Source organism: Grampus griseus (assembly GCF_964374135.1).
Source record: "Grampus griseus genome assembly, chromosome: X".
NCBI classification, from domain to species: Eukaryota; Metazoa; Chordata; class Mammalia; order Artiodactyla; family Delphinidae; genus Grampus; species Grampus griseus.
In genome coordinates this window covers 94394305-94538483 of record NC_138999.1, presented here as the reverse complement: position 1 = coordinate 94538483, position 144179 = coordinate 94394305, and the positions used below count along the sequence as shown (strand labels likewise).

Here is a 144179-nt window from a genome sequence, read left to right as displayed (position 1 = left end):
CTTTTGAACCGTTCATCCAGTGAAAGAAGCTCTGAATCACCTGTGCGTTTTACAATCCCAGAGGAACGTGAGCAAATCCCTAGAGCCAGGAAAAGGCTTTAAGGTGAGAAATGGTCCAAAGATCTTATTTCCTCATACTTGCCCTGTGATAGTCTGAAAAAAAGGCCTTTTTCAGATATGTTAGTTTTGTTTTGTACCATTTAAAATTATATGGGTACATCTTGCCTACCATTCCAAAAGGACTTTCAGTAGTAAATTCTCCCATGTATGAGTACTCTCTATATTAATTTCCTCCTGGCCCACACGTTCTCCAGGAAGCTCATTTTGACTCAATTTTCCGAAACAAAGTCACAAATGCTCTCCAATGCCTATTGTCTCTTCACCCTGGAGTATTCAGAAACTTGGGGACTGCCTCCCACGACCTACACTTTGGGACATGGATGACATCAGGGCAAGGGTCATTCAACAGAATGTGACTCTGGAAGGTGAAGAATCAGATATTCAAAGTCAACACAGAGAATAAGTCCGAGGAGTCCTAAAGAACCTTACAATCTACCCAACCAGTGAAATTGACACACATGAGATCATTAGAGGGGAATAAATAATGATTGGTATGATATTGCTCATATAAACTCATGTAAATAAAATACGAATTGAGAGAAGGGTGACAACAGGGTGGCCAAAGCAGGCGAGAATCATGCTGAGTCAAAGCGTGGGTAACATTTACTCTGGCACACGGGGAAAGGATGAAGACTCTACATTTAACACTTCCTAGTTTTACAATTCTTTCCTGTATATAGACTCATTCTATCTTTGTGGCAAGCCCTTCAGGTAGACAGAGAAGGCATTCTTATTCTAGCCCATAGATGGGTCCTGATGCACAGTGGTAAGTAATTTGCCCTGGGTCTGGAGTCAGTGAGTGGAAGCATGTACCACTCCAGGTCCAGGAGAGCCTCTGCCTACAAGGAGCTTACACCTGTTCATCATGACTCTCCTACAGGTATAAAATGAATGTGTTAAAGATTTTATTTATCTTGTTATTAATGAAAGAAGTGGTAAGATGCTACAACCAGTTCAAAGGAGTAGTTGAAGATGCACACCTTTATATGGAGTAAAGAAATGTTGAAATGAATTTAAAAACAGATGGGACACTGGCTTTTTCCATGGGGGGCAGGGAGGAGGAGGAAACTCAATTGAACCTCCACCAGACAGAACTTATTTGTATGTCTGTGGACAAGAATTATTTTTCATTGCTACCAGTTATCTCCAACTTCCAGAGTTTTAAAATAGCTCAGAGAAAATCAAAGCCTGGAATCAGATAGCCCAGAAGAATCTGCTCTAAAGAGTGCATAGTTTCCAATGGAGACAGCCAGTAATCTTTTTTCCTTATTATACATTTCCCTATTCATCTGACTTATAGACACAAACAGAATACAAATGAAGTAGTAGTAAATGGTACCAGGCCACAGGGCTGGAAATGGGGGTTATGGATACCTGCCACCATACCTTGGGCTCCCAAGCTGGTCTGGAGCTTCTTAGGACCAGGAACCTAATCCAGGGTGAGGGAAGTTGTTTTGTATTAAGAAGAGTCATTCAGAGGGATCTGCCCTAAGCCAGGCCAGTTTTGAGTTCAAGGCAGGCTTGAAGATGAGGTTTCCAAGTTGCTAAGTGGTAGATGGTGGTGGATGCATTCCAGGCTGGCCAATTTTATAGTACCCAGGTTCAGAGATTCAGATCACTATTTAACTAAGTTTATATCTAGCACAGCTTTTTTTTTTTTTAAAGAAATTAGTAATTAATTTTATGATCTCAACATGGATGCACTCTCCTTACTGCCAGAAACTAGGGGTTCCAGATGAGCAAGGAAGAGGTTTTTATTGATGTCCTAATGAGGGGGTTGCACAGACATGCACTTACGAAAGTTACATTCACATCCATATATGTGAATATATAGCTCATCCATTAAAATGTAATTATGTACTTATGCAAGGTGACACAAATACTAATACATAGACTTGGCCTTCCATGTATGCATCCACCTACATGGTGTGATCTGAAGGGTGATTACAAGCCTCCCCGATCCCTGATGTCCCCCTAGCGATGTTAATTTATGACATTCCCACTATTAATGTTACTTCTTTGGAGAAAGAGTTAGTTCCAGAAGGCCCGTGTTAAAATGCAGCAGGATCTTTTAAAGAGGAGTAAGAAAAGAGTGGGATGAAAAGGTCTAGAATGCAGGCAGAGAGGGCAGGCCTGAGAAGGAAGCCACGGGGGCGGCTCTGGAAAGTGTCACGAGAGGTGCCCTGAGAGCTCTAGATACCAAGAAGGAGGATCAGTGACAAGGAGGGCAGGACAAGAAGAGTGGAAGCATTAGAAAATAAAATTGACCATATCACAGAGTTGTGATGGCTCTGTAACAGTATCCAACAATACAAATACTGTACATTAAGAATTACTCTGTAGGAGAATTTAATTTCCAAAAGTCAAGTCACATATTTTATGAGAGGCATCTAATTTTCCTAATGTTAGTATGTTGTTGAAAAGTACTTGGCTGAGAACTGATACTCTGGGACAAAAGTTGCAAATCAGGTATTACCAGAAAACAAGAGTAGAAGTGGGAAAACTGGTTTACCAGCCAAGGTTAAGGACTTAAATGCAAATAGCCAAGAGAGACATCTTTACCTCCATCTGCATCCTCGTCATCCTTGGGATCAAAGCAGGCATTAAATACCTATTGGTACACGGAGCTGTAGCAAATAAGTAAGCATACACGTGGTCCCCTGCCCTCATGGGATTTCTAATGCGGCAGACAATTCCATGGCAGAAGTACAGTAAATAAATTCAGAACTTGAAAATTTAATACCTGACATTAATGTAATAAATTACATATTTTCACTGAGTGCACATAAGAGGGTAAGTGCATTTACCAGAGCACTGAGCAAAGGAGCTTGAATAAGGAATTACTGCCACTTTCTCAAGACTTGTCTGGTGGAGATAGACTTTTAAGAGCTGTTTAAATGATGGGGAAAATGAAGCTCATAGAATGAGATTGGGTATATTTTAGTAGACTATTCAGAGACGGGCATCAAATGAATGGGTAAATGGCATCTGTTAGGGAACTCTGTTCCTTTACCCTCACATTTTCTTGAGGGAACATAGATTAGAGGGACCCCCATGGTCTCTATCCTTGACCCTCCTTTATGCTTCACCCTACCAAGTGAAGAAAGACTTACCTGGGTAATGAGTTTCTGAGAAGAGATTGAGAATGCTCTGCTCTGCCATTTCCAGGTCTTCTGTGTAAGGGTTTTATTGTGGTTTTCTCTTAGCTTATGGGAGAAAGCCTGAGCTTGTCTCCCTGAATCAGTGACTAAGTGGACGAGGATTCCTAATTCAGGGGTGGAGGGAGGTGTTAGAAAAACAGCTGAGGTCTCACATCTCAGCTGTGTCTTCCAGCCCAGTTTTCTAACTGATATTTTCAGCTCCTATCTGACTCTGGTGGTTGTCTCAGTTGCTTTCAAATTAGGAAGAGGAAAAGGGGTGTTCTCTATTGTTCTCCTAAAACCCAACAGAACAATGGGTAAATTTATCAGGAAGAAGTAGAGAGGGATGATAAAAACAGAAAGAAAACTCTCACAAACCTCATGAAGAAGCTCAAACTTCACCACCTTCCATTTTCCTTACTATAATAGTCTTCACGAAGATATGCCATTTAGTTCAGTGCTTCTCAAACTATAGTGAAAGGCCAGTGTTTCTTTCTTCCTTTTTTAAAAATTCCAATCCATCATGGAATGATGCTTTTAATTTTTTTCACATTTTTATTGGAGTATAATTGCTGAATGATGCATTTAAAAAATAAAATGAGTCCATCAACAAACAGATGAATGGATAAAGAAGAAGTGATATATATACACAATGGAATACTACTCAGCCATAAAAAGAATGAAAGTTTGGCATTTGCAACAACATGGATGGACTTGGAGGGCATTATGCCAAGTGAAATACATCAGACAGAGAAAGACAAATACTGTATGATATTGCTTCTATGTGGAACCTATAAAATACAACAAACTAGTGAACATAACAAAACAGAAGCAGACTCACAGACATAGAGAATATAGTGGTTACCAATGGGGAAGAGGGAAGGGGAAGTATAGGGGTAGGGAATTAAGAGGTACAAATACTATGTATAAAATAAATAAGCTACAAGGATATATTGTTCAGCATAGGAAATATAGCCAATATTGTATAATAACTATAAATGAAGTATAACCTTTAAAAATTGTGAATCAGTACATTGTACACATGAAACATATAATATTGTACATCAACTATATCTCTATAAAAATACAATAAGAATGAATTACTATAAAATGATAGTAAATAAAAACCAAAGACACACAAAATGCAAGCCCCCAATTTTTATTATTGGATTGGCCAAAAAGTTCGTTCAGGAAAAACGAAAAAACCCAATAATTAGGTCCAACAGATATAATAAATACTGCTGCTTTGCTATAAATGTTTATAAAAGCTAACTCTTAATATCTGACTTATCTCATCACAGACCAGTAACAAGCAGTCCATGAACCACCACTGGTCTGCAGCCCACACTTTTTAGTAGTATTGATCTGGTCCACTCGGTTCACAGAACCCTCATCATCCTCCTATAATGATGCAGAGTGGCATAGTGGTTAAGAGCACAGCATCTGGCAACAGACTTCCAATTCCCAATGAATGAGTGGTGGAGTTAATACCTCCCTTAAAGGGTAGGTATGAGGAGTAAACGGGAATTTGCATAAAGCATTTGACTGTGTCAAGCCTCTTGTAAGTGTTCAATAAATGTTATTTGTATTCTGGGTGGTAGGTTTCTGCTTAATGTTTTGGAAGAGGCCTAAATGGGTGTAAATAAATATCTCCACAATTTGTTCTTTGAATGAGTCAGATTGCATTATCAATTATTATCTTCTAATAATTGGGGTAATTGGGTCTTTGTGTTGTTTTGGTTTTTTTTTTTTGCCCAGAGGATGACAGAATCTGTGCATGTGAATCAAGGGACTTGAAGACTAGGTCTCAAATCTGCATTGGTTCATCCTCGAGATGCAAACGTGACTCTCTTGGGTAAGCTCTAGAGAAGTAGTCTAGTCAAAATCATAGTCATCAATAGCTGTAAACAGTCATAGTCAGAGGTCTACCCTGGCCTCAGAAGATCACTGTGTCTGTTTCTAGCAATATTTGCAATGTTTGTTAGTGCTGCCTAATATTTTCTCCTAAAATATTGGTTCTACTTCCCGTGAGACAAGCAGACCTGGAAGGCATGCATGGAACTAGAACAACTCGGGAGTCGGGGAGGGGTGCATTGAGGGTGCCCTGGAGCTTATAATGTACCTGACTGACTTGGGTCAGGAAGCAAAGTGTGCCAAATGGCCTTGTAACAGTGTCACACAGAGATTTCTACTTGTCAGAGAAGCGGCTAACTCTTCCAAGCCCCGCCCCTTCCTTGGAACTTCCTATTCTGCAATTTTCCGGTGCCAGCTAAATCTACCTCATTATAAAAAAATAATAAAGTATAAAAAAAGTAATAAAGCTACACCTGAGTGGCATAGAACATTAACTGGTTGTTTCCCCATATCAAACAAACATGCTTTTCAGAAAGGCAGAGCTAATGAAAGTCTGATTTGCTTTCACTGTTCCGGTCTGTTCAGTCTGTAGGGCCAAAGCTGAGGTGATCTGGGTCATGGGGACTCACCCGGCCGCCGAGGATCCTGCTCTGTGGAGAACCGAACCGATTTTTTTTTTCCAGTTTGGTCTGGTAAAGTTACAAGTTTCATGTTCCAAATTTACTTCAAGGCACTGCAGAGTTGAGTCCTGTGTGGTTATAAAGGGAATACTACCTACTGAGACAGGTGAACCAAAATTCTCAGAGATTAAATTTGCTTTTTAACAGAGGGAATAAGCTCAATGATATTTGAGGGCCGGTGTGCGTGTGGTGTGCTGATATTGTAAAGTCAGGCCTTCAACAGGCATGTTATGTTCACCTCTGAATTTAACGCTTCTGAAACCCCATGCACTCTCACCAATGGCAGGAAAGAGGGCCTAAGGACTACCAGAAGAGAAGGAGATTTATTACCTTGTTATATTATTGATAAAAAGAAAGCTGAGTGATGAGTAAGACATTTCCCCCTAGAAACAAGGCCATCTGGCAGGACCTTGGCAGAATCGAAAACAATACAAAGAATATTAATGCTGAAATCCTCCTTCAAAATTAAAAGCCATTCTTGTTTCTCAGCTAATGAGTAAAAATGCTACATATTTACCTGGAATATAAACTGCAAATGCCTGTCTCACTGTCCTTGAATTTTTCGAGAGATGAGTGGGGAGGATTGCTATTTTAACAATTGAAATAAAATTACTCTCCCATTGAAATGATCCACTTCCTGGTGGGAAGCCTCACCTGGGGAATCGAGCTCTCTGTAGCCACATACTCAAATTCAGTTAAGGAGACAATGAGAAATAATAGAAGAGTCATTTAAGAGGAAGTCAATCTTTTGACGAAACAGAACAAAAGACTGACCCCCAGGAGGCTTCATGTTTCCTTCTGCCATTTTCTGAAAAGGCATAGTATAAAGTAGTCCCTAGTGAATGAGAACACCTTGGTTCTGATCCAATGGAGTCCTTGGATAGCCCAGGCCACAGTGAGAAAACACTGGGCTAAAATATCCTGGTAACCTAGAGCTAATAAGCACACTGTAGAAGCCACTAATGTTCCCATGGCAGTAGCCCCCACCCACACCCCAAATTCCATCTGCCATAGATGATTCACCTGACTGTGTTCCTCCCACCATTTGAGCTTTTTTTTTTTTTTTGGTTCATTCATTTATGCTTCAGATTAAGTGGCATTTAGTTGTGTGGGAGTCCTCTTTGGTTAATATGTGGCAATCTTCTGAAGACTTTCTAGCCTGTCTTCACTCAGGGCTGACTGAACCTTCTCAGGAAGGAAGACTCAATGGTTTTTTGTTCTGGACTTACTGAAGTCCCCTGAGATCCAATCCAGACCTCCAATCAGATTCTTGAATAGTCACTGCTCTCCTGGTGTCCTCATAATTCTTGAGCTGCCCTAAGTGCAGGATGAACCTTCTAGATACAATAACTGTCTTATAAAGGGTTTTTAAACCTTACTTGACTTCCAGAAGAAATTTAAGGACCTCTTAAGCCATTCTTGGACCCAAAGATTTGGGATGAGTATACTTAGTGGTCTAAATATAGTTTTGGGGCAGGAAGGCTAGCCACCTTGCTTCTGGGGTAGAGAGAGAGAGAATACTTGTTACACTTAACACTTGATTAATGCTTTACCATTTTCAATGTGTTTAATATTGTCTTATTAAATCCTCCCAAGCTGTGAGGTGAGAGTGTGGGTATTTCCATAAAGAAACTCAAGTCAGAAGGTTAAGTAACTTCCTCAAATGTACTATTCCAAACTCTTTCAACTGGAAAGGTAACTTGAGCACAGAAGTGGATTTATTTGTTCTCATAACTCTGTGATACCTGGCAGAATTGAAGGGAGAAAATGTTGCCAGGAACCAGGGCCTCAGAGATTGAAATAAAGAATCAAAATTACCAGAAATGTCTCTCTAATCATCTTTATTTCTTCTTGTCTCTGCTTGGATTCCTTCTATATGCAGGTTCTCTTTATATGGTGGGAAAGATTGTGGGTAGTAGCCCCAATCATATGCCCTTAAAAAGTCATGATCAAAGTGAGGACTACCTTTACTTCAGACAATTTTGGGTAAGGATTCCAATTTGCTTAGCCTAGGTCACGTGCCCTATCCCTTCGGCCAATCACCGTTTCCCAGGAGATGCTGTGCTATGGTTGGTCCAGACCTGGACCATGTGCCCATTCTTGTAGTGCAGAGTTGAGGGTGAAGGGGGAGCACTTGCTTGACAGCTTCACCAGGAAGACAAGGAATGGGGAGAGGGTTCACTAAAGGGAAGATAATGTTACTAGGCAAAGAACAATGGGCAAGTGTGTGGGGTAGACAAGTACCACAACTACCACTGCCCACTACACCAATATTCTGGAAAATGCAGGTCACTCTTTCCAAATCACCATGCTAGGAGAGAGTGAAGAAAAACAAATTGGGTGAACACACAGGAGAATGTTTAAGGAATTTTAGAAGGCTAATTTAGAGCCCTTAGTCATTATTTTTGAGAAGTCATGAAGAAGAGGTAGACCTGGAGATATGAAAAGTCTGCGTACAACCCATAATTGAATATTTGTCTAGTTAAGCGTCATGCTTGGTAAGTTAAGAGAGCAGCAGTTTTCAAATATTTTGTTTTGAAGAACCTCTTACACTCTTAGAAATTATTGAGGACCCTAAAGTTCTTTTGTTTATGTGAGCTATAGCTATCCATGTTGATCAAATTAGAAATTAAAACTAAGACAATTAAAAATATTTATTAGCTTAAAAATAAAAATGAATCACATGTTAACAAAAATAACATTTTAATGAAAAATAATTTTAATTTCTACTGCTTCGTCAAGGATATTCCTAAGCAAACTGGCATTTCTTTTTCAGTAAGTGGATGGTGGTAAAGAATACAACGACTAGTAGTATAGTTTCATGCCTCTGTCTTGATTCACACTAAGGCACAAGCAGTTTTACCCACCACTGCTTTTTCACCATCAGCACAAATGCCAACACTCCAGAAAAAAGGAAATCCTATTTTGACCTCTCCAGTGCCCCCAAAGGGCCATGGGAACCCCCAAGCATCTGTGAACGATACTTTGAGAATCACAACTGTTCCAGGGTCAAGTACTAAATAGCAATCAGCCCAGCTTTATATAAAGGGAGTCATTCCATGACATTTTAATTTCTTTCTTTGATAGAAAAATAGGCCAAGGAGTTGAGTGAAACAGTATCATTGTAATGAAGTCACTTTGAAACTGTTTAAAAGTCTTGTTAGGTTTTCACGGTCATCAACAACAGAAAGCATTTGTTAAGCTTGCAGTTCCCAAGGATAGATCCCTGTTTCTTCTAAGGATTTAAAAGTGTAAGCTAGAATATACTGACAGAGTTTGCCACAGGAGTAAATATGTAAGAGAGGCAGGTGGCAAATTTAAAAAAAAAAGAGCTCAGATTTAAACAATTGAATTTATACGTCAAATACTCAGATTAATTGATTGTCAGTCTTGCCCATGATAGCATCGTCAATGGCAAGTTGCGTAGACTTGTCAATATGAACAGCACAAGGGAGCCACATCTGTCTGGAAGCTCACACCCAGAAAAGAGGTACACGATGTTTCACAGGCTGAGCCCTGGGGATGATATATCAAATCCATTCATGATTCCAAAAAGAAATGGATAGAGTGAGTAATATATCAATGTATAGCTCTAACCAGGGCACTTGGTTAAATTGGGACTGCATCTTGGGAACAGGCCAGGTAATTAAAAAACAAATATATCAGGCCACTGGACAGAGTTTTGGGGCATTGAAGTTCTAGAGGTGGAACTTTGTTATTATAGATTATTTGTGTGCTTGTTTAATTGTCTGCCTTTTTTCACCACAGTATCCAGAGCCTAACATATTGTTCAGTAAATATTTACTGAATAAATAAATAAATGATTGCTTCTAGGTGTTCCTGCGTGGTCTGACCTCTACCTCCCTTCCCAACCCCTTCTCCCACCACGTTCCACCTGGCTTTCTGGACTCAAGTCACAGTGACCTTATTTTCATCCCTTGACCACACCATACTGTCTACCATCAAAGAGCCCATGCTGTTCCCTTTGCTTGGAATGATCTTCCACTCTATTCCCTAATTACTACTCATTTGTCAGGTACCAGCTCCAGTTTTAGATTTATGTTCCTCAGGAAAGCCCACCTTGAGCTCCATGACTACAGCAAACCTCCTCTTATAAGCTTGGGCAGGACCCAGCACAGTTGTGGGGTTCCATTTATTTGTGTGGTTATTTGACTGATGTTGGTCCCTATTCCTACCTGATGAGATTGTAAGTCACGTGAAGGCTGGGACTTGGTCTGTTTTCACTCAGCATTAGAGGTCACAGCACAGTGCCTGGGGCCTGGTGAGTGTTTCACCATTACTTGTGAAATGAAGGAGAGAATGAATGGAATATGCTGTTCCCTTGTCATGGAAGACATCTAATACCATTTAGGATGGGGGAGGCACATTGGAGGAGCCACTGCTTATCCTCTGGTTTCTTCAATTCTTTTCACTCTCTTTATTCCCCTCTGCAATTTATTTGCTTTCTGTGGTTACTCAGCTGAAATGACCATTAGAATCCTGATAGGCTAGGATAATTATTTAGAGCAGGAGTGGGCCAACTATGACCCATGGGCCAAATCTGGCCCATGGCCTGTTTTTGTAAATAAAGTTTTATTGGAACACAGCTATGCTCATTCATTTACATATTGCCTATGACTGTTTCTGCCCCACAGCAGCAGAGTCAAGTATTTGCAATAGAAACTGTCTTGTGAAGCCTAAAATAACTCCCATCTGGCCCTTTACAGAGAAAGTTTGCTAACTCCTTTTTACAGAAATGTACGGGCTTTTTGAAAACCCAGTATCTGCGTTTAACTTCCCATGTGTTGCTGGACTTCCTAGTTACACACTTACAATGATCACTGTGTGTGAGGGCTTAACACAAAAGGATATTAGGCAACTAGTAGTCTTTCCACACAATCTTCACAAAAGAAGGTGTTCTTTGATTTGTAGCCAAAGTCGGCCCTACTGAGCCCGCAAATTTTGAGTACCTTGCATGATGATAGCTAATATTTATTGAGCACTTTCAGTGAACCAGGCTCTTAACACCTTACATGGAATTTTCTCATATATTCCTCACAACAACTCTTTGGTGCATAGATTATTATTATTATTCCTGCTTTATAGATGAGGCAAGTAAGGCCCAGAGAGGTTACACTGCATGTCAATATCACACAGCTTGTGGAAGTACCTGAGCAAGAATTTGATTTGGAAGATTCTGACTCCACACAGGATCTGTGCTTTTAACCACTCTACCATCCTTCCCATTTGATTCCTTCACTCCAAAAAAGCCACCCCGTTTTTGATTTCTAAATATGAAGACAGTTCATGTGCTGTTGTTTCCAAGTGGGACCACTCAGAGTTTTGAGGTTTGAAGGTAAGATGTGGAAAGGTTTTTAAAAAAAAAAAAAAAAAAAAAAAAAAAAAAAAAATCCCAGTACTTGGCAGACTGCCAGACACATTAAAGTCAATCAATAAATGTCTTTATTTAGTTGGAAGTGAGATGGCATTGAAGAGGAAGAGGATGAAAACAAAGAATTCTCCACTAGGAGATTCACCTCATCCTAGGTCATTGCCAGTGGATGAGGATATAGTTCCAAGTATTGGATTCACTGCTTAGAGATCTGGCTACCTCTGAGCATGTGAGTGGAAGTAGAAATATCTCAATACTTTGATTAGTTCTTCCTTGTAAACAAAATGGAAGATGGAAGCAAACTGTAATTAATTAACTATAGTACAGAATCAATAAGCCATACTCTATAAATATTAAAAATAATGAGAACACATTTCACTAAATGAATTATGAGTACAAAATCTAACTCGTTCAAATTTTCTGATATGATTAAATGGACTTCATCAAAACAGTTTTGTCTCCACAGTCAATGCTTAGCTCTTTTTTTTCTTTCTTTTTTTCCTTTTCTTTCTTTTCTTGTTCATTGTTCTTATGCGCTCTGGTTAGTTCAGTGATGTACTCTGACTATCCCCTCCTCTCATAAAATGGTCATAAGATCTCAGACACAAGATCATTTAAAGAGCAGATGCCCAAATTGCAACAAAATTAAGATTCCCACCCCACCCCGCAACAGATAGGACATATTGTGCCTCAGTTTGTGCACAAAGTTTTGCCTTGACCTTCTGTGTTGATAACTGCACCATTTGGAGTCAGCATTGGCAGCAGTAAGTTTCGGTCCTCTATTCTCTGGTTTGTGTTGCAATGAATTCAAATTGTTTCAATACCATCAGCCTAGTTGTATTCCAGGACTTGGTTATTGGTGAATCTATCCTGACAATTAATGCTAAGTATAGCTTGTAGCTGACCCCAACACACTTAATTTGCTAAGATAACAAGCTTAAAGGACACCTAGATGAAATGTCCAATTCCCACTAACAGGCCCATATTGTTTTAGTGAGAGGGAACTTGTGAACCTGCTAGACTTCTCGAGGCAGCCAGATTTATTCAAAAGTTGCCAAAGCCCAGTTCTGTCGATGGCATTAAGGGCTTCGGTTAGGTCAAAATACCATGTGTAATCTTGACGCTCCTCCCCGCATTTTTGCAAAACCAACCACATGATCGTGCCCAGCAGAAGCATCCTGCTACTTTGCATCCCATTCTGATTTCTTAAGTTCATGGTTTTGAGGTGCTGTGTTAGGAAGGACTTTGCCAGCCAGAGGAGTGGTAGGAATATGTTCTTTCATTCTTCCATTCAACAGCTATTTATTGTGTACCCATATGCTCTAAGTACTAAGGATACAACCGTGGAACAAACCAGACAAGAATCCCTTGCTCTCATGGAACTTACATATTTGTTGGGAGGAAAACAGAAGAACAAATACAAGATGTCAGGTGGTTATAAGTCCTACGAAGAATAATAAAGCAAGTTAAGAGGAGGGAGTGAGAGAGAGAGACACGGATGATCAGTGTTAGGGATATGTACTACTTTAGGGAGGGCAGTTAGGGTAGTTAGGGATCCACTGAGACCTGAATGAAATGAGGGATGTCAGAGGGAATTGCATGACTAGCAGCAAAGCAAAGTCCGTGGGGAAAGACAGTGCTTGGGTTGTTCAAGGAAAAGCAAGGAGGCCTTTGCTAAAGAGCAAAAGCAGAGTGAGGGAAGAGGGGGGTAGTACATGGGGAGGTCAAGGAGATAGTTGGGAACTAGATAGTGTAAGGTCTAGTGGGCTCAGATCATGTTATGATAAAAACTAATCTTGGTTTTACATTTTTTCTTTTAGAGTTTCCATTTGTAAACTGGACCATTGATTAATATAATAATGTTTCATTTAGATATTTTTATATTTAGTTGCAGAGGTAAAAGCAGCCAGCTTATATCTCAATAGCTCAGAAAACTTTAGTTTCAAAGGAAACATGGTTTGGAAATAAAACATTTAGAACAGGAATTGATACTTGTATGGTGTAACAAATTTGTGTCTTATTCAAAACAGACTAGTTCCCAGTGGATGGCTTAATTTTTGGCATGATAATGCCTGACATTTTCAAAATGCTTTCAAATCTGTGATCTCATCAGACTCTCATAACAACTCCAAGAGATGGGGGGACAGGTGGTATTGCTGATATGGAAACGGAGGGAGTTGATATGGTTTACCCCAAGATAACCCAGTGTATGAGTCAGTATTAGAGCAAGAGACTCCTGACTCGGAATACTGCTCCCCCCAGTAATCCTTTTAGCATCGCCTGCTAAAAGGATTATTGAGTAACTTTTTGACTCAGAGGTCAGCATGTTGAATCAACCAAATTATTAGTTTGTTCCTCCCTTCTACCTCCCAAGGGCATAAAAAAATGCACTATAGACTTGAGTAAGAAGGCAAGGGATTTCTCTCTGCCTCTCTGTCTCTCTGTCTCTGTCTCTGTCTCTCTTTCTCCCAGAGCAATCTTTGACCAGAAGCCTATAGACTTTGAAAGCATAGCTCTACACTCAGAGAAAGGTTGGGTACATAGGACCCAACCATATTGAAGATCACAATAGTACAGGGGCTACCCTTTTCCCACTCTTCCAGAAACCACTCTGGAAGAGTACAGCAGCTCTCTCTGAGTCCCACGCATCTATGAATAAGGCTCATTACTTTAACAAGTTAAACTTCTGCCATCATATTCTCAACTTAACAGTATTTACAGTATATATATATATTTTTTTCTAGTTTTACTGAGAAGTATTAACAGTATATCTACTAACATCTTCCTAATGGTATATGGTAAAAAGTAAAAGTACCCCCTCATAAAAACAGCACAATCCCCTTCAAGAAATGGAATGTTGATTTAAAGAGGGGAGAGTTATTTTTTGGACGTTGTCAAGTGATTGAGTGACAAAGCGAAAGAAAGAATTCAGGATTTTTGAATTCCGGAAGTGGAGAGAGAATCCACATATTGTCACAGCTACTTTTTCATTACAGGTGTTGACTTTTCCTGAGGCCCAGTCCTCAGTCGTCTCCCATCTCTACGCTCTCACCCTGGGCAAACTCACCCACATCCACAGCTTAATTGCTACATGCACACCCATGAGTTGCCCAGTTTATATTTCCAGCTCAGACCTCTCATCTGACCTCAGACTGGTATATCCAAATGCCTAACTGGACCGGTCCTCTAGGATGTCCCAACGCCCCCTCAAACTCAACTTGCTCCCCAACCTGGTCCTCTTGTAGCCTTCCCTCTCTCAGTGGGTTGCCCTATCATTCTATCCAGTGGTACTTGGGGATACTTTGATACCTCTTTGTTCCTCCCCCACTTTGAAACCTGCTTTTCTGGCGTCAAATTTTGCTTATTTTACTTCCTAAAATCTCCAGAATCCATCCACTTCTTTAGATCTCCATTACCACCATCTTACCACCTCTTTCCTAGACTACTGCAATAGCTCTTCATCTACCCACATTCACTCTGGCTCCCTCTAATCTGTTCTCCTGCTTGCAGCCAGAATGGTCTTAGCATAAGGGATGCCATATTGTCTTCATGCTTAAAAGCTTTATGGCTTCCCATCACTCTTAAAATAAACACAAAGAAAACCCCTTAATGTAGCCTACAAGGCCCTGCGTGACCTGGCACGTACTTATTTCTCCAGCCTTATCACAGACCCCTACACTTTCCTCACCTACTGCCACATTTGTCTTTAAGTTCTTCATGCCACCATGCTCCCTCCTGCTATGTGGCCTTTGCATATCCGGATTTCTTTGTTTGATTTCTCTGTTGTTCCTTCCTTTCTCACCTCTTATTCATCCTTTAGATCTCATTTTGAGTCCCCAAGCAGGTCAACTCCAGCTGTTATCAAGTGTCTGGGCACTGTGTACTAGCCTTTGTAGCACTTATTATAGTTCCCTTTTGACATCTGTTAGTGTGATTATTGTCTGTCTCCCCACTAGAGTGTTAGCTCTTTGAGAGCAAGAACTTAGCACAGTATTCCTAGCGCCTAGCACACACTATACGCCTGGCGCATGGTAGGCACTTAATAATTATTTGTTGAATGAATGACTAAGTATGTTTAAGTACATTGGGTCAGTACTTTTTCCCCTGGAGAACAAACACTGGGCCTTTTCAGTTTTTTACATTCCTTAAAGCTACTGACTGGATTCCATGGCCATGCCCAAGTTTAAATAGTTACCCATGTTTTGTAACAGTAGATTCAAGGATGGCAAAAAATAGGCCTAGTTAGGGCTCCCATAAATTTAAATACCAGTGAAATAAAAGGCATAGAGTTTTGCAACTGGAATTTCTGATGTAAACCATTGAAAAGAATGCCACCTTATTAGTGCCATTAGAATAATTTAATTTTTAACATTTTGTCCATTGTGTTTTTTCCCCTTTTAAATAGACTTTATTTTTTAGAGCAATTTTAGGTTCATAGCAACAGTGAGCTGAAAGTACAGAGAGTTCCTTTATTTTTTAGAGCAACTTGAGGTTCATAGCAACAGTGAGCTGAAAGTACAGAGAGTTCCTATATACTCTCTGTGCCCAGGCACGCACGGCCTCCCCCGAACCGGAGTGGTACATTTGTTACAATCGATGAACCTACACGGACACGTTATAATCACCCAAAGTCCAGAGATTACCTTAGGGTTCACTCTTGGTGTTGTATGTTCCATGGGTTTTGACAAACATATAATGACATGTATCCACCATTACAGTATCACACAGAATATTTTCACTGCCCTAAAATTCCTGTGTTCTGCCTATTCATCCCTCTCTCCCCCCTTATTCCCACATTCACTCTGGCTCCCCTCTTTTTCTAGTGACCTTTTTATGGCAACCATAGTTTCACCTTTTCCAGAGTGTCATATAGTTAGAATAACAGAGGATGTAGCATTTTCAGATTAGCTTCTTTCACTTAGTAATATGCATTTAAAGTTCTTCCATATCTTTTCATGCCTGGATTGCTTTCTAGCGCTGAGTAATATTCGATTGTCTGGATGTACCACGGTTTATGCATCCATTCACCTACTGAAGGACATCTTGGTTGCTTCCAGGTTTGGGGAATTATGAATAAAGCTGCTATAAACATTCATGTTTAATTTTGTAAGAACCTGCCGAACTAGCTTCCAAAATGGCTGTATCATTTTGCATTCCCATCAGAATCTACATCCTCACCAGCATTTGTTGTCGTCAGTGTTCTGAATTTCGGCTATTCTAATAGGTGTGTGGTGGTATCTTATTGTCGTTTAATTTGCATTTCCTTAATGATATATGATGTGGAGAATCTTTTCTTATGCTTATTTGCCATCTGTATATCTTCTTTAGTGAGGTATCTGTTCAGGTCTTTTGTCCATTTTTAAAATTGAGTTGTTCATTTTCATATTGTTGAATTGTAGGACTTCTTTGTATATTTTGAGCAACAGTTCTTTATCAGATATGTTTCTTGCAAATAGTTTTTTCCCAATCTGTGGTTTGTCTTCACATTCTCTTGGTGTTGTGTTTCACAGAACTGAAGCTTTTAATTTTAATGGAGTCTAGCTTATTAATTATTTCTTTCCTGATTCTGGCTTTGGTGTTGTACCTAAGAAAATCCTTGCCATACCCAAGGTCATCTAGGTGTTTTCTCCTACGTTATCTTCTAGGAGTTTTATAGTTTTGCATTTTACATTTAGGTCTATGATCATTTTCAGTTAATTTTCGTGGAAAGTGTAACTAGATTTTTTATTTTGCATATGGATGTCCAATTGTTCAAGCACCCGTTGTTGACAGGATTATCTTTGCTCCATTGTATTGCCTTTGCTCCTTTGTCAAAGATCAGTCGACTATATGTATTTTTGTGGGTCTATTTCCAGGCTCTCTACTCTGTTCCTTTGATTTATTTGTCTGTTCTTTCACCAATCCCACTTGGTCATGGTATAGAATTCCTTTTATACATTGTTGGATTTGATTTGCTAATATTTTGTGGATGATTTTTGCTTATATATTCCTGAGAGATATTGATCTGTAGTTTCCTTTTCTTGTCATGTCTTTGTCTGGTTTTGGTATTAGGGTAATGCTGGCTTCATAGAATGTGTTAGGAAATATTCCCTCTCTTTCTATCTTCTGAAAGAGATTGCAGAGAATTGGCATAATTTCTTCCTTAAATGTTAGATATAACCCACCAGTGAACCTATCTGGCCTTAGTGCTTTCTGTTTTAGAAGGTTATTAATTATTGGTTCAATTTCTTTAATAGATATGGGCCTATTCAGATTGTCTATTTCTTTTTGTGTGAGTTTTGGCAGATTGTGTCTTTTGAGGAATTGGTCCATTTCATCCAGGTTAAGAAATATGTGGGCATGGCATTGTTCATAGTATTCCTTTATTATCCTTTTAATGTCTATAGGATCTTTAATGATGTTACCTATTTCATTTCTAATATTAGCAATTTGTGTCATCTCTCTTTTTTCTTAATTAGCCTAGCAAGAGGCTTATTGATTTTATTGATCTTTTCAAAGAACCAAATTTTGGTTTTGTTGATTTTCTCCATTGATTTCCTGTTTTCAATTTCATTGATTTCCTCTCCAATTTTTATTGTTTTCTTCCCTGTGCTTGCTTTGGGTTTATTTTGCTTTTTAGCTTTGGAGGTTTCTACTGATATATCCTCAAGCTCAGAGATTCTTTCCTCACCTGTGTCCAGTCTACTAATGAGACCATCAAAGGCATTCTTCATTTCTTTAACAGTATGTTTGATGTCTAGTGTTTCTTTTGTATTCTTTTTTTTAGAATTTCCGTCTCTCTGCTTATATTGCATATTTTTACTTTTTCTTTAGAGCCCTTAGCATATTAATCATAGTTGTTTTAAATTCATGGTCATAATTCCAATATTCCTGCCGTACTGAGTCTGGTTCTGATGCTTGCTTTGTCTCTTCAAGCTGTATTTTTTTTTTTGTCATTTAGTATACCTTATAATTTTTGGTTGAAAGCAAGACATGTTGTACTGAAAGTAAAGATCTTCCATATACAGGCCTTTAGTGATACGCTGGTAATGTGTAGCGGGGAGAGAAAGTTTTCTATAGTCCTATGATTAGGTCTCAGTCTTTTAATGAGCCTGTACCCCTGGGCTATAAAAGTCATCAGTGTTTCTCAGTCCTCCCTTCTCACCTTAGGTAGGACAGGATGGCTGGAGGGAATTGGAGTGGGTATTTTTCTTTCCTCATGTGGAAGGCTAGAGTAAGCTAAAATTGAATATTTCATTCCCTCCAAGTAAGTCAGGCTCCACTACAACCCTAATAGGTTAGGCTCTGGTAAGATAGATTCTCTTGAGGGTTAAGTCTTGTCGAGAAAAACAGAATGCTCCGGCCTATTTGAAAATGGATACTTTTCCCTTCCTCCTGCCAGAAGCCTGAGGGAATTTCCCTTTTTTCCTCACTATAAGAACCTGGTAGACAAATGTAAAATAGATAGCTAGTGGGAAGCAGCGGCATAGCACAGGGAGATCAGCTCCGTGCTTTGTGACCACCTAGAGGGGTGGGTTAGCGAGGGTGGGAGGGAGATGCAAGACGGAGGATATATGGGGATATATGTATACATACAGCTGATTCACTTTGTTATACAGCAGAAACTAACACAACATTGTAAAGCAATTATACTCTAATAAAAACGTTAAAAAATAATTTAAAAATAGTAAAAAAAAAAAAAAAAAAAGAACCTGGTAGAGCTCCAGGAGATAAAACTCACACAAGTGTGGGTTCTCCCCTTGAGTTTTTAACTCATAGACTTGTCCACACTAAGCCTCCAGTAATTCATCCATTGCAATTCAGGTTTTCCTACCCCAGACTGGTTCCTCTGGAGGTTTCTGCTTAGATAAGCTGTGATTCTCTGTCTCTGCCTGTCTGTCTCTCCAATTTTAAGGGACCATTTTACCCTGTGACCTCACTTCTTCTGTGGATCTAAGAAGAGCTGTTGATTTTTCAGTTTGTTCAGCTTTTTACTTTTTGTCAGGATGGAGTGCCGACTTCCAAGCTCATTACATGCTGGACAGGAAACCGGAAGTTCCTGTTATGTTTTTAATGCCACCTTTCAATGTAGATGTTATCTCTGCAACGCTTAGATACAAACGTTAGAAACAACAAGGTAATCTGATCTGTGTTAAAGAGTGAATTGCTTACTGAAATATTGGCAGCCTAGAATGACAGGCACTTCATTGTATATTAACTGTACAACTGATCAAATAGCTATTATTCTCCCCAGGCGAGGGTTAAGTTTTTTTTTGTAAGAAAAGGACTTCAACCTCAAAGGGTGGAGCAATAATGGTTAACTCTCAGAAGACAGGGACTACACCCTAAGCCATTCTTATTTACGATAACTTGCCTCCATCTCTGCATCATCGTCACCACCTCTTGTACTATTAAAAGATGTCACTGTTGGTGGAGTCTTCCATGTGTGGAAGAGTGATTGAAGAGTCTCAAAAGTGAGGCAGTTTTCTCTACACTCATGTGTGTAAGGAGATCTAGGTGCCGTTTCTGTGGCCTTTCACAGTTCACAGCTCTAAAAGTCTATTCCCATTTGCAGTCTGTCTCTCCCAAACTTCTTTTCAGCTCTTCCCCAACATGAATCTTCTGCTCCAATCAGGCCAGTCTTCAGACTCTCCTCGACATGCCATGTTCATTCCCAGCTTCCGCCATCACTCATATTGTTTCTTCTTCTCTGTTATCCTCTCTTGCCCTCCTTCAGGATCCGTCTGGCTCAAGTCCAGACTTCTCGGTAAAACTTTCCACTGCCTTGGCCTTTTTGCACTTGTTCTGACACTTCTAGTCAGTACCAGGGCATTTAGCCCATTTGTTTTGTTTTATAGCTTCCTCTGGTTTATGTATTCAAGTCTTGTCTCCACAATAAGAGATTATATCTTATGTCTCTTTCATATCTCCCATGGCACCTAGTACAGTGGAAGGCACGTTATCATAGTTTCTGCTTGTTGATGACTTGCTTGATTATTATCTGCTGAGGATGTCTGAAATTCTACAGTAATGGGAAAATCCTCAGAGTTCTGCTTTACTTCGACTTTATGGCATTTTCCTGGGGAGAGGGACTACCTGTCTATAGTTACCCAACTTGTACCTGCTATGTGGAAACTGTTAGAATGTGCAACAGACCTGGTATAATTCCACTTACCTTCATTCTAAGACCTCTTTTTGGGTGATCCTCGTTTTTCATTTGATTTTAAAGACAATGATGATATAGTTATTAAAGAAACCCTAGACTGAACTCTGAAGATCTTTGGACTGATCTAAAGATTGATATTGTTTTAACACTGTTCTTGCTTCCCTAATCACCTGAGACATCGATTTTATAATTTTGATTTTCTGCTTTGTCCAGATAGCAAGATTTGTCACTAATTTTTAGTTGTCTATCTCCATGATTATCTTAGGATGTTATGTAATGTTTCCATTGATATAGCCAGTAAATGACCTCAGTAGTATTTGCATTTATTTCCTTGATTATTTGCACGTCATCTTGTGAATATTTTCCACGGCACACACTCAGACTACAGGAGCACTTGGATCTTGTATGAATTACATGCTTATTGAGAAGATTGGAAGCTTACCCCAAAGACGAGTTTCTAAATTCCTTGCTGGGTAATTAGTCTTGGCTACCAAAGATAAAAATGGACCTACTACACAATCTTTTTTTACATCCTTAGTGACTGAGGGGAATGGTCAGGATACCAATACCTACAATATAACTGACCATATTATTATGGGATCTTATGGACATTATCTCATTCTTAGCAATAAGACAAGTGACTAGGGTTCAAGAAATCTGTGCTAAATCTTTTGTCAGTTGATAATATGTTCTAGAATTCTTAGTGTTGATTGAATTTTTTTTTTGTATCTGTCACAATGCAAAGAGCATGAATGCCTGTTATTCCACATGAAGTAAACTGTTCAAAGAAAATGAGACAAGGAACAAAATAGTGTTATATTTATCCAAGAGTTGTAAAAGTCTGGATTTTCAGCCATGTAATGGTTTGAAGCTATCTACTTTCATAAAAAGAAACATTGGTCACTGAAAGAAGCAAGTGGATCCCTGTGTGAAGTGTTTATAAAAGGATATTTACAGCTTACCACGGGGGCTAAAGCTAGATGATTCCTCTGAAGGAGAAGAAGGATCCTTGTTGACTTAAGAGACTATCTGAGGAAGACTAACTCTTGGGAATTTACAGAGGATGAGAACTGTAGCCAGTTAATGACATTAGATAAGATGGCTTGAAGGACTCTCAGTGGAAACTGCAGTAGAATTCCTTTAGCTCTGGGAGGGGAGTGATGGCTTAGGCCTGGAGGAGTAGCAGTCTTCTATGGTGGAGGTAGGCTTAATAAGCCCCAGTTTTTATTAGAGGTGTGGCCTTGAAGACAAGAATTATTTAACACAAATATGTCAGACTTTTCCAGAGGGTGAAATGAGATCACATGAACACTACTATCCAAATGTCATCAGCTGCAGGTAGAGTGTTGGTGCTCTTTCTTCTTTTGTGTGTCCCAGCAAAAAAAACCAAAAAAAAAAAAAAACCCCAACAAACAAAAACCCAACTTATCACTCCTTCTTCAGGCCAAACCACAAAGTCTCCATGTATGCAGAATTAGGCTAATAGGTGAAGGAAGGAATAGGGGAAAGTGTCAGCTGATTTTTTTCAGACAAAGTTCTAGCACTAGCTTCAGCCTAGTCAAGATAGTCTCTTACACATATATTAAGAACATAGGCTATGTTTCTATTAGGGCCTGGGTGGAAATAGGAAGAGCATATCAGAGGAAGGAAACAGTGGTATAAAAGGAACCACCACTTCAGAAAGAGAATTCAATCTTGAAAGAGGTTTTGACTGTCTTTGTCATTCTTTCTTACTGCTCTCTTTCATTTTTTCAGGTTTAGTTTCAATATTGAGTCAAACTCTTTTGTTCATTCCTCTTTAGATCCAGAAGAGTACAGAGATTAAGTAGTATTCGTGGCTGAACAACCATGAGTTAAGATGGGTTTTCATCATGAAACGCTATGGAAAGTGATGGGTGATGTTGAGTTTGGTAGACCTCTTTGCCTTGAATTAATTCTACTTTATATCTAAAGCAGAAGGCTTCTGTCCCATAATTCAGTGGGATATCTTTTCAGGAAAACCAGCCTTATTATGAAGATAATATCACTCTCAAACTACAGTTACTGCAACAGTGAAAACATGCAAGTACTCCCGTCATCCTTTTTCTTGAGCAGAGAAAGGTTTATTGCAGGGCCAAGCAGGGAGAACCGGTGGCTCATGTTCAAAAGACCCAAACTCCACAAGTAGCCCTTTTAAATTAGTTATCTCACTATGAAGATTTTCAAACCATAAAAAAGAAATAGTTGAACAATTACCTCATGTCTTGAAATGGAAGAGTTTACAGACTTGATTTGTTAGATATTGTTACCCATGAGGGAAATGACAGTAAACCCCACTTCAACAGGTATGTTGTGAATTTCCAGACAAAAGTGGAGAAGAGGAAAGTTCTGGAAGCTATGGGTGATGACTCAGGAGATTTTAAAGTTATAAGAAAAATTCTTGAACATCAAGAGTTGTTGACAACATAGAGAAGAATCTCGACTTGGTAAAGTATTACAAGGGATGGGAAGTGCTATAACGAAAAAGCAAATGGTTAGATTGACCTAGAGCTCTGTTTCTCAATCAGGGGACGTTTTGCCCCCTAGGTGATGTTTGGCAATGTCTGTAGACATTTAAAAAGAAACCTTTTAAACTTTAGTATAGCTTTAGCGTTACAAAAGAGTTGCTAACACAGTACAGAGACTTTCTGAATGCCTCTAGGTAGTTTCTCCTGTTGTTAACATCTCACACTAGTAGGATATATTGTTATGACCAAAGAAACAATATGGGCAACATTATTATTAACTAAATTTCATGACTTATTCAGATTTCCTTAGGTGTTACCTAGTATATTTTTTCTGTTTCAGGATCCTATCCAGAAAACTACATTGTATTAATTGTCATATCTCCTTAGCTTTCTCTAAGTGACAGTTTCTCAGATTTTCTTCGCTTTTGATGATCTTGACAGTTTTGAGGAGTACAGGTCAGGTATTTTGTAGAGTGTTCCTCAATTGCTATTTGTCTGATGTTATTCTCATGATTAGATTGGGGTTGTGGGCTTTTAAGGGGAAGGACAATAGAGGTGAAGTACCATTCTCATCACGTCATATGCAAGGCTATCAACATGACATCACTAATGGTGTTAATCTTGACCACCTGTTGAAGATAGTATTTGTGAGGTTTCTCCACTGTTAAGTTATTCCCATCCACTTCCCGCCCTGCCCATCCCATACTCTATTCTTTGGATGCAAGTCACATGCTTGTGTAGCCCTCCCTTGCAGGGTAAGGTATGCTCCATCTTGTCAAAGGGGGAGTATCTACGTAAATTATTTGGAATTCTGTACAGGAGATTTGTCTCTTCTCCCATATTTATTTATTCATTGTTCACTTACATTTGTATGGAATCCTGAATATTTATTACAGACATTTAGATTTTTATAACAGTCTGGGTAAGGTGCTTATGGCATCTAGTGGGCAGAGACAGTAGTTGCTGGTCCTATAATGCACAGGACAGATCTCCACAACAAAGAGTTGTTTCACCCCAAATGTCAATAACACCAAGGTTGAGAAACCCTGCTTTAGAGTCTTGGATGTTCTACTATGTTAGATATTGCATATGGAAATACAGGTCTAATTTCATAATTGAAGTCAGTGAATAAAAGTTGTGTTTTCAGAGAACTTTGCTGGAATACATAAAATGAATAATTCTTTTGGTGTTATATAGACATAAAGTAGGAGATTTAGTCTCTCTAAGACTATGTACAAAATGAGCTGGAAAGTTGAGGCAGCTACCCAGACTCTTCAAATCCAGTGGTATCCTCCACCTATCACCCTGCTATTGAAAAATTTTGAATAGTACAGAGCGGTAGTGTGCACTGAGTGAATTTACTGAATATTTACTTAGCACCAGTGTATGAGTTCTGGGAATCAAGAGAGGCTTTGGAATGACCCTTGAGGTGGGAAGGTGAAATGAAAAAGAAAATGCCATTTCCTTCAAAGTCTACCTCTGTACAGGCTCCTTTCCACTTCCTTGCCTTGTACTAGAATGGTGGTACTCAACCAAGGTCAATTCTGCATCCCCCAAAACATTTGGAAACATCTGCAGATGTTTTGGGGGAAGTCACAACCTCAGAGGAGGGGTGGTGCTGGCATCTAGTGAGACCAGGGATGCTGTTAAACATGGTATAATGCACAGGACAGCTCCCCAGATAAAGAATTATCCAGCCCCAAATGCCAATAGTGCCAAGGTTGAGAAACCCTGGACTAGAGGGGAAGAAAACAATCGTTCAACTTGATCAAATTAATTTCTCACAACCAGAGAAAGGTGTAGTCATCTTGGTAGAGCCCTTTTAAAATTGTGTGTGTGTGTGTGTGTGTGTGAGCGTATGTGTGTGTTTCACCAAGTTCTTTTCACTACTTCTTTGTCCAGATGATTTCTGGTGCTGAAAGACATTTTCAGAGCATAGGTGCATCTGAGTAAAATCAAACTTCTTACGCTAGCCTATAAAACTCTGAAAAACCAGCCCCTCCCCACCTTTCTGTCTTCTTTCCATGCTCTTCTGCCCTTGGTTCTCTTGATCCAGCCAACTGTGAAAGGTGCAAGCCCAGACTGGCATTACGACCTTTGCATTTGATGATCCTTCTGCCTGGACCACTCTTCCCCAAGATTTAAGCATGGCTGGCTTCCTTTCATCATCCCCATCTCAACTTAGACATCACCTTCTCAGTAAAGCTTTCCCTAATCACCCTATCTAAAGTATACCGCCACACAAAACTCTTGATCCCATAGTTTTATATTGTCCATAGCACTTACCACTTTCTGAAGTTATCTTATTCTTTTGTCTTCTACATTAACATACAAGCTCTCTAGGAGCAAGAACCATGTCTCTTTAGTTTAGCTCGTATCTGTGTGCCCCACACCCAGTCTGGCACAGAGTCAGAGTTAAATGAATATTTATTTAATGACAAAATGGATGGATAAATGAGTTTGGAGTAAAGATTTTAAATTTCTGGAAATTCGAATTTCTAAGAAATTTTTTTTTTTTTTTTTTTTTTTTGCTTCAGTAGGCTCTTAAGAAAAAAAATGAAAACTGGGGAGTAAAATTTCAAGTTGAGAATATTTAAAAAGAACTAGTTGTAGTTTGAAGTCTTCATCATTTAGGAGCACACTACATGGTATATAAATTTCATTAGATCATAAAATAGTTATGCTTGTTGTATTGCATATAAGTGAAGAATTTATTCAAATAATTACAAATTCAGAATTAAATTAAAAATAATTAAACTTTCATTCCTAGATTTTTTTCCCACTTAAGAGAAGTGGAAAAATCCTTGAGGACAGGTGAAAACATCAATGCTGAAGCTGTTCGGTTTTAGGACTTAGGATCCCAGGCAGAGATTGAAAACATTCACTCTTAGAAAACAAGCCAAGAGAAGTGAGCAAGAAAAATACCTCACAACTCGCTGAACATAGATTTTACCCCCAGGGAACGTTGTCTACTCAGTTTTATTTTCTGAAGTATTACTATCAGCATTGAGGTATTACTGAGATATTACTGTCTTCTTTCATGCTTCAGTTCATGACCTTTTGAAAATAGAAAGTTTATCATCTATTGCTTTGTTCTTTCAATGCAGAGTTTTAATAAATAACTTATTGAGGTGAAATTCACACAGCATAAAATTAGCTATTTTAAACTATACAATTCAGTGACATTTAGCCCATTCACAATGTTGTACAACCGCCACCTCTACCTAGTTCCAAAACAGTTCCAGAACTTCAAAGTAAAACCCTGCCCCCATTAAGCAGTGTCTCCTCTACCCTCAGCCTCTGACATTCACTTTTCCGCGTTCTGTCTCTATGGGTTTATCTATTCTGGATATTTCATATAAATGGAATTATAGGGACTTCCCTGGCGGTGCAGTGATTAGGACTCAGCCAGGGGCCAGTGGGCCAGGGTTTGATCCCTGGTCGGGGAACTAAGGTCCCGCAAGCCACATGGCGCGGCCAAAAAAAAAAAAAAAAAAGAGGAATTATACATTATGTGACCTTTTGTGCCAGGCCTTTTTCACTTGGCATGCTGTTTTTAAGGTTCATCCATGTACTAACACATATCAGTATTTCATTCGTTCTTATGGCCAAATATTATTTGATTCTATGGTTATACCACATTTTGTTTATCCATTCATAAAATGACGGATCTTTGGGGTGTTTCCATTTTTTTTGGCTATCATGAAGAAAGTTACTAGGAAATTGGGTTGTACATGTATTTGTTTGATTACCTGTTTACAGTTATTTGGGGTATATGCCAGGGGTGGAATTGCTGGATTATACGGTGATCCTGTGTTTACATTTTTGAGGAACTGCTGAACTGTTTTCTGCAGCTGTACCATTTTGCATTCCCACTAACAATGTGGGAGGGCTCCAATGTCTCCACATTCTTGTCAATACTTGTTATTTTCCTTTTTCTTTTTTTATAGCCTTCGCAGTGAATGTGAAGTGGTGTCTCACTGTGGTTTCAATTTACATTTCCCTGACGACTAATGAGGCTGAGCATCTTGTCCTGTGTTTATTGTACATTTTGAGTGTAGATTATTTCTTTTTTAAAAAATTTAATTTTATTTATTTAGTTTTTTTATACAGCAGGTTCTTGTTAGTTATCTATTTTATACATATTAGTGTATATATGTCAATCCCAAACTCCCAATTCATCCCACCACCACCACTCCCACCTCCCTCTTTCCCCGCTTGGTGTCCGTACTTTTGTTCTCTACATCTGTGTCTCTATTTCTGCCTTGCAAACCGGTTCATCTGTACCACTTTTCTAGATTCCACATATATGAGTTAATATACGATATTTGTTTTTCTCTTTCTGACTTACTTCATGCTGTATGACAGTCTCCAGGTGCATCCACGTCCCTACAAATGACCCAATTTCGTTCCTTTTTATGGTTGAGTAATTTTCCATTGTATATATGTACCACATCTTCGTTATCCATTCGTCTGTCGATGGGCATTTAGGTTGCTTCCATGACCTGGCTATTGTAAATAGTGCTGCAATGAACATTAGGGTGCATGTGTCTTTTTGAATTATGGTTTTCTCTGGGTATTTGCCCAGTAGTGGGATTGCTGGGTCATATGGTAATTCTCTTTTTAGTTTTTTAAGGAAACTCCATAATGTTCTCCAGAGTGGCTTTATCAATTTACTTTCCCATCAACAGTGCAAGAGGGTTCCCTTTTCTCCACACCCTCTCCAGCATTTGTTGTTTGTAGATTTTCTGATGATGCACATTCTAACTGGTGTGAGGGGATACCTCATGGTAGTTTTGATTTGCATTTCTCTAATGATTAGTGATGTTGAGCAGCTTTTCATGCGCCTCTTGGCCATCTGTATGTCTTCTTTGGAGAAACGTCTGTTTAGGCTTGTTTGTTTTTTAAATATTGAACTGCATGAGCTGTTTATATATTTTGGAGATTAATCCTTTTTTGATTTGTTTGCAAATATTTTCTCCCATTCTGAGGGTTGTCTTTTTTTTTTTTTTGCAGCCATTTATTTTACTTAGATCTGTCCCCATGCTGGTACATATAGATCAATTTCATTCACATAAATATATTGAATAAATATACCATATTTTATTCGTGCACTGATGAAAAAAAATCTTCTTCATTAAATAAGTCTTACCCATTAACAGAATGATAAGTACTTGTGTTTTATTGGAAAGACACTCTCATCCCCTTTCAAACATGTATTACAAGCATATCTTTTTAATAACCTTTTGAAGACTGCTGACATGTGATAATGAGGTCTGCTCTCCCCTCCCTGCTGAGTGTCATGAGATCTACCTGTATGTCAGAAGGCTTCTGAAAACCCAGAAAAATTCTTGAAGGGCTTTTTTAGGAAGTGCCACATACTAAAGAAAGTTTGCGATTTTTGACGTGTTAAGGAACTGAGGTATGGTGTTTGCCTAGCCTCTGGATATTAAGCATTTCCCTCCTTCCTTCCTGCAATGCCATTCTTAGTAAATAACCAAGTTTTGTTTAAAATTCTACATCTATGGCTCTTTTTTCATAGCACCATTCTTTTTGTTTGTTTGTTTTTGTGGTACGCGGGCCTCTCACTGTCGTGGCCTCTCCCGTTGCGGAGCACAGGCTCCGGACGCGCAGGCTTAGCGGCCATGGCTCACGGGCCCAGCCGCTCCGCGGCATGTGGGATCTTCCCGGACTGGGGCACGAACCCGCGCCCCCTGCACCGGCAGGCAGACTCTCAACCACTGCGCCACCAGGGAAGCCCTCGTAGCACCATTCTTTGATTAATTGACACTACATTTTCCCCAGTGATGCATTGTGCATATTTTTATGTGTCTCTTTGGGCGGAGTTTCTGTGTAAGAAACTGTGTGAAAGTTGCTGTAGAAAAATTACTTAGAAGTTGAACTGTTGGTTTAGAGGGTTTGAGTATTTTGGGGTTTATCTAAATATTGCCAAATTGCTTTGCTAGAGTAGCTATTCTAATTTGTCCTACTTTCTATGTAAGATTTCCCTTTTCCCACCACTCTTACCAGCAGGTGGTGCTGTGAAACATTTAATCTGGTGGCTGAACGTGGTATCTTTTTGTTGTTTTCATCTACATTTACATGGTTATTTATGGTACTGTTCTCTGTTCTATACCGTTGATCTGTCTAGTCTTACATGAATAACGCACTATTTTAATTCCTATAACTTTAAATAATAAAGAAATAACTTTAAACAATACATTTTGATATTCGTAGAAACCTATGTTCTTTCTATCGTGCAACACTGCCTTGATATCCTACTTTTTACATGTACTTAGCTCTTTCCAGTATCTTATCTCTGTAAAATCTTTTAAGCTTCTGGAAGTGAAAGAATGTTTATTAGGCACCATCTGTATACTGAATATGGGTTAATTTCTGTTGCTTCTTTCTTAGCACTTATTAGGGTGTGATACATATAGCAGGTAAATGAATGAATGAATAAACTAGCAGATCTCTGCCTCAATCGGTCAATGGGTGTGTGAAAGAAGATCTAATTAGGCTGTGGCCTTGCCTGATGCCTTAACTCATACCATTATTGTACCAGCACCTGGCACCTACAGTAATGGGTCCTCTCAGCTTTATCAGAGTTCCTGGAAGGAGTGCTATAAAAGCCGCTTCCTGAGTTCCTGCTTTAGTTTCTAAAACATTATTCCACTGGGTCTTCCTGCCCCAGACTCAAGAGAGTATCATTGATGAGCTGGGACAGTAAGGGACCATCTCTGAGTGATACCTAGCACTGAGGGTTGTCTTTTTGTCTTATTTATAGTGTCCTTCGCTGTACAAAAGCTTTTAAGTTTCATTAGGTCCCATTTGTTTATGTTTGTTTTTATTTCCATTACTCTAGGAGGTGGGTCAAAAAAGATCTTGCTGTGACTTATGTCAAAGAGTGTTCTTCCTATGTTTTCCTCTAAGAGTTTTAGAGTGTCCAGTCTTACATTTAGGTCATTAATCCATTTTGAGTTTATTTTTGTGTATGGTGTTAGGGAGTGTTCTAATTTCATTCTTTTACATGTAGCTGTCCAGTTTTCCCAGCACCACTTATTGAAGAGACTGTCTTTTCTCCATTGTATATCCTTGCCTCCTTTATCAAAAATAAGGTGACCATATGTGCATGGGTTTATCTCTGGGCTTTCTATCCTGTTCCATTGATCTATATTTCTGTTTCTGTGCAAGTACCATATAGTCTTGATTACTGTAGCTTTTTTTTTTTTTACATCTTTATTGGAGTATAATTGCTTTACAATGGTGTGTTAGTTTCTGCTTTATAACAAAGTGAATCAGTTATACATATACATATGTTCCCATATCTCTTCCCTCTTGTGTCTCCATCCCTCCCACCCTCCCTATCCCACCCCTCCAGGCGGTCACAAAGCACCGAGCTGATCTCCCTGTGCTATGTGGCTGCTTCCAACTAGCTATCTACCTTACATTTGGTAGTGTATATATGTCCATGCCTCTCTCTCACCCTGTCACAGCTTACCCTTCCCCTCCCCATATCCTCAAGTCCATTCTCTAGTAGGTCTGTGTCTTTATTCCTGTCTTACCCCTAGGTTCTTCATGACATTTTTTTCCTTAAATTCCATATATATGTGTTAGCATATGGTATTTGTCTTTCTCTTTCTGACTTACTTCACTCTGTATGACAGACTCTAGGTCTATCCACCTCATTACATATAGCTCAATTTCATTTCTTTTTATCACTGAGTAATAGTCCATTGTATATATGTGCCACATCTTCTTTATCCATTCATCCGATGATGGACACTTAGGTTGTTTCCATCTCCGGACTATTGTAAATAGAGCTGCAATGAACATTTTGGTACATGACTCTTTTTGAATTATGGTTTTCTCAGGGTATATGCCCAGTAGTGGGATTGCTGGGTCATATGGTAGTTCTATTTGTAGTTTTTTAAGGAACCTCCATACTGTTCTCCATAGTGGCTGTACCAGTTCACATTCCCACCAGCAGTGCAAGAGTGTTCCCTTTTCTCCACACCCTCTCCAGCATTTGTTGTTTCTAGATTTTTTGATGGTGGCCATTCTGACTGGTGTGAGATGATATCTCATTGTAGTTTTGATTTGCATTTCTCTAATGATTAGTGATGTTGAGCATTCTTTCATGTGTTTGTTGGCAGTCTGTATATCTTCTTTGGAGAAATGTCTATTTAGTTCTTCTGCCCATTTTTGGATTGGGTTGTTTGTTTTTTTGTTATTGAGCTGCATGAGCTGCTTATAAATTTTGGAGATTAATCCTTTGTCAGTTGCTTCATTTGCAAATATTTTCTCCCATTCTGAGGGTTGTCTTTTGGTCTTGTTTATGGTTTCCTTTGCTGTGCAAAAGCTTTGAAGTTTCATTAGGTCCCATTTGTTTATTTTTGTTTTTATTTCCATTTGTCTAGGAGGTGGGTCAAAAAGGATCTTGCTGTGATTTATGTCATAGAGTGTTCTGCCTATGTTTTCCTCTAAGAGTTTGATAGTTTCTGGCCTTACATTTAGGTCTTTAATCCATTTTGAGCTTATTTTTGTGATGGAGGATTACTGTAGCTTTGTAGTATAGTCTGAAGTCAGGGAGTTATTCCTCCAGCTCTGTTTTCTTTTTTTCCTCAGGTTGCTTTGGCTACTCAGGGTCTTTTGTGTCTCCATACAAATTTTAAGATTTTTTGTCCTAGTTCTGTAAAAAATGCCATTGGTAATTTAATAGGGATTGCATTGAATCTGTAGATTGCTTTGGGTAGAATAGTCGTTTTCACAATATTGATTCTTCCAATCCAAAAACATGGTATATATCTCCATCTGTTTGTGTCATCTTTGATCTCTTTCATCAGTGTCTTATAGATTACTGAGTAGAGGTCTTTTACCCACTTAGGTAGGCTATTCCTAGGTATTTTATTCTTTTGTTGCAATGGTGAATGGGATTGTCTCCTTAATCTCTCTTTCTGATCTTTCATCGTTAGTGTATAGGAATACAAGAGATTTCTGTACATTAATTTTGTATCCTGCTACTTTACCAAATTCATCGATTAACTCTAGTTGTTTTCTGGTGGCATCTTTAGGGTTATCTATGCATAATATCATATCCTCTGCAAACAGTGACAGTTTTTTTTTGTTTTGTTTTGCAGTACACAGGCCTCTCACTGCCGTGGCCTCTGCTGTTGCGGAGCACAGGCTCCGGACGCGCAGGCCCAGTGGCCATGGCTCACGGGCCCAGCTGCTTCGCGGCACGTGGGATCCTCCCGGACCAGGGCATGAACCCACGTCCCCTGAATTGGCAGACGGACTCCCAACCACTGAGCCACCAGGGAAGCCCAACAGTGACAGTTTTACTTCTTCTTTTCCAATTTCGATTCCTTTTGTTTCTTTTTCTTCCCTGATTGCTGTGGCTAGGACTTCCAAAACTATGTTGAATAATAGTGGTGAGAATGGACATCCTTGTCTTGTTCCTGATCTTAGAGAAATGCTTTCAGTTTTTCACCATTGAGAATGATATTGGCTGTGAGTTTGTCGTATGTGGCCTTTATTATTTTGAGGTAGGTTCCCTCTATGCCCACTTTCTGGAGAGTTTTTATCATAAATGGGTGTTCAATTTTGTCGAAAGCTTTTTCTACATCTATTGAGATGATCATTTGGGTTTTTTTCTTCAGTTTGTTGATATGGTGTATCACATTGATTGATTTGCATATGTTGAAGAATCCTTGCATCACTGGGTTAAATCCCACTTGATTATGGTGTATGATCCTTTTAATGTGCTGTTGGATTCTGTTTGCTAGTATTTTGTTGAGGATTTTTGCATCTATATTCATCAGTGATATTGGTCTGTAATTTTCTTTTTTTGTAGTATCTTTGGTTTTGTTATCAGGGTGATGGTGGCCTCATAGAATGAGTTTGGCAGTGTTTCTCCCTCTGCAGTTTTTCGGAAGAGTTTGAGAAGGATGGGTGTTAGCTCTTCTCTAAATGTTTGATGTAGTTCACCTGTGAAGCCATCTGGTCCTGGACTTTTGTTTGTTGGAAGATTTTTAAACACAGTTTCAATCTCATTACTTGTGATTGTTCTGTTCATATTTTCTATTTCTTCCTGGTTCAGTCTTGGAAGGTTATACCTTTCTAAGATTTTGTCCATTTCTTCCAGGTTGTCCACTTTTTTGGCATAGAGCTGCTTGTAGTCGTCTCTTATGATGCTTTGTATTTCTGTGGTGTCCATTGTGACTTCTCCTTTTTCATTTCTAATTTTATGGATTTGAATTCTCTCCCTCTTTTTCCTGATGCATCTGGCTAAAGGTTTATCAGTTTTGTTTATCTTCTCAAAGAAGCAGCTTTTAGTTTTATTGCTCTTTGCTATTGTTTTCTTTGTTTCTATTTCATTTATTTCTGCTCTGATCTTTATGATTTCTTTCCTTCTGCTAACTTTGGGTTTTGTTTGTTCTTCTTTCTCTAGTTCCTTTAGGTGTAACATTAGATTGTTTATTTGAGATTTTTCATGTTTCTTGAGGTAGGATTGATTGCTATAAACTTCCCTCTTTAAACTGCTTTTGCAGACTTCCCTGGTGGTGCAGTGGTTAAGAATCCACCTGCCAATGCAGGGGACACGGGTTCAAGCCCTGGTCTGGGAAGATCCCACATGCCGTGGAGCTACTGAGCCTGCGTGCCACAACTACTGAGCCCATGTTCCGCAACAAGAGAAGCCACCGCAATGAGAAGCCCGCACACCGCAATGTAGAGCATCCCCCGTTCCCCACAACTAGAGAAAGCCCGCGTGCAGCAACGAAGACCTAACACAGCCCCAAATAAATAAATAAATAAATTTATTTTTTTTAAAAAAACTGCTTTTGCTGCATCCCATAGGTTTTGGATCATTGTGTTTTTGTTGTCATTTGTCTCTTGGTATTTTTTGGTTTCCTCTTTGATTTCTTCAGTGATCTCTTGGTTATTTAGTAGCGTATTGTTTAGCCTCCATGTGTTTGTGTTTTTTATATTTTTTCTCTGTAATTTATTTCAAATCTCATAGCGTTGTGGTCAGAAAAGTTGCTTGATATCATTTCAACTTTCTTAAATTTACCGAGGCTTGATTTGTGACCCAAGATGTGATCTATCCTGGAGGATGTTCCATGCGCACTTGTGAAGAAAGTGTAATCTTCTGTTTTCAGATGGAATGTCCTATAAATATCAATTAAATCTATCTGGTCTATTGTGTCATTTAAAGCTTGTGTTTCCTTATTAATTTTCTGTCTGGATGATCTGTCCATTGGTGTAAATGAGGTGTTAAAGTTCTCCACTATTATTGTGTTACTGTCAATTTCCTCTTTTATAGCTGTTGGCGTTTGACTTATGTATTGAGGTGCTCCTATGTTGGGTGCATATATATTTATAATTGTTATATCTTCTTGGATTGAATCCTTGATCATTATGTAGTGTCCTTCCTTGTCTCTTGTAACATTCTTTATTTTAAAGTCTATTTTATCTGAAATGAGTATTACGACTCCAGCTTTCTTTTGATTTCCATTTGCATGGAATCTTTTTCCATCCTTCACTTTCAGTCTGTATGTGTCCCAAGGTCTGAAGTGGGTCTCTTGTAGGCAGCATATATATGGGTCTTATTTTTGTAGCCATTCAGCAAGCCTATGTCTTTTTTTTTTTTTTTTTTTTTTTTTTTTTTTTGCGTTACGCAGGACTCTCACTGTTGTGGCCTCTCCCGTTGAGGAGCACAGGCTCTGGACGCGCACGCTCAGCGGCCATGGCTCACGGGCCCAGCCGCTCGGCGGCATGTGGGATCTTCCCGGACCGGGGCATGAACCCATGTCCCCTGCATCTGCAGGCGGACTCTCAACCACTGTGCCACCAGGGAAACCCAAGCCTATGTCTTTTGGTTGGAACATTTAATCCATTCACATTTAAGGTATTTATCGATATGTATGTTCCTATTACTATTTTCTTAATTGTTTGGGGTTTGTTTTTGTAGGTCCTCTTCTTCTCTTATGTTTACCACTTAGAGAAGTTCCTTTAACATTTGTTGTAGAGCTGGTTTGGTGGTGCTGAATTCTCTTAGCTTTTGCCTGTCTGTAAAGCTTTTGATTTCTCTGTCGAATCTAAATGAGATCCTTGCTGGGTAGAGTAATCTTGGTTGTAGGTTCTTCCCTTTCATCACTTTAAGTATATCATGACACTCCCTTCTGACTTGTAGAGTTTCTGCTGAGAAATCAGCTATTGACCTTATGGGAGTTCCATTGTATGTTATTTGTCATTTTTCCCTTGTTGATTTTAATAATTTTTCTTTGTCTTTAACTTTTGTCAATTTGATTACTATATGTCTCGGTGTGTTTCTCCTTGGGTTTATCCTGCCTGGGACTCCCTGTGCTTCCTGGACTTGGGTGACTATTTCCTTTCCCATGTTAGTGAAATTTTCGACTATAATCTCTTCAAATATTTTCTCTGGTCCTTTCTCTGTCTCTTCTCCTTCTGGGACCTCTATAACGTGAATGTTGTTGTGTTTAATGTTGTCGTAAACGTCCCTTAGGCTGTCTTCATTTTTTTCATTCTTTCTTCTTTATTCTGTTCCACAGCAGTGAATTCCACTGTTCTCTCTTCCAGGTCACTTGTCTGTTCTTCTGCCTCAGTTATTCTGCTATTGATTCCTTCTAGTGTATTTTTTCATTTCAGTTATTGTATTGTTCATCTGTGTTTGTTCTTTAATTCTGCTAGGTCTTTGTTAAATATTTCTTGCATCTTCTCAATCTTCGCCTCCATTCTTTTTCCGAGGTCCTGGATCATCTTCACTATCATTATTCCGAATTCTTTTTCTGGAAGCTTGCCTATCTCCACTTCACTTAGCTGTTTTCCTGGGGTTTTATCTTGTTCTTTCATCTGGTACATAGTCCTCTGCCTTTTCATTTTGTCTATCTTTCTGTGAATGTGGTTTTTGTTCCTCAGGCTGCAGGACTGTAGTTCTTCTTGCTTCTGCTGTTAGCCCTCTTGTGGATGAGGCTATCTGAGAGGCTTGTGCAAGCTTCCTGATGGGAGGGATCGGTGGTGGGTAGAGCTGGGTGTTGCTCTGGTGGGCAGAGCTCAGTAAAACTTTGACCCACTTGTCTGCTGATGGCTGGGGCAGAGTTCCCTCCCTCTTGCTTGTTTGGCCTGAGGCGACCCAGCACTGGAGCTTACAGGCTCTTTGGTAGGGCTAATGGTGGACTCCGGGAGGGCTAACACCAAGGAGTACTTCCCAGAACTTCTGCTGCCAATGTCCTTGTCCCCGTGGTGGGCCACAGCCATCCCCTGCCTCTGCAGGAGACCCTTCAACACTAGCAGGTAGGTCTGGTTCAGTCTCCTATGGGGTCACTGCTCCTTCCCCTTGCGTCCTAATGCACACATTACTTTGTGTGGGCCTTCCAAGAGTGGAGTCTCTGTTTCCCCCAGACCTATTGAAGTCTTGCAATCAAATCCCACTGGCCTTCTAAGTCCGATTCTTTGGGAATTCCTCCTCCAATTGCTGGATCCCCAGGGGGGAAGCCTGATGTGGGACTCAGAACCTTCACTCCAGTAGGTGGACTTCTGTGGTATAATTGTTCTCCAGTTCATGAGTCACCCACCCAGGGGTTATGGGACTTGATTTTATTGTGATTGCACCCCTCCTACCATCTCATTGTGGCTTCTCCTTTGTCTCTGGATGTGGGGTATCTTTTTTGGTGGGTTCCAGTGTCTTTCTGTCGATGATTGTTCAGCGGTTATTTGTGATTCTGGTGCTCTCACAAGAGGGAGTGGGTGCATGTCTTACTCCACCATCTTCAGATTATTTCTGACTTTAGAATATTTCTGAACTTTTACAGTTTCTTTTATACTGTGCAGAAGATAGAAAGATCAGAAGCAAACAGGAATGAAAGAGCTAGTGTTATAAAATTATATTTGGCAGATACCCCAAATGTCTTCCTGGCCTCAACTCCTGAGAATATCACATTTTCCATAACACTGCAAAGTTCCTTTCTGATATCAGGTCTTACTGGCCTTGAATATTTGCTGATACAGTTATATTTAACTGTATCATAGCAGGAATGTCATAAAAGTGGCAGACAGGAAATATGGAAGGCATATAGATGGGGCAAGTTGACCACCAACTCCATGTATCCATTGGGTAAAGAGGAGGTTGCAACCTCCTCTACAAAGGAGTGGACCTTTGTAGAGTAGATTGACCACATGCAGATAATTGACAAATGCATTGGAAGAGTTTACTTTTTTTCTTTAACAAATTAGGTAATGGAGAAGAAATCATCTTTCCCCTCAAAATTTCCACTTGCTTTCTCAGACACATTCCACATAAATAGAACAAACCATATTTTCCTGTTTTTTTTAAATGATATTCCTGATTGTTCTTTTAATCTGAGCAATACAGGGCACTTTAATAAATGTGGTTATGGTAATTTTGCTTATGATTAGATTATCAAACGTCTGGCAAATTGACATGAGGTCGGCAATGTAGCAAAATAGGTTGAGCTTTGAGCCCAGTCAGGAGATCTGTGTTCCGGTCCCCAGTTCTGAAATAACTAGTTCTGTAAACTTGGATAAATTACTTAACCTCTTGAAGCCCCAGTTTCCTCATTTGTAAATAAATGAATGATTGGACTCTAGATTATCCTTAAAGTCCATTACAGCTCTAAAATTCTATTTGAGAAGTTCATGTGTTATGTTAAATTTCAGAGGCAATGCATACTATTTCTATGTTTGCATATATAAAAATTAAAACTGTTGCCTCAGTTCAAACATGTATCAACAGAATAAGTTAAAAAGGAGAAAAAAATAAGGCCTAGGGACACAGGCTTTCAAGTTCTGAAGCCACGCTCCTCTTTGTGTACTGGCTAAGTGCCTCGGTATTTTCTACATGTGATGATCTGTCCTCTGCCCTGAGGTTTCTTAATCTAAGTTTTGCAATGTGTGTCGTAGATATTTGTTTATCAAACATAATGCAACTGGCTCAGACAGGACATAACACTACTTCCTAGTCGGTGGCTAAAACATTTCTCACCTCCTGAACTTTACCAGTCTTAAATTCCATAACTTCTGTGACCTCAAATGAAGATACCTTGACTTTCACTTAATCTGATGATGGATTTTATTTTTTGCAGGAAGATACTGGGTTTTGAAACGATCCCCTCCCTTCACTTGTGGAAAACGTTATACTAAATGATAAGGTGATTCTGCCCTGCCACCCATACAGCTTCCTTCCAGGCCTTGTGGCACAAGACCTGGGGAGCGCTGGGTCATTTCATTGCCATTGCCAGGGGAGTAAAACTGACAACTCTAGTCCCTGATGAAGAGTCAAGAGCTTACGATCTATCTGGGAAGGGTTATGTTACATGTAGGTAAAGCATGTTCATAATCTTGGGATTAATATACAAAGCCAATGGAAAAGGTGAAGCTGGTCATCTCAGATGAGAGTAGCTGACGTGGTCTTTGCATTAGTATTTATTTCCAATTTTAGAGGTTTCCTCATATTAGGATGCTACCAGAAAACTACTAGAGCTAATCAATGAATTTGGTAAAGTAGCAGGATTCAAAATTAATGCACAGAAATCTCTTGCATTCCTATACACTAACAATGAAAAATCTTAAAGAGAAATTAAGGAAACTATCCTATTTACCATTGCAACAAAAAGAATAAAACACCTAGGAATAAATCTCCCTAAGGAGACAAAAGACCTGTATGCAGAAAACTATAAGACACTGATGAAAGAAATCAAAGATGACACAAACAGATGGAGATATATACCATGTTCTTGGATTGGAAGAATAAACATTGTGAAAATGACTGTACTACCCAAAGCAATCTACAGATTCAATGCAATTCCTACCAAGCTGCCAAGGGCATTTTTCACAGAAGTAGAACAAACCATTTTAAAATTTGTATGGAAACACAAAAGACCCCGAATAGCCAAAGCAATCTTGAGAAAGAAAAACGGAGCTGGAGGAATCAGGCTTCCTGACTTCAGACTATACTACAAAGCTACAGTAATCAAGACAGTATGGTACCAGCACAAAAACAGAAATATAGTTCAATGGAACAGGATAGAATGCCCAGAGATAAACCCATGCACATATGGTCACCTTATCTTTGATAAAGGAGGGAAGGATATACAATGGAGAAAAGACCGCCTCTTCAATAAGTGGTGCTGGTAAAACTGGAGAACTACATGTAAAAGAATGAAATTAGAACACTTCCTAACACCATACACAAAAACAAACTCAAAACGGATTAAAGACTTAAATGTAAGGCCAGACACTATAAAACTCTTAGAGGAAAATATAGCCAGAATCCTCTATGGCATAAATCACAGCAAGATCCTTTTTGACCCACCTCCTCAAGAAATGGAAATGAAAACAAAAATAAACAAATGAGATCTAATGAAACTTAAATCTTTTGCATAGCAAAGGAAACCATAAACAAGACAAAAAGACAACCCTCAGAATGGGAGAAAATATTTGCAAATGAAACAACTGACAAAGGATTAATCTCCAAAATATACAAGCAGCTAACGCAGCTCAATAACAAAAAAACAAACAACCCAATCCAAAAATGGGCAGAAGACCTAAACAGACATTTCTCCAAAGAAGATATACAGATTGCCAACAAACACATGAAAAGATGCTCAACATCACTAATCATTAGAGAAACGCAAATCAAAACTACAATGAGATATCATCTCACACCAGTCAGAATGGCCACCATCAAAAAATCTACAAACAATAAATGCTGGAGAGGGTGTGGAGAAAAGGGAACCCTCTTGCGCTGTTGGTCGGAATGTAAATTGATACAGCAACTATGGAGAACAGTATGGAATTTCCTTAAAAAACTACAAATAGAACTACTATATGACCCAGCAATCCCACTACTGGGCATATACCCTTAGAAATCCATAATCCAAAAGGAGACATGTACTACAGTGTTCATTGCAGCACTATTTACAATAGCCAGGACATGGAAGCAACCTAAGTGTCCATCAACAGATGACTGGATAAAGAAGATGTGGCACATATATACAATGGACTATTACTCAGCCATAAAAGGGAAAGAAATTGAGTTATTTGTAGTGAGGTGGTTGGACCTAGAATCTGTCATACAGAGTGAAGTAAGTCAGAAAGAGAAAAATACCATATGCTAACACATATATATATGGAATCTAAAAAAAAAAAAAAAGGTTCTGATGAACCTAGGGGTAGGACAGGAATAAAGATGCAGATGTAGGGAATGGACTTGAGGACACGGGGAGGGGGAAGGGTAAGCTGGGACAAAGTGAAAGAATAGCATTGACATATATACACTACCAAATGTAAAATAGATAGCTAGTAGGAAGCAGCTGCATAGCACAGGGAGATCAGCTCAGTGCTTTGTGGCTACCTAGAGGGGTGGGATAGGGAGGGTGGGAGGGAGATGCAAGAGGGAGTGGATATCGAGATATATGTATACATATAGCTGATTCACTTTGTTATACAGCAGAAACTAATACAACATTGTAAAGCAATTACACTCCAATAAAGATGTCAAAAATAAAAACTGTACTAGATAAGATAAAGGCTCTATCAAACTTTATGATCACAGAATTTTATCAGAAAAGTGGTCTGTTCTGCACTAACTTAAGACCTGTTTTTCATATATTTATTACTTCTTGGCTATTTTTTGTTAATTTACAGGTGTACTTTGCATCAGTGCTTTCCTTGTGTTTCTGTATTTAGTCTTTCTCTTAGCCCTAGGTCAGCTTGTTTATTTCCCAAAAAGAAGCAGCTTCTGCAAAATGCTGGGAAAAATCCTGAATGTACACGAATAGGGATATGACTAATACATTATGGTATACCCGTACTATGGAATACTGTGTAACAGTGAAAAAAGGATGAGGTAAAATTCTTTAGATGCCTATCTACATACAAACATAATGACATGGAATAATGTTTGTGATATATTATTAAGTGCATAAGAGCAATTTGTAGAGCAATATGCGTAATCTCATTTTGAAAAAATAAGTATATGTGACTGTATATATGCACAGCGAACATTTAGAATGATATATACCAGATTGTTTACAGTTATGTCTGTGGAGAGGTATAGAGATTCTTTTAGTTCATATACTTCTATTTGAACAAAAGAAGTAAACACGCACTTCATTTGTAATAATATATATATATATATATATATATATATATATATATAAAATAAAGAGACAATCAGGGCTTCCCTGGTGGCGCAGTGGTTGAGAGTCCGCCTGCCGATGCAGGGGACACGGGTTCGTGCCCTGGTCCAGGAAGATTCCACATGCTGCGGAGCAGCTGGGCCCGTGAGCCATGGCTGCTGAGCCTGCGGGTCCGGAGCCTGTGCTCTGCGACGGGAGAGGCCTCAACAGTGAGAGACCATCAGTGGAAAGTGGGGCTTGCTGTGTGAAAATTTGCTTTGTAAATAGCCTTTCAGAAATGTATTATTCCATGTACAGTGGTGTACAGCTACTAAGAGTTTGTCCACCTTCATATAGGACCTAATCTGCACCATGGCTCAATAAAGAGCGAGCATAGTCTCAGGCAGGAGCTGATTCATAAACTGATCTAGACTGCCATACTTAAATTTTGCCCAGGGGCAATAAAATCAGATTTGTTGAACTCTTTCATAAATACCATTGAAATGAGCTTGCAGAAAGTTGAGGTTAGCCACCGATTCTGAAAGTTGCCAGTGTGGATGGATTAGATACATATCATAGCCAAAAGTGACCCTCAAAATCTATGAATTCGCCTTCAAGGTATTTGCTTTAAATGTCTTTTTATAGGAAGGGTTTTCCCTGGGTCTAATATAGAAGTAGGATGTTCCAAAATGAGACTTTGCTTCTCTCTTAGATGGGTTTATGTGATAATGAGATGGACATGTGAAACATTACTTATTCAGTCATATGTACATTTCCTTTGGAATAATAATAGTATCCACCTCATAGACTCATTGCGAGGGTAAAATGAAATAATACATGTAATGTGTTTGGGGCAGTGCCCGGCACATACTAAGTATTCAATAACTGGTGGCCATCATTATCCAATCACTTGCTAAAGATTTTCCATTTGAATAACAATAACTTGGCCTGTACCAGTTGCCATATATGGTCCAAGTGAAGGAGACATATTTCTTACAGTATTTTAGTTTGAAAAAGGATTGCTTTGAATGAATGTTTGAAGGTTTAAGCAGAGTGAATACCTAGGTGTAATGATGGGGCTTGTGGATTTCATAGAAGGCATTAGAAAGGGTACATTTAGAGGATTGAAAAGAATGGGGGTTGGCTTGGAGGTCAGAGAGTGATTTAGTGAATGAAAGTGAAGGTGGTGGTTGTGGACCACTTCGAAAGGGATTTAGCCCTTGGCTTTAAAGAAGTCACTAAATAAATAGGAGAATCTGGAGAAAGATAGGTGTGGTGTAATGGAAGGATACGAGTTTTGGTTCTAGTTTCCTTTTTTCTCATCTGTAAAATGAGGAGGTCAAAGTTAGTAATTAATAGCCACCATTTTCTACATGCTTGCCATAAGCCAGGCATCTTAAGAGCATGATTTCATTGAACCCTCCCTCAGAAAAGCCTTATGAATGAGGTACCATTATTATCCTCAACTCGCATATGAGGAGGCTGAGGCTCAGAAGAGGTTATATAACTTGGTCTAGGGTGGTCCAAGTCCAAAGCCCAAATAGTTTTCCTCCTGCTACTCTGACTCTCTGTGGCCTCCTGACTCTAGTAGCCAATGATTCTGAATAAGGGACATTTACAAATTTTAAAATTTTAAAATTTGGCTTGTCTTTTAAGAATGGGTGATGAAATCAAATCTTCTTGTATGTGAAAAGGAAAGGAAAATTGAGATTTAAGGTGAGTTATGATATCGATGACCTTTTCCCCTAACATTACTGGGCTAGAATCACTACAGAAAATGGGCAAAATATAAAAAAAGGTAACTTTTTGCAGATTTGATGACTACCACCGCCCAGTAATTTGCCTCTGGCCTTATGGATAATATGAATATTTATTTTTGGGAAGGTTGCTAAAGCAGTTTGCAAGGATATTGTGGAGGATTTTATTTAGAGGGGATAGGAATTCGTTTTTCAAAAGAGAAAGAACGAGTTAATGAGAGACAGTCAATTCAAGTTTCATTAAAACCCTGCTGGGATTTTGATTTGGACTTTACAGATGAATTTGGGAAGAACCGAGTTTTTACTATACTGTGTTTTCCCATCCAGATGCGTTCAGTGTCTTTCTATTTGTTTTGGCTTTTCAGTTAATTTAAAAGCCAGTGAAATGTACTGGAATGACAAGAAATCGTTGTTTGAACAGATAAAAAAGTCATTTCTCAAAAAATAACATTAAATCTAGCTGCAGTGTCTTTGGCCATTTTTTGAAAGGAGTAGCCTAGGTTATTATTTATGTTCACAGTGAGAGCATCTTCTGCCTAGGTTTCTGATTTCACCAGTTGTTTCAGACATGCCATTGAAGACAATATTTGGCTTGGTTATTGGGTCTGAGAAAAAAAAAGGTCTCATGAATGACAAAGCATAACATCATTTGTCTATGCAAATATTATTATAAAGTCCTGCTGCTTGTAGTGGGACCAAAAAGGAAATTATTATTTTACAAACATGTGAAGTATGTTTAACATGCAAAGGCTTGTTACACAGTCAATGAAGAACAGTTGTTTTCTGCCCTTCCATAAATAACTAATGCCAAGAGCAGCCTGGCTATCTGTTTCAGCTTCTTGTTACAGGAGAATAAAATGGGCAAGGCCTATATATCAGTACCCGCTAACAGAGCTGTCTTGGTAAATTCTGTTTGCCTTCAGTTTAATTTCCATGCTTTCGGTGGCTTTTATGTTGTATTTTGAATCTGTCAATTGCACTGTACGTTTTCCTAACTCTTCTCCATTTTCACATGTTTATCTCTTCTGTTTCTAATTGGACTAATAGTTCTGGGAAAAACTTATTACCCAGGAAGCCTGATGTAGTGGTAGGCACCCCGGTCTAGGAGTCTTGGGAACTGTGGTAGGAAATCCGGGCTCTGCTACTAGTTAGTTGTATGACTAGGCAAGTCATTTAACCTGCATCTGTTTCTCTATTTGTAAATGGGATAATAATCCCCTGTCTTCCAAACTAGTAAACAATGGTGCAAATGTTCTCTCTAAAATGTCAGACAGTTGGCTGGGGGAATGTTTTGTTCCTGGGTAGTTGTTCTGGAGGGTTTCTGAGGACAAGAAATTAAGCAAGGCTTATTTTGACCCTGAAAAAGTGAAAAAAGAGCAGCTAGAAATAGTGTGGATACACTTGGTTTCCTTTTTGTAGATGTAGCTCTTTTATCCTCTTCACCCGGGGTGTGGTTAAGTGGAGAGGAAAAGGTGGGGTACAGTAGGTGATAAAGGTAGCCAGAACTGTCAGCATTAATGAATAGTGTAAGTGATAACGATCTTGAAAATTCAACTAGTTTCTTGTCTGATAAGTACCTCTATATCTATATTTGCAGACATCCTTATACATAGGTATAGATGTAGACATATGCATACATACAAACAAAAACTGATAGCTTCAGGCTCTTCCCTTTATACCTTGTAAAGCTGGAAGAACTTCAGTAACCTAGGACTGACTCAGTGTTCATAGGAAGTTACCTAATTGAAAAGGTCTGAGCTCAGTGACTGCTAGTAAAGGAAATTGACAAGAGTACTCTTTCATTATGTGTTCTTTTTCATTTTGGTCTGATTTACGTGCTACACTGGGTCTGTTCTGTGTCTGTGTTTTTTTTTTTTTTTTTTGCGGTACGCGGGCCTCTCACTGTCGTGGCCTCTCCCGTTGCGGAGCACAAGCTCCGGACGCGCAGGCTCAGCGGCCGTGGCTCACGGGCCCAGCCGCTCCACGGCATGTGGGATCTTCCCGGACAGGGGCACGAACCCGCGTCCCCTGCATCGGCAGGCGGACTGTCAACCACTGCGCCACCAGGGAAGCCCTGTGTCTGTGTTTTAATTCCACCACTAGACACTAAGTTTATTGAGGGCAGGGATGATCATTTCTTTGATTTCGTTTGTGTTAACCCTATTGTACATGACAGTGCTCTGTCACTGTAGGTACCCAGTGAATTATATAGCTGAGAAATGATTAGTTATTTCTGGTATTACAACAAGATCTTGTAAATAAACATGACAAACTTGTTGGTTGAAGTCCTGAACTTTCTAGGTCAATCTCGAAAAAGGAAGTTATATGACTGCCATAGCAAAATTCATAGGCATATTATATATAAGTGGGTGGGCCTGTTGGAAATTGGATGAGTAATTCCACTTCAAAGAAGTAACATACAAAGGCTGTAGCTCTATGCTCTCCAACTGTGGGCCTCCAACCACGTACAGTGTCACCTGAGATGCTTATTAAAGATTCATATTTCTCAGCCCTGCTCAGATCCAGGTATCCATATTTTAACAATCACCCCAGATGATTCAGATGCATACTAAAGTCTAAGAACAACTCTAGCCTGTAACCTGAGGTGGTCACACACACACACAAACACACACGTTGTTACCTCCAGTAATTCTATGGAAGATACAAAACAGCGAGTGAAATGACATGTCTGTTCCTAGCAAGAAGAGGAAGGTAGTCCTCCATTATGCATCAGACAACTGGAAGCATACTGGCATTTTCTTTCTTTTGGTGATATATTCTTGGCAGTTTGTCGTGGCTCATTTGCAATTATGGTCTGTCTCTTTTGAAACCCCGAGACAGTTCGCCAGCATTTTATTTTTACCAACAATTTCTTGACTCTCTTAGGAACAGTATTTGTAGGACTGGCTCAGAAACAACAATCGGGGCCAGTAAGATGTCATAGTGCTGCGGTGACGTTTCCTTATCAGTTATGAGCTTTTTTGCCATTACACCATCGTGGAAATGCAAGGCATTAAGTGAAAACCCTGCATTCCTGTAATATTTCATAAGTGGGGATGGCTGGATGGGGTCTTAACGTAGTGAGAGGCGAGATAAAGGGAAGAGAGGCGTTAGCTGGGGCTGGGAGAAGCAGGATGTCTTAGGCAAAGAACGTTAAGATCTCTCTCTATAGGAAGAGCAGTGAAGTCCGAAGATGAATATCTTGAAAGGGCAGCTGGAGGACGACCCGAGGGGAACTTTCATTCTGGGGTGGAGTTCTGGGAAGCGAGCGCAGGTGCGGGAGTGGGTCCGTTCTGCACCTCGCTGAAATCAGGCGCCCGGACCTCCCGAAAACACGCTCAATCACTCGGCCCCGGGGACTGGAGCTGGACCCTGCGGTGAGCCCGCGGGGCGCCGTTAGCCGGCTCAGCTCCCCCGGAGCACACCGAACACCCCCCCCCACCCCGCCGCTAGCAGCCCGCTCGGGCCCTCCTTTTCGGCTGACGTCGGGGTGAGCGGAGGCGGGAGCGTGGGTGGGCCGAGCGCGCCTTCGCCGGCGATTCGGCCGGCTGTGCCACACCACCGCGCGCCCCCGCTCCGCCCGCCCCTCCGGGCGCGTCTTTTCCGGGCCCGCGCCACGCTGCGCCTCGCCCCGCCTCCTCCTCCGCCGGCCCTCCGTGTGTGCGCGCGCCGCTGCGGCTTTTTCTCCGGCCTCCGTGGCGCGCCCCTCCTTGCCCCAGCGCTAGCGGGCACGCGGCTCCTTTCCACCAGCCTCTCGAGTGTCGACCGGCTGCGGAGACGCCGCAGGCAGCGCCTCCGGTGAGTAACCCCAGCCGGCGAGGCTCCTGCCCCGGCAACCCGTGCCCTGTCGCTGTGCCGGGGCCCCCGCTCCGGCCAAGCTATCGTCCCGCACCTGAGCCCGGAGGAGGTTGAGGGGACGTTTCCATTACCGGAATCCGCTCGCTTTCTTCTGGAGCTCGGGCGTTCTACCCTCCCGCCTCCTCCGGGGCCGGGAAGATTCCCGAGGTCCCGGTATCATCTCCTTTGCTGAGGTCTGGGGTCCTCGAGACCCTGGCCTGCCTCTTCTTGCCGCTCACCGCCCTCCGAGAGCCAAAAGCATCTTCCCGATCGGGGTACTAGGCTTTGCCATGACCCTTTCTTTCCAAATGAGCACATCAAGGGCTCGCCAGACCTCCAAACGACCTTTAGGGCGCTCCTGGACCTCAACTCCATTTTGTCCCCTTCGAGTCTCTCTATATCTGAGAGCTAGGGGATCTCTCTGGCCCTAGAAGCATCCGCCCTTCGAATTTGAGGGATGCCCTAGCTTCCGATATACTCTTAGCTTCCGTATCTTTAGGTAGGTTAGAAAAACGGCTGGTTTCTAGCAGAAACATGCTCTTATTTTTTCCTGTTCTACCTATCTACATCCTTGTCCTCCATGGGTGCTGTATATTTAGCATCAGCTTTATTCACTTCCTCTTCCTCTCATTCGATTGCCCTACAGAAAGAACTGTGGTCGATGTCAATAGCACAGAGAAGAATCGAGGAGAATATGATTCACTGCCTAGCCCCCATTAAGGGGTTACATATTTTAAATAAGACGTCATTTCTTCTCTTCACTCCAGCCATCTCCTCCTTCAAAGGCATTTTTTTTCACCCTCTTGAAATGACTTTGCTCTCATCGTTTTCACCTTAAAAAAAAAAATCATCCCTCTAAGAAACGGCGAGATGGAGAATAAGGGCTAAATGGCATTTAAATGAACCCCTTTGAAAAAGTAAGCAGTCTGCTTTATTGGTTAATGGTTTGATCAACGCCTCAGTTTCCTCATTTACAAAAATGAGGATGTTGAACGAAGGTTCCTTCTAGTGTTTTGATTCCAGGACCTCTAAACTCATGCTTAGTAACATGTTGCAGCATAACGGAGATTTAACCTGATGAAATCCTCATTTCCCGGTAGTTGCTTGTTGCTACGTTACTTTTTCTTTTATATTGCCTGTAACAGATAGTTTTACCTGCTCTTGGTACATAAGGCTGTAAGCAGAGATCCAATGACTGTACTGTCAATGAGCATATCAATCAAGATTTTAATAGTGTGAGACCTCTTCCTCGGATTGTAATAGAGCTCATCTTTACGATTGAAAAGAAGTGTGAGACTTGTAAGAATAATTAACACCCTCTCTGCCATTTAGGTGGAGGATGAAACATTAAACTGTTAGTCTGCTCGCACCACAGAATAAAGTACTTTATTGTTCTGATAGGAGAAGTAATTTGACACCTAAAAATCCACAGAAGGTGTAATGCAACAATTAACATCTTGAATAAATTCAATTTTCCCCCTAAAACCCCTATTTTAAAAATAAGAGATTCAGATTAAGATTTTTTGTTTGAGTGTTTTGGGTAGGGGTGGGATGGGTGGAGAAAGGACAGGCTTGCCCAGTTCAGTGAGAAGAGAAATGAATTGGGACTCTGGAGAGGCTCAGGCGCCAGTTCCAGTGCTAGCTGATTGTATAACCTTGAATAAGTCACTTTACCTCTCTTCATTTTTGCATCTGTCAAAGGGTCTTGATGTTGGCAGAATAATCCGTATAAGTCCCCCAATTTGAAAAATACATATATATATATATATCTCACAATTTGCATTAAGGCTGTGCCGTAAATCCTTAGTTAAACTAAGCTAAGGTAAATCCTTAGTTATTTAGAACGTTTTTCTGAAAGATCTGCTTACACTGGTTCCAATCTATATATGCATAATTCTTAATTCATCCTTATCAAATGAATTACTATATGTGGAAGTCTATAAATTGGGAAGCATTTTACAAAAGTCAGGATTGCTAACTTAAGCTTGCAAGTGAAGGGTGTGTATACCACACTTTATTATTATTTTTAAACATTCAGGGCTTTTAAGAAATTTGTACGGGAATGTATACATACTGCCTTGTAACTGTAATTGGCTAGGCGCTTGAAAAGAATATGCAGGCATCTCAGTCATTCATTCATTTGTTCGTTCATTCAACTTATCTTGTTCCTCCATCTGTCACGTATTTTGTGCCAGGCCACTAGGATATGATGGTTAAGAAGACAATCCTTACCCTGCAAGGTTTAGTTTTATAGTTCAGGATGGAGGTGATGATGGTGGAAGTTTTGGAGAGACAGTTTGTATGTCAGTTTATTTTTATTAACAACAGTCAAATCAGGGACAGAAGCAAAATCCTGGGGAAGTTAAGACTCCCCAGGGGAGGAGGAGATGATTGTAGCCTGTAGGCTCTCTTCTTGGCATTTCTTTTTTTTTTTCTTTCCTTGACTTTCAGTTTTTGAGACTTTAGCAAAAATGAAAGCTTTATTTTTTCCACTCCTGCTATTGGTTGGTCTTATATATTCTTTATCTTCCTTTCTCTTTTAACTGTTTATTTTAAGATAGTTGTAGTTTCTCATACAATCATAAAAATAATCCCCTTTAATTTTCCCCAGTGGTAACATCTGGCATAACTGTAGCATAATGTCACAAGGAAATTGAGACAGATACAGTCCATCCACCTGATTCAGAGATCTCCAGTTTTACATCCACTCACTTGCGTGTGTGTATTTAGTTCTATGCAGTGTTACCATATGTGTAAATTCGTGTGACTACCACCACAGTCAAGATACAGGACAATTCCATCACCCCAAAGGTCTCTAATGTTGCCCTTTTATAGCCACAGCCATCTCCCTCGCTCCCTGATCCCTGGCAACGACTGATCTGTTTTCCTTGCCTATAATTTTGTCATTTCAAGAATGGTATACAAATGAAATCATGCGATGTGTAATCTTTTGAGATCGACTTTTTTTCACTCAGTGTAATTCCCTGGAGATTCATGCAGGGAATGTGTCTTGTATCAATAGTTCTTTTTCATTCCTGAGTTGTATTCCATGCTGTGGATGTATACAGTTTAATCGTTCACCCATCGAAGGACATCTATTTCCCGTATTTTGTAACCTATTATGAATAAAGCTCCTATGAAAAATTGTGCACTGGTTTTTGTATGAACATAAATTTCCATTTCTCTGGGATAGTTGCCCAAGAGTGCAATCGCTGTTCGTATGGTAGTTGCATGTTTAGTTTTATAAGGAACTGCCGAACTGCTTTCCAGAGTGACTGTGCCATTTTACATCCCCCCGCCCGTGCCCCAGCAATGCATGAATTGTGCTCATCCTTGCTGACACTTGGTGTTGTCACTATTTTTTATTTTAGCCATTCTGATAGATATGTATATAGTGATATCTTGTCATAGTTTTAATTTGCATTCCCCTGGTGGCTAATGATGTTGAACATCTTTTCATGCGCTTATCTGCCATCTCTGTATTTTCATCAGTGAAATGTGTGGTCGTGTCTTTTGTCCATTTTCTAGTTGGATTTTTTTTTTTACTGTTGAGTTCTGAGAGTTCTTTATATGTTCTTAATACTAGTGCTTTGTTGGCTACATGGTTTGCAAATATCTTCTCCCATCCTGCAGCTTGCCTTTTCGTCGTCTTCACAGGGAAGTTTCGCAGAACAAAAATCTTTAATTTGGATGAGGTCCAGTTTATCAGTTTTTCCTTTTATGGATCATGCCTTTTGTGTTAAGGGGTCTTATGTACCTTTGTTATTTAATTTTATTCCTTGCTGTTCTGTATAACATCCAGTACTTCTGTAAGCATTGTGAATATTGTTTTCTTTGAGCAATCCTGGAGCTCAGATGTATTCTTTGAACTAGTGGTCTTGATGGCTTTCAGTGTGTGTACATACTCATACATGGTCTCACTATATTAAAATGGCTGCCATCCTTTTGTGCCTTAAAATATAATTTCTGCCTTACCGGGCAGTCAAATGAAACATAAAAATTAATATTTTAAAATTAAGTAGACACGTCATATGCCAAGGAGATTTTTGGTTTCACTTTCTAATTTTAAAATATTTTGGCAAAACTGTATAGTTTCTAATCAACATTTGTGGTAAGTAGTCCAAAGAAAAACAATCGTGTTCTCATTTAAATGTACTTTGAAAGTCTGCTTCTGCGTTTTAAGTAGTGAAGTTGCGAATATGATGATAGATTTAGTAGGCTTTTGCTACTCAGAATAGTGAATAGAAGACTGTTGAATTTGTCTGTCTAGACTGCATGTTTTTCTTTTATAGTAGCTACTTAATGTTCATTTTAATTATCTTTTGGAATAAGCATTAGTTTTAAGGTGACTTACAGTGTTATATTTTGAAAAATAGATGTGCTCATATTATGAGAACTTACAGGAAGAGCTTAGTGATCGATTTTTAGAGTATTCATTTCTGTAAGGTGGTACTGAAATTATTACTTGTCCCTTCAGTGTCACCATATTTGCTCAAATAAGTGTATAGCCAGGGTAGTGGATTTGAAAAAGATCAATCGTTGGTATAAGACAAGGGCTGGTAAAATACTGCCAGTGGCCAAATCCTGCCCACCACCTGTTTTTATGAATAAATTTCTGTTGGAACACGGGCACATCCATTCATTTATGTATTGTCTGGCTGCATTCAAAATACAGTGTCAGAGTTGAAACAGAGAACTTATGACCCTAAAAGCCAATTTACTCTCTGGTAAATTTTACACAAAAAGTTTGCCCAGAGATAACGCAACCTTAAAAATTATTGAGTCTCTATGTTATAAAGGAAATTTGACAAACTTTACCTTGACTTTTAGTATCTTTTAGGTATATTTCCATGGGAAATTGTGGTTCAGAACAGTGTATTCATTTTCTTTAACTAAGTCTGAAGGCACTGTGGTCTAGGAGCAGCATTAAGGAATGGATAGAGAGTTGGGAAGGTTGATGTTGTTGTCCTCAAGTGTGGGGTATTTCAGTGTGAATGTCAATCTACAAGTATGGCAAATAGTGAGATTCAGAAGCAGGCCTGTCCAGTTGCGATGTCCTTTGGAGATCCTGCTGTAAGCCAGAGCGGTAACGACAGAGCCAGGTATATGGCAGCACTGTTGCTCCTGCTCCCCAAACTTCTGTGATCTTTTTTTTTTTTTTTTTTTTTTCCCGGTACGCGGGCCTCTCACTGTTGTGGCCTCTCCCGTTGTGGAGCACAGGCTCCGGACCCGCAGGCTCAGCGGCCGTGGCTCACGGGCCCAGCCGCTCCACGGCATGTGGGATCTTCCCGGACCAGGGCACGAACCCGTGTCCCCTGCATCGGCAGGCGGACTCTCAACCACTGCGCCACCAGGGAAGCCCTGTAATCTTTAAATACATAGTAGTTTGAGCCTATCAAGCTGACCTTAAGACTGGCTGGTTTATTATTTTGTTTGCACAGCTTCCTTTCGTACATTAGAAGTTCACACTTTAGTTCTTTTAAACGTCCTACCTACAAGTAATGTTGAAAATGGAAATTGAGTTAGCACTGTGGGCTGTATATTTGGAAAGAAATGGATCTCAGCCTCACATCATACACAAAAATACATTAAGGATGTATTTTAAAAATTTCTGGAAAGCACAAGACACCATAACAAAGTTAAAAAGGCATATGACAGACTGGGGGGAAATAACTTCTACATATGCAGTGGAAGCTTTTATTGACTTTTACTTAACTGACTCACCATATTAAATGATACTCATTTCTTTCGTAAAATACACTGTGCCCTGAACACTTGATATTAGTAGGTTGGTCTCAGGTAAGCCAGGCTTGTGGACCCACCAGTACAACAGATGCTTTTATTACTGAACCTATATATGCTCGTTGTTCTTGCTTTTGTAAATACGTAATTTATTTTCATATTTTATAATGTGATACAGTCTGAGTAGTGGGGAATTGAAGTTCTTACTGAAAATTTACATATGAAATGATATGTATCTGGTATTTGCTTCAGATTATATGGGAGTTGAGGTACGGAGTGCATAGAGATGTGAAAGAAATAAAATTCAGCACGTATAGATAATTGTTGAAGCTGGGGGATAGGTTTATTATAACAAAACAAATGGTATGCTTTGGAAAGAGTTGATGAAAGCAAGTTATTACTGTATAATTAGGTGTGGGTAAGACAACGATAGAAGATTTGTATAAAATAAATATAAAAATCTGAGGGGTTCTCTACTCATAGTTCCTTGCAAGTGTCTTTTAAGTTCTTTGACATTCTACATTATCTAAGAATTCAAATTAACTTTCTTTACAATCCAGGGACCTGGAGTTAAAGAAAGGTCTTGGCTTCTTGGCCCTTTATCAAAAGTTTGACGAATGAGTGTACATTTACCACTGATAAAATGAAGATAAAATGAAATGTTTGTCATGTGCATATTTTCTTATGACTGTTCACCTTAGTTGACCTTTTCAATTAGCTAATCAAGTGTTCCAAATAACATTAGATAAAAAGGTTTCTACTGTGTAATATCTATGATATGTAAAGAGCTCCTACAGATCAATAAGAAAAAGGCACCTGTTAGAAAAAGTGGCACAGGGTTATGAATTGGCCTTTCACATAAGAAGAGATTGAAATGATGATTAAAAAAGAAAAGATGCTCAAATTCATTCTAGTAATTAGGGAAATGAAAACCTTTTTTTTTTTTTTTTTTTTACCAAATACATTGGCAAAAACTATAATATCCACTTTTTGAAAGAAATGGGCACTCTCATACACTGTTAATGAGAGTGCAAATTGTGTAGCTTTTTGATAGAGGGTACCAAAATCCTCTCATTTTTTAAATATGCATGTATTTTGGCCCAGCAATTCTGTAGGAAGCTATTCTAAGGAAATATCTGCACATTTGTATAAAGATGCATACAAGATTTCAATGCAGTGAAACTGGTCATAACAGTGAAAACTTGGCAGCACCCTAAATGTCCATCAGAAGGGGAATGATTTAAATAATGGCATGCTGTTCTGTGGAATAACATGGGGCTATTAAAGGAAAGAAACCCTTCAGACCTATATAAACTGACACAAGAGTTCCAAAATATGTTGTTAAAGGTGCGGGGGGGCAGAGGAGGGAGTTATAGAACAGTCCGTATACCATGATTCCACTTATCTAAAAGAACAAAACCTTACCATGCGTATGGATAATACAAAAAAGTGTGATTGATACGCACCACAAATGGTTATCTCTGGGGCAAAAGGGAGTGGTATTAGAGGAAGGCAGTATAGAGATACTTATACATTTTACCCTATACAATTCTACAGTGCATTTTAATTTATGATTACTGTTTTGATACTAATTATACAGATTCATCATACGCAACATTACACACTGGAGGATAATTACAACGCGATTCTGAAATGGAGTGAATGCCTTGTATTTAGACAGCACTCGGGTAGTTTTTAAAAATAATTTTCTCCCTTTGTTAAAGTAGTATTTGTATTGTCTAAATTTTCTGCACTGAAAATATGAGTATAAAGAAGAATAAGAGCACCATAATCCCATACCCAGGGAGCTCTATTGTCAACTTCTGGGTACACGTTTGTGTACACACATGTTTGGATGCTTGCATGCACACGTGTGCACACATACATGCACGTGTGCAAACATACGTATCTTCTTTCTACAAAAATGGGTTCTTACTGTGCATACCTATTTGTAATTTGCTTCCTTTAACTTGACTCTATACTGTGAGCATCTTTCACGTTTGGTAACTCTGAATAAGTGAAAAAGGCATTTTAGTGGGAAGAAGAACAACACTGTGCCATGTAAGTATAGTGTTCCACTTAAAATAACTGGTTTCTAGGACAAACTATAATCTTAAAGTCATGGCCACCAAAAGTAAATAACCAAGGAATTAAAAAATCCTCAATGTTAAACCAGTTCAGTTCTGTTTGGAATTTATGCACATGTTGTTTAAATTGTAGTTACTAGTAATGATGTATAAGTGCAATGTATTAACATGTCATTAGGAATCTTTTGGGTGGGGTTTGGTTTTAATGAAGATTTTAAAACTGAACTTGAACAGTTACTTTGGTTCAAAGAAAAACCAACCGGTCTAATTTTTGGTAAATGTGTGGGCTTAGTTGTGTTCTTTCACAGCTTACAAAAGTAAAGAAAATCTAGGTCTCTGTGGCAACGTGAATCTTTGTGTATGGTAACTCAGTCTGTAGTATATAAAATTGTACATTAGGAGAACTGTGTTGGATTTGGGCAAGTATGTACGTATTCTGCTCGCATGTCCTCTAGAAGCATTTATTAAGCACATCCGCCCTAGGCTCATTATAACCTTTTCTGGGTTTATGCTGTGGGACTTAGAGGTGAAAAGACCTTAGTTTATGATGAATTCAATAGAGTATTTAACAAAAGAAGATTCTACCTTGTAGACGATGGTGTTAATGTGATGGCTTAGCGTAGCTGCTCATATTTTTGTTATGGCGATTGAAATAGCATCGCTGCTCTCCAAGGCTGTGTATCTTGTGCATTTTGGCCTTTCTGGAATTGATTTCACAGCAAGAGGATTTTTCTTTCATAGGCGCTGTGAAGTTAGCAGATTTTATGTGGGAGTCAGAATAGAGGTTTCCCATTTCTCAGTTGATTGATGACAGAGACATGTGAGATGAGGCTAGTAACAGAGGTATTGAAAATATTTATGGTGGCTTCTAGTGGTTGTTAAGAAGTTAAGGCAGTGGAAGGCATGGTGAAATACCTGTTTTCTCTTAGGTATCCTGTTTATTACCTTCAACATGTGCCTAAAGCATTTTAATACTACAAAAAAAGTAATGATAGGGTTTTGAAGGACCACTCCCCTGGGGGTACCCGAGTGGTGAGTCATCAGAGAAAGCCTGCAGAAATGGGCAGAGCTGCTCCTGCTGAAATGGTGATCATTCGTGATTCTCAGAATATGTTAGTCATTTCTGCTTCTCAAATGAACTGAAAGCTGAACGTTTCCCGCAGACAGGAAACAGGAACTTGGTTGAATGAGCTTAAAGTTCAGTTATGGCTTTGGAAACAGAAGAGAAGACAGAACTAGCACTAGTATCTCATGGGACGCATCCAAGTAAAAGATGCTGTGTTCCCCATGACCACTGAAGATACTAAGTTGAGACATAGCTTAAAAGAGTAATTGAAAAATCATCACTTGACTGGGGGGTAGAACTGGGCAGAACTAGCCATAAACAACTGTCAGATGAATGTGTTTCAAATAGAGCAGAAAAGAGAAAAGCAGGCTAGGATAATGGTATTCTTGTACTTGGAACCGCAGAGACCTTCAAGATTTGCTGCAAGGTTAGTTTAGTATGCTTTAAAGCCTTTGGTGAAATATTTGGGATTCCGTTTGTGCCCAGGCACTTCCTTACAGGAGTAGGTTGGAATTTCTGTGAAGCAGGTGGTTTCCATACTCTGGAAACTAGAAAAGTCATGGTTCAGGCTCACTGTTTGGTGAATTATAGCAACCTGCAGATGGGAAGCTGTGTAGTGTTTATTTCCCCCAATAGAAAGAAATGTCAGTATTAGCATATTCATTCAAATATAGTTACACATTTTACATTTTCAAGCAGAATGACTGAACTCGTAAGGACATTATATAACACAGCTTTTCCACCAGCAAATTTTGGATTCCTCTGCTTAGATTTTGTTTTTAGTGTCAAGTATAAAGGCCAGGGTTTTTATGTGGAAGCAGGTTTTTAATTTATGCACATATTTACATTAATTTGAATATTCTCTTGATCACCAAGAGATTGTTGAATATTAAACTGTTAGTAAGGGAGTAGCTTTCTTTAGGAAGTATCCTCCAAAGAATTTACTTCTTTACAAGTAATTTTAGAAAAGACAACTGCAAAATGGAAACTTCCCTGGTGAATCTCCCACCTTTTTTTTTTTTTTTTTTTTTTTTGCGGTACACGGGCCTCTCACTGTTGTGGCCTCTCCCGTTGCAGAGCACAGGCTCCGGACGCGCAGGCTCAGTGGCCATGGCTCACGGGCCCAGCCGCTCCGCGGCATGTGGGATCTTCCCGGACCGGGGCACGAACCCGTGTCCCCTGCATCGGCAGGTGGACTCTCAACCACTGCGCCACCAGGGAAGCCCCCACCTCCTTTTTTAATCCATGTTTTGAAATGGAGTTCCCCACCCTCACTTTTAAGCCTTTCTTTTATGGCCTGAGTAGAATTGAATGAGGGGTGATCCTCAACCCCAGAAGTACAAAGTGTTCATTGGGGTTAAAAAGACACTTGTACTTGCCCTGCCGGCTGACTTGAATCCTAGCTCAGTAGGGTCATTCTGGAGTCACTGTAAGCCTAAGGGCTCTGCAAAGGTAGGAGAATATTCTACCTGGCTCTTGGAGGAAGAATATTCCAGTGCTCAGATAGCTTCCCAATCTCTATCTTGTCTCAGTGGTACCCTGCATTTGAGCCGTTGTTACTTGGTTATATGAAATGTTTGTGTGGAGTGATTGGCCTATGATTGCAGTGATATAGTACATGTGGTGCAATGGGAGAGTCATTCCTAACTTAACTTTCAGACAGCTGATCTTTTTCTCAAAAAGCCCCTAACCCTAAAGATTGTAGGGTTTTTTTTTCACCTCTTAGGGAGAAAGTGCTTCCTTACAATCTAGCTTCTAATTGTCCTCAACTGAGGAAGACTATTGACCACCTCCCTCCCTGCCTTTGACTGAAGGGTCGTGTTGCTTAGGGCACTGCCCACAGGAAAGAGGAGGTCAGTGCTGTACTAGGGCATGACCAAAGGAGTGAGAGTTGGCCATGAACATATGGTCTCTAGCCAGAGCGTACCTTGAGTTTTGAAAACTAGGAATCTCAACTCCAGTTTGTTCTTTAGAGACGTATTTTAAAAACAAGCTGTAGCCTATTGGGTCCCTAAGCTAAGAGTGTGTTGAGAAGCCTTGCAGTGTTGAATCTGATATCACAGTCTCTGGTGGAAATCTGCAAAAGTGAGTCAAAACTGTGTGTTTTTCCAAAGACAGAATTGTTGTTATGAAACACATATATGTTACTTTAATGACTTTGATGAGATGGAAGCAACTCATTTTGAAGCAGCTAATTCTGGCTGAAAGAATTGCTTTTCAACCTAGAGTTGATTTCTTTAATTTTGCATCATTCCTAGCTAATGTGACACTAAGGTCATTTTATTTGTCTGGTCTCTTCTAGAAGTCATAACATTTTGTCATGAGATCATGAGAAAATGTTTCTTCTGCTTTGAGAGGAGTGAGTAGGAGTCTGCTTAGGATGGAAAATCAATTCTTAGGTTTGTTGCCTCTGCTGCTGACCTCTGCCTCCTGTGTGAAAGAAAATCAATGATGTTTCAAAGTCATACAGTTACATATTTGGGTTGCATAAAATTGTTCTGTGGAATGAGCTAAACTTTTAGAATTTGAGTTTGGTACTTGGCCAGATCTGGGGACATGTCCTGCAATTGCTAGCCCTTTTTATTTTATTTTATTTTTATTTTTTTAAAAATATTTTTATTTATGTATTTATTTGGCTGCGCCGGGTCTTAGCTGTGGCATGCGAACTCTTAGTTGCAGCATGTGGGATCTAGTTCCCTGACCAGGGATCGAACCCAGAGCCCCCTGCATTGGGAGCGTGGAGTCTTAGCCACTGGACCACCAGGGAAGTACTTTGCTAGACCTTTTAAAAAAAAAAATTTTTTTTTTCTTGCTTTTACCGGCAGTAGCCCATTGCTGATGAAAGATCAGGATGTTGCCTGGACTTGGCACCAGGCACCGAACCTCAATGCCTTTCTCTTCTACTTTCAGACATAGCAGCCCTGGAAACCATAAGATCGAGGTGCTGGAAGCATTCTGATAATCCCTTTTCTTATTCTTTAAAAATCTGGCCTGTTGCTGTCACACAACCATCAGGCCTCAAACAGAGAACGTTTGTTTTCAGAACCTCCTCTGTGTTGACCTTAGTTTTGCTTTTGAAGAAGAGTAAGCAGCAGGTTGCCCCGTATAGTACATGAGAAAGAGAACCGCCTTTACCTTTTACTGCTGCTCACATTGTTTGCAGATGCTTCCAGGAGGATTGAATTATAACCTAATTTAAAGAGGATGTATTTTCGCTTAACTATACACAGAAATAACTGCAAAGGGATGTCTTAAAAGCAAATTACACATTGTAGGTACAGCAGAAGTTAAATGCTTTAGGGATAAATGGGTGATATCTGCTGGTCGGAAATATCAACACTGTTGAAGTTATAGCAAGTTTCTTGGCTGACGTTTTTATGGGGACACATAACTCCCCTTCCTTAAACAGTGTTTCATTGAGATGGGAAAAAGACTTCTGCTCTGCTTGGGAGTTTTTAGTACACTGGTGCTTCTCTTTAAATCTGTTTTTGAAATTCTTGTTTTGGATCTCATCTTCTGCAAAAGTGCCTTATATTGACACATTGTCAATACTCAAGTAAGGAAACCTACAAGTAAGGAAACCTACAAGTAAGGAAACCTACAAGTAAGGAAACCCCCCATTGTGTGTGTTCTGCAGTGGAACTAACCTATTCCAAATTTTACACTTGCTGGAGGAGTATTATAACCAGAAGGTTATAACCTGTTTGTAACAGAGGGATAGTAGTCTGCAGATGAAATTGATCCAGACCTTTTAGTTTTCTGTTTGTGTTTTTAGCTCTGCATTGTCCTTTCCTTTATTCCTTTTCAGAACCTCACTTTCAGGCTTTGCATAATTTTCCTTGCCCTAATATTTAAAGGAAATTGTAAAAAAATCCATTTTGAGCAAGCCAGCTGGTACCTACGCATTAACAGGTATAACTGGATAATCCCAGAGGGTAGCCATTATTATTAACTTTTTAAAAAAGTCTGTTTGGGCTATTATTATAGGGTTGAGGGTTGGCTCATGGGTATCCCTCTTTTCCTATTATACCTATATGTCTGCTCTCTATGTTAGTCTCATGTCCTCTTAAAATATTGTCTATTGAACAGTAAGCTCCAGAAGGAGTGGGCTTGGTAAACGCTCATTGAATTTTTCTTGAACGAATGCATGTGCATGTACCTGTAGCTGCCCAGGATTTGGGAAACTAAATTTTTTAAAATTTTACAGATGAAAAGGGTGGTTACTGGCTATACTTATTTTTAATTTTTTTTCCCTCAAATGCCCTTATGGTGGTTAATCTTCAGCAGTGATGATTACAAAACCAAAGAAAATAGAGACTCAACCGTTTGTTCCCTGCTTCAGTGAGCCTATGCCCAATAGGATAACATCACTTTCATATTATGAAAGTCACTGCATATGTCATTAAGTCTTTACAACTTTTGGTTGTCATGCTAGAAGGCATAGCTTCTTCCAAGACTTCTTTCTACCAAAGAAGTTTTATTCCACCATATTCTTGTTTAAATGTAGGAATCTCTTAACCAAATGGATTTTTTCTTCTGGATTTAAAAAATGTGATCTTAATACATGGCTTATTTTTTTAAATAAATGTTTCATTTTGGAATAATTTTAGATTTACAATGAATTTGTAAAGATAGTTCAGAGGTCCTGGATATTTTTCCCCAGCTCCCCCTAATGTTAACATTTTACATAACAGACACTGGTGCAGTACTCTAGAATTTATTTGGATTTCCCTAGTTTTACTACCAAAGTCTTTAATTTTTTTCCTGTTCCAGGATCCAAAATTGTTATACATGTTTATTTTAGAAAACATGTATGGATAAAAAAACAAAACAAAGTACGGGTAGTGCCCGTACGCAGAGACAACTATTGAGATTTTTTTAGTATATATCCTTCCGTATCCCCCAAACGTTTTTGGATTCCCCTAAAAAACAAAATGTGTTTTATATACTGTTTTGTAATTTGCTTTTTTACACTTAATATAGCATTTAAATTTTTTGTGAACATCTTCCCATGTCTTCTATTTTTAATGTAGTTTAATCTATTCCCTATCCTTATTTATTTGTTTATTTATTTGGCCATGCCAGTGGCTTGAGGGATCTTAGTTCCCTGACCAGGGATTGAACCCAGGTCCCCGGCAGTGAAAGCGCCAAGTCCTACCCACTGGACTGCAGGGAATTCCCTGTCCTTAGTTATTTTGTTTCCATTTCTTTGTTCAGTTAATTCTTCATGATTTAAGGCCAAACTGTGCGGGTGTTCTCAACGTTTCCCCCCCAACAAACCTGAGAAATAGGACACTCCTATCAGTAACAATGGCTCATTAACCCAGTGATTCTAAATATGTGTGTATTAGGTTGAACCATTTGAAATTGCTATATTTGTGGATGTAACAGCTTTTCGACTATTGGCAATTTTATATGGTTCAACCTAATAGTTTAGAAAAGCTTTCTAGGTCATTCTGATCCCTTTCCTCCATTCTCACTCCACTGAGAACCCCTGGCCTCTCACTCTACTGAGAATCTCTGCATTTAGAATGGTGAGCTCTGAAACATTTCACCAGGCAAAACTGTTGACAAATCACCTTCCAGGTGTCTCTGATAAACACAACATCCTTAAGACTTATGCCTATGTTGATGACATATGCAGAGAACTTGAACTCCGGTGAATTGCATCTGTCCATCAGCATGTTGAAAATAGACTTCTGAGCATCTAGCCTAAGCTCTGGAAAATACAGGCAGACTGATGGCTCCGAGTCCTGGTTCTGTATCTGTATTGGATAGCCAGGGGCACTGGCGCCACCCAGTGGTACCTTGTAGACGAGCAGCTGATGTTGCTCTTACCTCTACTTTCACTTTTTTCTTTCTTTCCTCTTCTCCCATGTTTATGGTCTCACCTTCCTTTTCTTTTCTCCATCTGTGCCAATTGCAGTAAGGGGTTTCCTTTAGCCCAGCTGATGAGAATCAGAGCGCTACACTAGCCATACAATTTTGCTGTGATATCCTCATTTAAGTAAAGGCTTTGGAATATGAGACATGAAATCATACGTGTAAACATACTGAGCAGACTGTTATTCGCTCTGCTTATGAAGTCATGATTCCTACCCAGAATGGGAGTAAAATTTGTACTCTGCCAGAATGTGGTCCATCTTGTGTTTAATTTCAAGCTTGTCAGTGTATGAGAGGAAGCACGCCTATGTATCTCAGATGTGAGGAGGCATACATACATAGAGTGAAAGATTTAACTGGGAAATCATTCTTTGGTTTCCTTCGTCTTTAGTATGACTTGTTATTTCAGTCAAGAACTATTTAGTAAGCACCTACTGTGTACCTGTACGGTGCTAGGTTCTGGGGATTATAGCAGCGATGGGGACAGAGATGACTTCTTTCTTTAAAGAGCTTACAGCCCAGCCGGGGAACAGAAACTTGAACGCGTTTAGGTGCTGTGCTGGGAGAGGAAACAGCAGAGGCACCTGACGTAAAGCGGGGAGGTCAAGGAAGGCTTTTTAGAAGCGTCATTCAAACTGAGACCTAAAGGAAGCCAGGAAAAGGGAGAAGAGAATGTTCTTGGCAGAGAGAAAAGGATGTGCTAGACGCAGAGGTGAGAGATTAAGCTACGTGCTTTTGAGAAGCTAAAAGAAGTTTGTAATGGCTCGGGCTGTGAGATCAACTCATTTATAAGTTTCACACCAGTGCCGGGAGGTAGGAGTAGTATTCCCTCCATGTTAGAGTTGTAGCAGATGAGGCACAGAGGGCACAGAACTTGCCCGAGGTCACCCCACTCTAGTAAGTTGTAGCGCCAAGAACTGGACCCAGGCCGTCTGGCCCCAGCACGTTGGCTCACAACTACCTCAGCAGGACGCTGCATTATAGATACTGGAGCTTCACTGTCCTCCCCCCCTCCCCGGCTCCCCCCCCCCTTTACCCTTTGATGAAGCATAGCGCCTTATCCTGTTCATCTGTGGTCTTCTTAAGGGCCAAGTTAAATCTTTCTTAGTAAACTGAACGTTAGGCTGTACTGGGTACAGCCTCTTCCAAGAACTGGAGCTTACAAATAATGTGAAGAAGTCCTTAAGCTTACAGCATCTGGGTTAGCCCGGAAAGTCTCGGGTTTGCTTTAGTCTTTTATCATTGATTGGGAATCAAATACCTCATTTGATGTGCAACTCTATGGTTGCTAACCCATATTTTCCAGAAAATCATAGATGGGAAGTTGTAATTGGTCATATTTTAAAAAAATGAGTGTAAGGTATGTATTCCCCACACGGCTAGAATTTTTGTTTGCTTGCTAAAGTTGATTTGGCAATATCCTTTTCTCTGACTTAGGTTAAGTTAGTGAGAGGGTAAACACAACTTCTTAAATAGGACTATAGTCTTTAAAAGTCATATGAATTAAAAACCTATTCATGGAGATATTTTCTTACAACAGATCTGATTTGTCCTTTATGTACTTAATATACAAGTGTGCGCTTTGTAAGATGAGGAATTGACTTCAGTTTGAAATTATTAATTAAAGTTTAATTCTAGATTTTAGAAGTTGGGTTATAAATACTCAGTTGTATATAAACTATTTAAGATTGTTGTAATTTGATATCGTTGAAACGATTGTTGTAATTTGATATCGTTGGAATGAAAAGGGGTGTGTGTGTGTGTGTGTGTGTGTGTGTGTGTGTGTGTGTGTTAGATGGCACAAAGCTGGTTGTTTCATTTATTTTCCCATTTGTATATGACTGTGGATTCAGTCAGGACTTAGTACTTGGAAGTGTCTTTCCAGTAGTGAAGGTAAGGCTTTTGCTGATGTAGGCATACATTCTTGCTTTGTTCTCCGTGCGACCAGAGTTAGGGTTATTACTGGGGTCATCATTACGGATGTTTTTGCAAAAAGGCGGGGGGACACTGATAAGAATTACTCTGGGACAACATGTGTAAACCAGGGGACAGACCTAGGCAAGCTGGGAAATTTCCAAGTACTAAGTCAGTCGGGTTGAGCCAGTGCTTCTGAAGCTAAGCTCACAAATTGAGGTAACCAGCAGCCACAGGTAGCTTTCCCTTTACTTTGGAGTAAAACCATTAATTTTCCAGTAAATGTGTTATCGTATATTGCAGTGGAATTGTATGTGTAGCAGCTGTGTTCCTGTTAGAAGTTTGAGCATGGTGAACTCAGTGCTGCTAGGCCCTGTCGAGGTTATTGCAGGACACAGAGCTGTGTGGGCCTTACAGGAAGTGAGATTACTTAATGATACTTTACTGTTGCCTGAAACATTTTGAAATGAAAACTTTGAGGGAAAGAAATGATTCAGCCTTTTCTGCCTCCTACTGCTTTTTGAAGTCAGCTAGTACACATTAGTAAGCTGATACCACAGTTGATTGGAACGTCTGAAGCAAGACATTCTTAGGTAAAATGATATCCTCTAAAGTTCTGAGTAGTTGGTCCCAGAGTTCAGGTTGTAAACAAGTGGGTACTGATGGAGAGCTGACTTCTGAAATCCCCTCCCTTCACCGTCCCTCTCATCCCCCGTGTGGCAAGCAAAGAAGGGATACCCAGTTGGTACCTTTTGCCCATGACACCTTCATCTGGGAGGCCTCAATTCCCATTAGGGGGCTGGGTCTGGTTAGCTGAAAAATGGTTTCCTTGTGGGGCAGAGGAGTGCCAGTATGACTCTTCTCATACCTATTAAATCTTAGGCTGGTATCATCTGGCATTTGAGTTCCTGTTTGTTTTAATACGATAAGTGAGTGGAACTCTGGGCTTTAAGGAAATTATTGACACAGTATTTCCATCTGTATGGAACCCCTCATGATTATCTGGCTTTTTGATATTGTCTATTCACTTGCCAGTAGTAGTCAATTTTTGTTAGTCGCATTTTGACAGAGGGTACCACGGGGATGCTTAACTTTAGGAAGCATTTAACATTGTAGTTACAGCAAGAAAAAAACCCACTCATTTTATCTCGCTTCGTAGATCATATTACATGAGCGAAAGAAGTTTATTTTACTTTGAGTCTAGTTTAAAAACATAAGTGTCAAATCTTCTTTCCGTAGTGAGGTTGAAGTCAACTTTTGGCTCCTTTTGTAGCATCTCTTCACCACGTGAATAGGGCCAAATGCCTTAAGGGCCATACTCATTGTCACTTATCAACACACGCATATATACACAGATACACGCTAGAATTCGTTGAGACTGGTGCTATATTTTCTACTTATGTATTGAATGATAAAAGTAATATGTTCACTGTAGAAGTTTTAGAAAATGTAGGGGAAAATAGAAGGACAAAACTAAAAATCACCTATAATTCTACAACCCAGAGATTAACATTTCAGCTTGTAGCCTGCATATATTTGGTTAAGTTGCATCTTAAACCAATTTCACTTCATATATCTTGACCGTTTTCTCATATCCTTAAATATCTTTTTTTTTTTTTGCAGTACACGGGCCTCTCACTATTGTGGCCTCTTCTGTTGCGGAGCACAGGCTCCGCGGCCATGGCTCACAGGCCCAGCCGCTCGGCGGCATGTGGGATCCTCCCGGACCGGGGCACGAACCCGCGTCCCCTGCATCGGCAGGTGGATTCCCAACCACTGCGCCACCAGGGAAGCCCTCCTTAAATATCTTTGACAACACTGCACTTGATGACTGTGTAGTATTCAGTCATAAGGATACATCATTATTTTACCAATCTCCTCTTGGGCATTTGATGTTGTTTCTAGTTTTTCTGTTATTTATATCACAATGGTGACTATTGTCTACATTTTTTGTGTGTGTGCATCTCGGACTATTTCCTTAGGCTATTCGTAGAAGTAGAGAGTGAAATTATTCGGTCATGAGTTATGTAAGACTTCAAGTGTCCGGATGCCTATTGCCAAATTGCTTTCTATAAAGCTTGTACCAATTTACACTTCTGTCAACAGGATAAAAAGTGCCTTTCTGTATACATTTGGCAACAATGAGTAATTTATTCTTAATTGGCACTACTTTTGATGGCTCCCCAGTGCATTGCTGTCTGTTTCAGCAAATAAAAATTATTCCTGGCAGAAATGAAAGTGGGGGATGTAATATCATAAACAGTAGTACTACAACGAACTGGCGGCCCCAGATACTTTGAGAATTGTTGAAGCAGGCCATATTTTAGCTCTAAGAGTCTGTGTTTCTAAAAATATATTTTTCTTTTTCAAGTAGTTTATCAATCTCATCTTTAATGTAGAGAAAAATGCTAATACTTTTCTTCTAAAATTATTGCTTCATGAACTGTACTTTGCTGTACAGCAGAAACTAACACAACACTGTAAAGCAACTATACTCCAATAAAAATTAATAAAACATTATTGCTTCATGAGTGCTTACTGTTCATTACGTTAGTGCTTTCTGTATGTATATTTATTGAGTCATGCCTTTGAAAAGAAAATGTAACTTCTGGCAAAAATAGTCCAAGTTTTTGGAACATTTGGTTTGTTACACAGCAGTAATTTCTGGTCAAGGTCTCTTAAATTAACAAATACTTCTTTCAACTATTATTCAGTTCTTTAGTATTTTAGTAAAGGCCTTGTGAATTCGGAATCACCCATGTATCACCATACTGCTTGAGTAAACTTGGAAGGAAGAAATTTGGTAAGTCCAATGTTTGATATTATGCAATCGATTTGTCCAACACATTTTCTAAAATCAGTATCATAAGATTGCTGGTCCTAGAGGGCAGACAGCAGAAGCAAGAGGAACTACAATCCTGCAGCCTTTGGAACAAAAACCACATTCACACAAAGATAGACAAGATGAAAAGGCAGAGGGCTATGTACTAGTTGAAGGAACAAGATAAAACCCCAGAAAAACATCTAAATTAAGTGGAGATAGGCAAGCTTCCAGAAAAAGAATTCAGAATAATGATGATTCAGGACCTCGGATAAAGAACGAAGGCAAAGATCGAGAAGATGCAAGAAATGTTTAACAAAGACCTAGAAGAATTAAAGACCAAACAAACAGAGATGAACAATACAATAACTGAAATGAAAACTACACTAGAAGGAATCAATAGCAGAATAACTGAGGCAGAAGAACAGATAAGTAACCTGGAAGACAGAATGGTGGAATTCACAGCTGCAGAACAGAATAAAGAAAAAAGAATGAAAAGAAATGAAGACAGCCTAAGAGACCTCTGGGACAACATTAAACGCAACAGCATTCACATTATAGGGGTCCCGAAGGAGAAGAGAGAGAGAAAGGGCCAGAGAAAATATTTGAAGGGATTATAATTGAAAACTTCCCTAACATGGGAAAGGAAATAGAGCCACCCAAGTCCAGGAAGCGCAGAGAGTCCCATACAGGATAAACCCAAGGAGAAACATGCCAAGACACATAGTAATCAAATTGGCAAAATTTAAAGACAAAGAAAAATTATTGAAAGCAGCAAGGGAAAAATGACAAATAACATACATGAGAACTCCCGGAAGGTTAACAGCTGATTTCTCAGCAGAAACTCTACAAGCCAGAAGGGAGTGGCATGATATACTTAAAGTGATGAAAGGGAAGAACCTACAACCAAGATTACTCTACCTGACAAGGATCTCATTCATATTCGATGGAGAAATCAAAGCTTTACAGACAAGCAAAAACTAAGAGAATTCAGCACCACCAAACCAGCTCTACAACAAAGGCTAAAGGAACTTCTCTAAGTGGGAAACACAAGAGAAGAAAAGGACCTACAAACACAAACCCAAAACAATTAAGAAAATGGTCATAGGAACATATATATTGATAATTACCTTAAACGTGAGTGGATTAAATGCTCCAAACAAAAGACACAGGCTAGCTGCATGGATACAGAAACAAGACCCATCTATATGCTGTCTACAAGAGACCCACTTCAGACCTAGGGACACATACAGACTGAAAGTGGGGGATGGAAAAAGATATTCCATGCAAATGGAAATCAAAAGAAAGCTGGAGTAGCAATACTCATATCAGATAAAATAGACTTTAAAATGAAGAATGTTACAAGAGACAAGGAAGGATACTACATAATGATCAAGGGATCAATCCAAGAAGAAGATATAACAATTATAAATATATATGCACCGAACATAGGAGCACCTCGATACATAAGGCAACTGCTAACAGCTATAAAAGAGGAAATCGACAGTAACCCAATAATAGTGGGGGACTTTAACACCTCACTTACACCAATGGACAGATCATCCAAAATGAAAATAAATAAGGAAACAGAAGCTTTAAATGGCACAATAGACCAGATAGATTGAATTGATATTTATAGGACATTCCATCCAAAAACAGCAGATTACACTTTCTTCTCAAGTGCACACGGAACATTCTCCAGGATAGATCACATCTTGGGTCACAAATCAAGCCTCAGTAAATTTAAGAAAATTGAAATCGTATCAAGCATCTTTTCTGACCACAACATTGTGAGATTAGAAATGAATTACAGGGGAAAAAAATGTAAAAAACACAAACACATGGAGGCTAAACAATACATTATTAAATAACCAAGAGATCACTGAAGAAATCAAAGAGGAAATCAAAAAATACCTAGAAACAAATGACAATGCAAACACGATGATCCAGAAACCTATGGGATGTAGCAGAAGCAGTTCTAAGAGGGAAGTTTATAGCTATACAAGCCTACCTCAAGAAACAAGAAAAATCTCAAATAAACAATCTAACCTTACACCTAAAGGAAGTAGAGAAAGAAGAACAAACAAAACCCAAAGTTAGCAGAAGGAAAGAAATCATAAAGGTCAGAGCAGAAATAAATAGAAACAAAGAAAACAATAGCAAAGATCAATAAATCTAAAAGCTGGTTCTTGAGAAGATAAACAAAATTGATAAACCATTAGCCAGACTCATCAAGAGACAGAGGGAGAGGACTCAAAGCAATAAAATTAGAAATGAAAAAGGAGAAGTTACAAAAGACACCACAGAAATACAAAGCATCCTAAGAGAATACTACAAGCAACTCTATGCCAATAAAATTGACAACATGGAAGAAATGGACACATTTTTAGAAAGGTATAACCTTCCAAGAGTGAACCAGGAAGAAATAGAAAATATGAGCAGACCAATCACAAGTAATGAAATTGAAACTATGATTAAAAATCTTCCAACAAACAAAAGTCAGGGACCAGATGGCTTCACAGGTGAATTCTTTCAAACATTTAGAGAAGAGCTAACACCCATCCTTCTCAAACTCTTCCAAAAACTTGTGGAGGAAGGAACACTCCCAAACTCATTCTATGAGGCCACCATTACCCTGATAGCAAAAGCAGACAAAGATACTACGAAAAAGAAAATTACAGACCAATATCATGATGAATATAGGTGCAAAAATCCTCAACAAACTACTATCAAACAGAATGCAACAACACATTAAAAGGATCATTACACCATGATCAAGTGGGATTTATCTGAGGGATGCAAGGATTCTTCAATATATGCAAATCAATCAATGTGATACACCATATTAACAAATGGAAGAATAAAAACCATATGATCGGGCTTCCCTGGTGGCACAGTGGTTGAGAGTCCACCTGCCGATGCAGGGGACGCAGGTTCGTGCCCCGGTCTGGGAAGATCCCACATACCGTGGAGCAGCTGGGCCCGTGAACCATGGCCGCTGAGCCTGCGCCTCCGGAGCCTGTGCTCCGCAAAGGGAGAGGCCACAACAGTGAGAGGCCCGCGTACCGCAAAAATAAAATAAAATAAAAAATAAAAACCATATGATCGTCTCAATAGATGCAGAGAAAAGCTTTTGACAAAATTCAACACCCACTTATGATAAAAACTCTCCAGAAAGTGGGCATAGAGGGAACCTACCTCAGCATAATAAAGGCCATATATGACAAAGCCACAGCAAACATCATTCTCAATGGTGAACAACTGAAAGCATTTGCTCTAAGATCAGGAACAAGACAAGGATATCCACTCTCACCACTATTATTCAACATAGTTTTGGAAGTCCTAGCCACGGCAATCAGAGAAGAAAAAGAAATAAAAGGATTCCAAATTGGAAAAGAAGAAGTAAAGCTGTCACTGTCTGCAGATGACATGATACTATACATAGAGAATCCTAAAGATGCCACCAGAAAACTGCTAGAGCTAATCAATGAACTTGGTAAAGTAGCAAGATGCAAAATTAATGCACAGAAATCTCTTGCATTCCTTTACACTAATGATGAAAAATCTGAAAGAGAAATTAAGGAAACACTCCCATTTACCATTGCAACAAAAAGAATAAAATACCTTGGAATAAATCTACCCAGGGAGACAAAAGACCTGTATGCAGAAAACTATAAGACACTGATGAAAGAAATTAAAGATGATACCAACAGATGGAGAGATATACCATGTTCTTGGATTGGAAGAATCAAGATTGTGAAAATGACTATACTACCCAAAGCAATCTACAGATTGAATGCAATCCCTATCAAATTACCAATGGCATTTTTTACAGAACTAGAACAAAAAATCTTAAAATTTGTATGGAGATACAAAGACCCCGAATAGCCAAAGCAGTCTTGAGGGGAAAAAACCTAGCTGGCGGAATCAGACTCCTTGACTTCAGACTATACTACAAAGCTACAGTAATCAAGACAATATGGTACTGGCACAAAAACAGAAACATAGATCAATGGAACAAGATAGAAAGCCCAGAGATGATAAACCCACGCACCTATGGTCAACTCATCTGTGATAAAGGAGGCAAGGATATACAATGGAGAAAAGACAGTCTCTTCAATCAATGGTGCTGGGAAAACTGGACAGCTACATGTAAAGAATGAAATTAGATCACTCCCTAACACCATACACAAAAATAAACTCAAAATGGATTCAAGACCTAAATGTAAGACCGGATACTATAAAACTCTTAGAGGAAAACATAGGAAGAACACTCTTTGACATAAATCACAGCAAGATCTTTTTTGATCCACCTCCTAGAGTAATGGTAATAAAAACAAAAATAAACAAATGGGACCTAATCAAACTTAAAAGCTTTTGCACAGCAAAGGAAACCATAGACAAGATGAAAAGACAACCCTCAGAATGAGAGAGAATATTTGCAAATGAATCAACCGACAAAGGATTAATCTCCAAAGTATATAAAGAGCTCATGCATCTCAATATTAAAGAAACAAACAACCCAATCCAAAAATGGGCAGAAGACCTAAATAGACATTTCTCCAAAGAAGTCATAAAAATGGCCAAGAAGCACATGAAAAGCTGCTCAACATCACTAATTATTAGAGAAATGCAAATGAAAACTACAGTGAGGTATCACCTCACACCAGTTAGAATGGGCATCATCAGAAAATCTACAAACAGCAAATGCTGGAGAGGGTGTGGAGAAAAGGGAACCCTCTTGCACTGTTGGTGGGAATGTAAATTGATACAGCCACTGTGGAGAGCAGTATGGAGTTTGCTTCAAAAACTAAAAATAGAATTGCCATATGATCCAGTAATTACACTTCTGGGCATATACCCAGAGAAAACCATAATTCAAAAAGACACATGCACGCCAACGTTCACTGCAGTACTATTTACAATAGCCAGGTCATGGAAGCAACCTAAATGCCCATCGACAGATGAATGGATAAAGAAGATGTCATACATACATACAATGGAATATTACTCAGCCATAAAAAGGAATGAAACTGAGTCATTTGTTGAGACGTGGATGGATCTAAAGACTGTCATACAGAGTGAAGTAAGTCAGAAAGAGAAAAACAAATATTGTATATTAGCGCATGTATGTGGAACCTAGAAAAATGGTTTGCAGGGCAGAAATTGAGACACAGATGTAGAGAACAAACGTATGGACACCAAGGGGGGAAAGCCGCGGGGGGGTGTGGATGGTGGTGTGCTGAATTGGACGATTGGGATTGACATGCATACACTGATGTGTATAAAATTGATGACTAATAAGTACCTGCTGTATAAATAAATAAATAAAATAAAATTTAAAAATTACAAAAAAAAAAAGATTGCTGGTCCTGAGTCAAGAATTATCAATGTGACAGCAATTTTCATCTATTAAAAGTTTTCTTTCCCAGTGGTTGTTTCCTAATAGTCAAGCTGTATCTTAGGTGGGTCTTACAAGTAGATTTTTGATATTTGTTGCTTTAAAAAATTCTTATTTAAATGCAGTTGTTCTATTGAGAGCTTTTAAAAGAATGTGCCTTTCCCTCTTGATACTGTTGGTAGTTTCATCCAAGGTAATCAAAAGGATAGGGATAGTGCACCTTTTTTTGTTTTCTAATAGTCTCACATTCATCTTTTTTTTTTTTTCAGTATGCGGGCCTCTCACTGTTTTGGCCTCTCCCGTTGCGGAGCACAGGCTCCAGACGCGCAGGCTCAGCGGCCATGGCTCACAGGCCCAGCCGCTCCGCGGCATGTGGGATCTTCCCGGACCGGGGCACGAACCCGTGTCCCCTGCATTGGCAGGTGGACTCTCAACCACTGCGCCACCAGGGAAGCCCCACATTCACCTTAAGAGTAAAACTAATCAATACTGATTAGAAAGAAATTCTTAATTTTGCTGTGTAGGGAAGCATATAAGATGCTTTCCTAATGTTCTAGAAAGTAGACCCTATTTTAGTCCATTTGGAGGGGAGAGGGAGGAGAGTTTGTTTTTAGAGACTAGTTCATTACTCTCATTTTAAAGCCTATTTCCGTTCTGAAAGTGTGCAACTTTTGAAGTAAGGAATGGAATTTCTATGCATGTGGTTTATCTTCCCATCCCAGGTGAAGTCTGGTACTTATATTGTAGGTTAGGTACTTGTCATTTTTATACCACACAATTTACATATGTGTGCTATGCAAATTGTGTGTATGTGTGATATATATAAAACCATACTAATGATAAAACTATATGTGTGTATGTGTATATATATAATTTATATACATAATTTATCATACTAATTATAAGGGGAGAAGTTAAGTAACAGAAAGAGTGATAATAGAATTCTTAGCTAGAGTTGAAGTATTTCTCTTCACATTCAAACTAGACTCTGTCTTTGAGCTAGGGTAAAGACAGTGGGTATAGTATAAATAAACATTGCTTCAAAACTTAGAAAGTGAAACAAAGAACTTACCCCTGAATACTGCAGATTTAACTACATAAAGAAATATTCATTGTTGTCATGGATATACAATTTATATGTTCTTCTAGCATTGAAAAGAATAATTTTTGACTTAGGAGTAAAATGAAAGATTTTCTGTTTGGCTAAAATTGATTATCATCATTCTAAAATATAATGGTACTTGTAGCTGTCCAGTTTTCCCAGTACCACTTATTGAAGAGGCTGTCTTTTCTCCATTGTATATTCTTGCTTCCTTTATCAAAAATAAGGTGAGCACACATGCATGGGTTTATCTCTGGGCTTACTATCTGTTCCATTGATCTATATTTCTGTTTTTGTGCCAGTACCATACTGTCTTGATTACTGTAGGTTTGTAGTATAGTCTGAAATCTGGGAGCCTGATTCCTCCAGCTCCGTTCTGTGTTCTCAAGATTGCTTTGGCTATTTGGGGTCTTTTGTTTTTCTATATAAATCGTGAAATTTTTTGTTCTACTTCTGTGAAAAATGCCATTGGTAGTTTGGTAGGGATTGCACTGAAAAGTAGATTGCTTTGGGTAATGTAGTCATTTTCACAATGTTGATTCTTCTAATCCAAGAACATGGTATATATCTCCATCTGTTTGTATCATCTTTAATTTCTTTCATCAGTGTCTTATAGTTTTCCACATACAGGTCTTTTGTCTCCTTAGGTAGGTTTATTCCTAGGTGTTTTTTTTTTAAACATCTTTATTGGAGTATAATTGCTTTACAATGGTGTGTTAGTTTCTGCTTTATAACATAGTGAATCAGTTATTCATATGCATATGTTCCCATATCTCTTCCCTCTTGCGTCTCCCTCCCTCCCACCCTCCCTATCCCACCCCTCTAGGTGGTCACAAACCACCTAGATGATCTCCCTGTGCTATGCGGCTGCTTCCCACTAGCTATCTATTTTACGTTTGGTAGTGTATATATGTCCATGCCACTGTCTCACTTTGGTATTTTATTCTTTTTGTTGCAGTGATAAATGGGAATGTTTCCTTAATTTTTCTTTCAGATTTTTCATCCTTCGTATATAGGAATGCAAGAGATTTCTGTGCATTAATTTTGTATCTTGCTACTTTACCAAGTTCATTGATTAGCTCTAGCAGTTTTCTGGTAGCATGTTTAGGATTCTCTATGTATAGTATCATGTCATCTGCAAACAGTGACAGCTTTACTTCTTCTTTTCCAATCTGGATTCCTTTTATTTCTTTTTCTTCTCTGATTGCTGTGGCTAAAACTTCCAGAACTATGTTGAATAACAGTGATGAGAGTGGACAACCTTGTCTTGTTCCTGATCTTAGAGGCCATGGTTTCAGTTTTTCACCATTGAGAACAATTTGGCTATGGGTTTGTGATATATGGCCTTTATTATGTTGAGATAGGTTCCCTCTATGCCCACTTTCTGGAGGTTTTTATCATAAATCGGTGTGGAATTTTGTCAGAAGCTTTTTCTGCATCTATTGAGGTGATCATATGGTTTTTCTCCTTCAGTTTGTTAATATGGTGTATCACACTGATTGATTTGCATATATTGAAGAATCTTTGCATTCCTGGGGTAAACCCCACTTGTAGAGTTTTGAATATTGTTTCTTTGAGCCAGGCTCAGTTACTTTTGTGAGATCCCAATAGCACGGCTTTTAGTCATTTCTTGTTTTTCCTTCGGTACCTGGCTTATGAACTACCTGGCTTGTCATGCACAGGTAATGTGAAACAGCATGTGAGGTTTCTTTTTATTTAGTTATTTATTTTTTAAAATTTATTTATTTTTATTTTTGGGTGCATTCGGTCTTCGTTGCTGTGTGCAGGCTTTGTCTAGTTGTGGCGAGCGGGGGCTACTCTTTGTTGCGGTGCGTAGGCTTCTCACTGCGGTGGCTTTTCTTGCTGCGGAACACGGGCTCTGTGTGCGTGGGCTACAGTAGTTGTGGCACGCGGGCTCAGTACTTGTGGTTTGCGGGCTCTAGAGCGCAGGCTGAGTAGTTGTGGTGCACGGGCTTAGTTGCTCTGCAGCATGTGGGATCTTCCCGGACCAGGGCTTGAACCAGTGTCCCCTGCGCTGGCAGGAAGATTCTTAACCACTGCGCCACCAGGGAAGTCCGAGGTTTCTTTTTAAAGGGGATCTTTTCTCATGTCACTATACATAAATGTTGTCTCTTATTGCAGATTGGAGTCACGAAAGATACACGGGTTCTTCTTAAGAGAAAAAGAGGAAATCTGTAAGTATTTGTCCTTTAAAAATTCTAAATTTGCCATCTTGTCAGCTTTTGGAGAAAACTAAGTGACCAAACTAACAGGCATTTTTCCTCTCTTTATATTAGAAAAGCCCTGCCAGTATTTATGTTTGTGTTAAAAAGGCAATATTTGGGAAAGTAAAATAGGAAAGCTTTTTACTCTGGGCAACTTCTAAAATTTAAACTGTCACTCACTTATGAAAGGGGAAGTGACGCTTAAAATCTAAATACAATCTTTTGAGTATTACCAAAAAATGGAGTCACAGATTGGAGTTCCAATTCTGGCTACTGAGGCGGTGTGTCTTTGACAAGCTGTTTAGCTTCCCTTTGCCTCAATTTCCTCATCTGTAAAATGAGCTTAATAAGTGTAAGTGTCCAGTGACTGGTTCATTAATATTGATGAAGTTGAATCTGTAGTAGTGTATATTTTCTCCAGTAAATTGAAGCTTATTCTAGTTACTGTTTCTCAAATTGTTTTACATATATTTCTGATCTTCAAAAATCTAAGCATCTCTACTGTCCTTTACTGAGGCATCTACTCTAGACTATAATATAGAATGAAAGAAATACAACAGAGCACCTAAAGTTAGAATTTTAGTGTTTGAGCCTTGGACCTTGAAAATTACCTAGTCCAGGGGTTCCCAGACATTGACCTATAGACCGTGCCCTCACCAGTGAAGCGTTTTTACTGGTCCATGGTGAAGTGAGGAAAATAAAGACAACAGGCCATGAGATTTTTAAAGCTAAACTTTTTCCATTTAAATGATTGCTTCTTATTATAAGATACATCCTCCTAATTTTGAGGAGTTAGACCCATTCTGTATTTTATGAAATGATAGTGACAGTAAATGATAGGTTTATGGTTTTTGTTTTTATGTCCATACCTGGCCAAAAAAAAATTGGCAGCTGTGTCATTGCTGCCTTCTTTGTTTTTAAAACTTTTATTGGTCCATGATATCTTAAAATCTGAATCCAACTTTCTCATTGTACAGATGAGGAAACAGACAGGAGCTTATTTAATTTGTTCCAGGTAGTGCAGCTCAGCAAGCTGCTGAGCTAGGACCGAAAGCCCTGTATACAATGCTGCCTCTCTTGTATTTCTGCTCTTCTGAGAATTGCTTTCATTATAATAGATTATGAAATTGAAACAGAAGATCTAGTAGTTCTTATGTGCTAGTTCAGAACACTCAGTGTTCTTGTAAAGGTAAGGCTTAAAGTCTACTGATCAGCCTGCATTAGAAAAATCTGGAACATGACCAAAGATTTTCATCAACAGGCCAGAATTAGTTGTCCCTGAATTCAGCTACATAGGCAGCATGCTATTTCCATGATTGACAAAGAAGATACCAATAAGTTTAGTGTTTCCTTTGGGAAATAGACCATAGTGCAATTGTGAGGGCTGTAGTATTCAGGCTTCTATAGTTATTTATCCAGAGAGTCTGTTCTCTCTCTCTCTCTCTCTCTCTCCCTCTCTCTCTCTCTCTCTCTCTCTCTCTCTCTCTCTCTCTCTCCCTCCCTCTCCCTCTCCCTCTCCACACACACACACACACACACACACACACACACACACACACACATCTACACACATAGATAAATACTAACAGTAGTTGGCCTGCAGCCCATCTAGATGTGTAACAGAAAAAACTACCAAGGTGAAGAGCTGGAGTTGCCAGGAGCCTTAGCAAGAGGCCAGTTGTGGCCAGTTGTGTTCAGGTGTCAACAGACACCTTGGAGACTCCTCTTCAGTTGGCATAGCTCTGCCTTGGCTATCCCCAAACACACTTCAAAACAGAAATACCTAATTCCCTCATCTCCCTTGCCTCACTCACGTTTGTGAAGCTCGCATGGGCCAGGTAAACAAATGAACGTGAAGGGAGAACAGAATGGAAAGTATTACCCATCCCTAACGTGGAGACATTATCTCTAGGAGTACTTTTCCATGGCTTCTTGTATTTGACTTCATGTGGCTTCCTTCTTTAGTTGAGAATTCTTTAATTTCTCAAATGTCAGGCACACACTAATGCAATGTCAATAATTTAAATACATATTGAATTAATAATAATGTCAACAATTTAAATACATATTGAATTAATAATAATGTTAATAAAAATACGTATTGAATTTTTCGTTGTCTGGAATACCTGTGCCCTTTTCTTACCAACACTAATATTTAAGAGTTGACTGAATGGCTGTAAGATTTCAGTCTTCAACAGAGTTATCACTCTTTGAGTTCTTTTATTAACCTCATTTATAATGAATATTTACTACTGAAGAGCAGAGTGAAGCTGTTTTGTTTTGTTTTGTTTTCTACCATGATACAGTTTCACATCGTGGTGGCCAGGTAGCTGAGTTGTAGTGACTTAATTAGCCATTTTGTAAGAAATGGTTTAAGACCACCTTGCTGCCTAACTTTTAACAGTGTGAAGTACTGGGAAACAATATTAGCAGAGAACCAACCTATTAAACTGGTCCCTCTTCTAGCAAAGGTGGAAGATAGGGCATGTGGCCAAAAAAGATATAAGTTGCAAAATTCTCCCTATAACACAGAGGTACTCCTGTGGGAAGTATCACTGCTGGTTACAGATTTTTATTTGAACCTGAGTTCATGTTTGGCAGCCCACAGTTGTATTACTTTATTATAATTAGTAGATAAGATGATAGAAGACAGATGAGTAACAAATAGGTAAGATGACAGAGTCTGCATATTTCTCACTCAGATGAAACACATGTGTAACTGTGAGCTAATTTGAAAGATCAGATCTGTAGCCCAGTTGTTTTTGATTAACTAATGTTATGATCATAAAGAAAAAATATCCAGTAAATGGAAGACTCTACAGACAAAATTAAAGTCTACACCATGCGTGACGGGCCGTCTAATGTAGCAGCAGGGTTTTGTCTACAGGGATCTGTAGCAGATTCTCTTTAGCAGCAGCTGTAGAACACTGGAATTGTCATTGTGCTGGCTGCTTCCCTTCTACAGCACTGAACACATAACTCCTACAACTTAGTTTGTCTCCCCTTTTTCATGATGTCTGATAAAGTTGGATTGTAACATCATGCTTTGTCAGTAGGTGCCACTTCTAGCATGATATATCCTCAAAATTCCTTACATGTAAGCTTTGGATTAAATTATATCCAGCCCACTCTCAACTTTGGAAAGCTAGCTGGGATGAAGTGAGAGAGTAGCATTGACGTATATACAGTACCAAATGTAAAATAGATAGCCAGTGGGAAGCAGCTGCATCACACAGGGAGATCAGCTCGGTGCTGTGTGACCACCTAGAGGGGTGGGATAGGGAGGGTGGGAGGGAGATGCAAGACGGAGGGGATATGGGGATATATGTACACATATAGTTGATTCACTTTGTTATACAGCAGAAACTAACACAACAATGTAAAGCAATTACACTCCAATAAAGATGTTAAAAAAAATTGTGTGTTGCGATCACTTAAAATGAGGAAGAGATATGTAACACAGTGTTACATATACATACACAGTGTGTGTGAGAAGTGCAGAAGCACAACATGGGCTCCTAGACCTCATTTCAACATACTAGATCTCTTTAACACATGTGAGTAGGGTCCCAATTATATACTATCCGATGACCTAGAAAAAGCATTATCTGATGAATGAATGCTGAGGATGTTCTTAAGGTGTTATGGGAGGGAACACGTGCTAGAACAAGAAAGAGCATTTTCAACATGGCAGCTGAGGTGCTTTCTTTTCTGGGGAAAGCTGGGAAGAGACTAGCAGGATGGCGACTTCAGGAGTTAATACCTGTCCAGGTGATGAAGTAAACAGGTTTGGTTAATCTTGTTAGAGACAAACCCAAAGATCAGTCATAGTTGTGAGATACTCCTAGTCAAGGTAGCTAGGCACAGGTGCAATGTGGTGTTAGAGAGCATCTATATATTCACCCTAGGTGTTTTTGTTTTGCTTTTTTCAGTTTTCAGATGTATTTATTATAATTACTGTATACCAGGTTAAAAGTTTGCTTGTATTAGCTATTTCATATTTATTATATTGGCTTACTAACTTTGAGTCAGATGAGACTTACAAGGGGCAGACGGATGTATATTTCACATGATTATTCAGTCTTGTAGACTGCCTGATAGCAAAAGATCCTGCTAGCTACTCTTAATGACTTTTATTTTCTTAAAATATTAACATTTAAAAAGTTTTAATGTTAAAATGTTAATTTTAATGTTTTAGTGTTAAGGGTTGACCGAATGGCTATAAGATTTCCGTCTTCAACAGATTTATCAGTCTTTGAATTCTTTTATTAATCTCACTTATAAGGTATATTTACTGCTGAAGAGCAGAGTGAAGTTTTTTTGTTTGTTCTCTACCATGAGACCGTTTCACATCATGGTGGCCAGGTAGCTGAGTTGTAGTGACTTACTTAGCCATTTTGTAAGAAAATGGCTAAATAAGTCATTTGTCTACAAATGTTTTAAAGTTAAAAGTTTTAATATTAAAATATAAAGTTAATTATATTGTAATGTAGCTCCTGTAAAGTTTGATTTCATGAACCAAAGGCAACCAATTTCTTTAACATGTATATGAGCTTTCTCCTATATGTTTTAAAATCATTTGGAGCTTTTTAATAGTGTGTGAAAGAAAATAGGAGTTTTTAAAAAAGCACCCCAGGCCTTCACAGAAGTCTTGGTGATGTAATATCTATGTAGAACTATGATCTTCTAAAGTGCAACCGGTATGCTTACCTGTTTAATCTCTTGTATTTTTTATAATTTTCTGATTTAAAGTTTAGTGAATACAGCTTATCCTTTTCAGAAGGCAAATTATCTCTTTATTTGGTGTTTAAATTACCCTTAAGTGATGTATGATTTGAAAATGTGGTTTCTTAAAGTAGCACTGACACAGTTAACCATTGATTATCAAGTTTATATTTTGTATGTTTTCATAAGGTATTATTATATCAAGGACAGATGAAGTTAATTTGCCCTACCACGTGTTTCAGCTTGGTAGAGGTGTGCATCCTTCCTTGGTTTAGTCTATTTTATAAAACTTTTGAAAAAAAGTGTCTTGGCATTGACTTCAGTTTATTAGTTTTTCTCTGTGCTGCTGGGAGAGATGGTATCTTTTAAATTCAGACTTTAATCAGTATGTAGTGTTTGTTTACTTTGTGTACTGGAGCTTAATGTATTACTAATGCTTTTTGTGTTTAACCTAGCTATCTCAGAGCGTTTGAAGTAACTGGAATGAAATACTTAACATTAAACTTGACCTCAAAATTTAAAAAAAATTGCACCTGATTTTCACTTACACTTCTAGGACTTACTAGACACCTAAAGGGCTTTTTTTTCCCTATAAAAATGCCTTAGGCTGTAGGACAGATCAGTGCTCAAAGTTGTCATCAGGATTTTTTTCATATACAAAGTTTGTCACTCTCACCCATTTAGATTATACCAGTATGACCAAGGTCACAGACAGTACAGCTGAAAGTATGGACTTTAAAATCAGATAGACCTGGGTCCAAATCCCTACTTAGCTGTGTTAACTTGGGCAAATGATCTGTCTGAGACTGTTCTATCATCAGCTATGTCATCAGGGTATTACTTCAAAAGGGTTTTCTGATGGACTAAATGAAATAATGTATCTAAAGGACTGAGCACAGTGCCTAGCTCCTAGTACAGGCTCAATAAGTGGTTATTAATCTGATTCTCATATAGAATGCCGAACATCAACAGGAAGGATTAGCTATCCCCTGACTGAAGCTGATGCCCTGCCCTTTTACAGCTGAACTACAAATGCAACACTTGATTTCAAGGAAGCGCAACTCAGAGTTTACGTCCTCCTGGTGGGACAGCAGTATTTCTCTTCATACATGGCAGGACAGCATTCCTCTCTGAAAGGCATCCGTGAAAAAGCACATAGTAAAAATTCTGTAACCCTCTTGCTTTTATAACAACTGTCTTTTCCCTCCATGTAACAGGCAGTTTTTCCAGTTTCATATTTTCTCGCAAGCAACTAAATACGTGTTCAAATTAATTACCAGGGGCTTTTAAGAGTATACCATTTCCTAGAGTGTTGGCATGGACAAGTGATTTTTTAAGAAGATGACTAAGGTTGGTTGTCTTCCGGCTATTGCACTTACGTCCATTTTTACTTTATAGTTTCAGAGCAATCCATGTCCATTCCTTTTTTTTTTTTTTTTTGGCTGCGCTGGGTCTTCATTGCTGCTCACGGGCTTTCTCTAGTTGCGGCGAGCGGGGGCTACTCTTCATTGCAGTGTGCACGCTTCTCATTGCGGTGGCTTCTCGTTGCGGAGCACGGGCTCTAGGCGCTCGGGCTTCAGTAGTTGTGGCACATGGGCTCAGTAGTTGTGGCTCATGGGCTCTAGAGCGCAGGCTCAGTAGTTGTGGCGCACAGGCTTAGTTGCCCTGAGGCATATGGGATCTTCCCGGACCAGGGATCTAACCCATGTCCCCTGCCTTGGCAGGCGGATTCTTAACCTCTGGACCACCAGGGAAGTCCCTCCATGTCCATTCTTATTTCAGTCAACAAGTTTATTGAACAGTTAACACACAGAGATACTGTTGTAGGAGGATTCAGCAGCAAACAATAAACTCTCTGCCTCCTGGAGCTTTTATGTTCTAATGGGGGCATTCATAATAAACATGAAAAATAAAGCATATGACATAGTAGTTACAAGTACTAGGGAGAATAATAAAGCGAGAAAGGGATAGGAGGTCTTGGGGTTCAATTTTGGAGTGGCTAGAGAAGGCCTCACTGAGAAGGTGATATTTGAGTAAAGACAAAAAGAAGGTGAGAGAATAAGCTGTGCAGGTATCTTAGAAGAACATTCCAGGCAAAGAGAATAGCATGTACAAGGACCCTGAGGCAGGGTCATGCTTGGTGTGTCCCAGAAACAGCAAGGAACAAGTGGGACGGTAGCAGAATGAGGCAGGGAAAAGTGTCGGAGATGAAGATGGAAACTTGAGGTGGAGGACAGATCCCGTCTCCTAGGTCTGAGTAAGGACTGTATTTCTGAATGAGTCATATGGGGATTCTTTGAAAGATTTTGAGCAGAGGAATGGTATGGTCTAACTTGAACTTGAACTAGAGCACTCTGGCTGCTGAGTTTAGAATTTATTATAAAGGTGGAAGCAGGGAGATCCGATTGGCTATTGCATTTATCCAGGTGAGAGAGGATAGTGGCTTGAGCCAGGATGGTAGCAGTAGAGGTGGTGAGAAGTAGTTGAATTTGATATCTGTTTTGTAAGTAGAGCTGGTAGGATTTGCTGTTGAATTGGGTGTGGAATGTGTGAGAAAGAGAGGGGAGTGAAAGTGAACCTGGTCATCGAAGGCTTTTGGTCAAAGCAACTGGAACTACAGAAATGGGCAAGACTGGGTGTGCTAGGTTTGTGGGAGGACGATCAGTGGCTCAATTTTCAACATATGTATTAAATTTGAATATGTAACTGATATCTAAATGGATCTGTTGAGGAAACAGTTGGATATACAAACCTAGGTGTCTAAGGGAGACCTCCAGGCTAAGGGGGGACATTTTGAGAGTCATCACCATATATATGCTAATTAAAGCTGTGAGACTAAATGAGATCACCATGGGAGTGAGCATAGATAAAGAAAAGGTTCAAGGACTGAGCACTATAGCGTTTAGAGGTCAGGGAGATGAGGAAGAAGCAGCAAAGAAGATGGAGAAGGAATGGCCAGGGAAGTCGGAAGAAAACCTGAAGAATGGGGTCTACTGGAAGCCAAGTGAAGAAGTTTCCAGCAGGAAAAGAGGGGTCAACGGGGCTAAAGGCTGGTAGTGGGTCAAAGGGGATGAGGACTGAGCTTTAATTGACCTTGGGATCTGACAACATGGAAGTCATCAGTGAACTTGATCAGAGCAATTTTGTGGAATGGTAGAGGGGAAAGCCTGAGCGTAGTGGGTTCAAGAGAAAATAGGAGGAGGGAGCTGGGTGAGAGAGCACAGAGACAACTCTTCTCCTTCTCCTACAGAGAGGGAGTGGTTTTTAAGATGAAAGAAATAAAAGCCTGTTAGGATGCTGATGGAACCGATTCGAGCCGGAAAAATTAATGAGGCTGGAGAGAGAGGGAAGAATCAGTAGAGTGGCACCACCAGGTCTTTCTGGTCTAGACAGGGGTGTCACACACAAGTGAAGGGGTTGGCCTTAGCTAGGAGCATCACTAGTCCATCTCTAGTCATGGGAAAGAAGAGAGCACATGGCCACAGATCCGAGTAGATGGGGAGACACACTGGTGGGAGTCTGTGGAAGTTCTCTTCAGATCGTTTTAGTTTTCTCAGCCAACTGGTAAGCCAGGTCAGCAGCTGAGGATGAGGATGGCAGAGGAGCCTCGGTGGTCTGAAGAGAGAGAACAAAGTGTAACCCCAGGAGAGCAAACCCCAGGAGAGCAAGCCTCTGGATGGCCTAGTGGACGCTAGGGCAGCATGGTTTCCGTGCAGCTTCAAGGGTCCCTTTGAGGGAGCAATCATGGATCTAAAGGGGGGCGTTCAGCACAGCTGGGTTTTTCTCTAGCCAAATTCAGCTGCATGGGGATGGGTGCAGATTAGGTGGCGGACGGGATTTAACCAGGTTGTGGTTTAGCTGAGTGAGTACAATGAAGAGGGAGAGATGCAAGCAGGTCGAAAGTGTATTCCAGGAACTGATTATTAATGCTCATGAAATTGAAGCCGGATCAGACGAAGGATTCTCCCAACAGGGGCACGAAGTAGATAACACAAGCGGTATTCCTGTTTTACACGCAATGCCACTGGTACAGAGCTTTTAGGTGAGAGGTCATATATCTCATCCGAAGTCACACATAAGAGCAGACGCTGAGGTTAGAAGCCAGACCTCCTAACTTTGTTTAGTCCATGTACCACCCAGGATATCAGACTTTCTCTTCTTTAGAGAACAATTCATTTTCCCCTAACATAATAGCGGGGTGCATAGTCTTGAGTTGCCAAATCATCATACACGTGTCTCTTATAGTATAGTGGCGTTCTAGTAACGTTGACTCTGAAATAATTCAATTTTCCCATTGACTTAGATCATAAAAGGGGAACAGCACTTTCCACAGAAAGCTCGAAAGCATCTGCCACTCTACTTGCTGTTTTCTGATACATCCTGCAGTTCTGCCCCCATCCATTCCCCAGTCCATGAGGACTGTCCTCATTTCCCAATCTTTGTCCTCTCCTTTTGAAAACATATCCATCCTTCATACAGACTCCAAATACCGTGCTATTTTGTGAAACCTTTCTGGATGGTTCTCCGTCCTCCCTCTTTTTGTCCCCCCAAAACTGGATGTAATCTCATCCCTCTTTTGAATACCTTTAGCGTTTCATTCTTGTTTCTCTGATGGGATCTATCATATTCTACTGTATATATTTGTGAACTCATCTCCCTGCACCCTGCCATACATATGGACACATATGTACATGCACACGTGCATGTAAAGGATTGAGAACATGTTTTACTCATCTTTGTGTTAAGTGTTCAAAACTTACACATAGTAGGTGTTCAGATCTTTTTTTTTTTTTAACGAATGTATCAATAGGCTGGATGTAACACTGGGGACAGGCCTTGGTTACAGTTTGTACTGTCACAACATTTGCTTCTCTTTGAGATGGAAGATCAGACGATATCAGTGGCTCAAATATTCAGCTGAAATGGAGGTTCCAGTGTGCTCCCACCAAAGCAACTCTGCCTTTTGCTTTTATCTGTACTTGTGTTTTCACGTCCACATAAGATTTTATTCAAATGAATGAGCCATGCCTCGCCCCCTGCCCCCAGTACCACCAGAAAGAATTAGAAAACTTCTGGACTAAACGACCTCTCTGATCTCTCTTTACCTGAATGTTCTTTGAGCCTTGTGTACTCTGTGTGTGTGTGTGTGTTTATGTGTATGTGTCTCTGTACTACGAGGATTAAGTAGATGTTTCCCTACCTCCAAGACTTAAGGCAAATCTGTTTAAAAAATTAAGTGTATGTAACAACATGAATGACTGAACACATACAATACAGTTTAAATCTAGCTAGATTGTAAGCTCTTCAAAAGCTGTCTTCTACTTCTTCAGCCCCAAGGGTGAGCCTGAGGTGGTACTTCTGGTATTGTCCCTGATAATTTACATATTGAAATAAGTATTTATTTTGAATTGATTTCCTTTCAGTACTTCTTTATATTACCAGTAAAGAATTATTTTAAAAAATTGTGTGTGTGGGTAGACTATCATCTGTGACTCTCCTTTAAGGTTTATAAAGGAGTATTATGAAGTATTTGTTATAACAAAGAGGTGTTGGGTTTGATAGGGTTGAGAACTCCTGGTCTGTGCTTTAGGTGCTTAGATGTTTAAAAATGATGGTATAATCAAGGATCAGAATGAGTGGTAGACATTTCAAGTGATGTGGGAAATTAGAAAAAGGAAAGATTATCAAGGATTTGGGTAGTCATGGAATGTCTGATGGAGGAGAGGATTGTTAGAGGGAATCTTGCATATTGAGGATCAAGCACTATGATAGACACTTGATGTACCTTGTCTTGAAAAAATGAATGACCAGACTTGTCCAAGAGACTGAGAAAGCAATTTCTAGGTATAGTAAATCATAAAATTAAAGTTGGAAGGGCCCCAGGAAATCATCTAGGCCAGAAATTTTTAGTGTAAGGGTGGTGTCACCCTTTGGTGTTCATGGATGGATTCCAGGGAACTCAGGAATCCCCTGAATTTGTGTATACCATTTTGCATATCTTTCTGAGGGGAACTGGGTTCATAGTTCTCATTGGATGCTGAAAGGGGCCCATCACCTCTAGGAAGTTAAGGGCTACTGATCTAGTCAGATCCTAAGCTCAGACAGATTGTTTTGCCCAAGGTTATACAGCCGCCAGTCAGTGACAGAGATGGGGTCTGAAACCCAGGTCTTTTCACCTGTAGTTTCTTGCTCATTTCACCACACTCAGTTGAAGGACATGAACAAAAGCAGAGGCAGGATTAAGGATTAAGCCAACCATTTTATAGTAGTTGGTGTAAAAACGCACAACTCTCTTGGGGTCAGTAGTCCATTTCCACAAGAGTTGCAGAAGGATGCACTTCAATTTGTCTCCTCAAAGTGAACTAATATTTTAATTTTTGTAGTTGAAATATACCGCCATCTCCAAAATAGCTTTCTCAGCTGAAGGCAAGTTCCTGGAGAGACATTATTCTCCCTGAGGCTGTTTCTGCAGTTCCTTTCCATTTGGCACTGTTTTTTCTGACCTGCAGTGGCCTCCAGTTTCCTGTCAAATCAAATCAAAACTACTTTGCCTGATTTGTCAGACCCTGTACTACTGTGGCCCGTTTAGCCAGCGAGTACTCTGTGCCCCACTCAGGTGAGTGTCCATTTTTTTGGCAGTCTCTCCTCTCCCAAAGTCCTTTCATTTCTACCTCTTCATCTTTTATCATGTGGTTCCCCAGCCCAGAATGACCTCCATTCTTTCTCCTTTGTTTCCAGATTCCTGACATAAGGTCCAGCTTAAGTCTAATCTCCACAAAGCCTACCCTAATAACTGTGGACCATTTTGCACTTGCTCTGAACTGCTATCGCATTTATTGCTTGCAGTGCACACCATAGCACTTAGGTATTTCCACAGGCTTTTCATCGGAAAAGGTCCAGTGGTCACTTCGGGAGTGGGATTCCAGGAAGTCCAGGGTGGGACTCTGGGCACCCCCAATCCCTGCTTCAGCCAGAGCAGTTCCACTTTAGTGTCTATATATGGGAAGTCTGCATGAGTGTTTATTTGAAGAAATGGTTTTGCTGCCACCTTCTCCTGCAAACAAAGTTTGAAAACACTGGATCTATCTTGTGTGCTGATGGTCTCACAAGTGTTAACTCGTAATGAGCAAGGGCCAGGACTTACACTACTTTGGACTTAATACTACCACTCCCAGGCAACTAGTGCAATTTTGAGCACAAAAGTGGACAAGTAGGAAATGATTTTATGATTGTATTGCTCCAGTTTGGGGGATAGGAGGTAGTGAATAGCATTACCAAGAAATTATTTTAAAGAACAACTCAGAATAATATTTCTGGTTTGATCTTTGAGAAATAAACCAAAATTGGTAGAATTTTTCTCTCTTTTGGAAACAAAACCAAATCCTATTTAAAGCTGTCCAGTTTACATATACATATTTAAGAGAAACCTCAATATTGGCATTCACTACTCTCCCAAAGTTTAGCCAAACTTAAATACCACATGCCTGCACTCATATAGGCACTATAAGTGTTACACGACTGACTTACAGAGTGATGTGTAGTATACCTAAAAACCTATAAAAATTAAATTTAAAATTTATGGCCATAATGATTAAAACTGGAAAATGCCAGTCTTTCAGACCAGTTATTTCCGCTTTCTTGTATCAAATCAATTATAGCAACTAATAAAGACCTGAGTATTTAAATCAGTGGTCTATCAACTTGCTAATACTCTTTTGTTTTGTTTTTGTTTTGTTTTGTTTTCCCTGCTCTCTGCCTGGTTTGTTGTCTTCACCTACAGGTGTACTTTATTGTCGGCTTCCAAAGATTACTAACTCTTATCTGTATCGTTAAAATTGAACTGCCTTGACTCTTCTGCTACTCTCACTACTGCTTCCATTATTGCCTTCTTCAGCAAAATCAGGCTTTCTGAAGCCAAAGAATAACAAGAAATAAACACCATTTTAGAAGCCTTGCCACTATGAAACTTAAGCAAACTGTGCTCACCATTATTTTGCTGCCTATCCACTTGTTAATAACAATATACAGTGCCCTTGTATTTATTCCGTGGTATTTTCTTACCAATGCCAAGAAGAAAAACGCTATGGCAAAGAGAATAAAAGCTAAGCCCACCTCAGACAAACCTGGAAGTCCGTATCGCTCTGTCACGCACTTCGACTCGCTAGCTGTCATAGACATCCCTGGAGCAGACACCCTGGATAAATTATTCGATCATGCCGTATCCAAGTTTGGGAAGAAGGACAGCCTGGGGACCAGGGAAATCCTAAGTGAAGAAAATGAAATGCAGCCAAATGGAAAGGTTTTTAAGAAGGTAAAGCATTTTTGTGCTTCCTATTGTTTTTAAAGGGGAAGGTACACTTTATTATAAATCAAGTGCATTTAAAACATGCTGGCGTTCCATTATAGTGCCCGTAACTAATTCTCAGAAGGTGCTCACAGCATCTGTGTAATTCACTTAAGGATATTTTTAGAGTTCTACACTTTGAATAGTATGTTAATTGCTTGTTTGAGTACATATGCTAATATTACAGAATGTCTCACTTTAACAGTTAATTCTTGGGAATTATAAATGGATGAACTATCTCGAAGTGAACCGCAGAGTGAATAACTTTGGTAGTGGACTCGCTGCATTGGGACTGAAACCAAAGAGCACTATTGCCATTTTCTGTGAGACCAGGGCTGAATGGATGATTGCAGCACAGACCTGCTTTAAGTACAACTTTCCTCGTAAGTGCCTGGTGTTTTTGGAGGGGGAGAGAGTGGGCTTCACTTACATGTGAAATTGTCCTGAGATCCTCTTGTTTTCCAAGCAAGTGTTCAGCCAGAACCTGTTGGCCTTGAGAAACTGAATTGACTGATGACTTTTGCCCAGTTTGTGGCACTTCCAGTGTTTCTGGGTTTCTTTAGGTTTAAAAAGTTAGAATCCCGAAAATTTGTAAGAAAGATTTGTGACTACCAGGAAGTTTGAGGCAAGGTTGAAGGGTAATAGCAGAGACTATGAAATCAAATGAGATTATAAAATGTCTTTGCATCTGTGAGTATATCTGTCATTAAAAGTTGACTTAGATAATATATCTAAGAAATGTTTATCATTTAACTTTTGTGTTCATTTTTTATTATGCAGTTGTGACTTTATATGCCACACTTGGCAAAGAAGCTGTAGTTCACGGGTTAAATGAATCTGAGGCTACCTATCTGATTACTAGTGTTGAACTTCTGGAGAGTAAACTTAAGGTAAGTATGAAATTTTCTTTTAATTCATGGCAGTGTTTGACAGTATAGGAGAATATTCAAGAATTGAGTTTATTGCATACCCATATTTAATAACTGGCTTTTCTTTCTGCTCAACAGACTGCATTGTTAGATATTAACTGTGTTAAACGTATCATTTATGTGGATAATAAGACGATCAATAAGGCAGAATACCCTGAAGGATTTGAGATTCACAGCATGCAATCAGTAGAAGAGTTGGGATCCAAGCCAGAAAACTGTAAGTAAAGCAGTTAAAACAAATGCATTAATCTCTTCAAGGCTTGTTATTCCAGTAGGTTAGGAAAAGCAGTAATGCAAGTGAAAGCTGTAAAGTTCTCTGATTTGAAACAAGTTTTGTATAACTCAATCAGAAAACTTTGAAAATGTTTAAAAACTCTCAAGACCATATACGATTCAGATTTTTCTCTCCCTTTCTCCTCAAGAAGGTAACCACTGTTTGAAATGTTACTAAATGGCTGAGGCTATGGCAGTTGCTCCCAAACTTTTCTTTTCTCAAAGAAACCCGCTGTAACCTTCCAATCTGGACTCACGTAAGGCAAAGATCTCAGGCCTTCCATTCAGTAAACTGTTTTTTTTTTTAATGCTTAATGCTGCTGATTTTCATCACGTCTCAGAGGATGCAGAGCTGTTTGCCAAAACCGTACTTGGCTTATTCTACCACTGATACGGTAGCTGCTATTTCATTTGAAACAAGTTAAGTGTGTCTTATATCAAAATGTCAGTTGGTCATCAGGACAGAGGGTTGAGCAAATGAAGTACTCCATTGAAATATTTTTCTTTCTCCTGTTTAATGAGAAGATCACAATACTCTACTAGATGAGTAATCCGAGTCTTTTATCATAGGCATAAGTATGCCTGCCCTTTGCTCTGGGGAGAGATATTATCTTTATTGTACTGGACAGTGAACATGCCTGCTCCTTGCTCTGGAGGGAGACACTTTCTCTGTCTTCCAAGGCTGTTCACTGTGCAGTCATCCTTGCAAAGACAGCCTGGAACAGTCAGTGCCTCTGCTCGCAAGATGTACAGAAACTCAAGAGACCCGTGGAGAATTATCTCTCAACACCAGGTTGACCCTGCAAGATCGCGGTAAACTTGACTGGGAAGTCCTGATTGGTAGGGATTTGTTGGCACAAAACTGGGGGGGGGGGTATTGGTCCTCATAATTTTGTGTGAGCCAGAGCATGACAGACCACAGGTCCTACCTAGTCCGCTCATCTCTACAGTTAATAAGACACATATGTTTGGGGTGATCCTTTACCTGAGTAGACAGTTGTTATGATGATGACAAGAAGTGAAGTGTCACATTGTGTGCTTAGCCTGAGAAGACCTTAACATATCTACTGCTGCCGCTTCCATCAGTCATCAGAAGGATGCAGTCCCTATTTGCTTGATTTATAAACTATGACAGTAGATACCTTTAAGGAGCACTAACATTACCCCATTTAAGTATAGCTTTATCTTTGGTTATCTCAGTACTAAATCATACTGTTTAAAATGGTTATTTTAACTTGTATATATAAATGTGATTCATTTTATAAACTGATTTGTAAAAAAGTTTATTTGGTAGAGCAGTTTTAGGTTCACAGCAAAACTGAGGGGAAGGTACACACGTGCACAGCGTCCCCCATTATCAGCATCCCAGAGTAGTATGTTTGTTACAATTGATGACCTTACATTGACATCATTATCACCCCAAATCCATAGTTTACATTAGGGATCCCTCTGGGTGTTACACATCCTACGGGTTTGGACAAATGTATACTGACATGTATTATCATTATAGTATCATACAGAGTATAAACTCATTTGTTAGCATCCAACAACCGTATTAAACTTGTATTTATTTAATTGCGATCATATACCTGGGGATTCTTCGTTATTTTGGTGTATTCTAGAAAGGAAAGGAGATTACTAGCTTAGCACAATACACTGTCTTGAAAGTGGAAGCCCCAGTGTGCTGTTTAAAACTTAGCATGTTAGAATCTTAGAGTTGATGTCGCCTTAAAGATCAAATCAAAAACAACAACAACAGCAACAACAAAGGAACACAAGGAAACTTAGGGAAGTGATGGACACGCCTGTTGCCCTGATTGTGGTGATTGTATCACGGATGTTTGTATATGGTCAGTCATCAAATTGTACACATTAATATATTCAGTTCTTTATATTATCAATTATACCTCAATAAAGCTATTAAAAAACTATATGAACAGTTTAGATATACGTTCTCTCTTGTGAGCAGCACTGTTGTCCATCCAACCTAGGTTAGATAGATTAAGAGCTGGAAGCAAATTCATGTCATGTTAAAATTTAAAATATTGACATATATATATATATATATATATATACACACACACAGTGTTTGTTTAGAGTGTGCATGTAGGCAGTTAATAAATGGGGAATTGAAATTTCACTCAACTTTTTGTTCAGTTAGTATCGTGGAATGACAAAAAAAGTTATGTCTTATAATAGCAGTTCTCTTTATTAATGAGATACTTTCAAGGAACATTTACAGTTTCTCTAATTCTTTTTCCCTGTGTGTGACTATTCTAATTATATTTATTGAAATGTAATTTGTTGCCTGTTTCATCTAAAAATTTTAAGCTTCTATGTTACGTCTTTTTAACTGCGTTGTTCCAGTAATTCATTTTTATTGTATTTTACAAATGCACCCATCCATAAATTATTAGGGGAAAAAAGGGTCCTCACAGCAGATAGTTTGAGAAGCACAACTCTAGCAGACAGGTTAACAAGCTCCAGCCTGCATCTGTTTCTCTAAATGAAGTTGGATTGGAACACAGTCACATCCATTTGTTTAACAACTGCCTATGGTTCCTTTCAGCTACAGCAACAAAGTTGGGTAGTTTGGGCACAGACCATATGACCCTCCAAGCCTAAAATATTTACTGTCTGGTCCTTTGCAAAGAAATCCTGCAGATTCCTGCTCAAGGTGGCTGACTGTATTCTGTTGGGAAGACCTCTCTATTTCCCTCCCCCAGTCATTCAATAAGTAGAGATGGCACTGGGACCCTTAAGATGATTAAACGTTCCTACCTGCAGACAGAGGGCAAGAAGAAATGAAGTTTAGAAACTGTTTAGATATTACCTTTGGTAGGAAATGAAGGGCTTGTAAACCCCTTTAAACTGTCTCTTTTTCTTAGTTTCCAAAAATTCCTGTCTGATTTTGATTAAAAAGAATCAAAGTATGGTATGCCCCGATAGGGGAAAAAGCACTAATTCTGGGAGATGCAAAAGAATCCCCAATCCAGACACATACCAAGTATTCTAACTACAGGAGTGAGTGAGCGTGTGTGTGTGTGTGTGTGTGTGTGTAGCAGAGAGCAAGGATCTCCTGCTATAATTTTAATCTCACTGCACTTTCAATACTTTTAAACAATGATTTCCTGTATAGATTTCAAGAAGCAACAATCAAAACAGTAGACATTATCGTTTGGGTTTGATATCCTTTGGAGTTTACTTGCTACTTGGAATCTAATAAAAATATGTTAAATGTATAATGGTTCTCTAATTCAATATCCATGGTTCAATTATTTTAAAATAAAATTATTTTTCTAAAAACTTGAAAAAAATCAAGTCCAGTGGTTTTCAATCAGGAGTGTGTACGAGTGTCACCTGTGGAGGCTTTGATCCATTTCAGACATATAGAATCAGAATTTTCAGAACTAGGGTCCAGAGATAGTATTTTATTTAAGTTCCACAGGTGATTCTCATGCCCACCAGTGGTTAAGAACCATAATCTCGTCCAACTGTCTTATTTTAGAGATGAGAAAACGGAGGCTTGAGGAGCTCACACAAAATACTCTATCTTCCTGATTGTCCGAATCTTAGATATCTTTCCACAACAAGGCCCTGTAAACAGCACTGTGGAGAGGTATGAACAGACAGGGATTAGGTTAAACATCCAGAAGATGGGCCAGATTGAGTTTGAAATTCTCATTGCAGGTAACCAGAATTTGATAACCATTTTCGTGGTGATTAACAGTAGAGAGTGTTTGTTTTAAATAGTTTACCATTACGCCAAAATCTGAAAGTCTTACCTTTGCTTAGCAATTTGACTTGGAAACTAGAGAAAATTTGCTGCTTTGTCATTTATTTAGCAAGCGTTCCTCCAAATAGACCAACTCCTTCGGACTTGGCTATCGTCATGTACACCAGTGGTTCTACTGGCCGACCTAAGGGAGTGATGATGCATCATAGCAATTTGATAGCTGGAATGACAGGCCAGTGTGAGAGAATTCCTGGACTGGGGTAAGAGAGAATTACTCAGCTTTCTTCTTAGAAATCAGAGCTCATGTTTGGCATTCTCTAGTCTGTATTAAAACGATAAGGTCATTGATGTTTCTAATCGTGTCTTTGTAAGAATGGCTAAAATGTTTCTCTTACTTTGTTTTAGACCAAAGGACACATATATTGGCTACCTGCCTTTGGCTCATGTACTAGAATTGACAGCAGAGATATCTTGTTTTACCTATGGTTGTAGGATTGGATATTCTTCTCCACTTACTCTCTCTGACCAGGTGACAAGCTTTTCAGTATATTGGCATGATCGTATTAAGTTACAGTGTTTGGCTGAGAATAGATTACTAAAACATGAGATACTTTGATTCAGCTAAAACTTTCTCCTTGGTTTCAAAAGTATGCAGCTGTAGTAAATAACGAGGCTTTGTTAGCATTGCTTTATTTTACATATTTTAAAAGCATTTTGAGACAAATAATTACTTCCGTTGTCTTCAGTATTCTATCAGCCAAAATGTTATCAAATTAGTATTTCTGTGTGATGTTAGTTGATGTTCATAGTGGCGACTTTGAGATGTGGCTTTGCCTTTTGGCTAATCAGAGAAAGTTAAAATGATCTTCAGGCTTGTTTCAGTGCTTTATCTACCTTAGTTGAAGTTTTTTGCTTTTTGTTTTTGTTTTTGTTTGAAAATGGATGGGCTGTGCCATGTGTGATATGTTATTAATAAAAATGCTCAGTTTACCAAAATATCCCATTTTCTTTTATCCTGGATCAGAGTTTCTCCTCTAAGAAAGGCTGAAATGTGCTAGAAGAAATAATCTACATCATAAAGCACTTACGCACTCATACCTCAGACTTGTAGGTTACGTTAGTTGGAACAGGTAACTCACAGAGCAGTAGAGATAATATTCCATGTGTAAATGTCTGTCTTTGCCCTAAATGTAGGGCCAGACACTATCAAACTCTTAGAGGAAAACATAGGCAGAACAGTCTATGACATAAATCACAGCAAGATCCTTTTTGACCCACCTCCTAGAGACATGGAAATAAAAACAAAAACAAACAAATGGGACCTAATGAAACTTCAAAGCTTTTGCACAGCAAAGGAAGCCATAAACGAGACCAAAAGACAACCCTCAGCATGGGAGAAAATATTTGCAGATGAAGCAACTGACAAAGGATTAATCTCCAAAATTTACAAGCAGCTCATGCAGCTCAATATCAAAAAAACAAACAACCCAATCCAAAAATGGGCAGAAGACCTAAATAGACATTTCTCCAAAGAAGATACACACGTTGCTAACAAACACGTGAAAGAATGCTCAGCATCATTAATCATTAGAGAAATGTAAATCAAAACTACAATGAGATATCATCTCACACCAGTCAGAATGGCCATCATCAAAAAATCTAGAAACAACAAATGCTGGAGAGGGTGTGGAGAAAAGGGAACCCTCTTGCACTGTTGGTGGGAATGTAAATTGATACAGCCACTATGGAGAACAGTGTGGAGTTTCCTTAAAAAACTAAAAATAAAACTACCATACGACCCAGCACTCCCACTACTGGGCATATACCCTGAGAAAACCATAGTTCAAAAAGAGTCATGTACCACAATATTCATTGCAGCTCTATTTATAATAGCCAGGACATGGAAGCAACCTAAGTGTCCATCGACAGATGAATGGATAAAGAAGATGTGGTACATATATACAATGGAATATTACTCAGCCATAAAAAGAAACGAAATTGAGTTATTTGTAGCGAGGTGGATGGACCTAGAGTCTGTCATACAGTGATGTCAGAAGGAGAAAAACAAATACCGTATGCTAACACATATACATGGAATCTAAAAAAAAAAAAAAAAAGGCCACGAAGAACCTAGGGGCAAGATGGGAATAAAGACGCAGACCTACTAGAGAATGGACTTGAGGATATGGGGAGGGGTAAGGGTAAGCTGGGACAAAGTGAGAGAGTGGCATGGACACATATACACTACCCAATGTAAAATAGATAGCTAGTGGGAAGTAGCCGCATAGCACAGGGAGATCAGCTCGGTGCTTTGTGACCACCTAGAGGGGTGGGATCGGGAGGGTGGGAGGGAGATGCAAGAGGGAGGAGATATGGGGATATATATATATATGTACAACTGATTCACTTTGTTATACAGCAGAAACTAACACACCATTGTAAAGCAATTATACTCCAATAAAGATGTTAAAAAAATGTCTGTGTTTGCTCTTGTTAATACTTGAATTATAACCTTTTCTGCTGAAAGTTTCTTTCCTTGATCCTATTTACTTTTTCTTTACTCTAGTCCAGCAAAATTAAAAAGGGAAGCAAAGGAGACTGTACTGTACTGAAGCCTTCACTCATGGCAGCTGTCCCGGTGAGTACAGAATGTATGTTATTCACTGCCTGCACTTGGACTTGTAAAACAGTAACACTCTTAGGTATTTTTCTACATTTTAAAATAATTTTACTTTGGGGAAATTGTGGCCAAACGTGTCCCTTAAAATCTTAGCTAAGCACTGGGAAAAGATGAAATGGCAAACTTCTGAAGAGTGTGCCTGTTAGGGTTTGCCAATTCTTGAAAATTAAGTGATGAAACTGACCTAGCTCAAATTACCTAGTCTGAGAATTGGTCATAATATTTTAAAGGTAGAATACACTCTAAAGATCATTTTGTTTAATGACTTCATTCAAAAGTGAGGCAACCTAGGCCATCCTAGAGAACTGGGGCAGTGTACCCAGGGTTGCAGAGCTGATTCATGGCAGAGCTGATTCTAGAATCCAAGCCTCCTGACCCTTATGGTGGCTAAGAAAGAGTAAGGAAACTGTCATTTGAGAGAACTCCCAGAGAAAAAAGTTGAATTCTAGATATTCAAAATCCTTATGTGAAATACTGCCATTTATAAAAATAAGACATTACATTTTATAGCCTTATAATGATAAATTATGAGATATTTAACACAGTGTTTCTAACTTGTGTAATCAAATATATTCTAGCGCTTTAGGCTTCCGAAACTCCAGTGGGAGTATCACCGCTGCTTGTATCATGATCAGACTTTACATCTTATCCCAGTATCTTTCAAAGAATTGTTTTGTCACACGGAAAGCCTGCGATTACACAATGAAGTGTTCAGTTTTTTCTAAGAATTACAGATGGAAGATAATTTTTTTTAGCTTCTAATTACGAAATTACCAAATAACGAAAGAATTAGAACAGATCAGTGTAGCCTTTGCTTTTTTATTTACAGGTGCCGTAGAATTCAGCAAGTTTACAAACTAAAAGGAGAGGCTTCTGATTAAAAGCATAATACAGTGGTAATAATAGGTCCCATAGTACTTAAGTATGTTCTAGACACTGTGCTAAAGCGCTTTAGATGGAGCATCTCACTTAATCCCCCCTAAGACTCTGCTAGGTGGGTCCTGTTATCCCCATTTTATAAAGAAAAAAAAAAACTTGCCAAAGGTCCCAGAGCCCATAGGTGGTCATTAAAGCTTGAACTCTTAGCAGTCTGATCGCAGAGACTTCTTAACCACTATGGCTGTCTATTTAGGATTGTGTTTTGTTTTGGGAAACGATATGTTGGATTTATTACCCAGGAGTTCTTAGGAAACAGTATCAGAGAACATAATTAGGGAGCCGTGAGGGCCGAGGAGTCTAGGAAGTAATGTCTGAATTTAGGCCTGAAAGATAAACAGGAGTTAGCTGATATGCTATGTATCCTTTAATTACCCATTGTTCATTCTTCTTTACTTTGTGTCTTGGGAGGCTAAGTTCTGTGGATGAATTACCAGGAGGACTTGCTTGCCTTCTGATTTCTGGTAGGGCTTAGCCACTTGTTGGCGCTCATGAAAGTTCAGAGGGCAGGGAGAGAAGTCTGCATACTTACTGCCTTTGCCTCTCCCTGCTGGGCTGCGATTTGTGGCACTTGTTGCCAGGTGCTCATTGGACAGTCTCTTTCCTGTTGGCTCTAACCAGGTCTTTCCCATGGTTACCATCCTCTACCAGGGTCCAGTAATACTTCTCTCCTCTTATTTCTTCAGACCTAGGGATAGTAAATGGCCTCCTGTGTTGCTAGTCCATTGATGCTTCGCCAAACCTTATTGGCTCCCTTAGCTCCTCCCACTCGTCTGTAAATAGGCCTTTAAAAAATCTTATTATTGACGATTGTTTTTGATAGATTCTATCTTCTGAGTTTGTTTCTTTCCTGAGTCAGAATAAAAGATCCATTTAGTATTGTAATGGTCACATATTCACAGTGTGAGAATTCAGAGTAAATCGCTGCTGATAAGCAGTGACTCCACCGAACGTCATGTAATGTTAGGTTGAGGTAAAGGGTGACTGAATGTGCTAACAATAAACCCTGCCAACTTGTTGCAACTATGTTGTGTTCCTTACTCATTAAGCCCTTTCTGTGCCTGTGATTGGTATATAGTGTTGGAAGGAGCGCTGGAAGTGGTTCTCACACATCTGTCTCACTCCCATATGCTCTCTGCCACCCAACATACTTTCTTTAAAAAAATGACATACACATGATTTATTGGTAGGGTACACATGGTACAATTTATTTATTTCCTTTCGGGGTGATTTTTAAAATTGAAGTATAGTTGATGTATAATATTATATTAGTTTCAGGTGTACTACATGATTTGACATTTGCATAACATACACTTTTTTTTTAACATCTTTATTGGAGTATAATTGCTTCACGATGTTGTGTTAGTTTCTCCTGTATAACAAAGTGAATCAGCTATACATATATCTCCATATCCCCTCCCTCTTGCATCTCCCTCCCACGCTCCCTATCCCACCCCTCTAGGTGGTCACAAAGCACCGAGCTGATCTCCCTGTGCTATGTGGCTGCTTCCCACTAGCTATCTATTTTACATTTGGTAGTGTATATATGTCCATGCCACTCCCTCACTTTGTCCCAGCCTACCCTTCTCCCTCCCCACGTTCTCAAGTCCATTCTCTATGTCTGCGTCTTTATTCCTGTCCTGCCCCTAGGTTCTTCACAGCCATTTTTTTTTGTTTTAGATTCCACTTATATGTGTTAGCATACGGTATTTGTTTTTCTCTTTCTGACTTGCTTCACTCCATATGACAGACTCTAGGTCCATCCACCTCGCTACAAATAACTCAATTTCGTTTCTTTTTATGGCTGAGTAATATTCCATTGTATATATGTACCAAATCTTCTTTATCCATTCATCTGTCGATGGACACTTAGGTTGCTTCTGTCCTGGTTACTGTAAATAGAGCTGCAGTGAACACTGTGGTACGTGGCTCTTTTTGAATTATGGTTTTCTCAGGGTATATGCCCAATAGTGGGATTGCTGGGTCGTATGGTAGTTCTATTTTTAAAGGAACCTCCATACTGTTCTCCATAGTGGCTGTATCAATTTACATTCCCACCAACAGTGCAAGAGGGTTCCCTTTCTCCAGACCCTCTCCAGCATTGATCGTTTGTAGATTTTTTGATGGTGGTCATTCTGACCAATGTGAGGTGATACCCCATTGTAGTTTTGATTTGCATTTCTCTAATGGTTACTGATGTTGAGCATCCTTTCATGTGTTTGTTGGCAATCTGTATATCTTCTCTGGAGAAATATCTATTTAGGTCTTCTGCCCATTTTTGGATTGGGTGGTTTGATTTTTTGGTATTGAGCTGCATGAGCTGCTTATATATTTTGCAAATTAATCCTTTGTCAGTTGCTTCATTTGCAAATATTTTCTCCCATTCTGAGGGTTGTCTTTTGGTCTCGTTTATGGTTTCTTTTGCTGTGCAAAAGCTTTTAAGTTTCATTAGGTCCCATCTGTTTATTTTTGTTTTTATTTCCATTTCCCTAGGAGGTGGGTCAAAAAGGATCTTGCTGTGATTTATGTCATAGAGTGTTCTGCCTATGTTTTCCTCTAAGAGTTTTATAGCATCTGGCCTTACATTTAGGTCTTGAATCCATTTTGAGTTTATTTTTGTGTATGGTGTTAGGGAGTGTTCTAATTTCATTCTTTTACATGTACCTGTCCAGTTTTCCCAGCACCACTTATTAAAGAGGCTGTATTTTCTCCATTGTATAGTCTTGCCTCCTTTATCAAAAATAAGGTGACCATACGTGCATGGGTTTATCTCTGGGCTTTCTATCTGTTCCATTGATCTATATTTTTGTTTTTGTGCCAGTACCATACTGTCTTGATTACTGTAGCCTTGTAGTATAGCCTGAAGTCTGGGAGCCTGATTCCTCCAGCTCTGTTTTTCTTTCTCAAGATTGCTTTGGGTATTCAGGGTCTTTTGTGTTTCCATACAAATTGTGAAGTTTTTTGTTCTAGTTCTGTGAAAAATGCCATTGGTAGTTTGATAGGAATTGCATTCAATCTGTAGATTGCTTTGGGTGGTATAGTCATTTTCACAATGTTGATTCTTCCAATCCAAGAATATGGTATATCTCTCCATCTGTTTCTATCATCTTTAATTTCTTTCATCAGTGTCTTATAGTTTTCTGCATACAGGTCTTTTGTCTCCTTAGGGAGGTTTATTCCTAGGTATTTTATTCTTTTTGTTGCAGTGGTAAATGGGAGTGTTTCCTTAATTTTTCTTTCAGATTTTTCATCCTTCGTGTATAGGAATGCAAGAGATTTCTGTGCATTAATTTTGTATCCTGCTACTTTACCAAATTCGTTGATTAGCTCTAGTAGTTTTCTGGTAGCATGTTTAGGATTCTCTATGTAGTATAGTATCATGTCATCTGCAAACAGTGACAGCTTTACTACTTCTTTTCTGATTTGGATTCCTTTTATTTCTTTTTCTTCTCTGATTACTGTGGCTAAAAATTCCAAAACTATGTTGAATAATAGTGGTGAGAGTGGACAACCTTGTCTTGTTCCTGATCATAGAGGAAATGGTTTCAGGTTTTCACCATTGAGAAGGATGTTGGCTGTGGGTTTGTGATATGTGGCCTTTATTATGTTGAGGAAAGTTCCCTCTATGCCTACTTTCTGGAGGGTTTTTATCATAAATGGGTGTTGAATTTTGTCGAAAACTTTCTCTGCATCTATTGAGTTGATCATATGGTTTTTCTTCTTCAATTTGTTAATATGGTGTATCACATTGATTGATTTGTGTATATTGAATGAAGAATCCTTGCATTCCTGGGATAAACCCCTCTTGATCAGGTGTATGATCCTTTTAATGTGCTGTTGGATTCTGTTTGCTAGTATTTTGTTGAGGAGTTTTGCATCTATGTTCATCAGTGATATTGGCCTGTAGGTTTCTTTCTTTGTGACATCCTTGTCTGGTTTCCATACACTTTTTAAAGCAGGATAGTTATAGGATGTTGAAGTCCTTTTAGGGAACTTCTGGGATTTCTCAGTCACAGATATAAACAAAGATTTCAGTTATCCAGCAGTGATACCTTTTGTGGAAATGTAGAAAACAACACTGTACCATGCACCACCCCCCGCAGCTTTATTGACATATAATTGACACGTAGCATTGTGTCAGTTTAAGGTGTACAGTGTGATGATTTGATATACATGTATATTGTGGAATGATTACCACAGTAATGTTAATCAACACATTGATCACCTCTCATAGTTACTCTTTGTGTGTTTATGATGAGAACAGTTAAGATCTATTGTTTTACCAACTTTCAGGTATATAATACAGTCTTGTTAAGTGTAGTCACCATGCTGTACATTAGATCTCTAGACTTATTTACCTGGAAGTTTGTACCCTTTGACCAACATCTCCCCATTTCCCCCGCCCCCTAGACCTGGCCAACCACCAATTTACTCTCTCTTGCTATGAATTCATCTTTTTTAGGTTTCGCATGTAAGTGAGATCATGTAGTATTTGTCTTTTTCTGTCTGACTTATTTCACTTAGCATAATGCAAGGGCTGGTTCTGCTGTCCTCATTTGTGAATGACTCTGTTCTAATATTGAAAGAGCCATCCACAGAGTTATTCATGGTAGCACAACTGAATTTACATTAATTGCTATTTTAAATATTTAAAACTAGGTATTTATAAATAGGTGTGTTTTATGCAATAACTCTTGTTAATTTGTGCTAAGTAATGCCAAGAAAACATCATTTAGTGATAGTTGGGGCTTTTATTGGTTTGTTTGGTGTTTTCTGTTTTGCATGTATTAGCTTGGGAGTCAGTATATCCCAAACCTAGTCCTACGTCTAATTTTCCAAGGAGCTGTGAACAAGAATCCTATTTTTTGTTGTTGTTGTTGTTATCTTAGCTTCTATTAAAATGGAATAGAAATGCCTAAATTATAGGGACATAAGAATTTTAAGAAACTGTAAAACTCTCTGCCAGGCTGTAAGAGTCACAAGGTAGTAATAAGAAAAACATCAGGATTAGATTCAACATAGTTGGATGTTTTAGTGCTATTTGAGAGTAAGTGAATATATTTGAAGAAAAGAATTTTAAAAAAAATTATCTTTACGTGATAGGTGAATGAACTATTTATTCTCCAGTCAATTTTTTAAAACTTTTAGATAAACTCAGTGTGTAGAACTGAAGAAACCCCTGTACTTGTCCTTAGTGTTTTTGAAATAGTGAACAAGTTAGTGAAATTAATCCTACAATATAATAAATATTTCCATTCTACTAAAGACTTTTACCTAAGATACTGTAAATAAGGTGTTTTCGCCTAAGACTGTCTCAGTGTTGGTGTAGTTCTTTTCAGATTATTTAATATGTTGCTTGCCTTTTAGGAAATCATGGATAGAATTTATAAGAATGTTATGAGCAAAGTCCAAGAGATGAATTATATCCAGAAAACTCTGTTCAAGATAGGGTATGATTACAAATTGGAACAGATCAAAAAGGGATATGATGCACCGCTTTGCAATCTGTAAGTATATCTCATAGACTCTGTAGTTTGAGCCTTTAAATCTTTTTGTGTTTTTACATCGGGAAGATGAGTAAGTAAATGACAAGTTAATTTAGTTTGAGCATCACCACCACGATCATAACGTTGAATTTCTCTTTTATTCACTTCTAAGCCTCATTGCTTATATAGCAAGCAGAGGACCTTGAACTCTGATCGTGGCAAATTAACAAATTTTAATAATTGAGTAGATATTTAAGAGCTAATTATAATATTTGGTCTCACGAAGAAAAACTGGAGTAGACTTTTGTGTCAAGACAATTGAGTTTAAAAAATGCCATTTCTAACTCAAAAAAGTGATTTTCAAGATTTATTTGGCGTGAAGGTTTCTGATTTATTGTATTCATAAAATAGCATATTAAGTGTATGAATATAACGGTTATTTTAAATGTGGTGCTGGGGAGTTGAGATGGGGAAACATTTTTCATTGGAAAGGAAATAAGATGGATGACTAAATGTTCCAAAGGTAACTTTACATTTTTTCCTTTGACATCATCCTTTTCTTTCATTTACTGTGTGTCAAAGTAGCTTCCTGACACCATACCTTTTTCTTTTTGCCTTTTTAAGAGTTTTTCTGGCATTTTTTTCAGTGTGTTACTAGTTGTTGCTTTGTTCACCTCTCATTATCACAATGATCCTGAAATATAGGTGTTCAACCAAAGTTGAGAAATCTTTTCCAGAGCCTATAAATTAGTGTGTCACCAAGAATAATCTGTGCATATATTAAAATCATTTATCACCCCTTTTATCAAGGATACTATTTAAAAAGGTGAAGGCTCTGCTAGGAGGGAATGTCCGTATGATGCTGTCTGGTGGAGCACCCCTGTCTCCGCAGACACAACGATTCATGAATGTCTGCTTCTGCTGCCCGGTTGGTCAGGGTTATGGACTGACAGAATCATGTGGTGCTGGCACAGTTACTGAAGGTAAGCATTTTTAATGTGGCAAATAATTATGTTAATTTCTACTGGTAAGGCCAATTTGCATTGCCTTTGGGAACCATGGTAACTTTATACCTCTTAAGTAATAATCAGATTCAATGAAAATCTACATATTTTAGTTTTAGAAACTTGTAGTTGAGTCATGTGTACCCTTTATTTTTAAGCCTCGTAAATACTTATGACACATTGTCAGTCCTGAAAGTTCTGTCACCCTGGTCTTGTAATCTTCTTTCTCTAAATGATCACTTCCTCGGAGAACTGCACTCTTGGAATAAGGTATCCGTTTTGTGTTTTGTTTGCTTTCTGTTGTTTTCAACAGCCTATAGCAGGGTTTCTCAACTTCAGCACTGCTGAAATTTTGAACCAGATAATTCTTTATTGTTGGGAGCTCTCCTGCACATTGTAGGATGTTTAGCCACTAGATAGCTGCCAGATAATATGACAGTGAATTATATCTTTAGATGTTACCAAATATCCCTTAAGGGGCAAATCACCCTAGGTTGTGAAACAATGCGGTATAGTAATCGTTTTACTATCTCACTTTCACTTTAAACTTATGTCCAAAGTCAGTGCCATTATCCAAAACCATCTTTCCGTTGCCAGATTGTTTGACAGTGTTATTACCATCCTTAAAATCATTCAGGGCATTAGCTTTGAAGTCATCTGATTGTTTATTTTTAATATCTTTAACTTTCACCAGATCTTCCCACTTTTTCATTGGATTGCTCCCTCCACTGCCTGCCACCTTTGGCATCTAACCTTTTATTACTTCACACTGCCCTGTGGTAACAGCCTTTCAGCTGCTGTGTCTGCCTCTATTATATTACTTCTGATTCATCCTCTATTCTTCTGTTAGACACATCCACCTCAAACACTACTTCATACCTGGTGAACGTAGCTTTCAAGATGTCTCTAACCTGGCACCATTGTAGCTCTTCATCATTATTTGCCACCTGTGTACACACCAGGATTCTTGTTTCCAAATAAGCCAATCTTCTTACTCTCTCTTGTATTTTCTGTTCCCTTCTCTTGCAATGCCCTTTTTGCTATCTGGTCACAGCCATCTTCTCATGTGCAACTCTTCAGTTAAGTGTTCCCCAGACATTTCATCTTACATTGATCTTTCTAGTCTCCAAGGTGCTACTGTTCTCACCATCAGTACCATGCAGTTTAGTATTTAAAAGTGCTCTAATTATTTCACGTGCTTTTCTCTCCAGGTAGTTTGTTTGTAAGCTCATTGAGGGCAGGGTCTCCTTACCTTTAATGTGTTTTCCTCACAATGTTTAATATAATACTGGGTACATAATAGGTTGTCCATAAATACTTGATTACTGCGAGCAATAATCACAGACTACAAAAGGATAATATCATCATCATCATCACGTTGGATAATAGCTGCTAACATTTATCGAACACTTTGTTTTTTGCCAAGAAGTGTTAAGCACTGTCTACGAATCATCTCATTTAATCCTCACAGCATATCCCTATATGAAATGGGTTCTGTTATTATCCCCTTTTATATAGATGAGGAAATGGAGGTTTAGAGAAGTTAAGTAACTTGTCCAATTTATACATCCAATCAGTGAGTTGTAGAGGAGGACTTCCAATCAAAATCTGTCTTACCAGAATCCTACGTAGATAATGGTGGAGCCAGCTCTCCTCCCTTAACAGATTTTTATACTTAATTATCTGAAATGTAGCCATGAGAAGCCAAAATGGTGTACCAACATTGAAATCAATTACACTGTTAAAATGAAGCTGAAGGGACTTCCCTGGCGGTCCAGTGGGTAAGACTCCATGCTTCCACCGCAGGGGGCACGGGTTCGATCCCTGGTCGGGGAACTAAGATCCCGCACATTGTGCGGTGTGGCCAAAAATAAATAAATTTTAAAAAATGAAGCTGAATTATTGAAAAATGGTCATGCTTTGCATTCCTCTCGCTATGGCCTCTTCTTTTGTCATCTTTCAGAATCTGGCTCCAACTTTAATATTCCTGTAATCACATTAGTGGGAGTCTGAAATGTGTTACACTAATTAATATCTTTGTTGCTCTTTCCCTTATAGTTACTGACTATACTACTGGCAGAGTTGGAGCCCCTCTTATTTGCTGTGAAATTAAGCTAAAAGACTGGCAGGAAGGTAAGCATTTTATGACAAGCTCTAGTGTTTCTAGATATGCTAAAAACTACTGCGAGCCTCTGGACTTCCATTTTTAAAAAGCATTAGGTTGTCTGCGGTAGCAAGCGAGTCTTTGCTGTTGCTTGTTCCCTGTGCTTTCTTTTTCTTCAGTAACACTGTTAGGTTCCCAAGAGGAAAGGGAAATCTCTAGAATCTAGGCATGATGATTCTGAACTTGGGAATACTCGATGGTAAAGAGGAAAAAATTCTTAGTGGGGCATTCCCTGGATTTGGAGAAGGATGTATATCCTATCTTTTGAAGCTAGATCTTGCTAGTGAGTAGGTTTGGGCTGGGAAATGAAACCCCATATTTTCAGGGGATAGAGTGACTAATCACACACACACATACCCTCCAACTTCTTAGAGCTTGACCCCAGCAAACATTTTTTTTAAAGAGAGTTAACTTTTATTAAATATCTTATAGGTTCCAGGCAAAGGACTAGACACTTGATGTGAATTATTTCATTAACTTCATCAGCTGTTTGTAGTGAGATAGGCATATACAAATAAACCCATAGACTGACAAACAAGTAAATTAAGAATTACTTAAAAAAAAAAAAAAAAGAATTACTTAACACACAGCACATTCAATGGCCAAGGAAATTGAAATTCAGAGACATTAATTGCACAGCTAGTAAGTGGCAGACCATGAATCACACCTAGAACTGTTTGACACTAAAACTGATGCACTTTCTACCATACTTTGCTGTCTCCTAAGTCACATCCCTGGTTTGGCTCAATCAAACTTTTGGTAAACAGTGCATCACCATATGGTTTTGCAGTGGAGAACAAGCTCTTGGCAAGATCTTATATCAGAAAAGATACCAAGGAGAGAATTATTTTGAAGACATTTTCCTGGACCTGACTCCTGGTACATCCTGAAGTTTAGTAAGGCAAAAACAGTTCCACTGGATTACTCGAGGCAAATGGGAACCTTGTGGAGGAAAATAAAAAGAATGGATTGGGTCTGAACAAGGAGTAAGAACATCTAAAACTTAATCCAGGTTTTGCGTTTAATTCACCAGTGCACCTTAAACTCACTTATTTGCTATTCCAAACAACTAAGTGAAAGGAGGAAGTTAACAAACAGCATTATGTAAACAATATTAAGTAATTTTTTACTGGCTTTTCAAAAACTACCTTCTTTACTCCCTGTCTTATCTATATGGCCTTATAACCTCACAGAGGATGTAGCAATGGGGACAGATTTTCACAGAACCTGGCATATAGAAGAGTGGTTCCTACTCTTTCACATGCATGAGAACCATCTAGAAAGCTGATAAAACACAGATTCCTGGACCCTACGTCCAGAAAGACTCATTCAGTAGATCTGAGGAGACCTGATAATTTGTATTTCTTTTTTTGTTTTTGCTTGGTCACTGTGCATGTTATTCAGTTCACATACAGACAGCAAGATCCATGTATTGCTTAGAATAGAACCATTTAACCTTCAAGTATTTTGGAATTTTCCAGCTTTTTTTTTTTTTTTGCACACACACACACTGTATTTTATTTTTACACGAGATAAATAAACTGACACCAAGCATTGTAAATGGATGACCACAACAAAAGCAACAACGATTGCAATTACCGAACACGAAACACACTCATACTACGTCATAATATTGACATTCAGTCCAGTAATCCTCCACTGTAACAGCTCCTTTACTTTGCAGTGAAAATTGATTTGTATATTTTTTGCCTCTGAGTCCTTGTGGGACTTTTTTTTATTCAAAAAGAAAGTCACAAAAATTATAATCATCCTCATCAGTTCACTCAGTACCATGTAATTAATTTTTTTTTCATCTTGATCTTTTGTTAGCACTTTTATGAATTCATCAGTTTTCCACTAGAGTTCTGAAAATGCTTATTCATTCAGTTCAGCAGTATAGTCAGTTACCAGAAACCTGTACCTGTCAGAGTCTTTTCCATGAATTCCTTGAAGATGAAACCCTTTTATAGGAACATTTTTGCAAAAGCATCAGAGTACACCCAGACTGTCTGTAAATGACAAAAGACTTAAAAATGACCACGGTTAAAGATTTGATGAAAGTTCATAATAATGCAATTGACAAGGAAATTTAGTTATTTCTGAGATATACATTTTAAAGTAATAACTAGAATTATGACTTATAACATTATACCAGAACATAGAAGATTTTTAGAAATTTCATGTAATGTCTGAAACATTTATATTAACATATTTCCATACAAATAACCCAAAGAAAGTTTAGAATTAGTTGTTGTTTTTGTTTGTTTTTTTATACTACAGGTTCTTATTAGTCATCAGTTTTATACACATCAGTGTATACATGTCAATCCCAATTGCCCCCAGGAAACATTTTTATAGTTGATAATCAATTGTCCAGCTATTTGTATAGTTTAATTTTTATAAGTAACTGCAGAAGGCGAGCCACTTAGAGGAAACCTGTGCTTCACAGACACTGGTGATAATCTGCAAAAGTAAAGCAGTCTTCCTATGATGAAATTGTGAAAAATATTAAACATATTCATTAACTGCAAAATAATTAATAGCCTAGCCATGCCAGATGAAGGAAGAGTAATTAAAAAGCTTAAGATTTGCTTTTATTTTTTTAAATTTATTTATTTATTCATTTTTGGCTGCTTTGGGTCTTTGTTGCTGCGCACGGGCTTTCTCTAGTTGGAACGAGCGGGGGCAACCCTTCATTGAGATGCGCGGGCGTCTCACTGTGGTGGCTTCTCTTGTTGCGAAGCACAGACTCTAGGCGCAAGGGCTTCAGTAGTTGTGGCACGCGGGCTCAGTAGTTGTGGCTCGCAGGCTCCAGAGTGCAGGCTCCGTAGCTGTGGTGCACGGGTTTAGTTGCTCTGCAGCATGTGGGATCGTCCCAGACCAGGGATCAAACCTGTCACCCCTGCGTCGGTAGGGTGGATTCTTAACCACTGAGCCACCAGGGAAGTCCCTCTTTAATTTTTCAATTTGGTATATTTGACATACAACATTCTGTAAATTTAAGGTGTACAACATGTTAATTTGATACATTTACATGTTGTAATATGATCGTAATATGATTGTAAAATGATCTCTATTACATTACATAATTTCCTTTTTAGTGGGTGGGATAGTTAAGTTTTAGTCTCTAAACAAGTCTGATGAATATAGTACAATATTGTTGTCTGTAAAGAGCCATAGACTGAACCTTTAAAGGACCAGTTACCTTGTAGGACACATCCCTTAGGTTGTGTGAACCCAAGAAAATGAATGCGCTTTGTCTGACATAAATTTGAAGTTTCAAAAAGTGTTTCTCCTATGTGACTTTTATTGTGTGCATTACTGTGGTGCTCTATGAGCAAACAACCGTGCCTTTTTAAATACCACACTGAAAGGCCAAATTTATTCCCAAGCGTTTTACATCTTGGGAATAAGTCCTCCTTTCTCCCATGGTAATGCCCTTCCAATTTTAGAATGAAAATCTTAAAAAATATAGGGAGTGTGTGTCTACGTATACTGGGCATCAGCATCAATATTGCTTTACTAAATGGGTTATTTATTAAGCAGTGGAATCAGAGAAACAAGGTATATTGTAAAACTTGGTAAGGAGAATTCTGCCTTTAATTTTTATTTTTCTAATTTTTCTGGTACTGGGCTTTAATGTCAGTTTTGGAGAGTGGGTCCATATTTGGAGTTTTCCTTGCTGTGAAAGAACCTTTGCTTTATATAATGAGTTTAATGTTTTATGTACAATGGGTTTTGTCATACTGAAATATTGAATAGCTTTAAATTTATAACTACCTATGCTCTTTGATTAAAACCTTAGAATATATCTGAAACACATTTGATATCAACATATGAATAATTTACTTCTAAAAACTTGAAGTGTTACCCTTCTTGGGGGTGATTTTATCTTAACAGAACTCTATGAACCCTAAGCTTTAATGATGTTCTAAGTGTGAAATTTTATGATCCTGGGAAATATTAACTAATATGCTCCCGTAAAGTGAAGTAAAATTTGATCAGCAGAAAAATAGTAGCAAAGGATCTTTAAGAATTAATACAAGTAAATTTGTTTTAGAACAATAACTAATTTGTTTTTGACTTCCAGGTGGTTATACAGTTCACGACAAACCAAACCCCAGAGGTGAAATTGTAATCGGTGGACAGAATATCTCCATGGGATATTTTAAAAATGAAGAGAAAACAGCTGAGGATTACTCTGTGGACGAAAATGGCCAAAGGTGGTTCTGCACTGGTGATATTGGAGAATTCCATCCCGATGGGTGTTTACAAATTATCGGTCAGTGTATTCTCTTTTTGTGCTTTTCTTCAGTTTTTGCAACTTCCACATACATGAAAGGTAATATTGGTCAGGTCATTAATAGGGTTGATGATTCCATTGGTTTAAACTTCAGAAAAGTTATTTAACTTTGGTCTGTGCTTCTCCATCTGTGAAATAGGGATGACAGTACTGACCTGGTAGGGGTTTTGTTAGGATTAAATGAGTTGTTACATGTAAAATGTTTAGAGCAGGGCAGTGCCTGCACCTTACTAAGTGGTAGCAGAAGCAGCATTGGGGTAGGGAGGGTGGGCAGGAAAATAGCAGTTGGCAGTGAGAAAACAAAAATTGCTCAGAAGAGGTTTTCTTTGTTTGTTTCTTTGTTTTGTTTTCTTTTGGTCAACTGTTGATACATTTGGTTCCGTATAACCATCTCCTGTAACATACCCTATTCTAGGCCTTCCTCACCATTTACCTCCCCACCCAAGAAGCATTGTGGACATGTTATTTTCCCTAGTGGCCATTTATAGGACTCTAACTAGCCTGGACTCTTAGAAAATTATAATATCAGTCCTCAACATTAATCTGTTCTTCTGAGAATGTCAGTTGGCTTGGCACTGCCCTTACTGAGCCTACTGAAATAGACTAAGTTCAAAGCTACTCCAGAATAGCCCTTACACTATTCATTTTAATCAGGCAAAAGTTAAAAATTTGACGAGCCGATAAGGACCACTCTGTTGGGTCCCATTCAGATCCTTTTCAAGCCATAAAATTTCTCCAGTCATTATCTCTAGTGGTCCGTTTAAGTCTGTCTCTGGACCCATATGTGACCTGAATATAGTTAGAGATTTCCTGGGAAAATTGGTTCTTCGCCTAGAAGTTTGATCTGCCAGGGAAATTCCCAGGAAACATGGCTCAGTCTAGAACCAGTAACTCCCCCACCTACACCACCACCGCCTTTTTCCCCTTGATCCTTAATTGTGCTGGAATCAAAGGCTGGCTCCGGTGGCATGTGTACTGGGTTCCCAGCCTATGGGTAGGCAAGTCAGCACTCACACAAAGGATGTAAGGCAACCTATGCCAGCATGTTGTTAGTGCACTGTCATTTTAACAAGATAATGACAAATCTGGAAAATGGGGAATTAACATTTATTGACTGTTCTGTATGTCAGACATTGTGCTACATGCCAGTATGAGGTAGGCATCATTATCCCTGATAAAATTTGTGGGTTGGAGCGGTCAAATGACATGTCTAGGATCACATAGCTAGTAATGGGCAGAGCTACCATTCAAATCTAATGCCCCAAAGTCTTTGTTCCTTCTATTAAATTCATGATAATATTAAACATTATAGTAAGATATTAAAGCTTTTGGTGTAGGATATAACATTTTAGCCAGTACTTCTTTAACTAGGCATTTTCTTTTTAACTGATGTGTTTGGGCAAACATTAGATATAACAAGATTTTAAAAGAAGTATCTTTATAAATAAAGATTAAGGTGATGAGACTGAAAGAAAATCAGGATTGGACATACCTTAATCAATGTACTATGGATAACATAACATGCTTCATGACTTACAGATCGTAAGAAAGATCTGGTGAAGTTACAAGCAGGGGAATATGTGTCTCTTGGGAAAGTAGAAGCTGCACTGAAGAACTGTCCACTTATTGACAACATCTGTGCTTTTGCCAAAAGGTAATTTTAAAGTTGCATTTGTGTTTCATATACTTACAGTAAAAGGGTAATTGGGAAAAAATTGATATAATCATAAGGGAAACATCCAACTTTCAGAGTTGGGGAATGTTAGAAATTTATGAAAGTTCTTGAATTCAACAGCTTAAAGGTCATTTGAGATAATCCAGGCATTTTAACTATTTACTGGACTACCTACCTACTATGTCTTGCTAAATACTTAGCTATGCCACAACAGTTATTTCATTTAACATCCATAACAACTGAAATTTAGCGTAGGTCATTTTCCCGAGAGGGTAACACAGCTAGTACAAGTTTTCTAAATAAAAAAACCTGAGAGATTGAACCATTTTCTTTCTTTATGTGTTAATATGGTTTATTTTTCTGGGCTTTATTACTCCCTTTAAAAAATTTAATTATAAAAAAACACAAAACCTAAATTTACCATCTTAACCATCCTAAGCGTACCGTTCACTAGGGTTAAGTATATTCACACTGTTGTACAACCAATCTCCAGAACTTTTCATCTTGCAAAAATGAAACTCAACATCCATTAAACCACTCCCCATTTCCCCTCCCCCCACCTAGCCCCTGGCCGCCACCATTCTACTTTCTGTTTCTGTGAATTTGACTCCTCTAGCTACCTTGAATAAATAGAATCATACAGTGTTTGTCCTTTTGTGACTGGCTTATTTCACTTAGCAGAATGCTCCCCAGGATTCATCTACATTGTAGTATGTGTCAGAATTTCCTTCCTTTTTAAGGCTGAATAATATTCCATTGTATGTATAGACCACATTTTGTTTAGTCATTCATCCATCAATGGACAACTTGGGTTGCTTCTACCTCTTGACTATTGTGAATGATACTGCTATGAACATGGATATTCAAATATTTCTTGAAGATCCTGCTTTCAATTCTTTTGGGTATATACCCAGATGTGGGATTGCTGGATCATATGGTAGTTCTATTTTTATTTTCGGAGGAACTGCCATACTCTTTCCATTACGGCAGCACTATTTTTTTTTCCTTCCTATCAACAGTGTACAAGGGTTTTAATTTCTCCACATCCTCAGTAACATTTGTTTCTACTTTTTAAATTTTTTTTATAATAGTCACGGTAATGAGTTTGAGGGGATATCTTGCCCCTAAGGATTAGTGATGTTTGAGCATCTTTCCATCTGCTTGTTTGGCCGTTTTGTATATCACCTCTGGAGAAATGTCTAATCAAGTCCTTTGCTCGTTAAAATTTTTTTCCCTCTTATTTTTGATTATACAATACAGTGTTATCAGCTGTAATCACCATGTTACACATTAGATCATCAGACCCTATTCATCTTATAGCTAAAAGTTTGTACCCTTTTATCAGCCTCCACCCCCAGCCCCTAGCAACCACTTTTCTACTCTCTGTTTCTATGAGTTTGACTTTTTTTTTTTTTTTTTTAAGATTCCACATTTAAGCAATACCATGCAGTTTTTGTCTTCCTCTGTCTGGTTTGTTACACTTAGCATGATGCCCTCCAGCTTCATCAGTTTTATCGCAAATAGCAGAATCTCTTTCTCATGGCTCAGTAATATTCCACTGAACATATACACCACATCTTCCTTATCCATTCATTTGTTGATGGACACTTGGTTGTTTCTATATCTTGGCTATTATGGACTAATACAGCGATGAACGTGGACCAGATATCTCCTTGATATCCTGTTTTCATTTCCTTTGGATTTATACCAAGAAGTTGGATTGCTGGGTCATATGGTAGTTCCATTTTTAATTTTTTGAGGAGCCTCCATACTGTTTTCCATAGTGCCTGTACCACTTTGCATTCCCACCAACAGTGCACAAGGGTTCCCTTCCCTTTTCTTCACATCCTCACCAAAACTTGTTATTTCTTGGCTTTTTGATAATAGCCATTTTAACAGGTATGAGGTGATATCTTGTTGTGGTTTTGATTTGCATTTCCCTGATAACTGGTAATATTGAGCACCTTTTCATGTACCCGTTGGCCATCTGTATGTCTTCTTTGGAGAAACGTCTATTCAGTTCCCCTGTCCATATTTTAATTGATTTTTTTTTTTTTTTTTGCTATTGAGTAGTATGAGCTCTTTATGTGTTTTGGATATTAACCCCGTATCATATATGATTTTCAAATACTTTCTCCTATTTTGTAGGTTGCCTTTTCATTTTGTTGATGGTTTCCTTTGCTGTGCAGAAGCTTTTTAGTTTTATATACTCCCACTTGTTTATTTTTGATTTTGTTGCCTTTGCTTTTGGTGTCAAATTCAATAAGTCATTGCCACGACCTATGTCAAAAGAGCTTCCCCCTATGTTTCCTTGTAGGAGTTTTATGGTTTCAGGTCTTTGCCCATTTTTAATGGGGTTATTTTGTTGTTGTTTTTGTTGTTGAGTTGTAGGAATTCTTTATACATTCTAGATGTAAACCCCTTATCAGACATATGATTTGCAGATATTTTTATCCAGTTCCATAGATTGCCTTTTTACACTCTGTTGTGACCTTTGATACACAGAACATTTTTTATTTTTGTTGTACTCTTCATCTATTTTTTCTTTTGTTTCCTGTGCTTTTTGGTGTCATATCTAAGAAAGTATTGCCAAATCCAATTTCATGACTCTTTTCCCCTATGTTTTCTTCTAGGCATTTTATAATTTTAGCTCTTACAGATTTAGGTCTTTGATCTATTCTGAGTTAATTTTTGTATGTGCTATAAGGTAAGGGTCCAACTTAATTCCTTTGTATATGGATATCCAGTTCTTTTAATACCACTTGTTGAAGAGACCGTCCCCGCTGAGCGGTCGTGGAACCATTGTTGAAGATCATTTAACCATATATGCAAGGGTTTATTCTGGACTCTCTATATCATTGGGCTTTCTATGTGTCTGTCGTTATGACAGTACTATGGGCTTTATTACTTCTTAATGAAGCTGTAACAAATAAGAGAAAAATATATTCAGAATTATGTGTACTATTTCTTTGCATCATTTATGAATAATTGTCCTTAATGTTTTAATTTCCAGTTTGTTTTATTTTCTAATTTTTTAGTGACCAGTCCTATGTGATAAGTTTTGTGGTTCCCAATCAGCAAAGGTTGACGCTTTTGGCACAACAGAAAGGGGTGGAAGGCACTTGGGTTGATATCTGCAATGACCCTGCCATGGAAGCTGAAATACTGAAAGAGATCAGAGAAGCTGCAAATACCAGTAAGTAAGAAGTGACTTATCTGTTGATGTCCCTAAAAGTTATTTAATGAGGTCCTGTGCATTAGACCCTTCAAGATGTCTATTTGGTTTGTTTGTTTTAAATTTTTATTGGCGTATAGTCGATTTACTATGTTGTGTTTTAAAAAACCTGCCTCCTAAATATTCATAATGAATTTCCACGTTGGAAGGATCTTTAAATGTTATATGGTAGAATAACCTAACTAGTTCTTTATTGCATGTCACAGCATCCCTGCTAGGTGGTCATCTACTCTGTGTTTGCAATGGTCCATCTTTGTTCTGATAGTTCATACTGATGTGCCCTGGTGTGAATCTTTTATCATTTATCATTGCATATACTTACTTGGTGTGGGCCCTTTCAATCTAGAGATCTCTGCCCTGTGGTTCTGGGAAATCTCCATTTACCTTTTATTGTTTGTTTGCTTTTCTTTCATTGCTTTTCCCCTCTGAGTTTTGTGTTCATGTTTTTATCTGGGACTACTTTTATATGGTTGTTGACCTTCTACTTTCCTCCTCTAATTTTATTATCTTTTTTTTTCTTTTGTAATCTATCTTGCCTTTTTTGTTTCTTTTTTTTGCTGGGGGTGGGAGGATTGCAATTTATTTATTTTACATCTTTATTGGAGTATAATTGCTTTACAATGGTGTGTTAGTTTCTTCTGTATAACAAAGTGAATCAGCTATACATATACATATATCCCCATGTCTCCTCCCTCTTGCGTCTCCCTCCCACCCTCCCTATCCCACCCTTCTAGGTGGTCACAGAGCACTGAGCTGATCTCCCTGTGCTATGCGGCTGCTTCCCACTAGCTATCTGTTTTCCATTTGGTAGTGTATATATGTCCATGCCTCTCTCTCGCTTTGTCCCAGCTCACCCTTCCCCCTCCCCATGTCCTCAAGTCCATTCTCTAGTAGGTCTGTGCCTTTATTCCTGTCCTGCCCCTAGGTTCTTCATGACCATTTTTTTTTTTAGATCCCATGTATATGTATTAGCATACAGTGTTTGTTTTTCTCTTTCTGACTTACTTCACACTGTATGACAGACTCTAGGTCCAGCCACCTCACTACAAATAACTCAGTTTCCTTTCTCTTTATGGCTGAGTACTATTCCACTGTATATATATGGGCCACATCTTTATATCTTGTCCTTTTTGTTTTATATTCTGGCAGATCCCTCAACTTTATCATTGTCTCAGTCTATCGAGCTTCCAACTTCCAGTATCAGAATTTCAATTTTCAAGAGTTCTTTCCTGCTTTCTTAGTGTCCTTTTAATGGCATCCTGTTGCTCTTTCATGGATGCAGTCATCCTCTGAGGGTGTTGAAGGGATTCCTTTTATGAAGTTTCCTTCTCCTGTTATTGTTTCTGTTTCCTTCAAGTTCCACTTTCTGCTTGCTTTGGTCGGCCTTGCATATATCTGCTGATCCTTGTCTGTCCATTCATATTTGAGAATGAGGTTCTAAAAAGCTATTTGGAAAGCTTGCTGGGCTTCACTGAAAAGTTATTCAAATGTTAGTGTGTTGAGTCATTCCACTTCTCCAGAGGAGACTTCTGCAGTCTCTTACCTGGGAGATATTAGCATGACTGCCAATATTCTGGTAGCCAAAAAAAAGGCCATTGGAAGGGGGCTGGGGCTGGGGTGGGTAGGTCTTCCCCTCACTGAACCTTTAGGTTTTCAGCCTTACTCCCTCCCTCTATTGTAAGTGTCCTGAGTCCAGAGTCTCTCTAGTTCAGTTTTTCCAAAACGTAAATCTATCTCCAGCCTGGTTGGGGAAGAGCAGGATGAGAGAGAGCTGTCCTCTGAGCAGATGAGGGCCAGCCCTGCTTTTTCAGCATGCCCCTCATCTCTGGCTTCTGTCCCTCAGCTTCTGTCTACGGGCTCGGGAGATTGGTTTGCCTCTTGTTGGTATTCTTCGATGTGGGCAGTTAGCTTTTAGCTCTCTTGGCTCCCAGTCAGTTAACTGCTGGCCTGTTTGCTTTTGGTCTTCTAAGATTTTGTTGGGCCTTCTCACCCAGTGTCCTCTCTCTCATTTCTATTTTTCCTTTGTGGTTAATACCTTTTGAATTAAAAAAAAATATTTTTAAACTGTTTATTTTCCAGGGGAGCAGAGATAAACTGTGTACTCTTCATGTTTAATTGGAAGCGATTAACCTAGTTTTAACCTATTGCTTTCCCTCCTAAAAAATGAAAATGTCATTTTTCTGATTACAGATACCTATATTCATTATAAAGTACTGGACAATACAGAAAGTTTAAAGGAGGAAGTAAAAATCACTTGATAGTAGTTACCTTTGGGTGGTGACATTACATTTTGTTATATGTAGTTAACTTACCAACGTCATCGACTTTCTTCTAAGTCAGTAGATACAGAATTGAATTATCATTTTTTAAGCTAAATAGTATTCCAGTAAAGGAGTGTCCACTTAAGTCCTTATTGTTAGACTTTTTCCCTCCACTGTAAACAAATAGAATATATCTCTTTTACTCTAATTTATTTTCTTATGTAATTATTTTCTTAATATGGATTATCTGAGTCAAGAAAAATGTATATTTTAAAAGCTTTTTTCCCTTATGTTGCCAAATAACTCCCTCTTCCCCCCCAGAAAAACTGGACTAGTTTATACTCCTGTCAGAGATACATGAGCACACCTGTTTCCCTAACTAGGCTACTATTATTTATTTTTAAAATTAACTACTTGGGTTCCATTTTGGTTAAAAAATATAGTTTGTAACATTTGTTAGCAAGTTGAAGTTGAAAAACTATTTTCCCCAAGAAGAACATTCTTCTGGTTAACTCTGGTCACTGTAAAGTTTTAAATAGCAGTTACCTATTAACATAATCTGCAAAGTAAGTTACTGTATAAGCATAAAGACAGTAGCTTAATTTTTTTCTTAAAGTTGGTTTTGTTAATTATAGTATTATTGACATATCACACTTTTTAATATCACCAGGCTTCCAGAATTTTCTTTGATACAAATCCTCATTTTTTTCTTTAAATGTAGTATTTTAAAAAGTATTTCAGGGCTTCCCTGGTGGTGCAGTGGTTGAGAGTCCGCCTGCCGATGCAGGGGACACGGGTTCGTGCCCCGGTCCGGGAAGATCCCACATGCCGCGGAGCGGCTGGGCCCGTGAGCCATGGCCGCTGAGCCTGCGCATCCGGAGCCTGTGCTCCGCAACGGGAGAGGCCACAACAGTGAGTGGCCCGCATACCACAAAAAAAAAAAAGAAAAAAAAAAGTATTTCAGCCAATAGGCTGTTATTCTTAGTCACTCTCTGAACGTACTAATGGAGCAGAATGTGACTTGAATAATTTGTCATTGAATATTCACCTGTGTAAAAGCAACAGTGGGGGAAGTTTTTCAGGCTGGAAAATGGAATACAATTCTAGGACCTGCTAGGCCTACATAACTTTCCTGTGCTTGGTTTGAGGCGTGAAATGGAACAATTCATGATTTGGATAATGAACACTAATCATGAGCTAAATCTAAATAACTCATAAGCTCGTGTGTGCCACAGAAGATTTATTTTGCTAACCTTTTGCTTCAAATTATAATTTCAGAGACTTAGGCCAAAAAGTATAAAATAGTTTTGATTGTTTTCAGTTAAATCTGCCTGAAATCATACATCGTTCATAGCAGGCCTCTTCATGTTTTAAATATAAGTGCAAGGTATAGATAGTATCATAAGAATGCAAAATAATGGTTTTGGGGTGATTTGACAACTATCAGTGGCTAGAAAAATTGACATTTGCTGCCACCTGCAGGTCACATTTCATAATGTCCTAGGTAATTCTGATAAAATGCCACGTGTAAAATTGTTTTTGTTTTTTTCTTCCCCTAATCTTTTTCACTTGTTTGCAATTTATAAATTTATTTAATTTATAGGAAACTGTGTGATTGCCCGTTGCTCTCTATAGCTTGTGGTACTAGCTAATGTTTAGGAGTTTCCAAAACTATGAAACCTCTAATGCAGCATTAAAAAAAAATGCTTAATTTCCTTGTGCGCAATTGAAATAACGTACCTGCTTTGTCCCATTGTTGTCAGTGTTTCTGGAATACGACCTGTGTAAGTAGGTAAAGTAATATGAAATAAAAGGTTTCGGAGCCAGATCGGTACTTGAGAATTTAACTATTCCCTTGAGATCCAAATGTGACCTTATTTCAGGCACCTCTGTATAACTGAGCTATAATCTATCATTAGAGTAGATATGGTTAATTTGAACAAGTTTTATATTCCTTTATTACCTTTTTAGGCATTACTTTTAGGAAGTTGGTTCTAAGTAATTTGAAACATTACTTTTCACACTCAGCTTTATATTTTTCTCTTATTTTAATGAGAAACTCGCTAATTCACCCAAGCTTTCATAAAGCTCAGACTAGCATTAGAACAAAAACTTCATTGAATTTGAGTTCTTTGTGCTTATCACTGAAACCAAGTTGTTTCTCAGGTTACCTAGGCTGTTTAGCAGTAGTTTTAAAACATGCAGATGTTTGCTTCTTCGAAATTGCTATTTTAAATAATTGCATATAAAATAAAGCTCATCTGTAGATTAACATTACAGTTAGTAGGCCTTCAGAATTTTAAGGATGACCTTGTATTAATAATAAGTAACTTCATTGAATATAATTTATTGAATTTAAAATTATTGAGCACTGTATGGATTGCTTCTGTGTCCTTATTTTCACCATTTTCTTACATTTCTTTCAACATGTGTTGTGTTGTCTAACTCAAATCCAATATGTGCTGCATCAATTCTTATATCATTTAAGAGTATGAAACTCACAACCCCCCCTTTTGATTCTTACTTGAATTACAATAAAGCTTACAAAGAACAGTTGTCTAGAGGCTAATTTTCTGTAGAATGAATGAATAAATATGTATGTTCCTTGAGGGCTCAGTGTAGTCTATGGATGGCAGTGAACAGAACAAAGCCCCTGCTTTCATGGAGCTTACATTCTAGTAGGTGCATTAAATATATAATATATGAGGTGGTGATAAGTATTTTGAAGAAGACATAGCATAAGAGGATACAGAGAGACAAAGGGACTTCTGTTTTGTTAGGAGTGGTCAAGGGAGTCCTCTCTGAGGCGGTGGCATTTGAACAGACACGTGGATGGGGTAGGGAGGTGAGCCATGCAGCTACAGCAGGGAAGGCCATCCCAGGCAGAAGGCGCAACAGATAGAAAGACTCTGAGGAGGAGGGTGTCTACATATATATTAGAAAAAAAACTGCATAGTCCAAAACCATTCAACTGAAACAACTGATATGTACTTTGAGAAATATAAAATGAAATTGTAAGGTGGTGGTATCATTAACTAACTCTAACATACCATTAAGTTTGCCTCATCACCTGCACCATCTAGGTGAATCCTGCAAAATTCATGTTTTATTGTTTCTCTCTCTCCCACTCGCCCCCATTTTCCTAACCCTCGTCACTCTTCCCCCTTCTTTCCCCTCTCTCTCCCTCTCTTTCCCTCTTTCTCCCTCATTCCTACCCCCCCTTTCTCATTTCAGTGAAATTGGAGCGATTTGAAACTCCAATCAAGGTTCGCTTAAGCCCAGAGCCCTGGACCCCTGAAACTGGTTTGGTCACTGATGCTTTCAAACTGAAAAGGAAGGAACTGAAGAACCATTACCTCAAAGACATTGAGCGAATGTATGGGGGCAAATAAAATGCTGCTCTCTTACTTACAATTGTACAGGAGGCGGCCTGGTGGTTTTTCAGTTCTGAGTTTTCAGCCTTGTTGAGCTGTCTGTTAGAATGTAAAGTGTATCATTCTAAAGTCATGATAATAAAAAAACAAAACCCAAAGTGATTAAAATAGTTGTCGAGTCTACTTTGACTTAGTTTTGCATAGTTCTAGTGAAGCTGAAACTGAAAAGTTATTTCCCTGTAGCTGTGTTATTAATTTTAGAGCAAAATTCCTGTTTTTAAAAATTAGCCTAAGATATACTTGTTTCATTAAAGAAAAAATATTTAATGTTGAACAAAATAAGTTGGAGCTGGAGTAGAATGTTTGAGGAAATTTGCAACTTCCAATGTCTGTTGTCTTCCTAGTTCAGAAGATGCTCAAATATTAAGCATGACCAAAAAAATATATTAACACTACTCAAAGCAGAAGTGCTGCAGGGCTTTAAAATTCTCTTCCAGCCATTTGTCTTGAATCATAATATACAGAATCAAGTAATACCTTGGAAACCATTTTAGCATTCATAATTGTTGTGTAGGTTACACATAGAATCATGATAATATTGTGAATAATTACAGTGCCTGAAGTAAGAATAAAACAATATAAACGCACCAAAAAATATCTAGTAATATATTTAAAGGGAAATTCAACTGCTTTTTTGAAACTTGGAGATGTGAAATCAGTAACTGTAATTATTTGAATGACTTAAGAGTAAAAGTACATCTTAAAAAATGCTGAACATTGCGTTTCTGTTTGTTCAAAATAAGACAAACCAAGAGTTAAAATAATAGAAAGTTAATCAAATTTTAACAGGAAGCATTTTCTCTGTTAGAAAAGGTGTTGAAATCATAAGTATTTAGAATTCCAACCCTTGCACAGCACTGAACCAGGGAGAGGATTTAGACTTTGAACTTATCTTTGATAGCAGGGATTGATTTTAAAGTGTATTAAATCACACTTGTAATTTAAGGTCTGTTTGCTGTTGCTGATTTGATTCTTGGTCAATTATTTGTATTACCAAAAGCCTTTCATTTTGCTTTAATTTTAGCAAAAGCGGGTTATGATGAATGACTTCCCTACCATCTTGACTTAATCTCCGAATTCTTAATTAACTTGGATGCGTTTTAGGAACTTAAAGGGAAGAACACACTGTTACCACTTTTTTTCTGTTTGAGAAGAGTTCAGAAACTGGAAATGCTGGATTTGGGAGAAGGGAAGTTACTCACTAAGGGACTGATACTTGTGCAGTAACTTGGTATGTGGGCTTCTTTTTGAATCTTTAATTAAAATCTGGGATTATATATCCCTGATAGGTATTCACACTTGAACCATAGTTACTGTAAAAAAAAAAAACAAAAATTCTTAATACTGTTATTCTTTGCACTTTTTTCTTAGTCATTTTATATATATATATATATATATATATACCTATATATATATGTTGCTTACATTGCTTTGTACAGATGTGGGCCACCACTGCAACAAAACACATTCTGTTTGCTCTAGAATATTTATAAAGAAAATATTTAAATGTTATGTATATGGTGGTATAAAGGAAAAATCATCTGGTGTTATTATAAGCAAGAACGGAGGTTTTTGTAAAGAATGTTCAGTGTTCTGCAATGTAAAATTTGAAGCAAGGTCTCCCTGAGTTATGTGTATGTGAGTATTCTCATTCTTCCCAACTTGCCTTCTAAGAGTGAAAAACCATTCTTACCAAGTAGACTACTATTCAGCTTCCACTGTTCTGGCCCACTGTTGATCCTCTAAGGATGATGTTCTTAGACTTTTTCAGTATGTGAGTCCCCTCCTTTTGGAATGGTGATTTTAAATGTGTGAGTGCATGCGTACTCAGATATTTGAACCCTCACCCGCTCCCATCTCCCAAAAGCTAGAACACTGCCAACTAATCTGTTGTATGGGTCCTTTAGAAACGCGTAATTAACACTTAAGGTTGGGTGCTGCTAATTCTTTGCGAAAATCCAAATATTGTTAACGGACCAGGGAGATGCCACTACCCCCTGATTTTTCCTCAGCAAATATACGTGTTTATGTAAACAGATCTTTCCATATTCATAGTGACTTTTCAAGTATTTGAGCGTAAAGATTTTGATCCTACCTTTTTTATACCTGTTTGAATTGTTCACTGTTATTATTACATGTCAGCCATCAAATAAAGTTGTACTTAAAAATTTTCCTGCAATTATGTACATTTCTAAGACGAACACTTGTGACTTTGCTTTAATTACATGAAAGTACCTTGCCTCCTTGATATTTGATATTCATATTGATTTTTTTTTTTTCTGGAATGGAGGTATAATTGTGTCACTTTTTGGAACTGAGATACACATGAATGATTCAAAAAGTCAGAAGTTAAGGAGAATAATGTTTCTTTGGCCATAAAGACTGATAATAATCCTTGCCTCTATTTTCTTGATAGCATGTGACAGATGTTTCTGGAGTAACAAGATGAGAACAGATTAAAGATTGTGTGGTATTTGGGATTTGGAGAGAACTATTTTAATTTTCAAATGTAGTTACAAATTAGAATGTATTCATATTTCTACTTTCTGTTAAAATGCACGATTGCAGGATTGTTACTTAGGTTTTCACGTTTTCCTTGATGAAAAGCTTCGTTTGTTCTTAAGAAATAAATCCACCCACGTTATCAAGCCAGTTTGTGCTTAATTATGCGTCAAGATAAAATGTGCAAGTTTGAAGAATACTAGCCAAACTTTTAAACACATATTTCAAAAGTCCTCCTCTCTAGGTTTATAGAATCGCATTAAGCAGATAACCTGAGTTGTATAAATCATATCCATTAGTTTGGAGGATTTGAACCCAAAGCTGTTAACTTTCATACAGTTAATAGAGTAGAATCCCTCTGCAGCACTGATACTGTGGGACAAAACATAGTCATGTTGTGTGCATTATTAGTACGTGCTAGTAAATGGTAACTGTTACCTTTAGGCTAATTAAAATTTAGGGAGAAATTAATTTATCTGAGTTTGCCACTCACTCGCTGTGTGACTTTGGGCAATTCATTAACATCCCTCCACTGCGTTTCTCCTTCCCGAAAAATGGGGTTGATTGATAAAATAGGATCTACTTCAGAGGATGGTTGTGAGGGTAAAAATGAGTTAATCCATATAAAGTGTTTAAAACATAGTAAACATATGTTAGCTGTTATCATTATCATTGTATCCAGGTAACATTCACGAGTCAAGTTATTTAACATATTGGTTTGCACCTCAGGGCCTTAAAGGACTGCTTGCCCCTGAAGACTTTGAAGAAAAACTTCTGGATTTAGAGGTGAGGAGACCTGGGCTCTTTCTATCACTAGTTTTGTAGCCATGGACAAATCTCAAAATACCCCCTTAGCTTTAGTTTCTTCTTCCTGTATCAAAGAAAGAAAGAGAGAGAGAGAGAGGGAGAAAGACTGGACTTCAAAAAAAGACGCTTTGTAAAAAGGGAAAGATGAATGACAGAAGAAATAGGGAGTGTATTTGTCCCTAAGGCCCATCACATCTAGCTTTCATATTGTGATTTTGCTGTCCCAAGGTGATTTTTGGTTTGCTTTTTAATGATGCCCTAGGTCCCAAGTTTCCTATAGGGATATGAGGCTGTGGCTGATGCCATCACAAGAAGTGAGGATTCTACTAGGTACAAGGAATTTCTGTAATTCTCATGTTCTCTCTCTTTAAAAATCAGAGTTGTGCATATATAATTTAAAGCAGTGCTTTCATTTTTTTTACTGTGATCCACGATGCTTTGCACACATGCTTATGTGTATATAAAACAATATTTTATGTGAAATGTTTATGTGAAAACAATGTTTATGTGAAAAAACAATACTGAGACTTCCTATTTCATTTATTTAAATGTTGGTTGTCACCCTCTAAACTGATTTCATGACCCCGCAAGATAGTGCTGTTCGATGGAACTCCTGTGAGGTTGGAAATGTTCCATATCTGTGCTATCCATTATAGTACTACTAGTCATGTGTGGCCATTGAGCATTTGAGATGTAGTTAGTGTGACTGAGGAACTGAATTTTTAATTTCATGTCCATGTTGGACAGCACGGCTTTAGAGAGTCTGCAAGCCACAGTTTGGAAAGCACAGGTTGAGAGCTATCCTACGATGTCCATGAAAGAAAGCTATCCCCTGCCATCATACTCCCACCTCCTCTACCTCAGTGGCAACCACACTCTTAGACCTCCCAGTCAGTACTAGTACTCTCTTCTTAAATGAGAAGGCAAGGATTACCAAACCTTGGAAGACTAGAGATAAAAGCAAGGAGAAAAAAGCAAACTGGAGTAAATCGGTTCCGCAGGGTAAATAAAGAAAGCTTTAAAAAAAACTTTTAAAACTACCATTAAACAAGAACAGAAGGCTGCAAAAAAGGAATATATAGAAAACAAAAAAAATAAAAACATCTCTTAGAAATTATAAACATGATGGCTGAAATGAAAAATTCAAGAGAAAGGTTGAAATAGTAGAGGAAATCTCTCAGGAAGTAGAACTTTTCGAGGAGCCAAATGTTTTTTATTGTGGTAAAATATATATAATAAAGTTTGCCATCTTAGCCATTTTTGAGTGTACAGTTAGGTGACAGTCATACTCACGGTTTCGTATGACCATCACCACTATCTAATTCCAAACAGTATTTTTTAAAGATGAAAACTAGGAACAAAAAGATAAGAATATTAAGAGATCAGCCCAAGTGATTCCTCATTTAAATAACAGAAGTTCTAGAGAGAGAGAATAACAAAAAAAAAAAGGGATTACAAGAATTCAAGAAAATTTCCCAGAACAGTGTGGGTGGGGCTTGTTAAAAAAGCTTTGCTATAAGTTGATCCCATGTCAGCAGTATTCATAATGACCCACAAATTGGAAATAACTCTAATGTCCATCAACAGGAGAATGGACAAAGAAATTGTGGTATATCCATACAAGGAAATGCTACATAGCAAGTAAAAAGAGTAAACTACTGCTACATGCAAAGACATGGATAAATTATGTTCACAGATAATTATGATGTACGAAAGAAGCTATTCACAGTACATTATGATTGTATTTATATGAAGTTCGAGAATAGGCACAACAGACCTATGGTGATAGAATCCAGGATAATGGTTTTCTCTGAAGAGAGTGGTATTGCCTGGAAAGGGGCATGAGGGAATCTTCTGCCATGCTGAAAATGTCCCATATCTTGTTTACATGAGCATCCAGGGTAGGTAGGGTCAGACATGTCTGGCATGAGCAGGTAAGATTGATAATATGGAGGAGAAGTTGAAAGTTGGGTGTATTTCGGTGTTTTGGAGGAGAAGAGGATGAACCCATCGGGTTCATCATATTCTGTCCAGCATGTACTAATCATCAAACTGATAAGTCTTTGGAACAAATGTGTTTAATTAAGGGTATGGGAGAACCTGAAAGGTTCATCTGATGAGAAGCATCTTTGTGGGCTTGATGGGGAGGAAGTAGACCTAGGTAGCTGTGAAGTAAGGGACACAGACAACTTGGGTGAACTTAAAATACCTGAAGTATGTCAGTATATTTCAGTGTTTGCACCCACTTTCAGTCTCAGTTGGGCTTAGTTTTTGAGAGACATGACATCATGTGCCTAAAGTTCATTTCTTACTCTCTTCCCGCTATTACCACCCTAGATCAGACCTTCACCCCTTTTCACTAGAAGAGCTATACCAACCTCCTAACTAGTTTCTTGGCAAGTCTTTTCTTTCCATCACTGCCAGTATACTCAGTATACTCCATCTTGTATAGAGATCTGCCAAACTTACCTTCTTAAAATACCACCTTGTTGATGCTGTTCTTATTCAAATCAAAATGTCAGGTTGGTATTCAAGTCCCTGAATCAGAAGATCTCTCTTTACCTGTCTTACCTTAACTCCATTCTCTTTCACTTCTGTGTTCTCCAATCTGCCAAGCTCATCCTTCCAAGTTGTTCTTCACCCTGGCTGCACTTAGGAATCACATGGGAAGGTTAACAGCAATAACAATGACCAAAACCCAAACAAACAAAAAACAGTACCTGTGCCTCATTTTCTCTCATTGGCCAACAGTGACCTGTTTGCTGGATCTGTAAATTCCTCTATTAACACCTGTCCTTAGGATTAAACTACAAAATAATTCACAGAAGAGAGGGCAGTTTTCACAGGTTACCAAAGAAGGAGGCTCCTGGTTAACTGTAGGCTCCCCTAACCCTCTCCTGTTGATATGGGATTGATTTTTCTTTTGTGTTGATAGATTAGCTATTTCCTTTGACACTTGAAAACCTGAGAGATTCTGAGAGAATGAGGTCTAGAACCATTTTATTTCTTAGAAGACACTCCTAAGGGTATCAAGAATCAGAAATGGGCTCTAGGGGTGGGACTGCTTGGAAGTGCTAAACATCAACTTTACCTAATTCATATTTTTGCCTTGGGGCTGTGAGAAATCAATAATAAAAAAGAGTCAAGAGACTCCTAGGGACAAGGGAAAAGAAGAGAGAATATGTTGACCCATCCATGTATCTCTTCAGAGTGACTTTTGAAGCAGAATTATGAAAATGATTCTTTTGAAGTCAGGTATTTCTTCTTGTGCCCAGCTTTTTCTAGCTCGTAGAGTTATAAGAAGCTCAGAACAAGGTGTGTGTGTGTGTGTATATATATATATATATATATATATATATATATGTATGTATATATCACAGACATGTCCACACACATTTTCTTCTTTATGGTCAACAGCTCTACCTTAGCTGTATCTTTGACATTTCTTAGGATAAGGCATTCCAATGCCCACGTTCAGTTTGGGATGGTGAACTGTATGTGTCAGTATAGGAAAGTAGCAATGTAGCGTCCCAAGAGTGGGAGAGAGACGGGGCCAGAGAGGGAAATCAGGAAGGTTTCCTGCCTAGTAACTGAATCACGAACTATTTGAGCAAGCAATGCACAGAGATGAGTTAAAATTTGTCAGATTTGCCCCGCAGACTTCCTGGAGGTTGCATCATTTCTAAACTGGATCTGCATTTCATTAGCCATCAGGATTCTTGATGCTGAGAGAATTAACCTTTCTCAGGGAGTCCCAGTGAAGGAAAAGATGTGGACTCTTCTGTTTCATTTCAGCAGGAGTCTTTGTTTTCTCTGCAAGACGCCCCTTTGGCTCTCTTTGCTTGTGAATTCTTCCCTTTTGCTCATGATATAAACAATAGCTCTCTCGACCCCATCTCCTGGGGTTGTGGGATATCTTGGTTGGCCTTTGGTTGTGCTCAGAGAAGAAAAACTGCAAACTGGCCTGGAGCTGGATGACCTCATTCTCTTACAGCTTTGGGATTTTTTCTCTGAAGTTTTAAAAGATGGCTTGGGCACTGAACTTTTCTTAGATAGCAAAGCCATTTCCATTTGAAGGCCCTCTTAAGTTCCAATAAGATTTCTTTTGTCTTGAAACAGGACACTTAAGAAGTACTTCTGAGCCCTCTCGTGTAGTATTGCTATAGAGGAGACAAAAGATGGTCTTATGCTCTCAGCATACAATGTCAGACTATGGGGGTGAATTAGAAGCTGAACTGTGAGCTGAAGACTCTAAATATGTAGGAATTCGGAAAAGACAGAGATCCTTTTAGGCTTCAGTTGTCTGGGAAGGCTTCCTTGGAGCCTCCAGTCTGCGCCTAATGCTGAAGAGGCAAGAGTGACTCTTACCAACTTCTAGCTAATAACAAAGAGTGTATTCATCTGCAGCAGCATCCCTTCTGTGCCCATCAGCCTGCAAGGACAAAGTGGGGTGAGAGCAACAGCAATGCCATGGGCCATAGCTTGAGATTCTCAACCAGAGATCTCCCAGAGATGCTAGGTGTGCCTGAGGTATTGATGCCCTCTGCCCTTGGAGTGGCCAGAGCTCCCTGGCAGGCTGCTTTCTTATCCATTTATCCTAGGGGCTCAGATATTGTTAGACCTGCGCGGTCTCCTAGGAGTTTCGACTCGCCCAGGAAACAACAAGAGTCGGAAGTCGATGCAAAACGCAAGAGGTTTATTGAAAGCCGGTGCACCGGGGTTCCTTGGTCCTCACGCAGGAGGTCGAAGAAGGAACCCTTTTGGGCGCGAATATGTCAGTTTTATAGGTTCCCACTTCCCCGTATGTAAATTATAGATTTGGTTGTGTTCTCCTGCTGATTGGTCCCGGCTTAGGCTCGGACCAGAGAGGGAACTTGTCCCCAGCTGCCTGATTGGTCTTTGACAGACACCTTTTTTACATTTTGTTATCTCCCTCCTTCTCGGAAGGGGGCCGGACATCCTGGAAATTCACCCATTGTCTAAGAAGCCCCTATTGTCTGGAGAGTTCTTAATCATTAGCTGGAACAATGTCCCTCGAGTCCCACAATATGTTATCTATGTGTGCTATGTGGTGAAAACAATTGGAGAGCACTATTCTAGATATACCCCTTGTCTGAGAAAGCCCTGGTAACACATGGTCACAGTGCTTTGTTTTCATGGCTGTAGTTTCAGACAGACTGTCAGCTCTGGGAAGGTAGACAGATTGTGTCTGTCTTGTTCACTGCTATATCTCTAGCGCCTGCCACTGTGCCCGGCACATAGTACATTCTCAGAAAATATTTCATGCAAGTCGAAACCACAATGAGCTACTACCTCACACCTGTTAGGATGGCTATTATCAAGAAATAACAAGTGCTGGAGAGGGTGTGGAGAAAAGGGAACCCTCATGCACTGTTGGGTGGGAATGTTAATTGGTGCAGCCACTGTGGAAAACAGTATGGGGGTTCCCCAGAAAATTAAAACTAGAACTACCATGTGATCAAGCAATTCCACTTCTGGGTGTTTAAAGAAAATGAAAACATTGATTTGAAAAGATATATGCATCCCCATGTTCACTGCAGTATTATTTACAATAACCAAGATAGGGAAACAATCTAAATGTCCATTAATGGATGAATGAATAAAGAAAATGTGGTGTATATATACAATGGAATAGGTGAAATAAGTCAGACAGAGAAAGACAAATACCGCGTGATCTCACTTCTATGTGGAATCTAACAACAAAAAAAAAGCAAGCTCATAGATACAGAAAACATTGGTAGTTGCTGGGAGGTGTGTGGGAGAAAAGGGTGAAGGGGGTCAAAAGTACAAACTTCCAGTTATAAAATAAATAAGTCCTGGGCATGTAATGTACAGCATGGTGACTATAGTTAATAACACTGTGCTGCATATTTGTAAGTTGCTAAGGGAGTAGATCTTAAAAGTTCTCATCACAAGAAAAAAATGTGTAACTGTGTAGTGACGGATGTTAACTAGACTTACTGTGGTGATCATTTCACAATATATACAAATATCGAAACATTATGTTGTCCACTTATAACTAATTAATGTTATAGGTCAATTATACCTTAATTAAAAAAAATATTTCATGAATGTATGAACAAATGAGAAAGTCTAGACCTTGAAGGATGAGTAAAACTTGGACAATGTGGAAGGGTTAAGCATTGGCAGGGAAAAACAGTATGAACAGAATCAGATGTGGTCATGGTGTGTGCCAGGCAAAATTTCGAGAGCAGCTGAGGGGCCCAGAATTATTCATGTTTTGAGGCGGTGGGAAATGAACAGGCTCCATCATGCCTGTTGAACATAATGTTGGATGAATAAAGAGCCACTGAAGCATTATTGCCCCCAAACAAAGTCAAAATTAAAACAAACACGTGGTAGTTGACACAACTGGTCTTGATTTTTCTCTTAGCATCTAATTTCAAGTCAGGCTTTGCCTACCCACTGTGGGAACCAATTTCTCACTTGGTCTGGGTCCTGATTCCAAGAATTCCTAAATGTTCCCACATCATCTTGCAGCTAAGAGGCCCTCACGGAAACCCCTGGCTCCCCCGAGGCAAGAATGCTGTGCCATGCCTCATGATGCAGGGGTGAGGGGAGGTGAACACTGTTGTTTTCCTTATTCATACGTTGCGGATATTGCTTTCCACGTGGAGAAAGGGTCCGAATGGCTACTTCCTATTCAAAACATCTCAGATGTCACATCCGCGGGGACGTCTTCTCTGAGCTCTCCAAGGTTGAGTTAAATGCCTCTCTTCTGGGCCTCACAGCACCATATGCTTATTGTTAATAATGAAGTAACCACAGCTGACATTTTTGAACACTTAATATGTTCAAGGCACTATGCTAAGTGCTTTCCCAGCATTATCTTATTCAGTCCTTGCCACAAAATCCTACAGTGAGCGCTTTCTATTATTATTTCCATTTTACAGAAGAGGAAACCGGAGCACAGAGAAGTTAAGTGACGTTGCTCAAGGTAACACAGCTGCTAGGTAGCCAAGCCAGAACGAAAATGCAGGTTTGTCTTATTTGCCTCTAATAGGGCCTTGACCACAGGGCGTTGTAAGGGTCTGGGTAACCCCCCCGCCCCCTAGAGTTTTAGCTCCATTACGTCAGGAAGCAAGTCTCACCTAGATCCCCGGCTCCTAACGCAGGGCGTGGCACAGAAAAGGGCAACAAACGTGTGAGCAGAAAAACGAAGAAAAACAAAAACGCAAGGCTTCCACCAGATGGCGATGTGCGAGTCCAAGAGAAAAATGCCCTCTGGCTTCTTCCCTTCCCACAGAGTACCCCAAGTCTTCACGTTGTTTTCCAGAGAAGACTGAGTGGGCAGGAGAAATATTTTTCATGATAACGTTTAGGTATGAATTGACACAAATTTGACAATTTATGACCTTATGTTTTGGCCCCAAACGGAAGGTTGACCTTACTCCACCCTCCTAGATTCACGCGCTTCTTTCAAAGATCTCAAAGTGGTTTTCAGACTCTTGTCATACACTAAAAAGCTAGAAATAAAATCCGAATTGCCCAAAGCATTGAAGGAGGCTGTGCACTGGAGTGGAAAGATTTCCTGACTGGGAGGCAGGAGACCTGGATTCTGATGGCTCTGCCATTAACTAATAGGGGACTTCAGGCAAGTCCTTTCTCCTCTCTGGACCTTCGTATCCTCAGCTGAAAAATAAGGGGGTTAGATGAGGGAACACAGAAGCTCTTTTTTTTTTTTTTCCTGCTAGCCTCTGGACAAAGGACCTTAGGCAGCAGCATTATAGCATGATGGTAATAGATTACGGACTCTGGTTCAAGTCTTGGCCACCTCCAAGCTATGTGACTTTGAGCAAGTTAACCTCTCTGGGCCTCAGTTTCCTCATCTGTATAATGGGGTTCCTGTAAGGATTAAGTGAGATAATGCATATAAAGTGCTTAACACAATGCTCGGCACACGTAAGCTTTCAGGAAAAGCTATTATCTCAGAGAGTTAATTCACATTTCAGCAACTCCATCTAGAGTTTGGCTATACATTTAGTAGTCAGGAAAATGGGGGGGAGCTTTAAGTAATAAACCACAAACAATCAGGGTTGGCCCTATCATAAGAGTAAACGCATGTCATGTGTACAAGACAAAGTTAAGTGTGCGATTGAAGCAAAGAGCTGCAAAAGTAACCACAAACAATTGGAATCCTCATACATTCCTGGTGGGAGTATAGAAAAATACAACCACTTTGGGAAAAGGTCTTGCAGTTTCTTATAAAGCTAAACTACATCTTCCCTGTGATCCAGCATTTCTCCTCCTAGATATTTACCCAAGAAAAAGGAAAACATATGTTTACAAAAAGATTTGTTTGAGGGCTTCCCTGGTGGCGCAGTGGTTGAGAGTCCGCCTGCCGATGCAGGGGACACGGGTTCGTGCCCCGGTCCGGGAAGATCCCACATGACGCGGAGCGGCTGGGTCCGTGAGCCATGGCCGCTGGGCCTGCACGTCCGGAGCCTGTGCTCCGCAACGGGAGAGGCCACAACAGTGAGAGGCCCGCGTACCGAAAAAAAAAAAAAGATTTGTTTGAGAACATTCATAGCAACTTTACTTTTAATAGACAGAAACTGGAAACAACCCAAGTGTCCATCAGTAGGAGAGTGGATAATGGATAAATGGATAATCAATAAACAAACTGTGGTATTGTCATACAATGGAGTACTACTCAGCAGTAAAAAGGAACAAACTACAGGTACATGTGACAACGCGGATGGTTCTCAAACTCATCAGGCTGAGTAGAAGAAACCTTATACAAAAGACTTCATACTATATGATTTCATATATATGAAGTTCTGTAACAGGCAAAACTAATCAATGATGGAAAAAAATCAAAGCAGTGCTTGCCTCTAGGGGTGAAAGGAGGGGATCGCCTGGGAAGCGGCAAGAGGAAACTTTCTTGAGTGGTGGTAATGTTCTACATCTCAGTAGGGGGCTAAGTTACGCAGTTACCTTTGTCAAAACTCAGCAAATATACAATTAATGTTTGTGTATTTCATCGAACATATATGTTACTTCAAAAGGAAAACAAAAGAATAATAAACAAATATTGAACTCTAGTTAAGGATGGGTATGTGGAAGGTGCTTACGGGTGAAGTGTACTGATGTCTGCAACTTCAAAAAGAAAAGACACTGGATAGAGAGACAGATGGATAGGTGAGGGATGGATAAAGCCAGTATCAGAAAACATTAGCGGTAGAATCTGGCTAGTAACAAGGCACCACTGGAAAATTCTATCAACTCCGCTCTATGTTTGAAATTTGCATAAATTTTTGGAAAAAAATATATCCACAAAGTTCCATATCCTGAATGGAGCCAATTTTTTTTCAAATTTAAAAGCCTTCGTTGGAGGAAGGCAGACCTCAAACCCAGGTAAATATTTCCTGATCACCTACTATAATGCCAGGCACTGTTTCAGGCTAGGTGAGGAATACGAAGAGGAAGAATACAGCCCTCGCCCTCAAAAGGATTGTTGGGGCCATCTGACGAGCACACATATCACTGTTATCCTATGCTGTCGAGTTGCTAAGGACAGTGAGATTTCATCTAGCTGAAAGAGTGTCTTAAAAGTTCTCCCCACAAAAAAGCAATGATCATTATGTGAAGTGATATAGGCATTAGCTAACGCTACGGTGGTAATCATATTGCAATACACGTGTACCAAATCAACACATTTGACGCCTCAAATTTACACAGTGTTACATGTCAATTATATCTGAATAAAAAATAATTTGTAAAAAAAAAGAAAAGGTTTCTGGTATTGGAGACATGTGGGTAGTTATTGCTGCAAGTATGATTGGAAGGCGTCTTCAAGCCAGAGCACAGAGAGTCTTGAAGTCCACACTAAGGTGATAATTTGTCAATCTGATGGGGCACATTCAAGAATTTTGAGCCAACAAGTGGCATCCTTAGAAAATTGCTGGGAGAAAGGGGCAGCTGCAGTAGATAGCATTGCTTTAGAGGAGTCAGCAGGCGAGGGATCTTTTCATGTACCTGCTAGGAACACAGGGAGCAGTGGAGGCATCCACAGGGAGGAAGGGGGTTCAGAAAGACCTGGGACAGCTCTGAAGTCCAAGGAGATGAGATCTTGGTTTCATCTTCTGGGAAACGGGAAGCTATTTGGTCTGTGCCCCTCTCCTACCTCTTTGCCCCATGATGTTGTGCCTCTGTAAGGCTATACTGGTTGTTTACAGCCAGCATCTATTCTGATTGTTTGCTAGTCCATTCTGATTGGTCAGTGTCCAAGACATAGGGCTGTTAGATAGATTTTTTAATATTTATTTATTTATTTATTTTTGGCTGCGTTGGGTCTTCGTTGCAGTGCGCGGGCTTTCTCTAGTTGTGGTGAGTGGGGGCTACTCATCGATGCGGTGCATGGGCTTCTCAGTGTGGTGGCTTCTGTTGTTGCGGAGCACGGGCTCTAGACACGTGGGCTTCAGTAGTTGCGGCACGCGGGCTCAGTAGTTGTGGCACATGGGCTTCAGTAGTTGTGGCGCACGGGCTCAGTAGTTGTGGCGCACAGGCTTAGTTGCTCCGCAGCATGTGAGATCTTCCTGGACCAGGGCTCGAACCCATGTCCCCTGACCTGGCAGGCAGATTCTTAACCACTGTGCCACCAGGGAAGTTCCTGTTAAATAGTTTTAATATCAACCCTACCCACCTCATAGGGTTGCTGTAAGGTTAATTAATAGCACATGCTAGGCATTTGATAAATGAGATCAGGGACTATATTTAATGTTCCAGTATGTGGCCTGATATAGGGTGACCCCAGCACAAGCCCACCAAGACCCCCAAGAAATCTTTAAGGTAGGCACTCGAAGCCCCTGGGGTGCATTCCAACCCATAAATATTGATCTTTATCAAACCCCAGTCCCCCCACCCCAAATACAGCATATATTCCCATAAAGCAGCTGAGAAGCCCCAGCTGGACCCAGGAACTATCCCATTTACTCTCCTCCCTCTTTTGAATAAAGAGGGATCTTCCTTTTTCGAACAAGGCTTTGGACTCTAGTATTTGGGTCCAGAGTCAAAATTCTCTCCAGGGCTTCCCTGGTGGCGCAGTGGTTGGGAGTCCGCCTGCCGATGCAGGGGACACGGGTTTGTCCGGGAAGATCCCACATGCCGCAGAGCGGCTGGGCCCATGAGCCATGGCCGCTGAGCCTGCGCGTCCGGAGCCTGTGCTCCGCAACTGGAGAGGCCACAACAGTGAGAGGCCCGCATACCGAAAAAAAAAAAAAATCTCTCCAAATCAGAATTCTCGCTGGATTTCATGCCCACTGCTCATCCCACTCCAGATCCTGGCACTTGTCCCCCGTTCACAAAGAAGTGGCTGTAAGCCATCAAAGCCACAGACAGTTCACCAGTGTGACTTGTTCACTGATGTGTCTCTAGGACCCAGCACAGTGCCTTGCACAGTGTAACATGCAACAAGTGTTTGTTGAATAAATGAATGAATGAATGAGTGATTCATTCTGGGTCTGTAGTTGGTGCTTCACGAAGACTTTTTTCCTCCCCTCCCTCAGAGCGCATTGTGGCTTTGCCAACCTCCTGGACTCCAACAGTGCTTACCATCTGTGCCCGTCCTTTGGCAACTAGCCAAACTCAACTCAGTTCCATTCAACCAACTTCCATGGAGCTGCACTATTGGCAGGAAGCATTCACAGTCTCAAGGAATGGTGAAAGCATTTCCTAGCCCATGGCGCCTCAATTGTACTTTTAAAACAACCTTGGCATGGAACAGAACCTTTTCCAAGACTTTTTGAAAGTCTAAATACATGATTATAAATTACTTCCCTTTGTCAACAACACTTGATTACCGTTCAGGAAATAAGTGAGTTCTGGACAATAGATCAACAGATGATTATGGGGCAGGTATGGGACAGGTGTAGAGGGGCTGGAAGTCTGGGGAGGAATGAGACTCAGTCCTTGTCTGATGGATTCGGACTTTCATTAAGTGTGGGGAGGAAAAGGAGGTTGGCATCTCAGCCATTCAGGGCTGGGATTGAAGGGATGTCCAGCAGCTCCTTGAGTGAAAAGAAAGCCAGAGTCTCCCACACACACACCTGTTGTTTTTTTCTGAGGGTTGGGCCTTTTTAAATTTTATGACTAGTCTCCATTCCTGTTTCCACCCCCTTCTATACATCTCTTGCTTCCTATGCCAGTCTTCTGTAAATTTCTAATTTGCTTTCTCTCTGGTAATTATTTATTTTAATGGAGTTAGAATTGGCCTTGTATGTGTTCATTAAAACATTATCTTTAAGAGCGAGAACCTGGAAATTAATCAGAAATCTTACAATAAGAGCTAATTTAAATACATAATAGCAGATCTATAGTCTGGAATACTGTATAGGTAGTAAAATGATGTTGTAAATAATAGTAATTGACACGGGGAAAAATTACCAGTATCTTGTTAAGTGAAAAAATAGGCTACAAAACAATGATGTATAGTGCCTGTGTGTGTGTGTGTCCATGTGCAACACATGTGCGCTCTTGTTGACTTTTCTTATTGGTGTTTTTCTGTGTTTTCCAAATTTTCTGCACTGAATGCTGCAGTCTGAATTGGGGCACTATCAAGAGGGGTGCATTGTAGGGACTCTGAGAGCACAAATAAGGGGAATCGAGCAAGACTTCCTTTTGTGAGTGTATTTTGAGGAAGGTGAAAGGCACAGAGTATTGGAGAGGAACTCGAGGAATATGCTGTTTTTCAAGTGCCAAGGAAGAAGGTGGTGTCTACTGGTGGTGAGGACTTCAGGTCCATCAGAGAAGACTGGGCTCCATTAAAGAAGCAGTGGGGAGCAACTCTGGGTCTCTGAACACAGGGGTGAGTGGATGGAAGTGGTGTTGGCGGAGGATTAGTCCAGCCATAGCAGGGTGGACTGGGTTGTAGGCAGGGTGATCTGCCAGGAGACTCTCAGTTTGCATATTTGACCTGAGGTAACGAGAGCTTGGATTAAGGTTGTGGCAATAAAACCAGAAAGGAAGGAGCGGATGGATTTGAGAGATGTTACCAAGAAAGAATCAGAGCTAGAGATTCAAATTTGGCTAAATATATGCCAGGTGGTAGGTGAAAGCATGTAAGGAGACACTTTCCAAGGAAATGGATGTTAAGAGAGAATAGCTGAGGATTGAGTCTTGGGGAATTCCAACAGTTAATGGGAGGAGGAAAGAAGAGGGGCCAGCAAAAGAGACAGAGAGTGATACGTCAGAGAGATAAGAGGAGAAACTTGAGAACTCAATGCCATGAGAGCCAAGGGTAGGACAGGAAGGAGTGGGTGGTTGATGGTATCAAATTCATCCTTGAGGTCAAAGATGCAAATTGAGCAGAGACCCTTAAATTTGGCCGGGAGGCCGCTGTTGAACTTACTTACAGAGAGTGGTTTGGGCAGAAAGCGCTGGACTCTAGAAGGTTCCAGGGAAGGGAGTGGTGGGGAAATGGAGGCAGCCCATGTGACAAGAGTCATGTGTTATGACAGAGAACAAGGTCAAACTTTATTATTCTAGACCTGCTGCTCAACCATTTGAATCTACTGGCTCATAGGCTGTTGAAAATACAATACACGTTTAAATGATTGTTTTTATGCTACAGTGAAGGGACTTCTTCCTCCCACTGCCCCAAACCAAAAAAAAACCCTAGAGATTCTGGGCATGTTTTAACAGATCAGAGGAGTCTTTTAGCTTAACAGTCCTGTCTCTAGGTTGGTACTGCTTTGAGAATTTCCTAGCTGTGTCCTCTGTCGTTAGTCATGCCAACTCACTTGAACAATTCTTCCCTGAGCCCCTCTGAGGCGAGGACATTGAGGCAAGGTGATTAGGGGGGAGCCAGTGGTCAGGGGCACGTGGAATGTCTCTAAGATGTATGTAGAGGCTGTTAAGCAAGGCTCCGTTTGAGACCCTGGATATAGTTTGGTGCCAACCTCACTCCAACACACAGAAGGCTACAGCCCGCAGTGGACAGTGGGCTGAAGGGTGACTGAAGCAGAGGCATCAGAAAACCTCCTTTTTTTAACCCATGGCCCCTGAAGATTGAATGGTCCCTGGACCGAATGGTCTTGAACAGGCACCTTGGTTTGCAAGGGATACATAAAGGCATATAGCTTTGTTTCATTCCTTCTATTACTTGGCAATCATATACAACCCGACCCGACCAGCACTACTTCATTTTTTTTCCTACTCGCTGTCTAGAAATCAATCCTTTGAGCACTTTCCCTTTGTGAATCCCAGTCTGTTTCCAGTTTGACCTACTATGGATTTATTTGTCTTAGTGACTTGTTTTCCCCTAAAGGAAGATACCCTCTGAGAAAAAAATGGCTGCCTCACGAGCCAGCAGGGCCTAGACCTGTTCCCAAGCCCCAGAGAGGCACAGAACCGAGTATCTGGCTAATTGCATGTGGAGGTAAGCATATTGTCTAGAACTGGCACTTTTCAGATCCCGAGACGCCTAGGGAGTGTAGCCAAAGGGCCTTTTAAATGTCCCTGCTCCTTTTAATGGAAGAACTTGGTTGCATTTCTGGGAAGATGGCTTGCCGCCCACGGGAAACAGGGTCATATCATGGATGGTACACTCACACGCTAAGATGTGGAGGCCCCTCTAAAAATGTGATAGGAAATCAGAGCAGGGGTACTTCCCAGGGGGCTGGTATAATATCAGAAACCTTTTTTGGAAGCCCCGGGCGTCCTACTCCACTTCAGTCACCAAATGTGTCCTGAGCATCTTCTGGATAAGATGCTCACCTCGGTCCAGGGGAAGCCGTGAGGGCTGGAAAGATAGGCCAGGGTTCTTGTCCATGGGAGTAATCACCCGTCCTGAGATGTGGACCCGCGGTCTCGGCTGCCGTTTCGTGAGTGCTGATGGAACCCCGGTGCAGGACCCGCCTCGTGGGGGCCAGATGCTGTATCTGGGCCAAAGCTGGGCCTGCAGGGCAGGTGGCCAGAACGTGGAAGGAATTCTCTTCCGCAGCCCGGGGTCTACGCTTGGCCCCAGCGAGCCGCCCTGCCAGCCTCTGCCGCCCGGGGCCCCGCGCATTCCGCGCGCCCCCGCCCCCTCCGCCCCTCTCCCGGCCTCGCCCCCTCCCTCGTCCCCTTCTCCTCCCCCCACCAGCTGTCCCCTTTCCCCGGGGCGGCGAGACAGCCGGAGCCTGGGAAGAGGCGGCTTCGGGCCGAGGGGGCGTGGTGGGGAAGGGGAGGAGGCGCCGGGGTGAGGGGATAAGGAGGCCCGGGCGGCGGGGTCCCCCAGCCACTGCGTCGCCCGCCCGGGAGCCGGGTGCAGCCGCCGCCGCTCGCCCGCATCCCCTCGGCCCGGCCCGGGGGCAAGGTCAGCAGCGATCTGGAGCCGCCGTGTCACTCCCCGACAGCTATGAACTGCAGCGAGAGCCAGCGGCTGCGGACCCTGCTGAGCCGCCTGCTGCTCGAGCTGCACCACCGGGGCAACGCCAGCGGCCTGGGCGCCGGCCCCGGCCCGAGCATGGGCATGGGGGTCGTGCCCGACCCCTTCGTGAGCCGCGAGGTGACCAGCGCCAAGGGCAACGACGCCTATCTCTACATCCTGCTCATCATGATCTTTTACGCCTGCCTGGCCGGAGGCCTCATCCTGGCCTACACCCGCTCCCGCAAGCTCGTCGAGGCCAAGGACGAGCCGTCCCAGGCTTGCGCCCAGCACGAGTGGCTCCCGGGAGGTGCCCCGGCCGCCGCCGACGCTGAGACGGCCGCCGGATCGCCCGCCGAGGACCGCCGCCCGCCCGGCCCCGCCGGGCTGCCCGCCCCGGCCCTCGTCCGGGCCGCCGAGGGGGTCTAGAGCCGCCGCCCCAGCTCGCTGGCTCGCCCGCGCCCTCCTCAGCTCGCTCATCCCTGGGCGCGGCACCCGCCTGCCTTGCCGCCTTTTCCTCTCCTCCCCTTCCAGGGCTCTCCTCACCTGAGGCCCGGACAACGTTGAGAGGCCAGGAGACCTTGTCTGGAAGGCCCTGGAAGAAGCACCACCCTACCCCCTCCGGGCCAGCCCCTCCCTCCTCTCCCCACCCCCACCTCCGACCCCGCACAACCCACTGCACTAAACTGCCTCTGCTCTCTTGTCTTCAGACGGCCCTGACAGCACGCTCCAGCCCTCTGGGAACTGAATCCAACACGTCCAACACTTGGCATTGAATTGAAGCAATGAAGTCTATCCGAACTCTGGGCCGTCTAACTGGCAGCTGTTCCGGGGGCTGCCAGGGACTGCTCACTCTGTAGAGCCAACGGGCTTGCCATCACTGCCAGGGCGGCTGGGGCAGCTCCAGCTTCCTGTTGCCTTAGGGACAGAGACAAAGAAAATGAAGAGAACTCAGACATCTTTTCCCTCCCTCCTCCTTCAGCAGGGAGCTAGCAGGACACTAGGACCAGTCTGTGGCATAGAATGGACTTAATGGGACTGGAGGTGGAGGGGGGCTCAGAGGGTGGGGAAGACCTATTACCCCCAACTGTATGGTTTTCTTGCATCCAGTTGTCCTGAAGGTAACTTGCCTAATTTTGAGTAGCTCTGCCATCTTTTGCCATGGGTAACCATTGCTGGGCGTATCACCCTAATACTTCCCAGTGCCTCTCCTATATTGATTCAGTTGTCATGGCAGCTGTCTGTTTCATCCATGGAACATGAGGCTCCGTCGTCTCCTGCTCTGTAACCTGGAGAATGTCAGAGGCAGGTAATAAAGGTCGTTTAAACAATAACCTGAGACTCTTTTCTCAAAGATCCCAGCCTTGAGACCCAGTACTATATAGAGAAGGAACCCTTTTTGCTTTTGGAAATAATGTTTAGATTGGGGAGTTGGGTTGTTTTGATACCTATATCTATATACCCAGTTCCAATGCAACAGATATCACTGTGCATGAAGAAAAGGTTTATGTATGGCTAAATGGGTTGTTTTTTCAAGTGTTTCCAAGTTATAACTACTTTCTTACTTCTCCGCCCCTTTTCCCTTAATTCTGAAGCACTTTCAAATATCACAATGCTAAATAAGGATTTCCCACTTACCTCTTGCAGTTTTTCAGGATATACTTTAAATTAAAACAACCTCTCACACCCATCACTATTAGCTATTATCAAAGTTCATTTTTAGAAGCTACCTTCATAACTCTCCCAAAGAAGCGGCTTATTAAAAGAGAAAAAGCCACCAAAGAGTGTAAATCTTAAGTCAGAGAGGAGATGCTTGAACTAAGCTGTCTTAACCAATGATGGGTAAATTTAGAGGTGTATGCTTATTGATTTCTTCTCCTTCTTTGAAGGTCATCAGAAACTTGCGTGATTAGGGCTTAAATGCTTATACCTGATGGTGGCCGTTTGGGCCTCATCAAACACACATAAAATCACCTCTTAGCGTTAAGCCAACTTGCTTCAAGACAACTGGTTTCTCAGTAACAGCAGGACAAAGATATTATGGCTTACTTAAATGCACGGATAATACACAAGCCTCATTCAAGGCATTGGTTTTGACCTTGTAGCCCATATGGTATTTTACTGGAGATATTAATAAGTTAAATGAACTTACTTTCATTCCCAGGATTCACTCCTTGAAGATATACTGGCCTTACCCCATTGGCTCCTCTCCAGTCCTAGTTCCAGCCCTAAGGTCGACTCCTTTCCTTGCAGGTGGGGGCCAGGGATTGGGCAGTGGTCCAAGATAACGAGACGAAGAGAGATGATGCTGTGAGAGCCATCTCAGGGCCAGACAGGGAGGCCTGAGTGGGATGCAGAGGGAGGGCACAGATACCCAGCCATGCCAGGTGCATATGGGGGAGGGCAGGCCTCAGCCTTGTATTTCAGGTACAACAAGGTCCCTCATTGATCTGGCACGACTGGGGACACAAGGTTGTTTGATAATGAAGCATCCCCAGTGCTTTAGGTGTTGAAAATTTGTAAACATCTGTACTATTTTTCATAGACGTTAAAAATATATATATTGCCAAAAAAAGGCAGCTGGGAGCAGTTGGGATAATGCCCATAATAAGCATGAATGTGCCAGCTGTGGGAAACGAATCCCACTGCCAAAATATTCCTGCTTTTAAACACATTTTAACCTTTTTATGATGATGACGTTCCTCATTAAGCACATGTAGTGAGAGTAGCCACAGAGTTTTCCCAGTGAGAAAAAGTGAGCTGGTCTGGGGAGAGCGATTTGCTTAACTGCCCACTTTCCCCAAACACTTTCAGGGTTGCAACTGTGTCCCAGATAATGAAGTTTCCCAGAAGTTTGGACACTCGACTCTCTACCAACCAGTGCGGGTGTCAACAGCATTGAAGTGATCACACTGTGGTGAGCAAGAGATAGAAGAAAGAAAAACAAGAGGCCTGGCCAGCCTGCAGTTTTAATAATGTGTTCCTGAATAGCGCGAGCTGACAGTACAAACTGGGATTCTAATCAATTCGAGTGAATTTTTTTCAACTCCCTCCCCCACCAAGTCTATTTCTTCTGTGTAAGCAGGTCCCGTTTCAGTTCAGGTTCAGATCTTTGCTCCATAATAATAACGAAGAAGAAGACCCGCGCTTCCTTACTTGTAACTTGAGGCTTTCAACCAAGTGGGGCTAGGAGATGTTTTGAGTTCCAATGTCTGGAAGTGCTCATCGACGGTGCAAAAATAAACAGAAGCTTTGCTCCCACTACAGACATACTTCTGTGCTGTCGAGTCACTTTTCTAGAGGGATATAAATGGGGTCTTTCCTTTGTTTGTAGCTACCATCTCCTTTTCAATTTGCCATATCCTTTAGAAACCAAAGATCTGCACATGATTTATATTAAAGAGAAAAGGGAACGGGCTGCTTTCCAAGCAGTCTTGCCTGATGGCTAAAGCAAGTGCGCTGTGGTGTCGTGGAGAGAGCATAGGACGAGAATCAGGAGAACTGAGGTCCAGCCTTGGCTTTGCTGGGAATCTGACGATCAAGTGAGATAACATATGAAAGGAGAAGTACAGCAGCTATAGAAGTATAAGGTGTTACGTTTATATTTTCCTTTTCCTTCCTTGGGGGAGTGCCCTTGGGCAGTGCGGGGAAAGTGGGGAAGAGAAAATTCTCTACTGCATAGTCTACTCTTACTTTATAAAGAAAAGGATTGCAGTGACTTGGCCACTAGCTCCCAGATTTCTGAGCCTTTTCCCCCCATTCTCGGAATCTTGGATGACTAGGAATCTGTGCATAACTGTCTCACCATCCTACTCTACTCCCCTTTACCTGTAGGCTTGCAAGTGACCTTTTAAAAAAAAAAGACAATACGTACTGTACTTTCAGGGCTCCACCAGAACTGATGTCTAGACACTGAAGACACGGGTCAGGGATTGAGAGAGGGCATAAGAGAAGAGAATGAAGGGAAAGAATCACAGGCTGTGGGCTTCATGAGAGAGGTAGGAGGAAGGGCAGTCTAGAATGTTCTGTGAAGGAGCATGAACGAGGACCCCCAAGGGTGAATAGATTAGCTCGGTCAATAGCCAAGCCTAGGTGAACTTGAACCACCCATCAGAATGGCTTTGAGAGAAGAAGTTGGTTGGAAAGTCACTTCGCAGCCCCTTTTGTTACTTAACCTACACTACAGCCTATCCTGGAAGACAAACAATGTGACTAAGGCAACCCTTTTTCTCTGCTAGATCTCAGAGCATGGGACCAGGTGATCCCACCAGTCCCTCATCAGATGTGTTTTTTTTAATTGAATGAAAGATTCTTTCAATTCTATAGTGCTTTACAGTTTTCAAAAGTTTCACACACATGATTTCATATAATCCCATAATAAGCCCCTTTTTCCCCCTCCCCTATACTGCCCCTCCCCCCTTCCCTCTCCCCACTGGTAATCACTAGTTTGTTCTTTATATCTGCCAGTCTCATCAGAGAAGTGCAAATCAAAATAACAATGAGATATCATCTCACACCTGGTAGAATGGCTATTATAAAAAAGACATGAAATAACAAGAGTTGGTGAGGATGTAAAGAAAAGGGAACCCTCTTGCACTGTTGGTGGGAATGTAAATTGATACAGCCACTATGGAGAACAGTATGGAGGTTCCTTAAAAAACTAAAAAAAGAACTACCATACGACCCAGCAATCCCACTACTGGGCATATACCCTGAGAAAACCATAATTCAAAAAGAGTCATGTACCACAATGTTCATTGCAGCTCTATGTACAATAGCTAGGACATGGAAGCAACCTAAGTGTCCATCGACAAATGAATGGATAAAGAAGATGTGGCACAGATATACAATGGAGTATTACTCAGCCATAAAAAGAAACAAAATTGAGTTATTGTAGTGAGGTGGATGGACCTAGAGTCTGTCATACAGAGTGAAGTAAGTCAAAAAGAGAAAAACAAATACCATATGCTAACACATATGTATGGAATCTAAAAAAAAATGGTTCTGAAGAACCTAGGGGCAGGACAGGAATAAAGACGCAGATGTAGAGAATGGACTTGAGGACATGGGGAGGGGGAAGGGTAAGCTGGGACGAAGTGAGAGAGTGGCATAGACACATATACACTACCAAATGTAAAATAGATAGCTAGGGGGAAGCAGCCGCACAGCACAGGGAGATCAACTCGGTGCTTTGTGACCACCTAGAGGGGTGGGATAGGGAGGGTGAGAGGGAGACGCAAGAGGGAGGAGATATGGGGATGTATGTATATGTATAGCTGATTCACTTTGTTATAAAGCAGAAACTAACACACCATTGTAAAGCAATTATACTCCAATAAAGATGTTAAAAAAAAAACCTTAACGATGTCCCACCTAGCCAATCATTTTTTAAAATGAATTTATTTATTTATTTATTTTAAAAAATTGTGATAAACTATATATAACATAAAATTCACCATCTTAGCCATTTTTAAAAGTATATAG

The 144179-nt window shown here is 39.6% G+C and overlaps 2 protein-coding genes across 8 annotated transcripts; both read left to right on the top strand.

Annotated features, from left to right (window-relative positions):
* The first annotated feature begins 35915 nt into the window (after positions 1 to 35915).
* Positions 35916 to 120106, top strand: ACSL4 (acyl-CoA synthetase long chain family member 4). Of its 7 annotated transcripts, none has more exons than XM_082681083.1 (17): positions 35916 to 36134; positions 74731 to 74783; positions 86048 to 86154; positions 87319 to 87849; positions 88088 to 88265; positions 88663 to 88772; positions 88890 to 89028; positions 92930 to 93080; positions 93226 to 93349; positions 95387 to 95458; positions 101804 to 101943; positions 102733 to 102905; positions 104985 to 105059; positions 109181 to 109372; positions 110933 to 111047; positions 114107 to 114264; positions 119799 to 120106. In XM_082681083.1, the coding sequence occupies exons 4-17, from the start codon at positions 87499 to 87501 to the stop codon at positions 119954 to 119956; spliced, it is 2136 nt and encodes a 711-aa protein (XP_082537209.1). In that variant the 5' UTR covers positions 35916 to 36134; positions 74731 to 74783; positions 86048 to 86154; positions 87319 to 87498; the 3' UTR covers positions 119957 to 120106. The 7 variants fall into 7 exon arrangements, with proteins under 7 accessions (XP_082537209.1, XP_082537213.1, XP_082537211.1 ...); XM_082681087.1 differs by lacking the exon at positions 35916 to 36134 and adding an exon at positions 46375 to 46533 and having other exon boundaries at positions 87613 to 87849; XM_082681085.1 differs by lacking the exon at positions 35916 to 36134 and adding an exon at positions 46375 to 46533 and having other exon boundaries at positions 87610 to 87849.
* Positions 120107 to 138686: 18580 nt separating this feature from the next.
* Positions 138687 to 139124, top strand: KCNE5 (potassium voltage-gated channel subfamily E regulatory subunit 5; the record flags this gene model as incomplete). Its single annotated transcript, XM_082681350.1, has 1 exon — positions 138687 to 139124. The coding sequence occupies one exon, from the start codon at positions 138687 to 138689 to the stop codon at positions 139122 to 139124; it is 438 nt and encodes a 145-aa protein (XP_082537476.1).
* Positions 139125 to 144179: the final 5055 nt, after the last annotated feature.

Coding starts and splice junctions, on each gene's coding strand:
- ACSL4 (XM_082681083.1), top strand. CDS start 87,499: ATGAAACTTAAGCAAACTGTGCTCACCATTATTTTGCTGCCTATCCAC. Junction 88,266..88,662: donor CTTTAAGTACAACTTTCCTC/GTAAGTGCCTGG, acceptor TTTATTATGCAG/TTGTGACTTTATATGCCACA. Junction 95,459..101,803: donor CACTCATGGCAGCTGTCCCG/GTGAGTACAGAA, acceptor CTTGCCTTTTAG/GAAATCATGGATAGAATTTA.